At 35.0% G+C, this 140,940-nt stretch overlaps 14 protein-coding genes and 1 pseudogene across 27 annotated transcripts in view; 6 read left to right on the top strand and 9 right to left on the bottom strand.

The window, feature by feature from the left end:
• The window catches only part of LOC110603367 (probable inactive receptor kinase At5g16590), a 2,923-nt gene extending 1,127 nt beyond the window's left edge, over positions 1-1,796 (top strand). The window contains exons 1-2 of the mRNA XM_021741077.2: positions 1-558; positions 858-1,796. The exon at positions 1-558 is cut by the window's left edge and continues 1,127 nt beyond it. Of these exons, the coding sequence (XP_021596769.1) occupies positions 1-558; positions 858-1,483 (1,184 nt within the window). The 3' untranslated portion in view covers positions 1,484-1,796. The remainder of the gene's footprint in view (positions 559-857) is intronic.
• Positions 1,797-15,835: 14,039 nt separating this feature from the next.
• LOC110606483 (ADP-ribosylation factor-like protein 8c) lies at positions 15,836-19,248 on the bottom strand. Of its 2 annotated transcripts, XM_021745313.2 has the most exons (7): positions 18,978-19,248; positions 18,739-18,813; positions 17,540-17,621; positions 17,425-17,457; positions 17,213-17,334; positions 16,267-16,428; positions 15,836-16,169 (listed from the first exon to the last, which is right to left on the bottom strand). In XM_021745313.2, exons 2-7 carry the CDS (start codon positions 18,774-18,776, stop codon positions 16,052-16,054), a joined length of 555 nt encoding a protein of 184 aa, XP_021601005.1. In that variant the 5' UTR covers positions 18,777-18,813; positions 18,978-19,248; the 3' UTR covers positions 15,836-16,051. The 2 variants fall into 2 exon arrangements, with proteins under 2 accessions (XP_021601005.1, XP_021600996.1); XM_021745304.2 differs by having other exon boundaries at positions 18,739-18,980.
• Positions 19,249-25,703: 6,455 nt separating this feature from the next.
• LOC110608493 (transcription factor MYB20) lies at positions 25,704-27,645 on the top strand. Its single transcript, XM_021747735.2, has 3 exons — positions 25,704-25,986; positions 26,091-26,220; positions 26,733-27,645. The coding sequence occupies exons 1-3, from the start codon at positions 25,854-25,856 to the stop codon at positions 27,406-27,408; spliced, it is 939 nt and encodes a 312-aa protein (XP_021603427.1). The 5' UTR covers positions 25,704-25,853; the 3' UTR covers positions 27,409-27,645.
• Positions 27,646-38,991: 11,346 nt separating this feature from the next.
• LOC110610017 lies at positions 38,992-45,857 on the bottom strand. 8 transcript variants are annotated; one of them, XM_021749872.2, is made up of 13 exons: positions 45,674-45,857; positions 45,325-45,568; positions 45,169-45,217; positions 42,993-43,253; positions 42,720-42,859; positions 42,581-42,614; positions 41,585-41,997; positions 41,431-41,479; positions 41,236-41,361; positions 40,787-40,891; positions 40,562-40,653; positions 40,322-40,475; positions 38,992-39,428 (listed from the first exon to the last, which is right to left on the bottom strand). In XM_021749872.2, the coding sequence occupies exons 2-13, from the start codon at positions 45,483-45,485 to the stop codon at positions 39,162-39,164; spliced, it is 1,851 nt and encodes a 616-aa protein (XP_021605564.1). In that variant the 5' UTR covers positions 45,486-45,568; positions 45,674-45,857; the 3' UTR covers positions 38,992-39,161. The 8 variants fall into 8 exon arrangements, with proteins under 8 accessions (XP_021605564.1, XP_021605568.1, XP_021605563.1 ...); XM_021749876.2 differs by having other exon boundaries at positions 42,993-43,235; XM_021749871.2 differs by having other exon boundaries at positions 45,325-45,545.
• Positions 45,858-47,857: 2,000 nt separating this feature from the next.
• Positions 47,858-51,471, top strand: LOC110606194 (glucan endo-1,3-beta-glucosidase 2). The gene is made up of 4 exons (XM_021744955.2): positions 47,858-48,239; positions 49,601-50,854; positions 50,943-50,970; positions 51,061-51,471. Exons 1-4 carry the CDS (start codon positions 48,155-48,157, stop codon positions 51,212-51,214), a joined length of 1,521 nt encoding a protein of 506 aa, XP_021600647.1. The 5' UTR covers positions 47,858-48,154; the 3' UTR covers positions 51,215-51,471.
• A 1,241-nt stretch (positions 51,472-52,712) lies between these two features.
• On the bottom strand, positions 52,713-54,739 carry LOC110608462 (GDSL esterase/lipase At5g37690). The gene is made up of 6 exons (XM_021747685.2): positions 54,445-54,739; positions 54,215-54,342; positions 53,984-54,110; positions 53,800-53,912; positions 53,464-53,713; positions 52,713-53,243 (listed from the first exon to the last, which is right to left on the bottom strand). The coding sequence occupies exons 1-6, from the start codon at positions 54,686-54,688 to the stop codon at positions 52,996-52,998; spliced, it is 1,110 nt and encodes a 369-aa protein (XP_021603377.1). The 5' UTR covers positions 54,689-54,739; the 3' UTR covers positions 52,713-52,995.
• A 3,228-nt stretch (positions 54,740-57,967) lies between these two features.
• LOC110609889 lies at positions 57,968-62,676 on the top strand. The gene is made up of 5 exons (XM_021749721.2): positions 57,968-58,993; positions 59,876-59,934; positions 60,075-60,203; positions 60,986-61,121; positions 61,951-62,676. Exons 1-5 carry the CDS (start codon positions 58,307-58,309, stop codon positions 62,272-62,274), a joined length of 1,335 nt encoding a protein of 444 aa, XP_021605413.1. The 5' UTR covers positions 57,968-58,306; the 3' UTR covers positions 62,275-62,676.
• A 2,659-nt stretch (positions 62,677-65,335) lies between these two features.
• On the bottom strand, positions 65,336-69,027 carry LOC110609130 (THO complex subunit 4D). Of its 4 annotated transcripts, none has more exons than XM_043954043.1 (7): positions 68,758-69,027; positions 67,178-68,042; positions 66,846-67,070; positions 66,698-66,766; positions 66,402-66,589; positions 65,954-66,004; positions 65,336-65,825 (listed from the first exon to the last, which is right to left on the bottom strand). In XM_043954043.1, exons 3-7 carry the CDS (start codon positions 67,041-67,043, stop codon positions 65,642-65,644), a joined length of 690 nt encoding a protein of 229 aa, XP_043809978.1. In that variant the 5' UTR covers positions 67,044-67,070; positions 67,178-68,042; positions 68,758-69,027; the 3' UTR covers positions 65,336-65,641. The 4 variants fall into 4 exon arrangements, with proteins under 4 accessions (XP_043809978.1, XP_021604181.1, XP_021604179.1 ...); XM_021748489.2 differs by having other exon boundaries at positions 67,182-68,042; XM_021748487.2 differs by having other exon boundaries at positions 66,846-66,989; positions 67,803-68,042.
• Positions 69,028-81,097: 12,070 nt separating this feature from the next.
• On the top strand, positions 81,098-92,570 carry LOC110609273 (protein TIC 40, chloroplastic). Its single transcript, XM_021748736.2, has 14 exons — positions 81,098-81,490; positions 81,588-81,699; positions 81,839-81,896; positions 82,004-82,021; positions 83,920-84,262; positions 84,972-85,069; positions 85,171-85,243; positions 86,928-86,997; positions 87,246-87,286; positions 87,757-87,802; positions 90,848-90,942; positions 91,552-91,655; positions 91,727-91,774; positions 92,193-92,570. Exons 1-14 carry the CDS (start codon positions 81,241-81,243, stop codon positions 92,247-92,249), a joined length of 1,413 nt encoding a protein of 470 aa, XP_021604428.1. The 5' UTR covers positions 81,098-81,240; the 3' UTR covers positions 92,250-92,570.
• A 1,016-nt stretch (positions 92,571-93,586) lies between these two features.
• On the bottom strand, positions 93,587-95,516 carry LOC110609955 (annotated as a pseudogene).
• Positions 95,517-95,936: 420 nt separating this feature from the next.
• Positions 95,937-97,933, bottom strand: LOC110606447 (HMG-Y-related protein A). The gene is made up of 2 exons (XM_021745250.2): positions 97,709-97,933; positions 95,937-96,703 (listed from the first exon to the last, which is right to left on the bottom strand). Exons 1-2 carry the CDS (start codon positions 97,757-97,759, stop codon positions 96,182-96,184), a joined length of 573 nt encoding a protein of 190 aa, XP_021600942.1. The 5' UTR covers positions 97,760-97,933; the 3' UTR covers positions 95,937-96,181.
• Positions 97,934-105,502: 7,569 nt separating this feature from the next.
• Positions 105,503-110,161, bottom strand: LOC110608781. Its single transcript, XM_021748076.2, has 10 exons — positions 109,547-110,161; positions 109,248-109,385; positions 108,628-108,816; positions 107,418-107,555; positions 107,119-107,240; positions 106,907-107,039; positions 106,694-106,823; positions 106,525-106,604; positions 106,251-106,391; positions 105,503-106,129 (listed from the first exon to the last, which is right to left on the bottom strand). Exons 1-10 carry the CDS (start codon positions 110,024-110,026, stop codon positions 105,935-105,937), a joined length of 1,746 nt encoding a protein of 581 aa, XP_021603768.1. The 5' UTR covers positions 110,027-110,161; the 3' UTR covers positions 105,503-105,934.
• A 4,713-nt stretch (positions 110,162-114,874) lies between these two features.
• On the top strand, positions 114,875-121,426 carry LOC110608779 (gamma-tubulin complex component 5). 3 transcript variants are annotated; one of them, XM_021748072.2, is made up of 15 exons: positions 114,901-115,503; positions 115,587-115,684; positions 115,864-116,026; positions 116,108-116,218; positions 116,543-117,559; positions 117,639-117,791; positions 117,986-118,085; positions 118,188-118,282; positions 118,492-118,683; positions 118,761-118,817; positions 118,893-118,964; positions 119,154-119,252; positions 120,081-120,212; positions 120,327-120,500; positions 120,729-121,426. In XM_021748072.2, exons 1-15 carry the CDS (start codon positions 115,147-115,149, stop codon positions 120,897-120,899), a joined length of 2,991 nt encoding a protein of 996 aa, XP_021603764.1. In that variant the 5' UTR covers positions 114,901-115,146; the 3' UTR covers positions 120,900-121,426. The 3 variants fall into 3 exon arrangements, 2 of the variants coding, with proteins under 2 accessions (XP_021603764.1, XP_021603766.1); XR_002486941.2 differs by lacking the exon at positions 120,729-121,426 and having other exon boundaries at positions 114,875-115,503; positions 119,159-119,252; XM_021748074.2 differs by lacking the exon at positions 114,901-115,503 and having other exon boundaries at positions 115,875-116,026.
• A 945-nt stretch (positions 121,427-122,371) lies between these two features.
• On the bottom strand, positions 122,372-123,210 carry LOC122723115 (40S ribosomal protein S28-1-like). The gene is made up of 2 exons (XM_043954042.1): positions 122,883-123,210; positions 122,372-122,765 (listed from the first exon to the last, which is right to left on the bottom strand). The coding sequence occupies exon 2, from the start codon at positions 122,761-122,763 to the stop codon at positions 122,566-122,568; it is 198 nt and encodes a 65-aa protein (XP_043809977.1). The 5' UTR covers positions 122,764-122,765; positions 122,883-123,210; the 3' UTR covers positions 122,372-122,565.
• An 812-nt stretch (positions 123,211-124,022) lies between these two features.
• On the bottom strand, positions 124,023-140,390 carry LOC110608780 (valine--tRNA ligase, chloroplastic/mitochondrial 2). Its single transcript, XM_021748075.2, has 27 exons — positions 140,086-140,390; positions 139,560-139,644; positions 138,543-138,669; positions 138,010-138,093; positions 137,751-137,845; positions 136,282-136,373; positions 135,937-135,990; positions 135,581-135,633; positions 135,419-135,486; positions 134,056-134,131; positions 133,606-133,689; positions 132,597-132,745; positions 132,380-132,497; positions 132,152-132,268; positions 131,562-131,782; positions 131,101-131,190; positions 129,163-129,274; positions 128,902-129,012; positions 128,567-128,704; positions 128,408-128,458; positions 128,209-128,321; positions 126,793-126,940; positions 126,537-126,641; positions 126,322-126,423; positions 125,497-125,569; positions 125,160-125,326; positions 124,023-124,564 (listed from the first exon to the last, which is right to left on the bottom strand). The coding sequence occupies exons 1-27, from the start codon at positions 140,231-140,233 to the stop codon at positions 124,436-124,438; spliced, it is 2,910 nt and encodes a 969-aa protein (XP_021603767.1). The 5' UTR covers positions 140,234-140,390; the 3' UTR covers positions 124,023-124,435.
• Positions 140,391-140,940: the final 550 nt, after the last annotated feature.

Below are 140,940 nucleotides of genomic sequence, written 5' to 3'. Positions count from 1 at the left end.
CTGGGATTGTGATTGGTTGTGTTCTTGGATTTTTGTTAATTGTAATGATTTTGATAATCTTGTATCGAAGAATGAGAACCAAACAAGGAGTTGCTAAAGATACTCAGGAGCCAAAGCAGCGCGAAGTTCAAATTCCCCGCGAAAAGGCAGTGGCTGACAGGGGTAATGGAAGCCCGGAAAATTCCGGAACAGGGGACTCGGAGTCGGAGATAGCTAAAAATGAAGCTAAGAAGGGCGAGACTAAAAATTTGGTGTTCATTGGGAACACACCAAGGACGTTTGATTTGGAGGACTTGTTGAGAGCTTCTGCAGAAGTGCTTGGTAAAGGGACTTTTGGGACGACCTATAAGGCCAGCCTAGAAATGGGAGTGGCGGTGGCCGTGAAAAGATTGAAGGATGTGGCGGTAACAGAAAAGGAATTCCGAGAGAAGATTGAATCTATTGGGAAGATAAATCATGAGAATTTGGTTCCATTAAGGGCTTATTATTACAACAAGGAGGAAAAGCTTCTTGTTTATGATTACATGCCAATGGGAAGCTTATCTGCACTTTTACATGGTGAGCATTTCTTGCATTCGCAATATATCTATTTCTGCCTTTCGAATTTATCATCACAATTCTATTCTTTCTTTCATGGCCATCTTTATGGCTTGATTTTCTTTTTCATTTTTATACAATTGTGTTCTCTATTGGAGTAATCACTCACATATTGGTCTTCTAGAAGTATGAAATCAGCATTCCTTGCGCAAATGTTCTTGAAATGGCTTGATATTGGTGAACTTTTTAACATAATTGAGCTGTGTAAAAATAATAGCATTTACTGGTTCATTTCTTATATAAGTTTATTATAACTGCAGGAAACAGGGGGGCTGGTAGGACTCCATTGAATTGGGACACAAGGTCTGGAATTGCCCTTGGAGCTGCCAGAGGGATTGCATACCTACACTCTCAGGGCCCTGCAATCTCTCATGGAAACATTAAATCATCAAATATCTTGCTTACAAGATCCTTTGAAGCCCGTGTCTCCGACTTTGGCCTTGCCCATCTGGCAGGACCTACCTCTACTCCCAACCGCGTTGATGGCTATCGTGCTCCAGAGGTGACAGATGCACGCAAAATATCCCAAAAGGCAGATGTTTACAGCTTTGGGATACTGCTTTTGGAATTACTCACAGGAAAGGCTCCCACTCATTCCCCACTGAATGATGAGGGGGTAGACCTTCCGAGATGGGTTCAGTCTGTGGTTAGAGAAGAGTGGACTTCAGAGGTGTTTGATCTTGAGCTTCTCCGATATCAGAATATAGAGGAGGATATGGTCCAACTATTGCAGCTAGCAATCAATTGCACTGCTCAGTATCCTGATACCCGTCCTTCAATGGCAGAGGTCAGAAACCAAATTGAGGAGCTTTGCCGTTCTAACTCACAAGACCGTGAGGATGACAAGTCCTCCCACTCGGCTGATTCAGGTGCCCCGCCACCTTAATTCTTTAAAGGCTAAAGAAACACCATTTGATCTTTCCATTTTTAATTCACTTGTTAGTGTTTCAATTGTTTGTTTATTCTTGGGTTCATCTTTAAGAACCGAGTGTGCAATTTCATTTTTCCCCCTTTATTATTGTCCATTTTTCCATCACCCTCTTTCATAGCACAGATTTACCTTTTTGCACATGTAACTTTAACCTTTCACGTATGTGAGGGGAGGATTGCTACGTTATTATTTTTACTTGGCTGGTGTGAAATGTGAATAACTAGCAAGTTTTTATAGCTGGTTAGATGACGCTCTTAATTTTGTGTTCTGCTTTTTGCTCAGAAATGGTCTTCTGTTTTTACCTTTCAAAATTCAAATGGACAAAAGCATAAGTATTACGAAAATAATTGGAGTCATTATCTGTGGTTTTGGTTGAGATGGAACTTTAGTTGGTTGAAACTGAGTTGTATTAAGTTGCTTTAAAGACTTATTAATGTTAAGGGGAGGGGGGAAGTGCATTAGAAAATTTGCTTGCTCAACAAATCTAATTTGTTGAAACTCAATTGTTAGTTTGAAGAGCATTAAGTTTAGTCGATTTCGTTTTTGTGAAAATTAGATGCCAAGACATCAAAGCTATTCTTGTCTATAACAGAATTCATACGATAGTTTTTTTTTTTTTTTTCATTTAGAGTAGAAAAAGAAAGGTAAGAGAAATTATAGCGGGTTAATCCACAGATCACTTAAATTATATATTTGCTGTATTTGATAAATAAAATCTCAATTTTTGTCGCTAAATATTAATTTTATGATTGGATTTTGTTAAATTGTGAGGAGAGATGAGGATCAATGAAATATCGTGTCCTTGGTGGCACCCATGATTACTTCACTAACATTTATCATTTCTTAGATAACAATGTGTTGGCATTAAATTATTGCTGTTATTTTTAAGAAGAATGAAGAAGAGAGAAAGCCAACCAACCAATTCTAATTTTAAAAAACATCAGTTATAAGTGTGATTTCAAGGATAATCTCAGATCCCAGGTTGGCAGACAACATGGCTGCCACTTCCCCTTAAGAACCTCAACCTCAACCTCAACCGGACGAGGGGATCGGCTCCTTATTGATTCGGTTTTATCATGATTTCAATTTTCTGGTTTTAGTTTGACTCTAGATGAAATATTTTTTTTTTTTTAAAAAAAATCTGATTTGAAGCTAAATAAATTATTGAGTTGATTTCCCAGAAGGTTACGTATAAAGGGATTAAGATTGCCTCCATAGTTTCTGATAAATATTTTCCTCTTCCTGGTCCATGGTAGATCTGGTTTTCTTCTGGGTCCTTTCTTGTTGGGCTCCCTGATGGGTCTCTCCATGTTCTTCCTGGTGAAAGGACCTGTAAAATAAGAAAGAATGGTCAGGGGCCTACCGGGTGTGCCCCGGCAGAGGCCCTCCGACGCCCAAGTCAGATTTTATGGCTCAGAGTAGTATATTTAAGCAAGGGTTACAGAAAGAATAAAAATGGTGTCCAGGAAGGAGAATGAAGAAGAAGAGCCCCCCCCTGCGTGGCCTCTACTGTGATATATATATATCTGTCTCTCTGCCACAATGCTAGCTGTCTTCTGTCGCTTAGCTCCGTATGTACGGATGTGTCAGGCGCCTGCTCCATGCGTAACGGCCATTAATTCTCCTCTGATATGTATGATTCTCCTCTGATACGCATGCGGAAGGACCTACCAGCGGGGCATCTTGGTCATTTTCCCCTTTCCGGGCTGGGTTGAATGGTAGGGCTGAAGTTGAGCCTGGTGAGGGCCTGATTACTGGGCCGAGAGGTTTGGGCCGGTTTGATTGAGGAGTCTAGGCGGAGTCCGGCCCTGTGACTGAGCGGGCTGGACCTGGCTCTCGAGGGGAATATTGAAGCCTTCGAATCATGGGCTGTTTTCATGGGCCTGGCCTTTAGGCCGGGGTGAAGAAATCCAGCAGTCATCAATTGCCCCTTTATCTCCTCAGCAGTTATTCCATGACTGGTGAGGGGATAAATCTTTAATTTCTATTCATGTGTGGTCTGAGAACTGCTCTTGTTGAAAGTTTCATTTCTTTCCCTTTTTATTTTTTTGTCTCTTTACTTTGATGTTTGAATGTATGGCGTTATGGAAATGTGTGTTCGACGACAAATGATATTTCACCTCGGCATGTACCTCATCATTATTTTCTACTCACACTATCTTCTGGTTTTGTCAACTTTACTTATTTGTTGGATCAAGCCGGCTCTACTGGGTCTTTGCTGGTTGAACCGATCCGGGCTAAGAGCTCGGAGTCTGGTTAAGCTTCTAACTTGCGAATTTTTCTTATTCTCATGAGGGCATTCTTGTTTTTGGCTCGCGATCTCGTCATTGTCGCGAGCTCAGGAATATAATACCTTGTTCCTCTTGAGATATCCTTCCGGTAATCGGTGTGGTTTGAGCTGTAAGCTCCACTGGGATAGAGTACTCGTTCTTTTGTTGTTTTCCTGTTACGAGTTCATCCGAGCTGGGAGCTCGGTTCTTTGCTTTTCGCTTAGGCTTTTGTGCCTATAGCCTGTGACGATGTCTATATCGCGAGCTCCGAAGTTCGGAATTTCACTTTCTTCACTTTGATGCCCCGAGCTCTTTTGTGAAGTCGGACTTGATTTCTTGCTTTCTTGTCGACCATTATTCGGGCTGTGTTTCAGTCTGACTGTTCATTTGTTTGGTTTTAACTTTTCTTTTATAGGCTTATAGCCTTGCCGGTCCAAATGTGAGGCCCCTCCAGGCTTCCGGGAAGGTCGACCTTGGATTGCAGGGGTCGGACTGTCTGTTTTTTGGATTTGACCGTCTTGCCTTCTTGATTCTTTATTTGAGCGTTGGACTCTCGTGTATGTTTTTTGCCCCCGAGTATTTATGGGCTGTCTGCTTTCGAGCCTTTTGCGGGCTCTTTGTTGCCTGGACCTCTCTCTAGGTCAGCTGAGTTGGTTTAGTGTGAGCGGTCAATTCCCGAGTTCGGTGCCTCTTATGATTGCCCCTGATTCTCTGTTTGGCTTTGTATTTTGGTATGCAGTTTGCTTAGGAATCGCCTTGCCTTAATTCGGTCTGCCTATTGGGTTTACCAGTACCGCGTTCGTTTTCTTGAGATCGTCATGATGCTTTGGTATTTTTGGCTGTTGTGTGAGATCAAAGTCTCTCTACCTGATGACTCGAGGTCCTTTGGGAGGTCGGAGTTTATCTTTTCATTTATGGTCCCGTGCCCCAATCTTTTAGGTGAGATCGGAACTATGTTCTTATGAGTTGTTTTTGCTTGTGGTACCGGACGATCTTGGGGATTCCAACCATTTTTGCTTCGGGAGATCTTTGAGATCTTCGCCGGCCTTCTACCTCAGTGAGGTCTTCTGCCTCAGTGAGGTTTTCTGCCTCAGTGAGGTCTTCTGAGGTCTTCTACCTCAGTGAGGTCTTCTTTTGCTAGGGCCTCAGTGAGGTCTTCTTTTGTCAAGACCTTATTGAGGTCTTCCTTTGCTAGGACCTCAGTGAGGTCTTCTTTTGTCACGAGATCTTTGGGAATCCTGGTTTTGTAATTCCGGGACAACCTTGGGGATCCCGGTCTTCTACCTCCAGGAGGTCTCTATGTCTCAAGGAGGTCTTCTAGTGCCAGGAGATCTTGGGGATCCTGGTCTTGCATCCGGGAGATCTTGGGGATCCCGGTCTTCTACCCCCAGGAGGTCTCTATGTCTCAAGGAGGTCTTCTAGTGCCAGGAGATCTTGGGAGGAGATCTTGGGGATCCTGGTCTTGCATTCGGGAGATCTTGGGGATCCCGGTTTTCTACCTCCAGGAGGTCTCTATGTCTCAAGGAGGTCTTCTAGTGCCAGGAGATCTTGGGGATCCTGGTCTTGCATCCGGGAGATCTTGGGGATCCCGGTCTTCTACCCCCAGGAGGTCTCTATGTCTCAAGGAGGTCTTCTAGTGCCAGGAGATCTTGGGGATCCTGGTCTTGCATCCGGGAGATCTTGGGGATCCCGGTCTTCTACCCCCAGGAGGTCTCTATGTCTCAAGGAGGTCTTCTAGTGCCAGGAGATCTTGGGGATCCTGGTCTTGCATCCGGGAGATCTTGGGGATCCCGGTCTTCTACCTCCAGGAGGTCTCTATGTCTCAAGGAGGTCTTCTAATTCTGTTCTTTCTTTTTCAAAGAGAAGTAACATTCATAATGGAAATAACATCATTGTGTAAAGAATGGCGTTTATTTGTGCTTTTCAGAGTATAATATTTTTCTTTTCAAATATTTCAAGGGAAGTACCTTTTTAAGTGCTGGATGTTCCAAGCGTGGGGCTCGGGGTTTCCTTGCATATCTTCAATTCGGTATACCCCGGGCTTAACCACTTTTGTCACCTTGAATGGACCTTCCCAGGTTGGTGCTAGCTTACCTGCGGCTGCTCTTTTTCCTGTAGCTTCCAGGTTTCTTAAAGTCAGATCTCCCACTTTTAAGCTTCTTTCTCTGACCTTTTAAGTTTCGGGGCCCCGCCGGCTGTTTGTGCTCTAGGAGATCTTACGGGATCCTAGTTATTTTTGTTCCGGGGTGACCTCGGGGCCCCACCGGCTTTCTTTGCTCCCTTAGGAGGTCTTGCGCAAGGTTCAGGCTCATTGGCCTTACTGTCGCTTCGTCATCTCAGCTGGTTTTGTGCCTAACTGAGGTCTTGTTCATTTTTTTTGAATTTTTCTGCAAAATAAGAGCTTGCACAAAGCGTATATAACGAGAATGCTTGTTGTTAATTCAATAATATTTACCAATAATATGTCGCATGTGTCACTCAATTTCATATTTCATATGCATGCAAGTATGTAACTCGTGCAATTTTAGAGATGCAATGAACAATATTTTTGCATGTGTAAATTTCTCAGGATTTTTCAATTTATAAAATGCGTGATCTTTTCTTCAGAAATGTCTGCGTTAGCGTTAATAACAAAATTTCATGGTAATAAGCAATTATCAAGATATTTGAGAGTGGCACGATTCGCCTATAAATCATTGTTATCTCAGAAGTTATGAAAAGCGGAAGCAATAGCACCTGAACGGGGAGCTGACCTTCCTGCTGCAGCCACTGCAGCACCAGTTACTGTATCCCTCCAGCAATTAGATCCATTCCTTATTCTGCTGATAACAGAGAGAGTAACAGGGGGACCAGGTACGTAAGTGTTCTATTGTTCGTGCATTTGTACACCCAAGTTAGGTGGCCAGCAAAACAGGTGATTTCATCATTACACCTAATCCACTATTTTTACTGGCATGGCTAGCATCTGAAGTTTGAAAGTTCACTGACCCTCCAAAGGTATTAATTAGATTTTTCTTCCGCCAATCTGTGCTGCAAACCATCCAAACCTCTGTTTTTTGCTCTCACGTGAAAGCAAACAAACATAACTCAATAATCCGAGCAAAGGAAAATACAAAATTATTGGTAGTATTAATTAATTTATTTAACAAAAATAAATATAACTACAATCAATTTCTACGTGTCAGTCATCCATGAAGTAACTTTACTCAATTTCTATGGCTCAAAAGCTTTTCCCGATGAATATGAGAGCAGCTATAGGAGAGATAGTACCTCCACTCATCGCATGTAACGCGAAAATTTACCGCTACCACCGTCAAAATTCAACACTGCCTTGCAGGAGCTGACGTATCTTGTCGGACAACGCTGACGTGGACCCAGCCGTCGGGAAGCTGACTTAATATGGATGTTGATTTCTGACCTTCAAGAGTCCATGCTAAGCACCTCTCTGCTGTACAAGCTGCTAGATACAACTCTGGTTAATCGACAAACAAAACTACCAAAGAACATGGCAAATTATGCTGAAAATTCTTAAGGGCAGAATCCGGGAGAGGAGTTCTTTAAGATTTGTGTAGATTTGTCAAGCTCCAGAAAACTTCAGATGAACTTGAGGCATTGAGATGGTTGTTTTCCAACGAAAGAACAAATGTTCTGAATGCAAAACCAGAACCATCAAGCATGTCCCAAAATTCAAACCTTTTGATCAAGTAATCTGGTTCCTCGAAATCAAAACATTTGTTTGGGACATGCTTGGTTGGGGCTTAGCAATCATCTGTGTATGCACAAGTATCTGCATGAAATCACTCCTGCAGTCCTGCTACTATAATGTATAATCCTGTAAGCACCATCCTTCATCAGAACTTTTTAATGCTTTGCAGCACAGGAAAAAAGGTTCTAAAATCTGATCTCTGGACTGGTAGTTCATCTGTGATTCGCAAGGAACTTAGCTCATTTCTTGAATCTTCAACAAATGGTAGGGCAAACAACGCCTTTGAGGCTCTCAGCCGATCACTATCTTTCGTATATTCTCCCCTCTAATTCCAGTTCCAACAAGATAAAATTAGTTTTCCTTTTTCCTCTGTCCCCCATTTCCCCAATCAAATAGCATATAAAGAGTAAAAAAGAGGAAAAAGAAAACAAAAAGTTTTATCGTTTTCTCTGTCACTGTCTCAGCTATCCTACTGTCTCTTGCGTTGAACAATTTAAAGCCTCTAGTTCAGTGAGTGGCCACTTCAGTAACAAGTCCCTTCTTTCTCGCTTCATTTTCTTCCCGTCTCTTCTAGCTTCAGCTCTAAAAGAACCAGCCATGCAAACTATTCGAACCTCCTCTATTCCGTCATTTGTCCACATCCCAACCTCATTAAACACAACCCAGGAGAAGAACTCGCCGAATCACATCACCCTCATCCTCTAACTTGTCAAACCCGGCCCAAAGGACCTCTTTCCTTCTGACTGAGCAAATGCAGATTTGCTTGGTCTTCTTCTACGGAGGTTAGCCCTCTCAGCCGTAACCAGCTCGTCTATTTGTCGGTTGGGATCTACAGTTTCCAAGTTGGTTATCGTGCCGCACAACTCGCTCGATTCCAATGAGCCCAGATGGCAGCCGCACCCGATTTCACTCGTCTTCAAATTGGCTAGTATGTACAAATCGAATCTCTCCTCGATCGGCTTGGGTCTCTAATCATCTCGTCTTCTCCCTCGGCTTGGGTTTCTGATCATCTCCTGTCTTCTCCCTGTTGCACCAATACTTGAGGGGTACTGTTGTCCAACCAGGTCGGATAGTTATGAGTCACGCCCCAGCTGCTCGGCGACATCATTTTGTCCGACCGGAGATATGAACCCGACCTCAAACACGGCTCCGACCTTGATCACAGATCTAAGCTCGAGCACGGATCCGACCTCGGCGAGTAATTTGACGTTGTGGTCGGCGGATTTGCCGAGTTCCTTTCTGTCTTGCTATTCCGACCAACCAGAGAGGAGATGGGTGACTGCTCAGAGAGGAGATGGGTGGTGATGAGGGAGTAATGCTCCAGACATCGAATTCGAAGGACCCGCGCCATGGAGCGCTATTGATGCCGGTCACCTCAGGATCGATGGCGACTAAATAAGCAGCACCGACCTCGTTCGTTTCCGTGCCGACATACATGGTCGGATTGTTGTAAAGTCTCGCCGACCTCACTTGTTGGAGCTCGACCAAAGCAGCAACTTCTTCCTCAGGTTGGCGCGTCTTCGGCACCATCATGTCTGCCTGTCGTGTCGCGTCGACCTCCCTCGTTGGAGCTCGACCAGACCAGCGACTTACTCTTCAAGTCAATGTGTCTTTTGGCATCATCAGGTCTATCTATCTGATCTATTCCTGCGTCGCGCCGACCTCACTGGTTGGAGCTCGACCCGACCACGGCGCGTCTTTTGAGCTCCTTCCACTCTTACTGTTCCAAACATCAAGTGGAGGTCGGATGTTTGGAACAGTAAGAGTGGAAGGAGCTCAAAAGACGCGCCGTGGTCGGGTCGAGCTCCAACCAGTGAGGTCGGCGCGACGCAGGAATAGATCAGATAGATAGACCTGATGATGCCAAAAGACACATTGACTTGAAGAGTAAGTCGCTGGTCTGGTCGAGCTCCAACGAGGGAGGTCGACGCGACACGACAGGCAGACATGATGGTGCCGAAGACGCGCCAACCTGAGGAAGAAGTTGCTGCTTTGGTCGAGCTCCAACAAGTGAGGTCGGCGAGACTTTACAACAATCCGACCATGTATGTCGGCACGGAAACGAACGAGGTCGGTGCTGCTTATTTAGTCGCCATCGATCCTGAGGTGACCGGCATCAATAGCGCTCCATGGCGCGGGTCCTTCGAATTCGATGTCTGGAGCATTACTCCCTCATCACCACCCATCTCCTCTCTGAGCAGTCACCCATCTCCTCTCTGGTTGGTCGGAATAGCAAGACAGAAAGGAACTCGGCAAATCCGCCGACCACAACGTCAAATTACTCGCCGAGGTCGGATCCGTGCTCGAGCTTAGATCTGTGATCAAGGTCGGAGCCGTGTTTGAGGTCGGGTTCATATCTCCGGTCGGACAAAATGATGTCGCCGAGCAGCTGGGGCGTGACTCATAACTATCCGACCTGGTTGGACAACAGTACCCCTCAAGTATTGGTGCAACAGGGAGAAGACAGGAGATGATCAGAAACCCAAGCCGAGGGAGAAGACGAGATGATTAGAGACCCAAGCCGATCGAGGAGAGATTCGATTTGTACATACTAGCCAATTTGAAGACGAGTGAAATCGGGTGCGGCTGCCATCTGGGCTCATTGGAATCGAGCGAGTTGTGCGGCACGATAACCAACTTGGAAACTGTAGATCCCAACCGACAAATAGACGAGCTGGTTACGGCTGAGAGGGCTAACCTCCGTAGAAGAAGACCAAGCAAATCTGCATTTGCTCAGTCAGAAGGAAAGAGGTCCTTTGGGCCGGGTTTGACAAGTTAGAGGATGAGGGTGATGTGATTCGGCGAGTTCTTCTCCTGGGTTGTGTTTAATGAGGTTGGGATGTGGACAAATGACGGAATAGAGGAGGTTCGAATAGTTTGCATGGCTGGTTCTTTTAGAGCTGAAGCTAGAAGAGACGGGAAGAAAATGAAGCGAGAAAGAAGGGACTTGTTACTGAAGTGGCCACTCACTGAACTAGAGGCTTTAAATTGTTCAACGCAAGAGACAGTAGGATAGCTGAGACAGTGACAGAGAAAACGATAAAACTTTTTGTTTTCTTTTTCCTCTTTTTTACTCTTTATATGCTATTTGATTGGGGAAATGGGGGACAGAGGAAAAAGGAAAACTAATTTTATCTTGTTGGAACTGGAATTAGAGGGGAGAATATACGAAAGATAGTGATCGGCTGAGAGCCTCAAAGGCGTTGTTTGCCCTACCATTTGTTGAAGATTCAAGAAATGAGCTAAGTTCCTTGCGAATCACAGATGAACTACCAGTCCAGAGATCAGATTTTAGAACCTTTTTTCCTGTGCTGCAAAGCATTAAAAAGTTCTGATGAAGGATGGTGCTTACAGGATTATACATTATAGTAGCAGGACTGCAGGAGTGATTTCATGCAGATACTTGTGCATACACAGATGATTGCTAAGCCCCAACCAAGCATGTCCCAAACAAATGTTTTGATTTCGAGGAACCAGATTACTTGATCAAAAGGTTTGAATTTTGGGACATGCTTGATGGTTCTGGTTTTGCATTCAGAACATTTGTTCTTTCGTTGGAAAACAACCATCTCAATGCCTCAAGTTCATCTGAAGTTTTCTGGAGCTTGACAAATCTACACAAATCTTAAAGAACTCCTCTCCCGGATTCTGCCCTTAAGAATTTTCAGCATAATTTGCCATGTTCTTTGGTAGTTTTGTTTGTCGATTAACCAGAGTTGTATCTAGCAGCTTGTACAGCAGAGAGGTGCTTAGCATGGACTCTTGAAGGTCAGAAATCAACATCCATATTAAGTCAGCTTCCCGACGGCTGGGTCCACGTCAGCGTTGTCCGACAAGATACGTCAGCTCCTGCAAGGCAGTGTTGAATTTTGACGGTGGTAGCGGTAAATTTTCGCGTTACATGCGATGAGTGGAGGTACTATCTCTCCTATAGCTGCTCTCATATTCATCGGGAAAAGCTTTTGAGCCATAGAAATTGAGTAAAGTTACTTCATGGATGACTGACACGTAGAAATTGATTGTAGTTATATTTATTTTTGTTAAATAAATTAATTAATACTACCAATAATTTTGTATTTTCCTTTGCTCGGATTATTGAGTTATGTTTGTTTGCTTTCACGTGAGAGCAAAAAACAGAGGTTTGGATGGTTTGCAGCACAGATTGGCGGAAGAAAAATCTAATTAATACCTTTGGAGGGTCAGTGAACTTTCAAACTTCAGATGCTAGCCATGCCAGTAAAAATAGTGGATTAGGTGTAATGATGAAATCACCTGTTTTGCTGGCCACCTAACTTGGGTGTACAAATGCACGAACAATAGAACACTTACGTACCTGGTCCCCCTGTTACTCTCTCTGTTATCAGCAGAATAAGGAATGGATCTAATTGCTGGAGGGATACAGTAACTGGTGCTGCAGTGGCTGCAGCAGGAAGGTCAGCTCCCCGTTCAGGTGCTATTGCTTCCGCTTTTCATAACTTCTGAGATAACAATGATTTATAGGCGAATCGTGCCACTCTCAAATATCTTGATAATTGCTTATTACCATGAAATTTTGTTATTAACGCTAACGCAGACATTTCTGAAGAAAAGATCACGCATTTTATAAATTGAAAAATCCTGAGAAATTTACACATGCAAAAATATTGTTCATTGCATCTCTAAAATTGCACGAGTTACATACTTGCATGCATATGAAATATGAAATTGAGTGACACATGCGACATATTATTGGTAAATATTATTGAATTAACAACAAGCATTCTCGTTATATACGCTTTGTGCAAGCTCTTATTTTGCAGAAAAATTCAAAAAAAATGAACAAGACCTCAGTTAGGCACAAAACCAGCTGAGATGACGAAGCGACAGTAAGGCCAATGAGCCTGAACCTTGCGCAAGACCTCCTAAGGGAGCAAAGAAAGCCGGTGGGGCCCCGAGGTCACCCCGGAACAAAAATAACTAGGATCCCGTAAGATCTCCTAGAGCACAAACAGCCGGCGGGGCCCCGAAACTTAAAAGGTCAGAGAAAGAAGCTTAAAAGTGGGAGATCTGACTTTAAGAAACCTGGAAGCTACAGGAAAAAGAGCAGCCGCAGGTAAGCTAGCACCAACCTGGGAAGGTCCATTCAAGGTGACAAAAGTGGTTAAGCCCGGGGTATACCGAATTGAAGATATGCAAGGAAACCCCGAGCCCCACGCTTGGAACATCCAGCACTTAAAAAGGTACTTCCCTTGAAATATTTGAAAAGAAAAATATTATACTCTGAAAAGCACAAATAAACGCCATTCTTTACACAATGATGTTATTTCCATTATGAATGTTACTTCTCTTTGAAAAAGAAAGAACAGAATTAGAAGACCTCCTTGAGACATAGAGACCTCCTGGAGGTAGAAGACCGGGATCCCCAAGATCTCCCGGATGCAAGACCAGGATCCCCAAGATCTCCTGGCACTAGAAGACCTCCTTGAGACATAGAGACCTCCTGGGGGTAGAAGACCGGGATCCCCAAGATCTCCCGGATGCAAGACCAGGATCCCCAAGATCTCCTGGCACTAGAAGACCTCCTTGAGACATAGAGACCTCCTGGGGGTAGAAGACCGGGATCCCCAAGATCTCCCGGATGCAAGACCAGGATCCCCAAGATCTCCTGGCACTAGAAGACCTCCTTGAGACATAGAGACCTCCTGGAGGTAGAAAACCGGGATCCCCAAGATCTCCCGAATGCAAGACCAGGATCCCCAAGATCTCCTCCCAAGATCTCCTGGCACTAGAAGACCTCCTTGAGACATAGAGACCTCCTGGGGGTAGAAGACCGGGATCCCCAAGATCTCCCGGATGCAAGACCAGGATCCCCAAGATCTCCTGGCACTAGAAGACCTCCTTGAGACATAGAGACCTCCTGGAGGTAGAAGACCGGGATCCCCAAGGTCGTCCCGGAATTACAAAACCAGGATTCCCAAAGATCTCGTGACAAAAGAAGACCTCACCGAGGTCCTAGCAAAGGAAGACCTCAATAAGGTCTTGACAAAAGAAGACCTCACTGAGGCCCTAGCAAAAGAAGACCTCACTGAGGGAGAAGACCTCAGAAGACCTCACTGAGGCAGAAAACCTCACTGAGGCAGAAGACCTCACTGAGGTAGAAGGCCGGCGAAGATCTCAAAGATCTCCCGAAGCAAAAATGGTTGGAATCCCCAAGATCGTCCGGTACCACAAGCAAAAACAACTCATAAGAACATAGTTCCGATCTCACCTAAAAGATTGGGGCACGGGACCATAAATGAAAAGATAAACTCCGACCTCCCAAAGGACCTCGAGTCATCAGGTAGAGAGACTTTGATCTCACACAACAGCCAAAAATACCAAAGCATCATGACGATCTCAAGAAAACGAACGCGGTACTGGTAAACCCAATAGGCAGACCGAATTAAGGCAAGGCGATTCCTAAGCAAACTGCATACCAAAATACAAAGCCAAACAGAGAATCAGGGGCAATCATAAGAGGCACCGAACTCGGGAATTGACCGCTCACACTAAACCAACTCAGCTGACCTAGAGAGAGGTCCAGGCAACAAAGAGCCCGCAAAAGGCTCGAAAGCAGACAGCCCATAAATATTCGGGGGCAAAAAACATACACGAGAGTCCAACGCTCAAATAAAGAATCAAGAAGGCAAGACGGTCAAATCCAAAAAACAGATAGTCCGACCCCTGCAATCCAAGGTCGACCTTCCCGGAAGCCTGGAGGGGCCTCACATTTGGACCGGCAAGGCTATAAGCCTATAAAAGAAAAGTTAAAACCAAACAAATGAACAGTCAGACTGAAACACAGCCCGAATAATGGTCGACAAGAAAGCAAGAAATCAAGTCCGACTTCACAAAAGAGCTCGGGGCATCAAAGTGAAGAAAGTGAAATTCCGAACTTCGGAGCTCGCGATATAGACATCGTCACAGGCTATAGGCACAAAAGCCTAAGCGAAAAGCAAAGAACCGAGCTCCCAGCTCGGATGAACTCGTAACAGGAAAACAACAAAAGAACGAGTACTCTATCCCAGTGGAGCTTACAGCTCAAACCACACCGATTACCGGAAGGATATCTCAAGAGGAACAAGGTATTATATTCCTGAGCTCGCGACAATGACGAGATCGCGAGCCAAAAACAAGAATGCCCTCATGAGAATAAGAAAAATTCGCAAGTTAGAAGCTTAACCAGACTCCGAGCTCTTAGCCCGGATCGGTTCAACCAGCAAAGACCCAGTAGAGCCGGCTTGATCCAACAAATAAGTAAAGTTGACAAAACCATAAGATAGTGTGAGTAGAAAATAATGATGAGGTACATGCCGAGGTGAAATATCATTTGTCGTCGAACACACATTTCCATAACGCCATACATTCAAACATCAAAGTAAAGAGACAAAAAAATAAAAAGGGAAAGAAATGAAACTTTCAACAAGAGCAGTTCTCAGACCACACATGAATAGAAATTAAAGATTTATCCCCTCACCAGTCATGGAATAACTGCTGAGGAGATAAAGGGGCAATTGATGACTGCTGGATTTCTTCACCCCGGCCTAAAGGCCAGGCCCATGAAAACAGCCCATGATTCGAAGGCTTCAATATTCCCCTCGAGAGCCAGGTCCAGCCCGCTCAGTCACAGGGCCGGACTCCGCCTAGACTCCTCAATCAAACCGGCCCAAACCTCTCGGCCCAGTAATCAGGCCCTCACCAGGCTCAACTTCAGCCCTACCATTCAACCCAGCCCGGAAAGGGGAAAATGACCAAGATGCCCCGCTGGTAGGTCCTTCCGCATGCGTATCAGAGGAGAATCATACATATCAGAGGAGAATTAATGGCCGTTACGCATGGAGCAGGCGCCTGACACATCCGTACATACGGAGCTAAGCGACAGAAGACAGCTAGCATTGTGGCAGAGAGACAGATATATATATATCACAGTAGAGGCCACGCAGGGGGGGCTCTTCTTCTTCATTCTCCTTCCTGGACACCATTTTTATTCTTTCTGTAACCCTTGCTTAAATATACTACTCTGAGCCATAAAATCTGACTTGGGCGTCGGAGGGCCTCTGCCGGGGCACACCCGGTAGGCCCCTGACCATTCTTTCTTATTTTACAGGTCCTTTCACCAGGAAGAACATGGAGAGACCCATCAGGGAGCCCAACAAGAAAGGACCCAGAAGAAAACCAGATCTACCATGGACCAGGAAGAGGAAAATATTTATCACCAATCACCTTAAAACAATAAGACCACAATTCCAAGGTTAAACAAAACCTTAAGTCTTATTAGTTGTCTAATCATCACAAGTTAAGGTCCAATAAAAGTTGACCCAATGCTCAATATCATCATATAAAGGAAAATTGATAAAAATAAAACAATGCATCAACAACTTGTCTGAATAGTTCTACAGCTGTACAGAATGCTTCAAGCACAACCAGATAAAGGAAATAAATTCCACCATTTCTGAAGGTAAGCTTGAGTATCTTCACCTTCATCACTTTAGAGAACAAGACTGACTAGAATCAAGGTCAAAATATCCATCATTTTACTGTTTTTGAGTGCTTGATAAGCCAGTCAATTACAGCGTCTATGTTTATCGACTCCTTGCATGAAATCATATAGCAGCACACCTCTCTATCTGCAATTGATTCAAGACCTCTGAAACAAAAAATACAAACAAGAATTATTTAATGATCAAATATAAAATTCGTCACTATTAATTAAAGCAATCTTCTCTGAAAATTTTCAAACTCACAGCTGATCCACCAAAGCTTGCTTTGAAAGAGCTTCAGACTTGTCGATTTTGTTGCCGAGAACAAGCAAAGGGATTCCACTTAAGGAAGGTTTTACCAGGAGCTCATGTAATTCACTTCGAGATATTGGAATACTATCTCTATCAGCAGCATCAACTAAATATCTGTGCTTGCATCAATTGAAGAGGCAAATAGTTAGTTAAATATAGGACAATGCAACATCAACCATTGTCCGCTGTTGCTATCTTAAACTGGAAAGGAGTGAAAGGAATAGAAAAACTAAAAAAATCTTACAACAGTGTGTCATAGGGCTAGGGTTCCAATTTTGAGTTCCTCTATTTCAGTTTCGAAGGGATCAGGCATGTAATTAAGAATAAGACAGAAAATTTAGCAAACCCGTATGATGAATGTAAGTCAATGCATTTCTAATTACATGAAATTGAGACATGCAGACTAGCATTTGTTCTTTATTATTGTTTATTATTATTAATTTTTTCCAGAGCACCTGGGACCTAAATTAGTTTAAATGACCAAACCAACAGAAAGGAGAAGGATAGAGAAAACAGGAGCTCGTTTTGCTGTTATAAAGATGAAGTAGATCTTCAAATCTTAGAAACAATGGTGTACATTCTATTCTGGGCATCAAAAAACAAACCTGGACTATGTCTTGCTTTTATACATTACCTTCACTTTAGTTAACAGAGAATCAAAGAAATTTTGTTGCATATTTAAGCTCAAAAGAGGTAGTAACAGTAGTCCAAACATGGAAATTGAAATCAAGAGTCAAATAAAATGTTACATAAAATAATTGGAGTATATATGAGGTTAATTATCCAAGTCTGTTCTGTGATCTATTGTTCTTGCAAACAGGAAAAAAACTTCTACTAAATAAATGAATATAGCAAAGTCATATAGCAATAAATTCATAAAGAGACTGGGAGGTATTACAGAATCGCAGAGACCCCACGACAGTAACGCTCCCACATGCTTCGAAATCTCCGCTGTCCTCCAAGATCCCAGAGCTTTATTGTCACATTGCCTTTTGTAACTTTCCTCATGTTGAATCCAACCTGGTTCCATTTCATGAAAACTCCCTTTATGTATCTCATAAAAATCATAAAATGCTGTATTTAGTATTTGTTCATGTAAAAGATACCTACAGTTGGAATCATGTCCTCACTGTATCCTCCTGTCTGGAAAATATGAAAGAAAACAAGTCAAGAGAAAGCTGCTCATAAGTACCAGAAGAAAGATGCACTGTATGTGTATACTCACAGCAACTGCATTAACAAGAGATGTCTTTCCTGCATTCTGAAGGCCTACAAGGGATAGCTCCATTTCCTGTTTAAAGAATAAACTGATATATGGACACCAGTTAAAAAAGCAGAAAGGGGTATCTATATCACTCAGAGAAAATCACTTGAAGTAGATCCATGAGCACAAAATAAAAATAATAAAAATACATGTCAAAATAGTTAGCGGAACATAAAAGCTTCTGTTTCATTTTATTTTGATTTATGCATAAGCAATATAAGATTTCCTTAGGCGTAGAAAATATCCACTTTAAGATTGGCTATTAAACTTAAGCAAGGAAATAGTCTGCAGCAGAACAAATTGAAAGATTAATTAGCAAATAATATGTGTGGATATCAAATGTGGTCAGCCTGCTAATTGTATAGCATTTCTGGTCTGGATAAATTCAAAATTGTTCTAGGTGAGTGAACCAACAGTGACAAGTTCCTTACGTAATAGTGCAAGAAACCAAAAGTTATCTTCTCATTGGCAGAAGGAATTCGTCTGTTATACTGAAAATATTCTATGATTTAACAATGTGGACTAAATATCCAATCAACATGCACTGTTATATTTGACTCAAAATTTTATATCATAATTTTATCGAGTATTCTCTGTAGCACTCCTAACATTAGTAATTTCATCATGCTAATTAACTTACTTATCAGCTAAAAGTGCCTCTTTATGAAAACCCTTCTATATACACATTTCAGATAATAAATCTCTATGTTTCTGAATTTCATTAGCAACAAAATGAAGCTTTCTGCAATGGAAATCTCTTCCATGATGAATTTAAGTTGCTAGTGATATTGAGTATTGACAGAGCAAATAGCACAAAGTTCACCAACCTATTAAACCTACTAGAGACAACTAAAAAACTCATTCTAAAAGATTTGTTTTCGCTTCTAGAATTATATGATGAGTTTCATAGCCATAAATTGCATACATCAAATCACCATCAAAAGGAAACTGAGAAATATCGGTAAATTGCAATTGAACAACAAACAAACTCAGCTAAATCATTGAGTTTTCGTATTTTGTTTTATGTGCAGCTAACAATATATAATGATAAAGTTCACATACTTTTCCACAATTTTCTCAGCAACCACGCGAAACAGCAAAAAATTCTTCACCCACAAAAGTTAAAAGCAGAAAAGCACCGCAAAGAAAGAAAAAATTACCTCCGGAGCCAGTTGAGAAGGGAATCCCAGATACCCATTTGAAGAAAGCAGAAAATTTGATCTCGAAAGAGCGAACTATAGAAAATACAAACCAATAAGTTGAAATTGAAGGAACCCTAAATTGATATGTGCAAGGAAGGGAAGGAGATGGCAGAATGGAGGGAATGAAGAACTAAAAGCAAGAAGCAAACTTGGAGCAGCGGAAAGAATCTATCATAATTCATAAACTAGGATGTTACCACAGTTTTCTGGTATCCTGTGCAGCGGTAATAAACGCCGTCCGTTACTTGTAGTTTGAACAGACTTGGGTAATAACGTGCAAGGAATGATGGGAATCACCTTGGCTTCCATATTTTGGCATGTTTACCTGTCTCCACATAAACTATAACAAATGCCCACCTCCACATCTGGCAGTTTCCAACCATGAAATCCTTCACCTTCCTATCTTGTTTTTACTGAGACAGGAGTGCCACCTGCTATATTCATCTCCCATCAATTTCACGGCAAATTAAGCTTTAGCCCACCGATAAAATTAAGCTTGAGCATCATTATACAAAAATTACAATTTTAATGATAAATCCACCTTACTATGGGTTGCATTCTTTACTGAAATTGCCCTTTTTTCATACTAATTCAGTACATTAAATGAGCATATCTTTCAAATTCAACCAAATGAACTTGGTGCAAGTAAATATTTGTACTCATTAAAAGAACCGTAATTCAATGAAATGTTTTACAAAATTGTTGTCAACCATCGTCAATGGCCCATATTGAGCCTTGGAACTAAGGTTGGGTGGGCAAGCAACAGAACGCCTTAGCTTCCGGGAGGCCCAAGACCTGTTCCCCAAATGCAGGGCTGCCTTTCACTTTTCATCCAACACAGAGAATGTTTGAAAAGCCACACAGCCCAAGTTAAGGCCCACTCCATTGCCTTTTTATTGCAGTACTGGAGATTTCCACATTTCTGCTTGTTTATTAGAGTGTAACATAAAATTACCAACACAAGTTTTCCCGAGATTTATTTATATATTAGATGAGTAATGTATATTAAGGATAATTCCCATTTCAGCTAAAATCTTGATAAGAAACATCCAAAATAATTAATACAAACCATGTAAATTGGGTTAATTAGCTGTGAATTATGAACATTCCCAACATGAAATGACCCACTTAGGAACAAACATTAGTGGGACAACATAGAAACAAATCAGAAAGATGTTGTTTGCTCATTAGTCAATAGTTCAGTGCCTTTCTAACTTCAAATTTTCCTGTCTTAATTATTGGCAAATATCCACTATCTCTCTCTCTCATACCTTTAATATGAACTGAAAACCGCGTCCTCCTCCCTGTTTCTCGCCGCATGCCCACGTTTGAATGACCTCAAAATGTTTTTTTTTAATTATTTTACATTTAAATGGGAAACTTGGTTTTTGAAAAAAAAAAAGAAGACACCAAATAAAGTAAACATGTTAAAAACAACGATAAAACTATTATGGGGAGGCTTAATTAGAAAGTGAGATTTTTAGGTAAAATATACCTTCTATTTAGAAAATATTTTTATTTTATTTTAATTTTAAAAAATAAATTATATTAACTAATGCATATATAAAAATATTAAATAAATTTTTAAAATATAAAAAATAACTTATTATTTTTTTAAAAAAAATATTTTCATTAAAATAACTTAAATTTATCTTTAATTAGAAAAATATTTTCATCAATTGATATTCTTGAATGTTCCGAGTAGTAAAAAATATTTTATGAAACAAACGAGAATTTATTTTTAAAGGTTAATTAATCAAACACCAAAATAAATTTACGGATTAAAATAATTTTAATAAAATTGCGTAGAGAAAAATGAAGAAAGTGTGGTGAGGTAAGCTTAGATGCCTATCATGGATGCATCATTCATAAGACAGGGACGACCTAGCTCCTATGGCAGATTTGATTGTTTAATATATATTATAAATAGTAAAATTCACTTTTTTTTTAATATATAGTCCATAAACTTGAGATTTTACATTATTTTGTTAACACGCTAATTAAAATATGTTTTGAGAGGGACTTTTTAAAAAAAAAAAAAACATTGCATTAATTGACTAATTAATTTCAGCACTATATGTATAAAGTTTTATCTAAATTGCATCAGACATTTCAGTTTATATTTAGTTTTAAAATAAAAATAATAGCTAAAATTTTTTATTAAAATAAATAATAATTTTTTATTTTATTTTTTTAAATCATATCAATATAAAATTTAAATTAATTTAAATAAAAATAAAAATTAAATTAAATTAAATATCTTCTTAAATATTACTAAAAAATAAATTTAAAAAAATAAATATAAACTGAAATATTATTAATAATAATAGTTTAAAATTAATAATAATAGTTTAAAATTCGTTACATACACTTTCACTACTAAACATAGTAGAGCAGTTTAATTATTTTTTATAGTAAATAAAAAATATTATTAAAATTATAATTTTATTAAATATAAAAATAAAATTTTAATTAAAATATATTATTATATATATAATAAAAAATTAATTTTTTAAATAATTTTAAATAATTATTAAACCGTTATCTTAATAGGATTAATGCGATAATTTTACCATATTACAATAATATTATTATTTAAACTTTAAAATACAATAATATTTAGAATGTTACAAAAATGATATTATTTACACCATAAATTCTTCAGATAGGTTCATTGCTGGTTAATTGGCTACAGAGAAGGTATCGTTTCTCTAGGTTTGGCAAAGACTGTGGGCTTAGAGAGGTTCTTAACTGGTTAAAAGATTATGATATGACACGTGTGATTGTACGGATAAACTCGAGAAAAGTTACATGCGCCGTTCATTCCGATGAAGAACAAGTTTTAGAATTTGGTCAAATTATTATGGATAGTCAATTTTTATTTTCACAAAAATTACATTAGTCTATCATACAGTCTAGAAAATAAGTTACTTTTCTTTTTTCATATAGAAAATAAATATTTTTTTAAAATAAAAATTAAAGTAAAATTTAAAATTTTTTAAATTTATTATTAGATAAAATTTGAAAGTGATAGAAAATAAATTATTTAATCGTTTATATTTTAATTAAATAACTATTTTATATGTTAATTTATATATATATATATAGTGCTTTTTAATATTTTTTAATTTATATTTTGTACTAAAAGAATTATCGTTTAATATTTTAAATTTTATGTTGTGTTTAAGTGATATGACGGTGATGAATTAATCGGATTTAATTTATTATGTTTTTTGAGAAATTTAATGGAGGAAAATATTTAAAAACAAAATGGAGTATTAATTCTATATATTAGACTTTTTGGGCGTACGACAATGAGAGTCACAGTGGATAAATGGCTCTCTCATAATCGTGTGTGAAGAGTTGAAATCCACGAAAAATCCATAATGTTGGAAATAGACCCACTCATGTCACTCACCTTTGCATGCAATTGCGGGAATCAAACGCCTGCAATAGATGTCAAAATTAGCAATCGTTTGGTATTTAATTCTTCAAAAAAAATTAAATTTTATCAATAAAATTTAATTTATTTCTATTAATAAAAAAATTCATTTTCTTAAAATCAATTTAAATGTAATAAAACTTAATTGAATTTTTTATAGTAGATAAATTAATAATAAAATTTAAATTAATTTAATTTATTCATATTTTTATTATTTTTAAATAAAAATATTTATTTTTATAAATAACAATAATTTTTTTATCACATTCATTGAAAAATTATTATGAATATTTTTATAATATTTAAATTCTGAATTTTATATAATTTTTATTATTGAAAATATAAAAATTACGTTTTAATTAATAAAATAATATATTAATTTTTTAATATTAATATTAAATACATTAAATATTAATAATTACTATTAAATTAAAATAATTTTTATAAAAAGTAATTATTAATTAAAAAAAAAAAAAAATTAAAAGTAAAAAAATAAAAATAATTTTCAATGGCTAATTAAGTAATAGTGATGTAAATAACTTTAAGTAAAATTATTTTTTATATAATTTTAACAATTTTAATAAGATTTACTTTTAATTTAAAATTAATTTTTAGAAATTGAATTAATTTTGTTAAATATAAAAATTTAGGAAAAAATTTTTATTTTTTTAAAATTTTTTCAAAAATTTAATATTCTAAACAAGGATTAAGAATTTTTATCCATTAAATTTCGTCCCCCAAACAAATTAATTAAAAGCGCGTACGATGATTTTTTTTTTTTATTGACTTGAGTTTCTTTTGCACATAAGTAAACCCTAAAAAAACAAAACAAGAAAAAGAAAATTGCACGTGGGCTTTCTAGAAATCGTGTGGCTGCTATATTTATATATATATTAATTATTAAAAATGTTATGTGATCGAAAAGATTAGGGTTTGATAGCCTTTGTCAAGTGTAAATAATTGTTTATAATTAATGAGATTATATTTTTCCTTTGAATGTATTATCTTTGTTTTAATTTTATGACTTTTTAATCATCAATTTTGTTCTATCATATTATGGATTTCATCCTTTCCATTGATAAAAAAATTATTTATTTAGATAATTATCATATTTAGAAAATATATAAATTATTTTTTTTAAAACAATATTATTCCATCATATCTTATATTTGATTCGAATATAAATAAGTTTACCTGGAATTGAAGCCACAACAGCATCAAGCTAAAGATTTTCTGTAGACTCATATTCTTGCAAATTTCTATAAATGGTCAAAGTAATTATTAACCCATGAACCATTATTTATCCCAGTCAAATTTCTGATGAAGATTCAACTGAATGAATATCACATTTAATTAGCTTTTGAACATCTTGCAGCTATTATATTATAATAATATATAATAAAATAGATTATCAATTAAAATATTTTTATTTTTTATTTAGCAAAACAAAGCACTGACTTTGACATCAAAATAACAAAAAACGAAAAAAAGAAAAAAAACAGTGGGAGGGATATCATGTCTGGAATTGGCTAATTAACAATTGCATTGCGTTGCTTAAAATGAAACTAAAGGTGATAATGAGTAAATTTAATCAATTAAAATTAACCCTCATCGCAACTCTTCTCAAACAGTATATACTTATCTTCCAACATTTGAAAGGATCTCGTCAAAAAAAAGAATTGAAATCCTGATGAAATTTTTATTACTGTGACAAAGTTGTGGCACTTGTAAGAGGGTCTCTTTGTTGGAATTTTGAAATTGCAACCCTAATAAGACCAAAATCACCAATCCCATGATTGGCAACCAAACTCATTTCAACGGAATATGAAATACCACATATGCTGGAGTTGGGAGCAAAGTAGGGTCGGTATCAAGGTTGGCCAGAAGATGACTGGTAACAAAGAGAAGAAGGAGGAGGTTGAGGAGGTGGATGACCGAAACACATCATACAAATTGAAATTACTAACAAAAATTTACTATTTAATTTTTCAGTATTTTTATTATTATCAGTTAATCTTTATATTTTTTAAAATTTATTAAAATATTTTTATATTTTATTTTTATCAACGAAATAATTATTTCATTTATTTAAAAAAAATAGAAAAAATTTTTAAAATTCAATTTCACCCTTAAATAAAACTTTTTATTTAATTTTTAAATATTGTTATTATTAATAAATCAATCTCTCTATTTTTTAAAATTTATTAATTTTTTATAAAATTTATTTAAATATCTTTATCTTTTCTCTTCGTTAACAAAATAGTCTCTCCTCTTAAAAGAAAAAGATGAAAAAGATGAAGAAGAAGGAGAATGAAGATTATTTAATGTTTTATTATATTTTTAACATCAGAAATAGACGGAATGACTATTTTATAAGATGAGCAATTTAATTTTTTCACTATATTTTAACGACAAAAATAGATAAAAAAATTATTTTATTGATGGAAAAAAATAAAAATATTTTAATAAATTTTTAAAAATATAAAAACTGACTTTTTAAAAATAATAATATTCAAAAATTAGATAATAAAATTTTTGATTATCAATAATGTTTAATAATAATGGAGACATATATTATACTGGTAAATTTAGGCACACAGACATGTATATGTATATATACTTCTCTTTTTAAAGAAAAAAAAAAACATTAAGAAATATTTTTAAAAAAAGAATTATATTTTGTTTGTGATAGAACCACATGATTATAACAATTTTTTTAGTTACATTAATAAATTTATAAATAAATATACATTATTTGTTTTTTTTATTTCTACATTTTTAAATTGAAATCATTAATTGTTGAACAATAAATTGAAGAACAGATATGTCAAAGCAAGAATTTATGAAGAAGACCTTTTCTTTGTACTACTGAAGTACAGAACAAACAATTTCTTACACACGACATTATCCTGATGCAGGAAATGTTGGCTTAAGCTTTAGTTAACCCTTTAATTCTAACGTATAAGAAAAAAGAAAAAGAAAAAGAAAATTAAAAGAAATTAAAATTTTTATTTTACCTTTTTTACAGAGTAATTGTTTCGAACATGATAAGTTATAATTTTATACTTAAAGTTAATATTTTCCAGATTTAAATTTATATTTCAACTGTAAAAAGTAAAGAACAAAAAAAAGAAAAAATTGTATCTGAGTTTGGTTTTAAACATAGGTGATGAGGTGTGAGTGTGGGGTGGAGTAGCAGTCCTAGTAATCTCACGCTTCTAACTCAAGCAAAGAAAGGTGGATGAGCTGGCGCTTTCTGAAGAGGACCCTCGCACGTGTGTTACGCGTCGTCTCATTTAGGTACACGTGTACTTAGCCACAGGATTGACACTTTGATTTTTTTTTTCTCCTTTAATTTCCGAAACAAACAAATTAATTAATTAACCTTTTTTTTTACGAAAAAAATTAAAAAATATATATTTATTAAGAGGGAAGAGAAAGTCCATGAAGAGGGCTGGTTTATATATAAGTAGGTAGTAAGTGACCATATGGGCATATTCTCTACCTCTGCTCATCATATCTCTGTATCTTTCAACAATCAAGACTCTCTTCTCTTCTCTTCTGTTGAAGCTCTTCCCTTCCCATCAGCTTTGTTTCTTTGTTTGTGGGAAAATTCTGGTGTTGAAGGAAGATGGGTAGGCAACCTTGCTGTGACAAAGTTGGGTTGAAGAAAGGTCCATGGACAGCAGAGGAGGATAAGAAACTCATCAACTTCATCCTCACTAATGGCCAATGCTGCTGGAGAGCTGTTCCTAAGCTTGCAGGTTTCTTGATTTCTTTTAGCTGCCTTTGCTTTTCTTGAAAATGAATTGGAAAAGCTACCAGATTACTCTATCAGGATGGTTAATGGTTTGGTGTGCCATTGCAGGATTATTAAGGTGTGGAAAAAGTTGCAGGCTGAGATGGACTAATTATTTAAGGCCTGATTTAAAGAGAGGTCTTTTATCAGAATATGAAGAGAAAATGGTCATTGATCTCCATGCTCAGCTTGGCAACAGGTTTCTTTCTCTTTCCCTTCCTTCTTCCTCTGTTCCAAAGCTGAATTGATTATTCTGCACTTAACTTTTGTCATGACTTGGGTTGGTAAAATTCCTCTTTGCACCAACTTAAAGTTATAAAACGACATGAAAATTGTTATCCCCTTCTAAATTTATGAAAATAAAAAACTTTCAGAATTTGTTTAATGCATTAAAACAGAATTAGCCTTATTTATTTCATTATACACATGCTTATAATATAAGAAACTAGCAATTCAAATCATAATACGTTTTCCTCCTCAAAATTATTTTGATGTGTCTTAATCTCCAAGCTCTGGACATGCTTCTCTAAAATGGGACCCTTATAGCTAGTGGCCATAATACAAGTAATCCACTCTTCTTTTGAAGTGGTCCCGAGTGTGTGTCCCCTCATCATCAATTTAGTCATCTACCATTTTCTCCTTTTTTTTTTTTTTCCTTTATTATATAAATTTTGTTAATGATGGTGGAGAAATTTTCTTGCTTGTTGGCAGATGGTCCAAGATTGCATCTCATCTACCTGGAAGAACTGATAATGAAATCAAGAATCACTGGAATACCCACATCAAGAAAAAACTAAGGAAAATGGGCATTGATCCTCTCACCCACAAGCAACTTCCTACTACTGAAACATCACAGCCTCAAGAACCACAACAAGTGCAAGAACAGAAACAAGCACAATCCTGCTCCACTATTGCCATGCCTGAACCTGAACTGGAACACAAAAAGGAAACAGAAACCTCTATACAATCAAGCATTACCGAAGAATCTAGGGTAGAGGAAGATAAAAGCATAAGAAGCACATTTGAGACAATGGAGCTAATGAATAATGGGTTCTGCGTAGATGAAGTTCCCTTGATTGAACCTCACGAAATGTTGGTTCCCTGTGCAGCTTCTTCTTCATCAACAACTTCTTCTTCTTCACCTTCATCATCTTCCCATGGCTCCAACAATAACTTTCTTGAAGATCTTCAATTCTCAGATTTTGAGTGGCCTGATAATGACATCGACCTGTGGGGTGATGACTTGAGTAGTTGTTGGGATTTGTTAATGAATGACGCCGATTCTGATAGAAAGCAAGCAGCTGCTATTGATCACCATCCCCCTCCTATCAATCAGTGCCCAAGAATGGTTTTGGATCAAGAATCTTGGACGTACGGGATCCTGTAATTTCAATAAAAATTAAAAAACAAAAAATGAAACGACCACTTGTGGGGCTTACTTGTAGCTTGTTTGTTAGTTGCTACAGACAAAGATAATAAATCAAGAATATGGAGTAATCCCATGTTTGATTTGCCCTTCTTAATTATTTCCTCTTTTTTTCTTTACTCCTTTAGAGGAGGAAATTACAATAAAGGTGAAAATTAAAACTTTTCTATATCAATCAATTATTTATTGTTTTTGTTTTTTTATTGTATTGAGTGGAACTTATTACAATTTTAATTTTCTTAATAACAATTTGTAAAATTTTAGTGTTAAAAAAAAAGACTATTTAACTACGTATAAAAAGAAACTATTTAAATACAAATTACATTGAAAGTTATTAATAAGACTAGCTTTTAGTTGCAAATATGGAATCCATGGCTCTAATTTGTTGCATTTTTTCTAATTTTTTTGGCAAGTTGAAAAATCTAATTTTTGTTTAAATTATAATTACCAAAAGAGGTTTTCTGTTAAAAATTTATATATATTCGTACACATATTTTACTTAAACGGTTTCGTGCCTAGCTATTAAATTTTTTGAATTGATAGGCTTAATTAATTTATAAAGATTAGATTCTGAAAGTTTTAATTAATAATATTTGGTTAATACAAAACAATAAAAACGAGAAGTATCTTTGAAAGATTGAAAAGTGTCACAACTAATTAAGGAAAGTCTATTTATAATAGAAAAAACTCTAATATACAAAATTATAAAAATATCTAAAAACTAATTAAAATTAAAATTAATTTTTTTAAAGTAAAAATTGTATTAATAAAATTCCATCAAATAAAAATGGATTTCATTCCAAACAGAAAGGCGATTATACCTAATAGATTCTCTAACCAAAATATGAGCGGCTAGAGTGGCATTACAACGAACTCATCTAATAGAAATATCAGTTTTAGAGTTTAACAAAGATTTATAATCATTCAAAATCAAACCCTTACATAAGATAATTTGGCAAAGATCTCAAGTGTCTGTCTAAACCCCCTGTATAAGATAATTTGACAAAGATGCTTCTCCTTTTTTCTCATCTCTAGAGCATAAATCATTAAAGTCTCTCGAACAAAGTCACGGAAAAGAATTTCTATGAGATAATGTTTGAATAAGGTTCCAAGACTGACATTGTCGTTGCGATTCCGAAAACTCATAATAACTAGTAAACCTCCATTGAATATTACCTTCCGAAACAACCGAATCAAAAAAATTTGAAGAAAAACCAACTACAGAAACAGACACATAACTCTTCCACATTAACGAAAGGCCTCCTCCCAATCCTTATCTATTGACTTGTATCTCCTTCCAAATAAGTAAGAATCGATTGTACAACTAAGAGCCCCCATTCCCTATATTTTCAAAATCAACATTATTAAAAAATCAAAACAGATATCTTTTTATATCTAAATCCATAATAGATACATCTCTAAAGGATTCCATAAATTTGGCAAAAAAGTCTGTATATTCTGAAAATTGATTGAATTGTATATGAGAAATATCCCCACCATACAAAAATCATAAGTGACGATCGGAATATTTCTGGAGCTCTTAATAGAGACAACAACATCTTCTTTTTCATCGATAGTCAATTGACGCAAATCGTCTTTCATGGGGAAGGGGAAAGAAGAAGTTAGGTTTAAGAAAGAGGAAATGGCAAGAGCATCAAGCCACAAAGAGACCACAGAGGAAAACTTGTGTCGAAAGTCATCTCAATAAAATTAAAATTGATTCCTAAACGGTGAAATTTTCGTATTAAACTTTGTGACAAACTTTCAGTTCTCGTAATATTTTTTTAAGTTGTGCGTCTTGAAATTTTATTCGTCACATTTTTTAAAGTTATGCATCTTGAAATTTTCTTCTGAAAAGCTATCGTGGATATTCATTAGATGTCGGCAGCAAAAATTAAATTCGCTCCAAATCTGCTATAAAATCCAAAATTGTAAAATTCAAAAATAATTACTCTGTATCATGCAAACGTGAGAATCTAACTTTTAATAAAATGTGATAAATCATAACACAAAATATATATTCTCTTGAAATCATGATACATATTGACTTTATCAATACCATATCGAGTAAAGTAAACTCGAAATGTTATTTGTAAATATAATAGTATTAAAAAATTTAATTGGTAAATAAAGTAAGATAACTCGACAGCCCTAATTATTAAAAAGACTATAATATACAAATATCTTAAATGTGCATATTTTGATGTATATCAAAATAAAAGTATGGTTTTAGTCGGTTTAATATTAAATGAGTTGATTGTTCACTATTAATATATTAACTAAAATTTTTTTATTAAAAATATCATTTCCCTATATGAGGAAACATCTGTCAATTATATCTCGTACGAAAGGGGTGTAAAAATTTCTACTGCCTCATAAAACACAACTTCCATTTTTTTTTTTTTTTGTCATATTCAACTTATAACTCATCAAGTCCATACCAATTTATTAGATCATTTACTAAGCCTCTTTAATACCACTCATACCAATAATCACATATGGAACCAATATTTTTAAACTTCACGTGTTTTAATCTCAAATTCTTTGTGGATCGACTAATTATTAAAATGAAAGCCGAGATTTTTTTTTTCTTCAAGTTGTTTAGAGTAATTAAATTCATAAATTTACACTAAAAATAATAATTTTTCAATTAATAATGTAAAAGGAAATAAAAAGGAGAAAAACACTAAGCCTCAAACTTGATATATGTTTGATCTTTAATTTAGGCATTACGCAAATGTTTTGCTAATTCTGGAAGTTTCCGGTGGCCATTGAAAATAGAGGTGCTATTGATTTTTTTTTTTTTTAATAAGAAAATCAAATTTGGAATTTTTTTTCCTTTATTTAATAATGCAACTATATCAAAACATTAGTAATGCATATTGTTTAACACTATTTATTTATATTAGCTTGTACTGTAATATATAAAACAAAAACTGCATCCGTTTTATTTTTTTTAATTCAATAAAAAATTAAGTCATTCCAAGTGAAATTAAAAAAGAAAAATCAAAGTGATTAAGTTGACAAATAAAAATAAAAATGAATTGCTTACCTTCACTTGGCAAGGATACCAAAGAAAAGATTGCTTTGTCTTGTAAGCTAAAACCGTAGGCTACTAGTAACAATGACATGAGTCCAACCGTATATATTCTATTTTCCTTATATATATGAGCTTAAAATAAAATTATTTATTAGAGTAAACGCTATCTTAACTGGAAGTCAAATATTCTTTTTTTGTTTGTTCAACCTTGATGGTGTTGTATACCACTACTACTCTTTCAGATAAAAAATATTAATTAATAATTTTTTTATTTTTTTTTATATATAATGAGACCTACAAATAATTCTTAAATTCAAAAATTGAAATTATTTCACTAGACAAACCTCGGATATTGTAAAAATGGAACTTCCTTCAATTCAAAATAAAAGAAATTAGCTGGGATATGTGACAGACAGAATGAAATATCAAATTCAAAAGATGATCAATTTGCGGCGATCTCCGTACACCAAGTCAACGAGGGCCGTTTACCGCTTCGTGAAGGTCAACGCGTACAGGCCTACCTAAACCGTTGAAGAGCAACTTCTGCGTTTGCGTGCTGTGGACTTGGGTAGCTACACGACACCGTATTCATACAAAATTCCAGGAAACCCAATATAGATGTGTTTGAAATTTTCTATATATGTTAACCTTTAATTCCCATATTTGCATTTACCAATTTTGAACAGAATTACTGCATAAATGTTTTGAGTTAATAATTTTGAAAGTAATTTAACACTTTTAAGTATTATGATTATTTTTCAAAATTTGATATAATTGGAAAAACATTCAATAAAATTTTTATTTCCTAAATTATTTAAATAGTAAGCATTCGCTTCCAGTTCTAAAAAAAAAAAAAAAAAAAAACGCGTTTAGACCATTATCACTGAAAAGGGAACAAAATGAGTATTGTCCAAATTAGTTTTGGGATTACATGATGCTTTCATATATATATATAGAGAGAGAGAGAGAGAAGAAAAAAGGTATACATTTTGATAAGACAGGCATTGAAATTCAAAGAAGTGAAGTCTGAAGTAGATATTTATGGAATCAACGTTTGAATTCAGAGCTCCTCGTCTCTGCATCAAAGTGTGAACACGTGAATTTCATCTGCCCCTTTATTGGACCCTATTATTTGCAATAGAATCTTTTTACTTCATGCTCCCATTCACACTCTATTATGTTCGTTTTTTTCTTTATATATTTATAACATATTTACCATTAATTTAATAAATATTCGGATAATTGACTCATTTCGGTTGAATCTCAGACAACATCAACTCAATTTACGTTGAAGATCCAAATCTAACTAGTGATTGAGCATTTAAAATAAATGGAAAATATGGCCAATGTGAGAATGCAACCAAAATCTTAATTTATTAGGATATAAAATAAATTTATTTTATTACTTTATTCATACTAAATTAATAACGAATCATAATCACTATCCACGTCACTGTATCATGATTCACAACTCCAACTTCATTCTAAAATACAAATCAAACGATCTTGAACAAGTCTATTTTATCCACTCTCGGAAATACGCGTGGAGAGTAAACGCAAAACACAGGCTACAGAATCAAATCAAAGTTGGAATAATTGAATGCGCTCCAAATGTTCATTTTAATTTTTTATATACAAATAACTATTTAAAAAAATTAAGGTGGATTTTTCATTTCTATAAATTAAAAAATATATTTTCAAAATTTCTGACAAAAATATTTAAAAAAAAACAATAGAGGATGCATTTGGTAAAACAAAATCAGGATTTATTCATTTGTTCTTTATTAAGAAAAAACTTACTTTAAGATATTATTAAATTTAGTATATTTAATATTAATAATCTGAAATAATATAAAAATAAAATTACACTTTGACAAATAATCTCTTAGAAAATAATTTTAAACTGAATTACAATTCCAAATATATTTTAATTACATTAAATTTGCCATTTGAAATTGCATGAAAAATTTAACTATCAAATTATGTGTAGTAGAGAGGACTACACCAAAAAAAAAAATATACATACTTTTAATTGTATTTTAATTTTAATAGTGGAATTTTATTAAAATAAAATTATTCAACCTGTAATATTGATAATTTATATCAGTACATTTGACAAGGACGATGCAAATCACTTAAACCACATCAACAATTTTTCCAATAAATTTTCTTTGCCGAAATATGTACGAAAGGATAAAATTTGTTGGGTGGTCACATTGGTTGTTCTTGTCGACAAATTAGATGAGATGGACAATTAAACATTGATGTACTCTCATCGCTCCTTACCTTATTTTTCAACTAAACGCACTTCATTTGATGAAGCTTTTTTTTTTTTTAATCATAAAATGAGATAAAGCAATTACTGTAATTTTTTAAAAATATATTGATTTTAGTAATGTATATATTTAATTAAGAAAAACTGACGCATCTATAACAATATGAAATTTCTTTATTTTCCTCATCTTATTTCAATACCAATTTAAATTAAAGAATTTTTTGACCTATATGAAAGTGTTATAAAGTTATAGAGAGTAGTAAATTAATATAGATACAATTAAATAAAACTGATAACCGCTGGGTTTCACCACCTCGAAATAAAGCCTAGTCCATGATGGCGACCCTAATCCAAGAGTCATACGGCCTCTTCAACAAGTTGGCCTGGACCACCCAGTCTTGAGGTCGGACCTCCCGTGGGCCTCAGTTTTCTCACACCTGACTCGTCTCTGAAGCCCGATGTGATAAGGGGCAGCCGGCCCATACGTCAGGCAGACCTGTTACACGCGTGCTGAGGGGAATTAAATGGCCGTTTAGCATGGAACAGACGTCTGATATTTCAGTACGTACATATCCGCATGACAGAGACAAGTGGCCCAATAGTGGCAAAGCCATTAGACCTCACTAGCCGACAAAAAAAAAGAATAAAAGGAGAGGAGTACCCTCCTCTCAGATCAAGCTTACTGAACCATTGTAAACCCTATTTTCTCTCTGGATCTCAGATCATCAAAAACTATGGAAAAATGTAAAAAAGACACTTTATGACTAAAACCTCACTTGGCTAATTTATTTGTCATGAAATTTATTCAACGAGAAATTTGATTAAAGGAAAGAGAATAAAAATGCGATTTCAGAGTTGTGATAGCACAAACAAAAGTCCTAATATCTCGATAAGCTTGAGAAGGTGGTTGAGATAAGGCCAAAAGTAAAATAGCAGAGTTAATCTCATAAATTACATTGTAGAAGGATCCAGGTTCAGTCGCCAAACATTTCTGTGAAAGCTGCCTTTTGGCCGACTAACATGCCTTCGAAGGTTTGATCTTTGAATCTGTGAGACTTTGTCGCCGAAAGTCCCCTATCTAACTATTTTCAACCCGTTTTTCACATATTTTCTTATATGTTTTTAAGGGTTTCTTGGAATAGTTTTTAGAGTTGTAAAAATTATATTTGGTCTCTCATTTAAGTCCATCTGTGTAGGATCGGACTTGAGAGACCATAGAGGATAGCAGTGAAATAACTAATTTAGAATTAGATTTACATCAGTTAGAGGTGAGTAGAACTAAATTAAATTAAACTATTATTTTAAATAAATCAAACGTTTTAAGTATGCTCATGCATCATAAAATGCCATGTATATATCATTAGGTTATTTTGTATTAGAATTCACAAATATAATGCATTGCATAATTAATTATTATTGTGAATGGATATTAGATGACCTACTAGCCATCGACTATGCTATGATATGTTATAATAATTATAAAAAGGTTAGGATTGCCCATTTTACACTCCTGATATTAAGTTACGGAAAGACCAATGTTATCCATTTTACGCCCTTGGTATTATGTAAGAGAAAGATTAGAGTTGTTCATTCTACGCCCCTGACACTATGAATATGTTATGTTATGATTAAAAGAAAGTTTTAAGAAACACTCGTTGTAAGCCGGACACTATTAAAATTATGGAGGGTTACTGGTGATAAATCCATTTTGATGTGAATTGTTTGTGTTGTAATGCATTCATACAATCATATATTTTATTAAATTATTTTATGATTATGTTTATACTCACTAGACTCTTATAATTTATCTCTTTCCCCTAATTTTAGGTTTGCAGGACCAAAGTTAGTTTGAGAGGTCAGCAATATTGTATGATATAATTATAATGTAAAGTATAGTTATGAACATATAATATATATTATAGATTAGAATTGCGTTTTGTCCGAATTTTCTTTTATAATCTCTTGTTTATAATCTTCTTATTTAAAAGTTTTAAAGTTTAATTTATATTTGAACTAAACCAAGGCATGTAATTATGACATACCGAAACATTTGATGAGTGTTTTAATATGAGTTTTATGTTTTTAGTCATATTGCATATGAGATAAAAATATTTTCATATCTTTTATAATCATATTTGGAATTATATCATGTATAACAGGATATGAGTAGGTTTGCTGTAGGTTCCGGCAATCTTAATTCAATTTGAATTCTAGCACTCGCAATGATCTAATTTTTGAATCGTTACAATTTACAAATAAATCAAAGAGCGAGAGAAATTAGTAAAATAATATATTGTTAAAATTCTACAATATTTTTATATATTATTAAAATTTTAAGTGTAAAAGATGAATTGTTACTCATTTTTAATTATATTCAACTGTAAACAAAATATAACTATCTAATCTTGAAGCTTTGAAAAAAAAAAAAAAGTCTCTTTGAGATATTCACTTTTAATTGTATTATAGCATCCGAATTTTATTAAAATGTAAATTGAATCCGTAGCATTGATGATTTATATTAGTAATGGAGATCACTTGAACCACATCAACAATCCTTCCAATAAATTTTCTCAAATTTTTGGGTGGTCAATATTGATTGTTCTTGACTAATGTAGACGAGGTACACAATTAGACACCCATAACCCTCATTACTCCTTACTTTATTTTTCAACCAAGCATACTTGATTTTATAGATTTTTATTTTTTTATTTTATGATAATTTACTAATAATTTTTTTATTGAAAATATTTTATTATAATTATGATTAAACTTAAATATTTACACTTTTAGATTTAATTAGGTAAATTATTTTGTAATTGTAATAAATTTAGAAGAATGAATTTTATTATATTATGTAAATATTAAAGTTTTTATTTGGAACAAGCAGAGGGAGTTGCATTTAATATTGAAGTGTTGTCTTATTAGTACGATAACGAAGCTTTTAAGGCTCCACTAAACTTTGCACAATAAAATAAGTACATGTTGTAATGAAAGGGAATCAAGGAATTTAGGCCTAGGCATGTTCAAAACATATTTAAAAAAAAAAAAAGAAAAGAAAATTGTCTCCATGAAAGAATGGCTATAGTTTGGACAAATGGAAAGCAATGAAGAAACAGTGAATGGATTTGAGAGAGAAGCCCAATTCTGACACGTCAACCCATTACTTTTTATTTTTTAAAATAAATTAAATGGGTTAGCAAATGTATATGATTTTAAACACAGCGGGTGTAGTTCACCTTTCCAATCAAACTAAATTGATTTAATTAAATGTTTTTTGAATTCGCAATTAATGAATAATTTGAGAATTATTGAAGGAATTGTGTATTAAAGAGAGAGAGAAAGAATTGAGAGTTGTGGATTGAAAAACAAAAGACAGTGGTACTTGGGGGAAGGAAGGAAGGAAGGGGGAGTCTGTTACTGGGGCGGTTACCTGAATAGAGGGCGGTGTCCCCCATCTTTTTGAGTGGGATTGTGGGGTCCCCTTCCCTTCCCTAATATTTGTTTCATTCACCTCAGAATTAGAAGGAGAGGCCCATCATTGATCCCTATGAATCAATGCTCCAATCACTGCATTTTCACTCTCCCTTTTTCCTCTACAAATAAATATATAAATATTATCCATTCAACTATAAAAAATTCACCAATACCCACTTGACATGTCATTCTATGGCAATGCTTTTGTCATCTTACATCAAAAACCTTCATTCCCATGGCTGCTCTCTCCATGACTTAAGCTGATGCAACACACACTTTTCTTCCTTCCTTTCTTTTTTTTTTTCTTTAAATAAATAAATAAATTACCACAGCCTATATGTTTGTTTAAAATAATTTCTATCTTTTTTAAAAAAATATTAAATCCAATCATTTTAAATATATTTATCAAAACATAAGATGGCTAATCTGTCATCACGAGATATCTGCAATCATAAAATATATATATTTTACTATTTAGGTCTCCAAGCAAGATGTGCACAAGAACACTTGGCATATGGTTAGGTAGAGTTTTCAAGTATTTTTGGTGATGGGCCCAAAAAGTGGCTAAATAACTGGATTTCAACATCTCCCTTTCCTTCTGATTTCCTCTCATTACCTCATCTTCCCAATCCCAATCCCACCAAATTTCCAAAAGATGGAATATGGATATGCAACATAAATTATTATTTAATTCCATCTTTTTTAATAGGAACCTTATCTTCTGCAACCACAAACAACACAATACAATACTGCACAGACGCTTCTACATTCTTCTTGAATTGTGCAAAGCAAAATCATTAATGAAAGTGATACATCATTTTTTGGAGGACACACTACACAGACACACCATCATTATTATTATTATTATTATTTTCTTTTTTGTTTTGATAAATAGCTTTCAACCCACAAACCATGTATATTTGTATATGCATTTCCTTGTTAGTCTATGGGATTATCAATTGGATTTTGGCGGCAGGCTTACCTGTATCATTCTCTTTTTATTAGTCTTTTCAGTTTGTTGATGATTTATAATTATAAAGCCAGTAGTTGGGTTGTTCTCTTTTTTGGCTTTTGTTAGGATGAAGCACTTGGTTGTCTACCACTCTTTCAAAATTATTCATATGTAATCAATACTTCTATTTGGTTTCTCATAAATTCTTTAAGTGAGAGAAGGTGGTCATTTGCTTATTGTTTTTATTAATAATCTATTCACTAACACATCACCCCCTTCAAATATTATTCATAAATTATTATTTTTTAAATAAACTTAAATTATTTTGCACATATATATGACAAGTCACTCCAAATAGGTAGGATTAAAGTATAGGTTTCTTTTTGGGCGTGTTTAGAAAACTTGGTCGGCTCTTGTTTCTTTTCCTTTTTTAATTAGCATTTTCGGATAAAAATGAAATGATTCCATGATGAATTTGCTTATAATGTCACCGATTGATTAAGCATTAATGTGGAAATTTATACCATAGATGATGTCATGCAGAACGTCATAAAGAAATCATTTTATTAATTGAATTGAAATTAAGAATTGAAGAGAAGCTCTTCTTCTCATAGGAAAAGCAAACTAAGATTTGAGTAAGTTTGTGGTTGAATTGATGTGCACTTGGTTGGATGATTAGTGGGGGTGTTCTTTTTGCTTTGAAGCATATTGAGAAAGCAAGTGTAGTGAATATGATTCATTCGAGAAACTTCCAGGTTAAATCAATCAATTGTGCATAGGGATGAAAATTGAAAGCAAACCATTGGTGCAAAATGTTTGAATTCTATTACCTCGTAATCATTCACTTTGGAGCTTTTTTCTTTGTTTTCTGAAAAAACAAAGAGATATGATTCACCTTGGAGTTCATTACATCAGAAAGCAGTAACTTATAACCTAAACTATTAAGGTAAAGAAATTAAAGAAAAAGAAAGATTTTTTTACTATGTGTGATGTCATCAATTATGTAATTTATTTAAAATTACGTGTATGTTATTGGATTATCTATCTCTTAATTTAATAATATATATTAAATATATTTATATATTCAGCAATTTTTTTAAAAAATTTCATTTTATACTTAATGAATTTTTATTTTATATTAATTTTACACTATTAATAAATGAAAAAATAAATTACAACGTTTCAGTCTTACTCTGTTAAAAAGTTTTAAAAAATTAAGTAAACTAGGCCCGAAATAATTTACGTTTTGGTTTTTAAGAATGCAATTGAACATAATGAGCAGCTGTAAGTCTGTAAAATATTGCAGTTGATCGCCCTATCTCCACAAGAAAATGTTTGCATTTATAATCATATTAAAAAAGATAATAAAAAATGGGCTTGGGCTAAGCCAATTCACATTCACAAAGCTAAATAAATTTTAATAATAACAATTTTTGGACTAAAATGGGCATATGGTTCGGGTTGCCCATTTAATATTTAGCCTAGGGCTTTTATCTATTGGATTGAACCATTGTAATGCCAAGCCTTGTTCTTGGTTAGGCTTGAGCCTTCCGCGTGATTTTCTCTGCTTTTGAACCACTATCACACCCTGCAAGCAGTCGATGAATTTCCTTCTATAGAAAAAGAATTCCATGTAAATTTTCTTTTATTTAAATAAACTTAAATTTTAAAATATGATAAATTTGGATTCCTCAAGTAACAGAAAAGAAGAAAATTAAAAACAAAAAAAATTGCGTTTTACTCGAAATTCTCGAGCGAACCAAGTGCAAACTTGTTCCAACATCCCTCTTCCAGGGAAAAGAATAAAAGAATCCACATTGTCGGTATATAAACCACAAGAAAATCAGTACAGCAGATTTGTATCATTTGTTGAGATTAACTGCACAAAAGCCTATGGATTGCTTATAAATAACGAATTTTGAGGTCATGCATGTTGTGTCCACAACACATAAAGGGGAAAACAAAGACTTAAATTAGGGCTCCATTTTAATTTGGGGGCCCTCGTCAACCCCACATTGTATAACATTTTCCTGGACGTTGGATGAGACGAGAGTTCCCCCATTATAGCCATCCATCAGCAACTTCCCTATTTTTGATTTCCATTCCGAGCTTTCCTTCTCATTCTTCCGGTCATGAACAACTCTGTCCCGGTAATTAAGCATAGTTCCTATGCCACTATTTGGTGTCCAGCCATACTGCATTAACACCCGTGCCTCACCTTCTGTCAAATCTTCTCCAACCTTAATCAAAATATTCAGATGCATTAGATATGAGAACTAAAACTCCAAAAGTTTCACAAAATAGATAAACCAATGCTTAAAAATATACTTGGCAGGGTAGAGCGAGTAGAGCTACATATTAAGGATCCCTCATCTATTTCTATTCTCCATCATGTTAGAAAGAGAGAAAGAAAGGTGTAGGAACTTACAAGCTAAAAAGTGTACTTGGTTAAACTAGAAAACTTTGAGGATTCAAAACAGTCAGAAAAGCCGTAACTAATTTTTGCTTGATCCTCAATTACCCAAATTGTTTTACTGGTAGAGTTAACAAGGAAATCAAAGGTTTTACACTGAACCTAAAACGAGTGCTTACCAAATACATCTTTTCTGGAATCAACTTGTATAAATTGTTTTAACATATAGAACTGTCAGCAGTCCACATACCCACACAAAATGGGGGTTAGTAATAAAGAATTACGATAATAGTCTTTATTATACTCGATCAGACAAGTTCAAGGAAAAGCCCCCAGCTGATTTTGAAAATTAACACACTAGACTTCAACGTTTGTTAAAGTTCAAGTATAAATAACCCCAATCAAAATTGAGGTGCCTGACTTGGAATTAGTCTGCAAACCTCATAAAATCAAGTTGATCAACCACAATCAAAATTGTGAATGTCCTAAAAATTTTATAAACAAAAGTGAACCACCAGGTCCGATTTGATTTGGAAAGTTCCACAATTGTAATAAATTGGTTTGGTTTTGTCTCTTTTCAAACAAATTAGAATGAACTAAGTTATTCCAAGCAGGCACACACATTGCAAGCACAACAAAAGTGCAAATAACCAATACAGCTAACAATTTATCCAATCTAACACCACCAATCATGAAAGAGAAACAAATTGAGGGAATTACCAATAACGTTTTGTTCTCAATTAGGGTAATCCTGCCACAGTTTGTAAGTTTCATGGCAGTAACCAACCGCTTGATCTGCCAATCAGTGGATAAGGAGTCAACCAGCTCAAAGAAATATGTGGCGTAGCCATATTCAGGGCGTTCCAGCACTATTCTGCATTTAACTAAAACTAATTACCACTAAATGCTGGTACAATGAACAGAGATTAACTTTTTAAGAATATTTTGTTATGAAATGACCTTCTATGCTTTTCAAACACAAATATAAACGACTGGACATCTCGACACCAACCCCATTCAGCAGGCCAATTACGAAATTGTAGATATCGTGTCTGAAGAAGATGGGCCACTAATGAATAATTATTTTAAAAATATTTATTACACAGGAACAGCACAAGTAAAAGGACAACAGAAGTTACCACATTCACCATTTTAAAAACACTATTTTTAAAGTTAAAATTTTACCTGCTCCACGAGTGAGAATAGACAAGCCAAGCAATAACTGGGCTTTGTACCCTTTGTGCATCGGAAAGTAGCAAACTTTAAAAAAGAGTTGCGCTGAAAGAATATCTGTGATAATTAAGAAAAAAAGCAATGTGCTTGGATCAGTGACAAACATGATTTTGCAAAGCACAAAAAAGACATTCTGAAAAAAATTCTATCACCAGAGAGCTTTAATTAACTAGCACCAAATATTTAGTAAATGACCAGGACAGGATTTCTCCCTGTGATCAATTCCAATACAAGGTCGATTATCATATATATATATATATATATATATAACTGAATCACAGGTCAAAGAGAAGGGGGTGGGGGGTGGGGAAACAAAGAAATAAAATTTAAATCAAATTTCATTTTAATCACAAAAATCTATCAATTATTGGTTATCATAACCTCAGGAATCCATTGCCAACCTTTGACATCACATCTTCAAGCTCTGAAAAGCCATCTTCAATGAATGATTCATCAATGGCTTCATCATTATCTGCCTCTCCATAAAGCTTAATTTCATCAACTGATACCCCTTGTTCAACTAACACCTGCCAAATGAAAAGCTCAGAATGGAGCTAACCTGAATTTCATGGGAGAAGAATTAAGAAATCTATTACCTGTAGAAGCCCAGGAGCATCTTCCTCCAGAGCCGTTTCTATTGAATTCCTGCAATTTATTTTAACAAGAGATCCCAGAAATGGTGGGCACTAATGTAGAAATGCAATTTCTAAAAAATGAAAAAATAAAGAGAAAGCAAAGAAAAGATATTACGTGGCAGTCTTTTTCCTTTTCCGTGGACGGTTGATCCTTACTGTGTTTGAAGCTTCCATGGGAGCAGGATCATTATCAACAGAGGGGCCAATTTTCATCAGGCATTCATAATTCCCTGAACTATTTAATTCATAATCAGCTCTTGGTATCTGCAAATTCATCCGATTTCGCAGTTGCATGTGATCTACACTGTCTCTATTGAGTTCATCAGAGAGCTCCAGTTCACTCTTCGCATGTACTATGTTAAAAGAGAAATTACCCATAGCATTCCTGCCTTGGGTGTCTGATTCATTGTTATCTAATGGTTCAGCCTTGACTTTGACCAAATTCAATACAGTTGAACCAGACACAGTATTTATGCTTGCAGGTGCATTATCAAGTTTATCACATGAATTTAACTCCAAGGATATTTCCTGAAATGAGCAAATTCGTTTATCAGTATTCAGAAGTAAAGAACAAGAGACATTTGTGACCAAAAAAAAAAACTTCCCATTGATACTTGTAAAAGTTCTTGTTTTCCCTTCACAGCAAGAACGGACTATTTTAAGGCAAATCAATCCAAGTTGATAAAGAAGATGCTATGGCTTTGGCTAGAGAGAGAAAGAGAGTACAAATCCCTCCACATGTTCCCTTGCAATTGCAATTTGCATTATTAACAAGTATTTTGCAATCTAAACTGACCTAGGCATTGAGCATCCCCCCCCCCCCCCACAATAATAATAATAATAATCTAGAATAGGTTTTGCAGCAATAAACTTAATTCACGGACTACTCATAATGAGATTTACTCTCTAACAGATGCAGAAGCAAGAATCCAATAAGTGAAGATCAAGGAGCATCACTACCAAAAAGGGGATAATCTGGAAAAGTTCATTACATAGTGAAAAGCCACCCCATTTTCTCAAAATTTGCATTTAAAATATGAGTATACCAGCAGTCTTCAAGGATGTATGAAAATTTACACTATAACAATGCAACAAATGGATGAAAAATTACCTCCAGCTCTGGCTTTTCCATCCTCAACATTTTCCTGAAAAGTAACAACAGAGTAACAATAAAGGGAAAATGTTTAAGGAAAAGGCATAGAGTTTGAAGTACAAGGCTTCAGAAATTTGGCGCATAAAAAAAAATATACCTTGATAGCAGCATCCTGAGTCGCTCTTTTAGTACAATGTGATCCAGATCATCTACAGAGTCATTGGAATTATTAATCTTGAGCTTCAGTGCTTCAACAGTAGCACCAAAGGAGCTACTTACGCTGCCTCCTAATGAACTCTGCAAGTAATCAAATCCTCACCTTTTACTTTGTTAGATTTCTTCCCATTGAATTTTGGGGAATGTGTGCACAAATTGGCATCAAATTTTCTCCAGTTCAACAGCGTTAAATATTGGTTTCCAGACGTGTTACCTGATCTGACAAGTTGCTATTTACTTTGGTCCCATGGCTGTCACAATCTCCTTGCATGGCCAGTTGTTGGCGAGCAGTTACATTTTGTGAACATTTACCAGCTGCATCACAATCCGCCTGAATTTTATTGCATGCTACTACTGGATCAACTCCCAAAGAAACATTAGTTTCATGACTTTGTGACTGCACCAACTGCTGATCTATCTCTTTTTTGACAGAGGAAACAGGAGCAGTGGAACAGCCCTGCAAGGTACACATGTTCTGTAAAGGAAAATGGCAGCACACAAAAGAGCAATATTATCAAGGCAACAGGCGACACTAAGGCGATAAAGGACCCTATTGCCTTAGGCGAGAGGCGAGGCAACGCCTTTTTGAAGTGAGGCGCCATACTAATGTATAAACATATATATATATATATATATATATATATTTATGTGTGTATGTGTGTGTAGGCGTGTATGTATAATGTAAAGATATTGCATTAATTCCATTTTAATTAGCTAGTTGGCACAATTATTAGGATATATATTTCTAATGACTTAGTTGAATTACACACATACTTATATATATAATCTTTTTTTTAATATTGGAATATACTAGGATATTGGAAGTCAACTATGTACATATATATTATTTCTCTCCTAATTAGTTAAGATGTATACACACCTATAATTATGATAATTAATTAGAAATATATCCCTAATTAGTTAGCATAATTACACGGATATACATCTCTAATTAACTAGCTCAATTATAGGACATAAATCCCTAATTAATTAGTATAATTATAGAGATATATCCTCTAGTTAGTACTTAAAATTTAATTCTCCAAGCAGTTGCTACAAAAGGAAATATGAATTAGGATTTAATCCTTAAAAAGAAAAGGAAAAAAAATGAAGGCATGCACATTTTCAAGAGGCTGCGAGGAAGTAAGAAGCCTCACCTCATCCAGGTGAGGTGAGGCTGCCTCGCCCAACACCTTTTGGTGCCTTTAATAACACTGCAAAAGAGGTGCAAGCACTAGCTCAGCCATTTCAAACACGGATTCGTCAGTCACTGAGGTTGTGGTACGAGTACGAGGTCAGTGCAGTACGCGAATTAATGAAATATGGGATACGTAGGGAGGTAGGCTTAATAGGTATGCTAATTCACTAGTGATAAGTTTAGTTGGTTTGCCAATTTAATTTGGGGTATGTAATTTATGTTTATGCAATGCAATATAATATTTACATAATTATATATGTGATAAATAATTGATAATATTTATATTTTTTGAAAATATCTTAAAGTTTAACTAATAAAATAGTAATTTACACTCACAAGTTAACATTGCTACCTATTCCACTAATATTTAAATCTACTACCTCACTTAAAATATTTAAAATGTATTTTTCTTTTTGTTTTTCCTTTGTTATAGCCTGCCTTTCTTCTTCTTTTTACTTCTCTTCTTTTTCTCCTTGTGTCTGCATGCTATTGCAACATGCATATTTGTTTATCTTCTTTCTTCTTTCCTTCCATCTTTTCATATTTTTTTTTGGAACCTCTATCTTAGTGACTTAAATCGCATCTCTCAATGATTTGGAATGCAAAACGGCAAAAGTATCACGTTTCAGTACAAAATACGGAACGCTGTCCATAGGAGGATTGAGAGAATCCGTTAACTATGAGATTTGTTCTATTCTACACCTATATTTCCTAACATCCTAGTCATCTCAAACTCCTAATTTCAACCACAAGCATTAGCAGTCTTGTCATCTCTTGCCTAAGTTCTATAACATGAAATTCATCAAAACTCGGGAACATCTTAAAGTTAATCTACAACTTAATTGATAGCTAATTTGCACATTAAGCTTGAGCTCATTCTCATGCAGACAAATGGCATAATATCTCATCATAAACAAGACAACAAACTTGAATTTGGGATTGTTTGGAGTGGAGAAAACTTGGGATTGTTTGGAGGGGAGTTTGGCATTATGAACGATAATTTTTGGCAATACAAGGAGCATATTCATCATCTTCTTTTTTTTATTCATCATCTTCTTTCCAATAGGACTCCAATTGCTTAAGAATAAAAACACAGTGAAATGCCTTTTTTACATGAATACAAATAAGTGAAAAATCAACTCGAAATTTTATTAACAGTACAAATATTAGAATCAAAGCCACCAAGAACTACCTGCGAATCACGTTCCTCGTTTCCCTTCTTTGTAACGATCTTTTGAGGACTGTAAATTAGTAATTAAAAATCCCTATCAAAGCTCTTTAACACCAAACAACAAAAGTTTCAATATCGAAGACACATAAAGATAAGCTTCAAAAGAAATCACTTTACGTTGATTGACTATCAGGCGAGCATGAATTCAGCTTCCTTGCCATTAAAAGCTGACGCCGAAACGCCAATGGAATATAATCGAGTTCACAGACCCAATCAATGTCACTAGTTTCACAGTCGGCTTTACTCGAAAATCCATTAGAATCGCACAATTGAGCCATCTTTTTTCTTGCTCCAACTTTCTATTGACAAGCTAATCCATGACGAACCTTCTCTGCAAACTATCAACCAAAAGAAGACGAAACTGAAGGAAATGCAGTTATTTGGAGAAGATTCTAGGTAGGTTTGTAGAGCATAGGATTTGGAAAAATTGAGTGAGAGAGAGAGAGATGAAAGAGGGAAGGAAGACCTGTTATGAGATGGTAACAGGGAGTAAAGTCAGCGGCAACCGGCGAGAGTGAAGTGAGTCCGGCTGGTCACTCTAATTGGCGCGAGAAAGAAGGTGAAAAGTTCCGAGCAGGGTCGCCGGAGTAAACACAGCTTTGATCCGAAAAATGGACTTCCACTCGAACCCGCCTCCGGTCTATGTTATCAAAAAGGCCAAAAATTCAAATCAGCCCGTAACTTTTTACTAAATTTAAACAAGTCTAATTTATTTTTTTTTAAAATATTTAGTTTTACGTTCTAATTTTATAAATAATTATTTAATTTAACGATGAAATATAGTTTTGTATTTTTATATATTAAAATTAATTATCATCTTAATTAATAAAAATTAAAAATATAATTCTAAAATAGTAAAATAATTAATATTTAAGATTTAAAATATTTTATTATTAAAAATGATACTTTATTAAGTCATGATTTATTTGTATTTAAATACAAATTTCTCAGGATTTCATTTAATAAATAAAATAAAATTAAAACTTATTTGAATACTTATTGAGACTTTATTTTGTTATCAAATATTTATTAATTGACGAATAAGTAATTGTCCAGTTGTAAGACACACGATACTCTTAAAAAATATATACTGTTGAAAAGAAAAAGAAACCATGAAATGTACAGTGCCATGTATTAAATTTAAATATGAAATGTTAATAAAATAATATTATTTGCACTCTTGGTCCTTGCCACCTCGGCACTACTCTTTTTAGTTCTGCGCATAGTATGATCCAATGACGAGGTTCTCGTGGGTTCACAGCTTAAGCTTGATCTGGTTTGACTTTTAATTAGGACTCCAGGGCCCAGTTGTGGGAGATAACTTGCATCGGTCTCAGACCTGCGTAAATTAGTCTATAACTTTTTTTATCAATGAATATTTCTCCAATCTTGATAAAAATAAATAAAAATTATGAAAAGAACAAAATATGAAATAATATCATTTGCATTTGTAATTTTCACCCCAATAAAATATTTTTTTTTGAAGCACTGCATATTAAAGTGAATTCTGTGGCAAACTTTTATAATACACTAGTTATTATAATCACTTGCAAATACCAAACGGCTCCATTGATCTTCTTAAAATGCGCAATTAGATTCCTCAGATTTTTATTTTATTCATTTGGAGAGTACACCTTTAAAGCTATCTAATTGAGATTTTTATATTTATTTTACTGATAAAAATATAATATTTTTTATATGTTTACACATTTCAATGAATTATTTTAACAAGTATATAGTTGTTGTTCTTCTTAAAAAAATTATTATAAGAAAATTTATTTACATAAAAAATAAATTAATAAGATCTTATAAAAATATAATTATCATATGTTAAATCTATAAAGATTTAATATTGTTTTATAAATTAAACATTCGATTTGATTTTTATTAATTTAAATAACATTATTTTTTAATATATTTATTTTCATATATATATATATATATAATTAAAAATGTCATAATATTTTTAACTTAACATTTATAAAATGATTATTTTACAAAACATAAATATATTTTTTATGAAAATTAATAAGATAAAATATGGAAATTTTATAAATTTAAATTTACTTATATATAATAAAATTATAGAATTTTATTTTATTTTATTCTGAATAAATAATCGTAAAAACTAGCAATAAGATGATGCAGATGAAAAAGATAGGGGTTTTTTTTTTCCCTTCTTCTCTCTAATCAAATGCATAATCATTTTACCCAGCTCCAGAAAACTAACAAAATCAATCAGGAGATTCATAAAAACCCTTATGATCCTGTTCCAATCAAAACGGCTTATCTTTCAACTGACCGTTTTAGAGGCAAAGGTTATGATGATTATGAAGAACTGAAAGAAAAGAAGAGTGATATGATCAAATGATTTTGGACATTATTAACAGAGAAAGTAAATAATGAAGAGATGAAAAAAAGGAAATAATGATTTTGGGCATTTAAAAGAATTATTATTATTATTATTGTAAAAACCAAAGGACAATAAATTTGACCGTTGAGACCAGGTGGGTGTCCCCACTTCTAAATCTTGTTTGTATCTTTCTAAAGAAGTGGGTCCCATCCTATTTGCCTCGTCCTCTCACCAATTGCACACTCATTTTCCCTGCAGAAAAAGCCTACAAAAGAAACGGCTAGCACGCACCCGATGGCCATTCCCATGAAAAGAAAACAGCAAGGACAAGAAAAAGTGCCTTGGGTTTCTTAACATAAATACTCTGTGGCATCTGCTGATCATATCTTCACCGTCCATTCTCTGACAATCTTTCCACGTGATCAGTGAATCCATTCGCTTCCTCCTTCCCCTCTATATTTCTTACATCTTTGCCCCACCTTCTTTTCTTGGTTTTCTTTGTTACTACTTGACATTATTCTCACTCTCACTCTCCCTCACTCTCTCTCTACATTATTGGGTTTTATTTCATTCTCTTTTTCAGATTCTTGGGAGATGATGTTTTGGAAGATTGAATCTATGGCTGATGTGTTTATACTCCTGCTTTTAGCTGTTTTTGTTGTTGCAGCAGCTGATGAAGGTGAGGATTTCCCAGCTTTCCATTTCTTGTTTGCTTTGCTTCCCTTTTGTATACCCATCTATATTTTAGATTTGGATATAAATACATGAGATGAGAATGTGATTTCCATTTCTTCAATTTTGTTTCATATTGTCTGGATATGTTTGTTGGAGCTACTATAACTCTCTTGGCTCCATGGATGTGCCTGTGTTTCTACTTTCTTTTAGTTTTGGCAGGCATGAGCAGAAATGCTTGGTGGGTATGAGAAAAATTGCTTATTTGTTGTGATCTTCTATGAAGTTTGGTAGCTAGATATTAAATTAGGAAATAAAGAATTTACAGAAGGAGGGGAGGGGAGGTAGAGGATGTTTTAAATATTGCTTATTAAATGCTGAATGTTCTGTAATTAAAAGCAAGTGTGTTATGGAGGACAGCTGGTTCTAGATTTTATCTACTTCCTACTGTGATGGGAGCAGGACGAAATTTGCTGATAAGGGAAAACTCTTGCCCCTGACTAACTACATAATCTCCTAAATGCCAACCTTCTTCAACATGTATGAAATAAACAAGTAAATATGAAAAAAAAAAATCAGTATCCAATAGGCATCAGCTCCCTTTGCTCTCCAGCCCATAATACATTTACTTCTGCTCTCTTGTTCTTTCATTCTTTGGTTATGCCTTGGTAGTACAAACAGTCAAAGAAGAATTAGAGAATTTGGACACTTTTTTCTAGAACTTGGCACCAGGTTGAGGGATGGCGGGAGCACCCATGTCCATGTCTCTCTCTCTCTCCCTCTGCTGATACAGTAGTATTTTTTTTTTTCTTATATAATCTGCTTTTGTTATCTACAACATAGAATTAGTGCATGCATGTTGCATATATTTTTAAAATTACCTTTAAATATATGATTCTATATTAATTAAATGATTACATATAATAATTATTATCTCAATTTATTTTCCTTTTTCTTAGTGCGTACCCATCTCTAAGTGCTCAAGGGTTGTAGCATATAATTAAGCTTGTAGGTTGAAGGTTCTAAGCATATCCATTCGTTCTCATCTGTTGTGTTTTATATTGTACGTGGGATGATTGATATTCGAGTGGATTTAATCTTTCTGTTTCGAAACAATTGATTCATGTTATGCTTTAACGTGTTCCTTAACTTAGATTAGCCTTCAACAAAGTTAGCCTGGCCTAGTTTACAGGCCACGGATTATGATTCTATTTCTGATATAGAACTAAGGCCATTATCTTCATAACCAGCGCCTGTATTTGCTTTAGTTGCTTCGTTATGTTTTATTTGAATCCAATGCGTATGCATAATTGGAGATGTTTGCTTCAGCTAAAATCAGTATTATAATGGGCGTTCTCTTGCTTGCAGCACCATTTATTGGTGTTAATATTGGAACAGACCTCTCTGACATGCCCCACCCAACTCAAGTAGTAGCACTCCTCAAAGCCCAGCAGATCAGGCATGTCCGGCTCTACAATGCCGACCGTGGGATGTTAGTTGCACTTGCAAATACTGGCATTCAGGTTATGGTCTCCGTGCCTAATGAACAGCTCTTGGGCATTGGTCAATCAAATTCCACTGCAGCTAATTGGGTCTCCCACAATGTTGTTGCTCATTATCCAGCCACCAACATCACAGCCATCTCAGTGGGTTCTGAGGTTCTCACTGCCCTTCCAAATGCAGCACCAGTCCTTGTCAATGCCTTGAAGTTCATTCACTCTGCCCTTGTGGCATCTAATCTAGATCGCCAGATCAAAGTTTCAACACCCATCTCTTCCTCTATTATCCTTGACTCTTTCCCACCTTCTCAAGCTTTCTTTAACCGTTCATGGAACCCTGTTTTGGTTCCCATGCTCAATTTCTTGCAGTCGACAGGTTCATACCTTATGCTCAATGTATACCCTTACTATGATTACATGCAATCAAATGGCGTGATTCCATTAGATTATGCACTCCTCAAGCCTCTTGCTCCCAACAAAGAAGCTGTTGATGCTAATACACTTGTCCACTATTCCAATGTCTTTGATGCAATGGTTGATGCTGCATACTTTGCTATGGCTTTTTTAAACTTCACCAACGTTCCTGTCATAGTGACTGAATCTGGCTGGCCATCGAAAGGCGATTTTAACGAGCCAGATGCAACAATAGAAAATGCCAATACTTACAACAGCAATCTGATCAGGCATGTTTTGAACAAAACTGGAACTCCCAAACACCCTGGAATTGCAGTTAGTACATATATTTATGAGCTCTACAACGAGGATTTGAAACCTGGACCAGTCTCAGAGAAGAACTGGGGATTATTTAATGCAAATGGAGAGCCTGTTTACATATTGCATTTGACTGGGTCAGGATTGGTGTTGGCCAACGACACAACTAACCAAACTTACTGTTCTGCAAAGGAAGGTGCTGATCCAAAGATGCTACAGGCTGCTTTAGATTGGGCATGCGGGCCTGGAAAGGTCGACTGCTCAGCTCTTTTGCAGGGAGAATCTTGCTATGAACCAGATAATGTAATTGCACATGCAACTTATGCTTTTGATAGTTACTATCATCAAATGGGGAAGGCTCCTGGTACATGTGACTTCAATGGTGTGGCAGCTATCACCACCACAAATCCAAGTAAGTCATAGTTACTTGAGCATAGAATCTGCATCTCCTTTTGTTATTTCTTTCATCATATAGTAATCAATTTGTTCCAATGGTGTAGGTCATGGCACATGCATATTCCCAGGAAGGTAAACACCTATATTGCCGAATAACCTTACTTTCTTGTATAATATCTTCAAGCTTTGCATAATTGGATGGTTTTGAAATTTTGGTTGCAGCTCTGGCAAGATCAACGGTACCCTGGTGAACATTACTGCTCCATCAATGAATTCCACAAGCTCAGATTCTCCTGCTCAAAAACTTTATAACAGCAGATACTTGAGCATCTCAATGCTTCTGAGAGTTGTAATTTGGATCCTAGCTGTGTTGTAGAGTGGTTATATGGTGAAATGTTTTGATTTGCTACTCCACTCATTCAAAATTTTTGTAAAAGATTTCCATTAAATCACCTCTTCACTTTGTGGAGGTCTGAATGGGTAAGCAGCAGGGAGGTATTTGTAGGTTAGTGGTAAATTGATTTTTGTACAAAAGAAGCTGAAAATCTTAGACCAATTTATGGCTTCAACTGAATTCTATTATTATTTTCAATGAGAGTTGCGATTTTAAAGCATTATTATTCATTCCTCCAACTGAATATTTGTTTGGTAATTGAAGTGGATATGATGCTTTATTCATTGGATGACCTACATGATTTTTCACCAATAATTGTTTCCCATTCATCCAAATCTCCTTGAACTTGAATTCTCTATAATTAAGCTAATTATACAATAACACTCAAAAACAGTGCTTGCCTCCAAGAGCACTGTATAAATCCCATCGAGAAGGAAGAATATTTTTTTTTAAAAAAAAATATATAATAGCTGAATAATAATTAATAATTATTTTTCATGAATCATATTGCATAAATGTATGAACTTGACTTCTGATATAAAAAATAAAATTTTATTTGTTTAATTATTTTGGAAAATAATTATTTAGGAGTGGATTTTATTTGTTTAATGCATTACTCTATTTTCTTAAAAAAGAAATTTATCAGTAATTATCCTTTATTTTTTTAAAAAAAAACTAATCATAAAAAGATAATAAGTAAAATAAAATAAAAGCAAAATAACTTGCATTATATTTCACCTAAATTTAGTTTTTCATCCGTTCATAGCAGTTTACCGCCGTAATAATAGTAAACCAGTACCACTTAGCCCGATTAGAAACCGCTAAACGAGACGTGCGAGTGGGATTGCACACGGACAAATGGACCCGTTCCAGAAAAACCCTAATCCTGTGGCTATAAATCCACCACTGAACTACTCAAGCCTCCAAGTCATATCTTCTTATAGTATCAGTCTCTGTCTTCTCTTGTGTGATTCTATGATTTTATATTTTTAAGTTTGTTTCCCTGTTTGTGTCATCTATGGATCTGATGTTTTTAATCAACAAACAAGCATCTGCCTATGATTCTCTGTGTTTTGTGATTATATAGCTCAGAGAATACGAAGCGATGCGAAAGCAAAGGTGCTCATGGACAAGCAGATTTATGTTTTCTATGGATTCTTGCTTTTTCTCGTGAGTTCCACAAATTCTCTTTATTTGTTTGTTTGCTCGATGATGATTGAATTTGCTTTAACCACACCGAAAATAGGGTTTGGAGGATGTTTATTTGGATCAGCCTTTGTTTAAGGCAAGTAGCAGTGCTTTTTTGTGCTTGATGGACGCTTGATGAGTCTTTTTTCTAGGGGAATGGAGGTTCACTGGATCTCCGTCTTTTAGAGAGAAGAAGAAGGCTCTGTCAAGCACTAAGAAGTAGCTAGTTTGGTTTAATCAGAGGAGGATTTGGATTCCTCTTTCAAGCTCTCTCCTGTGGACAAACTTTGGCCTTTCAACTGAGAGCAATCAAGTTTTTTTTCCCCTTTTAATTGATCTATTGATCTGATATTCACCATTAAATCAATGGTAAACAAGAATTAATGTAGCGTATTTTATGCATATTTTTATGGGCTGTAAAAAAATTAAATGGACTAATTTTGGAATAATGGAAGAAAGTTGATATTATTTCATTTCAGTAATTTACCTTGACACAAATTCAAGGATTGAAGAGTCTCTTTTTTCTATTTTTACAATTAGCTCTCGTATATGTTCCACTCCAACGCCCGACCCTTTCAGTGAGAAGGAGAAGGCTTTGGTGCAGCAGAAGGAGAAGGCTTTGGTGCAGCAGAAGGAGAAGGGAGATTGGGAAATAGGAAGGAGAAGAATTTTTCAGCTAGTACTTGATTTGCTGCATCAGAAGGATGAAATGCGTCCCAGAAAACATATTCCTTGCGATTTTTGCATAATTTTGAGTTGGGCAAGCATAAACCTCCAATGCTCGTATCCACATTGCAGCATGATGTGTTTGACACTTTGAAACCTGAGAATGAAAAATCATTATCTAATTCTGAGAATTACTATTAAACATAATAAATAATATGAATTTGAAATTTTGAAATAATGGGTTGCGTTGACCATTTTTTTTTTTTGAAATAATTTGTGTTAAGCTGTGTAATCTAGGTGGTATGACCATAGACTCTGTTAATTCAGTTTTATTGGAAAAGGGAGCACGTGAATAAGCTAGTGAAAGCTGAAATTACCATAAGCTGTAGGATTATTGATCAAATCCAGAACATCTCCATATGTGTCTGCAAACAAGAAATTGGCATTGGGGAGTCGTTGGTTCAGAGTAGTTAAGAGCTTCTGTACTCTGGAGTTGAACTCCAATGTCCATTCATTCACTCGCTTCAAGCATATGCCTTTTTTGGATTTCCTTCTCTGAGAAGGAATGCATCCCAGAGGCCCAAGTCCATGGAAAACTATTTTTCTTGCACCTAGTTGATATAGCCTCTGCAAACCAATCAATTTCAGGACTCAGGACACTCTGAGGGAACAAAGTGTTTATAAGAAAATGGAACTGAAGGAGAATTTCTCACCAGAAGTTGTTGATCTAATGTGGAGATCAAGAGTTCCAGAAATTCATCGGGTGTGTACTGTTGTGCATCTACCAAAAATGGCTGCAGAAAATTGTTCACATAGTCATTGCTGCCTGCAAACACAACCAAAATTAAATGTTTGGGGACGGACTTGTGGCAGAAGCTAAATGTTATGCCAACCTACCAATGCCAATGAAATACAGGGCCTCATTGCAGTGCTTGTTAGCAGCGGCTTCTCCTATTTTCCTCTTGATTACTTCTTTAGTTTTCTTAAAGCAATTAATCTGATCATCAAAGGACAATCTCTGAATCTGTAGTATGTACAAATTACGGAAAAACAATCACATATTTGGAGTTGAAACCGCTAAATAATTCAGTTAAAAGACATAATGTTTTGCAATAAAAATGAAATTACAAAATAAAGTCCCGTATCATTAAGAATTCCTGCTCCACCAGACGCATAATTAACCCCTTTTAGCAATGCATCATCATTCTTTGACAAGGAAAGGTAAGGTGGTGGTGATTGAATCCCAAGTTTTTCAGCTTCAAAGTCCCAGAAAATGAAAGAAAATAAGTTAGCCAGCTTAAGAAAGAGAACATTCATGCTATGGTAAAGAAATAAAATCAGTGAGATGAAGAATATACATATTATATCCCCAATAGTCCTCCCATTTGTGAACCTTCCGGTGGCCTGCCCACCGGAAAAATCAATCCCATACCATGGATAATCAGACCTTGCAAGAGAGTATTGAAGGTAATTATTGTTTCCGACTTCTGTCAACGAGTCACCAAACACATATGTGACTACTGGCGCAGCAGAAACTAGAGAAGTTGTTGCTGATGCAAAAATTAATGCAGCTGCTAAAGCTATCAATTGAACTGTTGCCATCTTCCAATTGCCACTTGATTAATTAATGAATACAAATGTTTAAAGGGAATTGCAATGAGTGGGTGGATTTATAGCATGTTAATGGCGATTCTTGGTAATTTTAGTCATGCCTAGTTCCCCAAGTTTGCACATATTAGGTGATTAATTTCCAAACCATAGAAAATGCTAGTTCTGTATAGGAGGACTCCCATTTTAGAAAGTGTAGATTTTCAAGTTTTTAGTAGTTTATATTTACTCTCTAGCAGTTGGCCAAACTCAGCTCATTAAGTCAGTATTGTTAGTTTTATTAGGTATTGGCCTTTGTAAACCACTTGACTGAACACTTCAAGAAACACTGTCTCATAGGTATAATCTCTGTCTGTTCATTGAACGCAGGGATATGCTTTTCTTGTTTTTCTGGTTCTGCTGATCTTGCTATTCCAAGTCAAGATTTTGTGATGCAATCCAGGGATGAAGAAGAAGAAGAATGCAAATATCATTAAATACCTAAGCATCTAAAATATTATTGCAATTAAATGGACGACTCATTTTTATCTTATAATTATAAAAAGAACTCTCTGGTAATTTTCTTGCAAATTTACAATATATGTGTATCATGTTAGGCATGCCTTTACTCGCAGAAATTTTTTTGTTTTATTGAATTATAGAGGATGTAATACTTTCTTTACCAGTAAAAGAACATGTAATGGTTAATGTCTTGGAATCATCTTAAATATTTTATTTAATTTAGATATAAACAATCATATTTTTTGAGAAATCACATTAAAACAGTAAAAATAATATCTTTTTATTGAATTACTTTTTTTATTCTATAATTTTTGTTTATTTTATTTTTTTACAAATGTTAAGAAAGACAATTTCTTTTATTAATTTTGTATTCATCTTAAAGACATAAAACTTTATTAAATAATAAGAAATATTTTAAAAGATTTCTTGAAAATGAAATAAAATTAAAGAAGGTTATAATAATTATTTTATATGTTATTATAATAAAAAACTAAAATAAATAATAATTTTTTAAAAAATAGATAAAAGTTATAAAATAAGAGTATAAAAGATGGAATACTTTATCGTAAAAAAAATACATATAATGGTTAATGTCTTGGAATAGTTTTAAGTATTTTTTTAATTTAAATATATAATTATTATATTTTTTGAAAAATCACAACGCATATCCGTCCGTTTCATATTTTTATCTATTTTAATTTTTCACATATATTAAAAAATATAATTTTTTTATTAAATTTTTAGTTATATTTATTTTAAAAATATTAAATTTTATTAAATGTTAAAAAATATTTTAAATAGTTATAACCATTAATAATTGATTATTTTAAAAATAAAATAAAATAAATTATAATAATTAATTTAAAAAAAATAAATAAAAATTATAAAATGAAAAAATAATGATAATTAAAAATTAATAAAGCCTTCATGTAAATTAAAAATATAAAAATAATAAAAATAAAAAAATCGTGTTGAAAAAGCAACTACTATAAAGGAATAAATGAAAATAAAATAATTACAGTAGCTAATTAGCAACTGTAATTTTAAAACAAAATTTAAAGTTAAAAAGTAGATATAGAAAAAGTAAAAGAGGAGACTTTTACGAGTTAAATATGAAATTGCCGTAAGCAATTAGGATAGTTGAACCACCTTAATGCGTAATTTCATTGGCAGAATAGTTAAGATCCATCTGGAACATTTCGTAGAGAAGCATGAGTCCTTTTTATTTGGCCTAACATCTCAATTTTATCTGATTGGATCTTTTAATTTTAATTAATTGTTATATATTAATTAGAATGTCAAATTTATTTATTATATAAATAACACTAATAAAAATTTAAATTTAAAATCTCCCATCTACATAAATGACTTTCAATACTTATATTATTTCATTTAAAATTTAAAATTTAAAATTTATAGATTAAATATTTTTAATTTATTATAAACATTATATTTTATTCTAATATAATTAAATAAACATGAAATAATCAATAAATCGCACAAAATGAAATTATAAGACAGAAAGAAACTACACGAAATAATTCCAATGCAAATAAGAGAGAAAAATTCAATAAAAAGGGGTAAAATTCAAACAACAAATGACAAACAAAATGAGAAGCACAAATATTAGTAGCACTTTTGGGAATGATGAGGAAAGTCTTAGGGTGCGACGGCTGAGCTCACCGTCACACTCACACAAGTAGCATCATCGTATTCGTAGCCATTATAGGAAAGTTTCGCCCTTCCAGAGTTGGGTTTTCGACGCTTACGGTTGTGAAATGAAATCGATGGTTACGACTGATGTGACTTTCTGGCAGCCAGTGGTTTGCCAAGGATACAACTTATCCTCTGTACGAATAATAAAAGGCTCTACTAAGTAATTATTTTAAACACGGTTATTAGTGTTTTTATCGAGTAAAATACTATTCCTTCTGCTTTATAATTTTTATTATTTTAAAACTATTTTTTTTAAATTATAATAATATATAATTTTATTTAATTATCTTATTTAAAAAAAAATTAATTTTTTTATTATTTAATAAAATTTAATATATTTAATATGAATATATTTAAAAAATAATAAAAAAATTATATTATTTAATACGTGTAAAAAAATAAAATAGATAAAAATTATAAAAAAAATATTAACTTTTGTTAAATATTTGGTAACTATCATTAAAATTATTAATAAATATTAAAATAATTATTGTCTTGATAATTTTTATCTATATATATTTTTTTGGCATTAAAATGGTTTTCTAGCATTACACTCTTACCGAAAAAGGCTCTTTTTATAAGGATTTGAGACATCGATGTGGGAGTAAAATATAAAGGTGTTTTTTTTTTTCCACGTATCAGTTAAATGGCAAACTGATGACTTAGTGATCCAATGCAAGATTTTACTCGCTAGTGGGTGTGACAGTTAAAAAGATATTCAGAGAAGCAAATTCAGTTACGGATTATTTGGCAAAGAATGGAGCTGTAGATTCTACTGGTTTATGTTGGCTGAACTCAGCACCCATAGGTGTTCATTATCTTCTTTTAACTAATACTCTTGGTATTATAAGACCACGAGGATTGTAATTGGGTTAATTCCCTCATTTGATTGAAAAAATGTATTAAGGTGTTTTTTGCTTTTATATTAATGGGAAACATTAAAAATATGGATGCAAGAATTAATACGTAAACTTTATTAATCTTAGACTAAGTAATGGCATCTGTGTTATGTCCTAAGGCTGAAGACAAGCATCCAGAATCTCCAGATTGTATTTCCAAAACAAAAATATTTACAACTCCTTGCATCAATTGTCAACTTCATTTCTCTCTCTCTCTCTCTCTCTTTCTCCCCAACCAGCCACTAGGACCAGCTCACCTTCCGTGTGAACTGCCATTAAAGTTTCTTTCGCAAATCCTCTGTTATGAAGCTTCTTCCATAATCGATTACCCATTTTCTTCCTCCTCTTATTAAATCCAGAAGGATTCATATTCTTATCTCCTTCAGTGGACAAGCACCCGCCTTTTTTATGCTCCGAATTTCAAGGATAGCACCCTCCAGCTTCCAATTAGATCCCAACCGCGTTTTGCGCTCCTGTTTTTCCATTTTCAGTCTAAATGTCAGTCGCATGTGGAGTAGAATGCGTGGTCGTTTTAGGCTGCATGCGATGGGCCTGGAAGCGCTGCACCTATGTGGGCTCCGACGATAGTGCTTCCTGGACTTCGGCCACTAAGGACGAATTCGAACCAGTTCCTCGAATCTGCAGCATAATCCTCTCTGTCTACGAGACCGACACCGAACATCCCCAGTTCTCATCGCCTCTCGATGCCAAGTGTCTAATCAAGAGAGTTACCTACGAGCAGACCCTCGGTCGTGCGCCTCCTTATATCATCTATGTCGATCATGAACACAGAGAAATCGTGCTTGCAATTCGTGGGTTAAATTTGATCAAGGAAAGCGACTACAAATTGCTGTTGGACAATCGACTGGGGATGCAAAAGTTTGATGGGGGTTATGTGCATCATGGGTTATTGAAGTCTGCAGTATGGTTGTTGAATGAAGAGCGAGAGACATTGAAGGATCTCTGGGAGAAAAATGGGAAGGAATACACTATGGTGTTTGCTGGACATTCTCTGGGGTCTGGTGTGGCTGCCTTGTTGACGATTATTGCTGTGAATCATGGAGATCAATTAGGAGGAATTCCCAGGAACAAAATCAGGTGTTATGCTGTGGCTCCAGCTCGATGTATGTCACTTAACTTGGCGGTTAAGTACGCAGATGTGATTCACTCCATTGTGCTGCAGGTTACTACCTGATTTAGATACTTGTGTGCCTGTCTCTTATCTTTGGTTTTTCTCTTAGCTCATGATTCAATTGAAGCTGTTGATTGTGATCGTTTTGATGGTTTCTTGAATTTACTGATAATCTTGGCTTCATGGTATCAACAATCAATGAGGATAGGATTTTTTATTTTATTTTTTTGTGGGGGTTGGGGGTTACATGGGGAAAGAAAGCAAAGAACAGCACTAATCTGCAAATCCATTAATCTCTCTAAAGACGTCGGGATATCTGAGTTCCCCATCCAACCGTAATAAGTTCTAAATAACATTGGAGACCAATCTGAACATGAAGGGCTCCTCCAAAAAATGACTGAAGAACCATCACATTCCGCCATTATTATATTCAAGCACAGTTGATGGGCTAACTCTAAACCCTTACCTATATAGACCATAATTCTGCCCCTAAAACTGAAGAGACAATCGTCTGTAACTTGCCAAAGCATCTAGGATAATCGTCTAACAGAGTTTCATATCACAAGAGACCAATTCATAGTTGATCTTGGAGATTGATGTTCAAGCTTAGATATAGCTGAATGTCTATTTATTTTGGTCTCTTAGCCAAAGAAATGAAGTAGAATGAGGATTTTGAATCTGCGAATCTATGTTTCAAATTTATAATTATTTTATAGACTCTTTTATCCATCTAGGTTTTGTTGCAAGCCTATTTTCTTTTACTCATTTGTCTACTAACATTTCTCTTCTGAGCTACATTTGTGTCAAAGTCATTTAGATTCTGATTCTTTTTGATGTTATATATATTCTGATTCTTTTTGATGTTATATATATTCAACTCTGTTTTAGTATTACTGAGCTCTACTTTGACATAATCTTGTTATTCTTATCCAGGATGATTTCTTACCAAGAACAGCTACTCCACTGGAAGATATTTTTAAATCAGTATTCTGGTTTGTTTTTTTTTCTCCAATAACTTAATGCAGGCTAGTTATGTTTTTCATTCTACTATACAAAATCATCTCCCTTTCAGACTTAGTGGAGTGAATTATCATCATTATCTTTTAAATCGGGTGCTCTCGCTTTTGTACAGCTTGCCTTGCTTGCTATTTTTGGTTTGCTTGAGGGATACCTTCATACCAGAAGGAAGAAAACTTAGAGATCCAAGAAGACTGTATGCACCTGGACGAATGTATCATATTGTAGAGAGAAAGTTTTGCAGGTAACATGTTCAATTAGTAGACTATAGCAATCTGCCTTAAGCTTGATCAGACTACTATTTTGTAACATGTCCCTTCTTAATGTGCTTATTGAGCTGTTAATTAACTTAATCTTAAGTTGAGCTGAGTTGTACTTCTGCCCTTTTGCATGGTCATATTCTTGAGGTCCTAATTGTTCATAATTAGAATGTCAATATGTTTCTTATGTCAATCACGTCATAGCATGTATCATGGGGTTGATTAGTTACTTGTTAATGTATTTCATTGTTGACTTGATACTGGCATAGGTTGGTCCTTTTTACTCTTAGAATGCCCTTCTTGTTACGCTTTCAACCCCAACCATAATCTGGTGTCAATGGCATCCATCCTTTCTTGAACGAAAAATCTGATTTTCTGAGTTTGTGAAAGCTACTGATTCTTTCTTAATGTGTTTTTGTGATATAAGTGCAAATTAATAATTGACCTAGCAATTTTGTGAGCTGAATTTCATTTATTTATTTAAATGTGAAATCTTTTTGAAGCTTTTCCATGTGATTCTTTGCTATTATTCTCCCTGACGTTATCTACTAGCGGAGGACATTATTTGCATAATAGCTTATTTATGTGTCATGCTTTTCTCGAGGCTCTGGACCTATGATGATGGGTGTTGGAGCAGACCTCTTGCAAATGTAACTTTAAACTAGATGAAACCAAAGAAGACATTTTATACAGCCGACTTCAACTACAACGGGATAAGGCTTTGTTGAGTTCTGTCCTAAACTTTGTTCCTTGTTCTCTGTCACAGATGTGGGAGGTTTCCTCCAGAGGTCAGAACTGCCATTCCTGTAGATGGAAGATTCGAACACATCGTCTTATCATGTAATGCCACATCTGATCATGCAATTATTTGGATTAAAAGGGAGTCAGAGAAGGCCTTGCAGGTAACATTTTCTCTTTGAACTTTGAAGTAATTTTGGTGCTCTCTGACATTATTTCATATTAGAAAGCAGTAATTCTGGGATTATCTTTTCTAAAATAGACTTGCGTTTGCACTCACTAACTCGGTGCAACAGCCTTTTTGTCTTTAGCTATTCAATATATTATATATATATATATATATATACGTATGCAAATTTCTCTGTTGAATGAAAGGAATTTTACTATAGTATTCAGCTACCTGAGGACTTTCAGGCTAACCTCTAACCTTGAGAACCTGCCTCTCAATATGATGATACACCAGCAAGTCAATTTGTAGTTGGCTTTTGTGTATGTGTGTGAGAGAAATTTTACTTCTTTCTGCCCTTGTCATTTTACTAAATAAATTTGTTGGTCTATTTTATGATATGAAGTGCTGTTTTTAGCTTCCTTCATTGATATAGTCTCTCCTTTAGTGTGCTTTTGGTTTTCCTCCCTATGAAAGAAGGAAGCAGCTCCCACCCTTCAATCTGTGCTCGATAGTTGAACCTGGTCTTCCCATTTATATTAGATGAGTTATGCCACATGGGCATTTAGCCACCATCACCTATATATTTCATGAGTCTATTGTTTCAGCCAAGTATTTTTTGGAACCTTTAGTGCTAACAAACATGAAATTAACTCATGCAAGATAACCAAAGTTGCTTCTATATAGTAATTTTATTGTTTATGTAATTGTGTCTGCATATCACTGTCAGATCAGAAGGAGCTTTCCCTTTAAACTTCTGGGGCTTGACATTTTTCTGTTGTATATTTAAAGACAGTCGACATTTTTAATTCATTGACCATCTGCAGACAATGATGGAAAGCAGTTCTGAAACTGTGACCACTCCTCCGAAAGTACAGAAAGTGGAGAGGTTACAGACACTTGAAAAAGAACACCAATATGCAATAGAAAGAGCTGTTAGTTTGAATATACCACATGCTGAGAGCATCACAGAGACAGAACCTATAGAGGCAGAGTCTTCCCATGGGGAGCATGAAGGCGTACATGCTTCAGAAACTAAATCAAAGCCCAGCTTTGCAAGGACAAAGTGGGATGAACTGCTTAATAAAGTGTTAGAGAAGAATGGGTTGGATGAGCTGGCTGCAAAGAAAGATGCAAATGCCCCCAAATAACAACCATTGCTTATCGTCGGTACACATGCATTGAAAGATATGTAGTGTGTTATTTGTTCAGTTTTGTACCCACGTTTCTGAATGTCGCTGTTTGTATATCTTCTTGTATAAGATAACTTGCAAAAATTATAGGAAATTATAGAGATACAAAAAATGCAACGTCACTAATTTCCTTTTTATTGTGATTACTAAACAACAGTGCGCTCAATATAACAGAATTAAATGACGATCGGTAAGGAACGGGTACTTCAACAAAGACGCTCTGGGTCAGGGGAGGCATTTCATCAGTCCTGGAATGTGGGACAGCTCTATGGACAATTAGGGTTGAGTTGTAATGCTTTTGATTATTTTTGTTTGTTTTTATAGGCTTCGAATTTAAATACAGAGGTATGCTTGGGAACCATTATGTCTCTGTGGTAATGAGTATTTGGCCCAGTTGTTGTACCTGGGGAGTCTTGTCCACGCCTTGATGTGGTTGACTCCTAAATGATCGACGAGGAAGCTAGGAGCTCTGCTCCACCAGCCTCCTTTAGGCAGTTGGACTTCTATTTATATACCGCTCTGTTGGATGGAATTTGGATCAGCTGAGCAAATTATTAAATTCACCCGGTATATGTTATGTGCATCCTCGTTCCTCGTTTATAAAGAGAACATTACTATTCATAATTTAAAGAAAAATTTAATTTTTGTGAGTGAAATTACACAACCGCGTGGTACACCTTGCTGATTAATAGTGCACAACGTTTTATCCTCAGGAAAAAGCAACAATGAGGATTTGAAGTGACTAAAACTTCTAAATCGATTTTCCCTCTCCCTCTTTTTAAACTTTGGAATTTATTCTTTCCTGATCTTCGGCTTTTAGTACCTTGTGTTTGGGCTTCAAAAGTTTTTTTTTATCTTTTTTATTTTTTAGTTTAGAGCTTGTACCATGTATGAGCCTTAGCATGGTTCCTACTAATTAAACCATTTTATCTTTTGAGAAAAAAAAGTGAGTAGTCTTTTATCCATTTTGCTTCCACCAACTTCCTTTTTTCCTCCAAATCTACCAACCCCATTTAGCGCTAATAAAATGTAGAGTGTCATATAACTAACGAGTTATAAAATAAATAAAAAAATCCAAATCACCTATTAGAGTGAGGAAAAATTCTTTTTTTTTTTTTATTTTCTCTATTGAAAAAATTAATTATTTTGCTTTTCTGAGCGTGAAGAAATCTCTACCTAGTTTAGAGAGTGGGTTACACACTTCTTAACTCCATGAGTATTAATATTTTTCTTTTGAATTTCTTAAATTCAATTATATATGTTGATGGTTTCAATCATATTTGCATTGTGTGCATTTTTTTATGTGTTTTTTTTGATATTTTCTTATAAAATGAATGGCTTTTACTTCATTTAGCTTTTTTGAGAAGAACGAGTTAGTTGGGATGCTTTTTACTTTTCCTCTTCTATATCTACTCCATCACATATATTATTGCAAGCTCATGATTTCTTATTAGGGAGGGATTTGCTTTTTTTTTTTTGGTATATAGTGTTTCTAATGTTTAAATTCACTCTCATGATAATCTACTCTTAAAAATTATCTATGCCACCGCTATCCTGAATGACAATACTCTTATTCTTCTAATTGCTATTGGTTCTAATATAGCCATATAATTACTTGACTTCTCCACCTCAGGTGGTTTTTCATAGTGAACCTAATATAGCTATATAAATTACTCGACTTCTCCACCTCTAATAGTTTTCCATGGTGAGCATAACTTAATGATTGTGAGTATAAGAGATGAGGGAACTAGCAGTAGAGGAGATTTACAGCTGTTTAGATGCCCTTAGTTGTTCAGCTTTTAGTAGTGTTGTATATTTGCTCTACATCAATGAAATTAGATTCTTATTTTTGATAAAAAAAGAAAAAGTTAATGACAAAAAAAAAATCCTACTTTTTAATTTTATTATAATTATATTTATATTTTTTATCCATTGAAATATCACATTTTAAAATTATCTCAATTGTATTCGCCTTTATTTACAGTTACATTTTTATTTTTTATCAATTAAATTTTATTCTACTTATAAATAAAAATTTATAAAATTACTTTTTTTATTATTAAATATATTTAAAAATTATTATTATTATTATTATTTATTTAATTTTTATCAATAATTTTATAATAATAATAATTTATTTTAATTTTATTTTGATTAATAATTTTATAATAATAATAATTTATTTTAATTTTATTTTGACTAAAATTATTATTAATCAATTTTTCTTAAATTTGTAAAATCTATTAAGCATTACTTTTAAAACTATAGTTAAGAAAATAATATGATTAAATACATTAATTATAAAATATTAAAAAATAATTTAAAATGATATTTAATATGATTTAATTTAAAAATATTAAAAATAATAAACTAATATTTTAAAATATTCTTTTTTAAATAATTTTTTTTAATTCTCAAATATAATATTAATCTATAATTTTTTTAAAATTATATTAATATTTAAAATAAATTAATAAAATAAATAATTATTAAAAAAATTATATACATTTTATTTTATTATAATTCTATTTAAATTATTATTAATTTTACTCTAAAATTTTTTAAAATAATTTTATTTTCATTAATTTTTAACGATAGTTTTAAAAAATTAAATTTTAATTGAAAAAAATATAATATATAATTATAACAAAATAAAAATATATAATTTTTTTAACCATTAATTAAAAAGAAAAAAAAAAAAGGACTGCAGAATCACTAATGAATAATAATTTCCATCACTACAAATTTCTTGACATTCAAGGGCAGATCCAGCAATGGACCAAGTTCCTCACCTTAAAAGAAAGAATTTGGACACCCAATTGAGATATCGAAGATCTCGCAATATTATTAATGACCGGTACAAATTTTCCATCCACGTGCAAAGTTGTAAGTATTACTGTTGCAACTACACTGGAGAAAACTTCACCAAAGGAAAGGAACCATTATGAAAAAACTATTTTCCTTCGAGCATTCTACAACGAAGACCTGTGCTTACCGTATATATCTTATAGATCGCCTATGACGATAAAGGGACACAAATCACATAAACGCGATTAAGCTAGCCATCATTGCAGTACAGACCTACTAACCTCCCGTTTAGTATATATATAGATTGACCACATACACGAATGAAAATAAAGCAAACTGGAAGAGCTAATAAAACCCCCAAAATCACTCATCTTCATTTACAATAACAACAAAGTTGGCAGATATGGAATACTGAAATTAAAGCACTAAGCAAAACAAAGAGATGCCATCACCATCAGAAAAATACTACTATAGGACTGATACTGAGGTATTTCACTTTGCACATCTTAAGAGTTCACTATGTTTGCATGGCTTCAGCATGATAGTTCTCCAATTCCTTGTCGAGGTCATCTGCTGACTTCACAAAAGGTTGCTTCTTCCCACGACCACGACCCCGACCCCGACCTTGACCTTGACCTTGCCCACGGCCTCGACCATTTCTCAAACCCCCACGACGGTTCTGACTGCTCAAAGATCCAGCACTGCATAATCAGGATCATGAATATGCAACATATCATTCAAATATTTCACACCAGCAAGTGAGAAGCATTCAAAAAGGATAATGAACCATGACATCATTCATTGATCCTTAACATATCTAAAGCCTTACCCAGAACCACGGTTACTTGGAGCAGCAGCTCTCACACGACCTGGTCCAGGCCTGCATAATCATATTGCCATGTGTCAATGGAATTTCACAACAAATACTAAATGGCACAATGAAACATATTTAATCATAAGCTAGGATACACTTCTAAGACAGTTATCCACACATTATAAATGACTCGAGCATAACACACAGCAAGAATTAAACAACCAAATGCAATACAAGTGATACGGACTAAGATTATATCACACAAATTAATTTCCATGACTACAATTTTACAGAGCTGCATTCCATTTTATTTCATACCATCTAGAGAAGTGAATAAAAACATCTCACAGTTCGCCAGGAGAATTCACAACACTGAGCAACTGCAATAAATTTGCCTTTATCCTTTCAATAATTCGTGTCATTTAAATTATAGCTGAAAAAAGATGCAAAACAAATTACTTACGTCATAACAACTGTCCGCTTCCTCCTTCCATCCACTCCAGTCACATTGACTCTAGCCGAGAAAGGCATTTCTGCACTGGCACCCACAATTTCAATCTTCATGGGTTTGCCATCTAGAAGTACATTGTTATACTTCTTAAGAGCTGCAAAGGCATCACTTCTTCTTGTATAAACTACTTCAGCGGAACCCTGAAACCAATATTCAAACATAAAATTCCTTCTCAAAAGAGATTGCTTAACTAGGACATCTGGCATTTAAAGTTAATTAAAAAAAAAGTCACTGAACATAGAACTTACACTAGGGCGACCATTCTTGTCATAATGAACAGCATATCTTTTCAGATCCCCTATCTCTGAGAAGAGTTCCTGAATTTCAGGAGAATGTGTTTTAGAAATCCATTGCACATATCATCTAAGATGAAAACATTTAGCTCTTGAGTTGTACCCTTATATCTTCATTGGAGACTCCATAATCCAAGTTTGAAACATATAACTTGGTACCAATTTCTACTCCAGTTATTCCAGCAGCTCTAATGCTATCTTCAAGCAAATCATGCTGCCAAGGCAAACTCCTGATTCTGCGTGGAGGCTGATGAAAGCAAATAGAATACATCAGCTTATGACCATATAACAAGATCACCATTCTTCAATATCAATCTCAGTACAAATTCTGATAAGATTAAAGAAACTGCAGATTAGTAAAAATCTCAAGCAACCATGTAGCCAAACTTCAGGAAATTGATCTAACTGATGATAGACAGAAGTAAAGAATTCAACCCACTGCATATGTAAACTGGTGTTATGGTGTATGTGAGAACTCCAGTTCTGAAGTTAAGCGAAGGAAGCTCCTTTGCGAAAACACCATGAACTAGGAGAGAAACTGGGATCTGGCATCGAAGAAACTTTGCATAGCAAGAGGATCCACCACAAACTCCCCCATCTAAATAAGTAGTACATCAAATACTACAACTATATAAGATGGAAGAGTCTAAAAGTGAACTGAGGTTATGCTACTGGTGAGATCCATTCCAGAATACTCAACTAATGAAGCCCCTTTGGCATTAAGTGCTAATAATTAGCAATGACAACTTAAATGAGGACCCAGACAAGCTTCCACATTTACTTTATGAGATCAGATCTGTGGCAAATCCTCATTAGTCAATATATAGTCCAGATAACCCACAAATTCTAGAAAATCCTTCAATGTAATGATAAAATTGTAACAGCCACAAAGATTTGTTGGCTGAGGCCGAAATGAGCTTCTCCATGATCGACAATAAAATACACAACAGATCCACTGTATTTTGATTTTTTAAATCATAACTAGAGATCCCCTTGCAGTTGGATTTCTTAGGCATATCAGAAAATCATACGCATATACTATCCACAATTTTGAGCTTGCCTTGGCAATTGTGTATTGTGCCGGACGAGAATTCACTGAAAGAGGACCTTTACGAACTGCTCCAACCATTCTTCCACCATTGAAAGGCCCACCTGGGCCACGGCCTCGGCGGGGCCTACCACGCCCTCTACCTCTCTCTCGGTTCTTCTTTATAATGTCATCAAGAGACATATCCACAGAAGTAGCCATTAAATATGTAGCAAAAGCACAATCTTCTTAGGAGAAAATTAGTGAGAAGACCTGCAATTAGATATGAACAAGCCGCAATGCAAATTAGTAAAAAATATATATTGTTCTCACACACTCCATTGGTCCAAGAAAATTCAACTTGTGGGTGCACAACTATATGGATCTCATATTGAAGTGTCGTAACAGAAATAGATGCACCATCTACTGGCATATAAACAAGTCAAGATAACAGATTATAAAAAAACTATTCATTTTACTGGTTAAAATCTTTTCTACACTTCACATCCAAAAATAAGAAGCTTCAGTTATTCCCCAATATAAGAACGATCTCGCAAAAGCAGAGACTCACAAACTTTCTACTGAATCATTAAGCCCGCGAAAATATTACATAATTTACACAGTTATCTAAACAAGCTAATAAAGCAAATAATAACACACCCACACAATAAAGAAAACTCTGTCCCTTACCGCAGTTTTCTTCACATCCAAAGACGAAGGTGCATATACATCAATTTAATATTTCACTATCTCCAAAATAGGGCTTATACAATCAAATAACTAAAACATTTTTTTCTTTTAAAAAAAATGAAATTCATAGCCATAAACAACCCTAAAAACTGATTTGCTAATAAAAAATATAGAGAGAACTCTACTGACACTATAATCCGAAACCCTAAGCTTCTATCCGAAAATACCCACTATCAAACGCACCACAGATTAAAAAAAACGTAAATTCCTTTGTGAAACAAAAAAAGGAGGGACATACCCGCAGTGGAAGATAATCAAAAGATCGGTGGTACAAGGGGAGAGAAGCAACCGATCTAGAGTCGGACTTGAGAGGGAGGTGGATGAATTAGAGTTTTGAGAGAGATATTTATAAAGATTAGTGGCTTCTGGAGATTTGAGAAGCGCGAACGAGAGAATAGTTTCAAAGGAAGCAGGAGTGGAATTTGTGGGGCTTTTGGGATTCTGGCTTAGGGCTTATTTTCTGAGAAGGTGATTGAGGATTTCCTTCCTTCTGAGGTAAAACGCGTTAAAGAGATTGTGCTTTATAGCGCCCTCTTGCATTAGGGCTTCGTGTCTATCTTCGCAATAAGGGGGCCTTCGGTCGATGTTCTGCGCGCCCAATCACATCGTAACACGTAGATCCATATATTTGTCTTCATCGCAAAATTTACACTTTGATTCCTAAATTTTACTACTACTAACGAATTAGTCCCTCAATTTTACAAATTCAACTATCTAATTAAAATTGAGAAGGGATATGGGAGGGCACATTAAAATTGTAAAAAATATTTTTACATCATTTTGATAACTATATTTTTTATTTAAAAATCATTTAATTAAAATTCCTATTTATGGTTCATGCAAATTGCATGTACTACCAAGATATCAATTCATAAATTTTTAAAGGGATAATGAGGATAAAAATTTTAAATTATATATTTTTTTATAATTATTTTTAATTTATTTTTCTGATAAAAGTATGGTATTTTTATAATTATATCTTTTATTCATATTCTTAATAAAAGTTAATAAAAAATTTATTTTTAAAGTTTAAAAAAACTCTAATTAGTTTAATATTTAAACTTTAAAATAAATATAAGAATAAAAAAATGTTAAATTTCTAACACTCAGTCTAGGGTAGATAACAGAAACGCAGATAATAGAATAATTATATTTAAAATTTTTGTTTGTTAATTTATAAATTTTTTATATTAAATTAATTTTCTGTGTTAGTATTTAATGAGAGTATTTAATGAGTGTATAAATGAAGGATACAACTATTAAAAAATCATAGTATTTTTATTAAAAAAATTAAGAATATAATTGTAAAAAAATGTAAATTTATAATTTTTATGAACATTTTTTTCATTTCTAAAATAGGAAAAATATTTGTAAGTTTGGAAAATTCCTATATGGTCAAACTAATAATTATTTTTTACACATGCGTATAACATTATAATATTATATTTTAATACATATATATTATCATAATTATTATAATTGTAATGTTAAGAAAATGGAATATTAATATTTTATTTAATAATTATGAAATATTTTTTTGTCGGAAGATAAATCGATGGAAATACGTACAATTTAAATTTTTATATTGTTATGTTCAATAATTAAATAAGTTTAATTTATTTTTTTTGTCAATTAAATTTTATAATTTTCCTAAAGAGCAAATAAGTTATGACTCAATATAATGTTACTTTTAATAGTAAAATATTATTTTTACAATTTGAAATATAAAAAATTTAATATTTCAATTAATATAAAAACTAAAAAAATAAAAAATCGTAACTAATTTTTAAAATTACACAAATGAAATTCTAATAAAAATATTTTATTATTAAAAACTGATATTTTACTATTAAAAAAATCATATTATGTAAAAATTTATTTGATTTTTAGCAAATATATATAAATTTAATTAAAAAAACAATGGCTTAACTATACTTATTTTCATAAGTTGATACTACTGATATTGAAGGTATAAAACAACGTCACGGTCCAAAGCCCATATAACTAAATTAGGCCTTGTAATTACAAAGAAGAAAAACTCAATTAAACCCAACTAGAGGCCCAATACGAAATAGAAACTCCATAGTCCAATATAAGGATTCCAAATAAAACAAAAGTCCTACAAGCCTAAATCCGGTTGACTGGACTCGAAACTAACTTGCTCTAACAAATTGTGTCGCTCCCTATTATAGAGAAATGATATTGGTTTACACAAGCAAAAAGAGATATTCATCTACAGTAGCTCCAAAGATCATGCTAACAAAATGAGGATAAGGGAGAAAAGAAAACAAACACACAAAAAGCTTATAAAAACACACAAGAATGAAGCAAGTGCCCAGGCAAACATATGCAACCAATAAAATGGCCTGGGAGGGAGAAAATAAAAGCTTAACCAATACAAGAATATCACCGTCTGAATCAAAAAATAAATTGCATAACATATATGATGACCGCTAGGCTTCTCCACCCCATCATGAGGCCGGACTGACAGTAGCAGCCCACAATCCGAAGGCTCCTAAGCCCTCGAACAAGCCGGACCCAACCCGTTCATCCTCCAGACTGGATCTCTATTTAAGCCATTTGATCAGACCGGCCCAGCCCAGTTCAGCCTTAAAGCCAGACCTTCCTAGGTTCCGGTCCTTTTTCCTCAAACTCGGGTACAGGAAGGAATGATTGCGGGACCAGTCATTTCACAGCCCTGTCCACTCACGCGCCGAAGGGAATTAAATGCTAGCCTAACACAGGGATGGTCCTGAGATCATCTATACGTACGAACCTGCAACAAGAGGTAGGGGGTCCTATAGCGGGATGGCCATCTCGCGTGGGAAGAGGAAAGAGTATAAAAGGGAGGAAATACCCTCCTCTAGGGCTAAATTTTTCCTAAGTTCACAAACCCATTGTAAAACCCTATTTTTCTGGATCTCAGATCATCAATTGGCGCCGTCTGTGAGAAACGAAGGAGATATTTTCATCGCCGGAGTTCCACTCTAAACACATCCACTGAGATCCACGATGGCTAATCACAATGAAAATAACACCATTAACACTCCCAATGACCTGAGCTCTCCCCAAGAGGGGGAACAGTTCTCTTTCTCCAGTCCTACAACTCCAAACAACCAAACACTAATCCCCTTCAACCCCTCGCCAAGCTTGGCGGGAAACATACCCGAAGCCGCTCTATCCAACCAGGACCTTCAAACCATGGCCCTCCAACTACAAAATACCGCTCACTGGTTGGGGCAGATGATGCAACAAAGGGGCCTTAACACCCCGGTGAATGTGTCGCCAGTGATAGAAGAACCTAGAACCAATGAACCTCGCCAATCTACCCTCAATCCCCCTCAAACAACTAGTCGAGAAACAGGAGAGAGGAGCAGGAGAGCCGGTGAAGAAGTAGAGCCAGAAGCAAGGGTTCACGGAAGGAGGGCGAGGGAGTTGATTGAGAATGATGAAGTCAATAGTTATTCCGCCGGAACAACCGGAAGAATGGGGAGTGAGACATGAGAGGAGGAGTACCGCCAGGAGAAGAAAACCCAGGCAGGAAGCGAAGAGTGTAGACCAAAAGCTGCAAAAAATGAGAGAGCAGCTTTTGGCCGAGTTAGGGGCGAAGGACCCCAGCCAAACTCTTCTACCTACCTCTTCACCCTTCTCAAAGTGGGTGCAGCAGGAGACTGTACCAAAGAAATTTATGATGCCGCCCATGGCCACATATGATGGAGCAGGGAACCCCCGGGAGCACGTCTTAAACTACAAGACCTTAATGGAGCTACAGACTTTGTCAGATGTCTTGATGTGCAAGGTGTTCCCAACGACGCTCTCGGGCCAGCACGGGCATGGTTTAACAGCTTTGAGACCGGAAGCATTACAAGCTTTGGAGATCTGGCCACTCGCTTCATCAGCCGGTTCATAGCCGGGGTGCCAACAGAGAGAAAAACCAGTTACTTGGAGACGGTCAAGCAGAGGAAGGATGAATCGCTAAGGGAGTACGTGGCCCGTTTCAACACAGAGGCCCTACAGATCCCCGAGCTGGATGAGAGCCGGGCGATAGAGGCCATGTAGAAAGGGACGACCTCGCCCGAGTTCTTTGGCTCGTTGAGCAGGAAACCCCCGACCTCACTGGCAGAGCTCATGAAGAGGGCAGAGAAATACATAAGGCAGGATGATGCCTTAATGACAAGCAGGTTTGCCAAAGGGGCAGAAGACCAAGGAAAAGCTCCCGAAGAATAGAGGTCAGAGAGGCAGGAGAAGAAGCAAGGCAGAAGGCCTGAGCCTTACAGACAACCCTGGGAACGAAGAGACCAAAGATCCCACCCTCCGAGGGTCCCAGAACAGAAATCGCTCCCTCCGTAGATTCCGGAGAGTCTGACCCCGCTCAACGCCTCCCGAGTCGAGGTGCTCATGGCAGTACAGGACAAGGAGTTCCTTCAATGGCCTAGACCTATGAAAGCTGAAGCAAGCCAGTGAGATCCTGACAAATATTGTCAGTATCATCGTACACACAGCCATGACACCAACAACTGCTACCAGTTGATTGCCGAGATCGAGAGGCTGATAAAAAGGGGACACCTCAGAAACTTCATGAAAAAGCCGGAGGGACAGAGGCCCCAGCCTAACCCAGCAGCCCAAGCACTAAGAAAAGTAGGAGCCGGACCAGTGAATGACGGGTCCAGTGGGACCATCAACATGATTGTCGGGGGCACAGGAGGTCGGATGAGCCGAAGGGGTAAGAAGAGAAGTCGAGAGGGGGAGAGCAGCAATACCGAGGTCATGCAGGTCATCGAGCACTCTTCAGTAGTCATCACATTCTCTCCGGAGGATGCTCAGGGTGTCCAGATGCCCCATGATGACGCCCTCGTCATTGAAGCCGTCATTCACAACTACCGAGTTAAGAAGATCTTAGTGGATGACGGGAGCAAGGTGAACCTGTTGCCCTACCGGGTTTTCCAGCAAATGGAAATCCCCGAGGAGCAGTTAGTCCGAGATCAGGCACCAGTCAAAGGGATCGGAGGAGTACCAGTGCCCGTGGAGGGGAAGGTGAAACTGGCTCTCACTTTAGGTGAAGCGCTAAGAACTCGCACTCATTATGCGGTGTTCTTAGTGGTAAAACTCCCACTGAGCTACAACGCGATATTGGGAAGACCTGCACTGTTTGATTTCGAAGCCGTAACCAGTATCAGATATTTGGCGATGAAATTCCCGACAGAGGCAGGAGTGGGAGTAGTACAGGGAAGCCAGGAAGAAGCGAAAGCGGTATACTTGGCCACAGTGGCAGAACCGAGCTCGGCAGGGGAGAAGTTAGACTCAGAAGTGCTAGAGGTCAGGGACGAAAAGAAAGAGGCCAAGACGGAGCCGGTGGGGGAACTGGAGACTTTTCCCTTATCAGAAGCAGAGACAGACAAAGTCTTTAGTCTCAACGCCGGCCTCACTGAAGAACAGAAAACCGAGGTCATGGCCCTGATCTGAGGCCACGCGTCAAGCTTCGCCTGGAAGCCTGCTGACATGCCCGGGATTGACCCTGGAGTGATGACGCACAAACTGAATGTCTTCCCGGAAGCCCAACCGGTGAAGCAGAAGAAGAGGGTAGTAGGAAGGGAGAAGCAACAGGCCACCAGGGAGGAGGTCCGAAAGTTAGAAAAGGCTGGATTCATCAGGGAGGTTATATACCCACAGTGGCTAGCAAGTCCTGTATTAGTCAAAAAAGCCAATGGCAAATATAGGATGTGCATAGATTTTACTGACCTGAATTAGGCCTGTCCTAAAGATTGTTATCCCCTCCCTGATATTAATAAAATGGTCGATTCCAGGACCGGTTTTGATTACATGTCGTCTTTGGATGCTATATCTGGGTATCACCAAATTCCGATGGACAGGTCGGACGAAGAAAAGACCTCGTTCATAATAAAAGATGATACTTATTGTTATAAGGCCATGCCTTTCGGGCTGAAGAATGCCGGGGCAACATACCAGAGACTGATGAACAAAATCTTCAAAAATCAAATCGGCAGAAATGTAGAAGTGTATGTGGATGATATGGTGGTCAAAAGCCCAACCTTCCAACAGCACATGGCAGATCTGAGGGAGGTATTCAAGGTGCTCGAACAGTACAGAATGAGGCTGAACCCAGCAAAATGTGCTTTCTTCATCAGGGGAGGAAAGTTCCTGGGATACATGGTGAGTGGAAAAGGCATTGAGCCCAACCCAGAGAAAGTAGAAGCTATCCTGAATATGCCAGAGCCTACTTGTGTGAGGGATGTTCAGAGACTTACTGGGAGAGTGGTGGCGCTCAATCGGTTCATGTCAAGGTTGGCGGAGAGATGCTTGCCATTCTTTAAGAAGTTGAGGAAAGTGCCGAACTTCGAATGGACCAAGGACTGCCGAGAAGCCTTCAAAGAGCTCAAGAATTATCTTAGCTCGCCTCATGTGCTCAGCAGTCCGGTGGAAGGAGAAGAGTTCCTAATCTATTTGTCAGTCTCAGAACAAGCCGTCAGTGTTGTGCTGGTTAGGGTGGAAGAAGGGGAGCAAAAGCATGTCTTCTATGTCAGCAAGGTGCTTAAAGATGCCGAGACCAGATACCTGAACATCGAGAAGATTGCATATGCTCTATTGCTAGCCGTTCGGAAGTTCAGGGTCTATCTGGAAAGCCACCAGGGAGTGGTAATGACAGACCAGCCTCTAAAGAAGATCCTTCACAGACCAGAAACGTCAGGTCAGATGCTAGCTTGGTCCATTGAGATTAGCCCTTACTGTCTAGAGTACCGACCTCGGACCGCTATAAAATCTCAGGCCCTGGCTGATTTCATAGCAGAGTGCACCTTCAATGAAGAACAAAAGGGGCTGAGTAAGCCAGCTTCTGAAGCATCGAGAGAGGAAATAGAGGAGCAGCCCTCTCAAACATTCGACTGGAAACTATACGTAGATGGGGCGTCAGGCGCTAGGGGCAGTGGAGCCGGCATAATGTTGAAAGGTCCTGACGAGTTTAAGGTCTGCTACGCCTTGCGCTAGAATTCAAGGCCTCCAATAATATGGCAGAGTACAAAGCCCTAATAAATGGGATGCTGGTAGCGATGGAGGTAGGGGCAACCGACCTTGAAGTGAATAGTGACTCCCAACTGGTGATCAATCAGGTAATAGGGGCATATCAGGCCAGAGACCCTACCATGCAGAACTACCTAACAAAGGCAAAGGCTATAGAAGCCGAGCTCAGGAATAAAGGGATCATAGTCAGGTATCAGAGAATACCTCGGGAGGAGAATGAAGAGGCGGACTTGCTCAGTCGGTTGACCAAAGAAAAACTATAACAACTTCCCGATGAGGTATACATACAGCATGTCAGCACGCCTGCTTTTAATAAAACAACCACTATATTTCAGGTGGAGCAAAACCAGAACTGGATGAACCCGTACTTGGAGTACCTAGAAAAAGGAAAGCTCCCCGAGGACAAAGATGAGGCAAAAAAGATAGCAGCTCGTGCCGCTAACTATCAGGCAATAAGGGAAACTTTGTATAGAAGGGGGAAATCCAGCCCGTGGCTCCGATGTTTGAGCCCGGAGGAGGCAATAAAGGTGATGGAAGAGATACACAGGGGAATGTGTGGAGCTCATGAAGGAGCAGGAACGCTGGCTAATAAGATATTCAGACAAGGGTACTACTGGCCCACTGTCAAGAAGGAGGCAGAAGAGTTTGTCCGGAGGTGTGATGTATGCCAGAGGTTTGCCAACGCCATCAATGTCCCAGCCACTCCTCAGTCCAGCATATCCAGCCCGTGGCCATTCTCACAATGGGGAATAGACATCCTGGGACCATTTCCTAAAACCACGGGGCAGAAAAAATTTGTAGTGGTAGCTGTGGAGTACTTCTCAAAATGGCCAGAGGCGGAGGCAATCCCCACAATCACAGCCCGCAAGATGATAGATTTCGTATGGGGGAACATCATCTGCAGGTTTGGTGTACCTACGGTGCTCATCTCAGACAACGGCAGACAATTTGACTGCAGCGCCTTCAGAGTGTTTACGGCAAACATGGGCATATGGCACAAGTTCTCCTCAGTGGCCCATCCTCAGACCAACGGTCAAACAGAGGTCACCAATAGAGCTATCCTCCAAGAATTGAAAAAACGGCTAGATGGGGCAAAGGCGAACTGGGCAGAAGAGCTCAATAGCATCCTGTGGGCACTCTGAACTACCCCCAGAACGTGCACTAAAGAAACGCCCTTTGCACTTGATTTTGGCACAGAGGCCGTAGTCCCAGTCGAGCTGCAAATCCCCACTCATCGAGTCCAATTTGCTAACGAGAGTACTAACAATGCCAAGTTAAGGAGCAACCTGGATGCCCTCGAAGAGGTTAGGGAGGAAGCTCAAGTCCGAACTGCCGCTTATCAACAACGGGCAGCCCGTTATTACAACCAAAGGGTCAAAGAAAGAAGCCTAAAGGTGGGAGACCTGGCCCTAAGAAACCTGGAGGCTACGGGAAAAAGAGCGGCAGTAGGCAAGTTGGCACCGACCTGGGAGGGCCCTTTCAGAATAGCAAAAGTGGTCAAGCCAGGAGTATACCGAATTGAAGATATGCAGGAAAACCCTGAGCCCCATGCCTGGAATATCCAGCACTTGAAAAGGTACTTCCCCTGAGGTATCGTCAAATGTAAAAGACCTATTGTATCTTAAAGCATGATAATAAAATAGACGTTGATTATCGTCTCTATTCATTATTTGTCTCTACTTACATTGCTTTCATGAAAGAAACAAAAAAGAAAAATGAAACAGGCATAAATGTCCAAGACCTCAGTTAGGTAGGTGGCCGAGCTCCCAAAAGGCCCCCGGCACCACAAAACCGGCTGAGATGACGAAGTGACAGTAAGGCCAATGAGCCCGAATCTTACGCAAGACCTCAAAGAGGTACAAGGCCAGGATCCCGTAAGATCTCCTGGAGCAAAAACGGCCAGGATCTCGTAAGATCTCCTGGAGCAAAAATGGCCAGGACCCCGTAAGATCTCCTGGAGCAAAAACGGCCAAGATCCCGTAAGATCTCCTGGAGCAAAAACGGCCAGGATTCCGTAAGATCTCCTGGAGCAAAAACGGCCAGGATCCCGTAAGATCTCCTAGAGCAAAAACGGTCAGGATCCCGTAAGCTCTATTGGAGCAAAAACGGCAAAGATCTCCAAGATCTCCCGGAGCAAAAACGGCCGGCGAAGATCTCAAAGATCTCCAGGAGCAAAAATGGCAGGCGAAGATCTCAAATATCTCTCGGAGCAAAAAACGGCCGGTGAGATCCCCGAGATCTCCCGGAGCAAACAAAGACAACAGCATGCGGTGACAATATGCAAAAACCAACTCATGAAAGCACAAAGATGGGCCCAGAATCACCAAGGAAAAACCACATCCTGACCTCCCAAAGGAGCTCGGGACCTAAGAGGAAGAGACTCTGATCTCACAACCAAAAGAAGCAAAGTGTCGTGCCGACCTCAAAAAGATACTAAGGCAGAAATAAAAAGATTAAATCCGAACTTGGATTACAAACTATTAAGACGCCAACCTCCAAAGTTAACTGAGGGCATTAAGCCAGCTCAGCTAACCTAGAGGAAGATCTAAACAACAAGGAACCCAGCCAAGGCATACCCGAGAGCTGAATCATCAGACGAAAGACGACAAAGGGCCAAAAGCGCCGACCTGAAAACACGAGCTTAGAAAACCAAGCAAAAGAAAGCCAGCCCTGCTCATCCCCTTAAAAGGTACATGATCCATTTTACTCTGATTATACAAAGGTTGTACTCCTGAAATCGTATGCATTAAGTAATGAAATGAAAATTGAGGACGACTGGTCAACTGTCAAAAACCGAGCTCAAGCTGAGGACCTAATAGGGTCAGAACCTGTAAAGGAGCAACAGCTCGGAGTCTTATCCCTACGGAAAACCCAGCTGGGAAAAAGCCTGCAGACAAGAAGACCCCAGTGAAATTGAAGAAATTTACAAGCCAGGAGTCAAGTCTTGGGCTAAGTCTTCAACCCTAGTTAGCTTAATAGCAAGCGATAGCTCAGTAGAGTATTAAAAAACAGACAAAGGCAAAAACAATTCAAGCGCAAACACAAGATAGGAAATAACACAGGTATGAACATGAAGTAATAGACAATAATAAATTTTCATTAAAGGAAAAGTATATTACAGCTTATTCTCATCACCTACGCGGGATAAAAGGAAGACCGTCCCCAAAGGACTTACATGCCTAGGGGCGCTATCATCTACATAATCTGCATTTATACTATCTACATTGCTGATTGTAGGAGACCCAGCACTCTATGGCTCAGGCCTCCCAGTACCCTCAAAAGGAGATTCAAGCCGGATAAAAGAGAACCTTCAACGACAACAGATGGGATATGACACTTGACAAATTCAGTAGCGTTGTCGCCCTTTTGCTTACTTAAAGCAGCATAAGAAAGCCGATAAAGCATTCTGAAGGGCAATGGAACAAGAAAGCATCGACGGAAGCTTGACTGAGCGCAGCAGATCTCTGTTTCTCATAGCACAAGCGCTCTACATCAAAATCGACAGCAAGCTGATCATCTTCACCATTCCCAGCAAGGAAATCCTGACACGAATCTACCACGACCTGCTTTATATTACATGTGTGAGCCGCATCTTATATTCCATAATAAACTTCAGAAATCATGTTATTCCCTGAGTCTGAGTCAGGAGCAGGCATCGGAGACACACGGGAGCATCCTTTTTCTTCTCAAGAGGAAGGAGGACAAAAGCCGGTCTCCCAGAAGCCCGGGACTCCTTCGGAATGGGAATTGGGGCAAGCACTTCGGTAAGGGCAGGACGCTTGCCCCCGACCTCCTCTGCTACACTCTCGCCATATGCAGAACAGGACTCCCTCTCCTCTGTAACCTGAACACCCTTAACTGGGGCCCCCTGAACATCCCCCCCAGGCGCGATCTTCGTCTCGCGTGCAAGGACCTTCACCTTAGCCTGAGTGACCGAGCCCGACGAGCTGCAGCTTGGCGACCTTGAAGATTTAACATTTCGAGGGCCCGGCTTCGGAGCTCGGGAAGGAGGCCGAAAAGATGACTTGGACGATCTTACTTCGGCCATATGTTGGGAGGTCTCCCCCCTCGATCGCACCACCGAGGAGGCGCCCGAGACGATATTCATGTCTTACCAGGAGAGCACGAAATTCTTAGAGAGCTTAATCTGATCCGTTTTCATTTCAGAAACTGCAAAAAAATTTTTTTTTTTCAAAATCGGGGCAAGTCAGATAACTTCTCAGCAAAAATCACAAAAGCAAGATTAATACGGGACTCCAGGAGGGACAAAATAATGAGATCTTTGGTCCATCTTGACCCCCCTGAAGAAGACGATGAACAGACACGCCGTTGGTGTGAACCCCCAGCTCCGATAAACAGATTCGAAGGAAGGCAAAATCAAGCTCACATCATTCTGAAAGTCGATTAAACCAAAAGGATGATGATCGAGGAGAACGATACTCCACTTTTTGGCAAGGGGCACTAATGTAAAAGAGGAAACGTACCGTGAAAATAAAGACAGAGGAACGCAGATAGCAGCGTGCATGAATAACCAAGAAAAGCAGAAACTGGGAGAAGACGGAGAAAATTTGGAAACTGATATGACGATAAGGTGAAAGGGTATTCTGAGGCAAACTATATTTAAATGGAGCAGTCATTATGATTCTCGGTATTTACCCCCTCATCGGTCGAGCAATAACTGATGAGAAGGTAAAGGGGCATTTGATGACCGCTGGGCTTCTCCACCCCATCATGAGGCCGGGCCGACAGTAGCAGCCCACAACCCGGAGGTTCCTAAGCCCTCGAACAAGCCTGGCCCAACCCGTTCATCCTCCAGACTGGATCTCTATTTAAGCCATTTGATCAGACCGGCCCAGCCTAGTTCAGCCTTAAAGCCAGACCTTCCTGGGTTCCGGTCCTTTTTCCTCAAACCCGGGCACAAGAAGGAATGATTGCGGGACCAGTCATTTCGCAGTCCTGTCCACTCACGTGCCGAAGGAAATTAAATGCTAGCCTGACACAGGGATGGTCCTGAGGTCATTTATACGTACGAATCTGCAACAAGAGGTAGGGGGTCCTATAGCGGGATGGCCATCTCGCGTGGGAAGAGGAAAGAGTATAAAAGGGAGAAAATACCCTCCTCTAGGGCTAAGTTTTTCCTAAGTTCACAAACCCATTGTAAAACCCTATTTTTCTGGATCTCATATCATAAATATAAAACCAATAAGAAAGGGGTGTGCTCTTAGAAATACTTCTACCTTTAAGCATTGGTTCTTTGGGCCACTAGCACTATCTAACACCAAAACTCAACTTTAAGAATCTAGATTTGAAGGAGGGACTTTAAAGTCATATTTAGAAATGGTATTTTTTAAAGTAATATATGATTTTTTAAAATAAATTATTTATTTTGGAGAAATGTTATTTAAAAAAACTTATTTTGAAGATTTCAAAACTTGCAAAACTCTCAAATTTTTAACCCACCAATCAGCAGATTCTAAAACCTTACATCTTGTTATAGTCAATCGAATTTATTGGTTACTCTTATAAGCCCATGGGCCATGATGAGTTTAATTGATCACTTTCCCGTTTTCCGTCTATCGTCATCTCAGCCTAATTACTCTTTCTTCTTCGTTTGAACGGCATAGACCCGAGAAGACAACTTTCTCAGTACCATTTTCACTTGGCTGCTTGATTCTTTCTAAGACAAATGGAGAACCTGAATATGGCGCTACTCTCCTCCCCCTCGTCTTCTTCTTCGTCTTATTCTTCTCCGAAACTGGTATTGGGTTACTCTACTTATCTCAAAAACCCTACTGCTACTCGTCAATTCTCTAGAACCAGAGCGCTTCCCTTCACTCTTCGGAATTACAGGACTGTACCTCACAGCTCCAGAATTTCCATCTCTGCGATTGCCCACTCTCGCTCCTCGACCGGCCCTCGAAGAGTTTCCCACGATAGTAAATTTCAGTCACTCTGTGAAAGAACTCATTAAGCTGCTCCTTTTAAGTCTTGGTCCCATATATGATTTGAATATTTCATTTGTGATTTGAATAGGGAGATTGGGTGCTGACTATTTATTGAGTATTTCTTCGTCAGCCGGTCAGCAAACGTCTTCTGTTGGGGTTAACCCACAGCCACTACCATCGCCATCTCCATCTTCACAATTGTAATTATTTTACATTTTTTTAAAAAAAATTTGGGAGGGGAAAGGGCGCTGGATAGCAGTTTTGTGAATTTAATGGTTTTGCTTTTAAGCTTGGATGCTGTTATCCTCCATTGTTAAACTTTTCTATTTGTGTTTGTAGCGGCTCACCTCTGTTTTGGATTGGAGTTGGTGTCGGATTATCTGCACTTTTTTCATGGGTAAGAACTAGCAACATTTGCTGCGTCCACTGCTTTATGGAGTATTCATTTGTTCATATAATTTTTTTCCCTGCTGATTACCTCAATTTGTTTTGATCAAATTGCAGGTGGCCACGAATTTAAAGGTGAGTGTTACTCTTGTGCGAGGTACATGTATCTGCTCTTTTTTATTAGTTCGGTCCTTCATCATTACTGGGATAAATTTATGACTAATGAAGCAATTAATTGACAAAAGGAAAACTTATATTGACAATAGTGTGACTGTTGTGTGGCATATAAAATATTCATTGGAAACCTATTATTTTTGAATTATAATCTAAAAATTGATGTGGTTTACCCGGGAGACCTCTGGGTTATGTTGAATCTGTAGTCTTAATCTTAGCTTTTCTTGTGACCAAACCAAAGTCTTTTCAAACTAGCTGAGGTGTTGTGCCTGAATCTTTCGCCCCATTAATCTATGTTTATGTTCAAGGTTGTCATTAGCTGTTGTTGCATTATATAAATGATCTCTTTATGAGTTTACCACAATTCTGGCTGAGTCATTTTTTTTTTTGGTTGTTGTCTGAATATACCATTTCAGTTGACCAACTTGTTCTTTACCATATATATCTGGGCTCACTTCTTTCTAATCTGTTCTACTGTCTCTATGTTCATCTTAACATCCTTGTTTTGGCAATGCTTTTGATAGGAACATTTTTCTTTTATAGAACATAGTTGATCTAATCTGGGCTTCATATGAACTTTTTGTTCACTTAGATTAGGAAAAAACACTTTTATTTTTCTTAACCATACAGAATAACAGTTCTGGGTGGAGGAATCAGTGTTGTAGATTTGCTAGTATGTTCCCCTTTTCTTGTAAGTTTTTCCTGTACATTTTATTTCCAGAGATCATAAACAAATCCTGTTTCCCCGTGTAGTTCTTCATTTGATTTTACCTTATTTCTCTTTTCAATTTGTTAACAGAATTATTCCTTTTGTCTTCATAAGGCCCATTATGATACATTTTGTCAACTTTTTGGTTTTATCGGCATCATGCTTATCTTTATATGGCAAACTGCTATGAAGTTATCTCCTTCTTTGAACAATGGGTTGCTAGGTTTGATCCATTTCATTTGATGCTTATTGATTTCATTGCCTCAATTTTGCATATCATGTGAGCTTGAGTTTGGATCATTGTCAAATCTATTACAATTTCATTTGCGGGACTAATTTCATTTGGTGTCAATGCAAGTTAAAAAAATTGGTTGACTATTGTCAGTACTCAGAAGATAGTTCAGGGATTGAGATTCTCTGTTTTTCCTGTTGTTCATTTATCCTCATCAAGTTTTTCCCCCTTCTATTTTAATTTTGTGACTCACACTCTTTTTGCTTCCAACTTTATTATTTTGCAATCTTGAAATGCCTGTGCCATGCCTTCTTTTTCGGATGCAAATTTATTTGAACGTTGTGATGGTAGTTTTTTTTTTAATTTAGAATTTCCATTATTTTCATCTTTCATTTGGTTTTCCAATATTTGAAGTTATTAACTACTATACCAGATCCAATTATGTTTCATGATTAAATGAAGCCTCTAGCAAGTTAGGTTTTCCTTTGTGCCAGTGTAAAACCTATTCATTTCAGTTTCTTAGCGAAAGGTCTTTAATGTAACTAGATCGATTTTCCAACAATTAATAGATCTCTCGACATGATGTGTTCATTTCAAGTAGAAACTGTGTGCTTTTTGCTTCCTTGTACTTTGTTCCTTAATTACTTTGTTGATTTATCTGTGACTTAATTATTCTTGCCCTGTCAACTATGTGATATTTTGGTTATTTATATAGTTCTATATGAATATGAATATCAATAATGTCAGATGCACGACACATGCTCTGTTGTATTCATCTGATAACATTGGAAATGATAGAATTTTCCTTTATTCTATTGTAATCCTGGTTCAGAGAAGCCTTCATATGTCCATCTTTGCAGAAAATGTCATATACTGAATTATTTTTTAATGTCTTGAAATGTTGATATTTTCTTTCAGAAATATGCCATGCAACAAGCTCTCAAAACTATGATGAACCAGATGACTACACAAAATAACCAATTCACCAATCCTGCTGTTTCTCCTGGTTCACCCTTTCCATTTCCAATACCTCCTGCATCAGGACCTGCTAGCTCGCCTGCATATCAAACACCATCAACATCTGGGGCTGCTATCTCCCCTTCATCTCCAACATCATCAGGATCATTTGATTCTAACTCATCACCTCGTGTTACATCTCAATCTGCAATCACAGTAGATGTTCCTGCAACAAAAGTAGAAGCAACTCCAGTCAGTGATGCCAAAGACGAATCAGAGATAAAGAAGGAACCTAAGAAATATGGTAAGATGAAACTCTGCCTGCCAGTATAAGCATCTGATTGCCACTGCCATTTCAACCTTTAGTGATGCACGATTGAGTTTTATATTATGATGTCTGCAATTTGATGTGCTTATACGTAACTGACAAACATCTTATTATTATTTTTTCTTTTCTTTTTGAGGGGGTGGATTGTGGGAAGGGAAGAAAGCCTATGTCAATTTGGAAGTGTCTTTTTATTTTTGCTTTCTCCTTCCTGAACTAAAAAGTAAAACTAATTGCTATACTTCTCAAAAGCACTAGACCGATGAAAAAAAGTTTGTTGTCTGAATGTGCAAAATGTAATTGATAGGATAAAAACAATTATTGATGATTCTAGAGTATAGTTGTTGATTTTCAAAAAAGAACATATTTTTTGAGAGAGAGAGACTTGCCGAAGGAACTGAGAAGGTAGCCATTTGATTGCTGCACCATTCTCTAGGAGGCTTTGCCATCCTCTGATGAATTGAAGGGAAAAATTCTTGTGTATAAAACAGTATCGATGGTTCTTGTGCTGTAGAAAGGTTTTATAGTGTGCTATGTGCATGACATGAACTCAATCCCATGCCACCTTACATATGGGAAATTATGACATTCTCAATTTTCTTTATTCTTTGATAAAGACTTTTAGTAGACTGTTTAGAATTTAAGGAAATATTTGCATAAGGAAGTTTAATGCAAAATATATTTGCAGCTTTTGTTGATGTCTCTCCTGAAGAGACGTTTACAAAGAGTCCTTTTAAAGGTGATGAAGATATTTCAGGCGCAGGCTCATCTCAGTTTGCCAAAGAAGTACGTCTCTCTCTCTCACTTTTATTTTGTACTATTTTTAGCACTGCACTATAATTCTGAATTCATGATGCTTAAATTAATTATTTGAGCTTTGAGTGAAGGTTTCTCAAAATGGAGCTGCTTCTAACCAGGGTTCCACAACTTCCACTGCATCTGATGGCTCTAAATCTACTCGTAAGGAAACAATTGCAACTTTTGTGCCCTTCTCATTACATCTCGTGCTCTTTGGTTCTATATGTTAATGAAGAAATTTATTATTCAGTACTTGCTCAACTTTGAAATTGTTAATATGTGTGGTTAGCAGATTGAGTCTCTCTCTGTATCTATATATATATATATATATGACTGTTAAGGGAGGAGTGAGGGATTGGCCAATAGAGGGGTGTTTTAGTTTGGAGAACAGACAAGAGGAGGTAGAGGAAAGCACTACGGCAATGGAAAGCTCCAAGAATCATCATTGAGGGAGTTGGTGGATCTTGTTAAGATGTAAATAACTGGTGGTGTGTTGAATGTGTGGCAGTTCTGTTAATAGTTGGAAGCCAGAATATGATAGTAAGGCCTTGTTTGGTTTGAACATGTCTGCTGCTTTTTATTTATCAACTTATAGTAAGTATTAGAAAATACAGGTTTTTTTTTCATTGATAAAAGTACAGTTATATTCTTCATATATGATACAAACTTATTTTGGGAAATTTATCTAGATATTATTTTAGGTAATCTCATTCCTTATTCTGAGGTAGTTGCACTGATTAACTTCCCTCTTTTAAGTTAATGATTTAGCATTGAGCAAGATGACAAATCAAAAGGAAGTTCCTTTTGACTTTGTTTATCATAGTAGACCAAGCACAATGAGTTTGCTGCTTCCTAGGAGTTTTCAAGTTCCTAAGCCAATTTCCTGTGATATAAATGCTTCTTAAATGTCTACTCTTATGTATGAATTAATTAAACAGGCACCATATGATTTGCATGTTTGGGCAACTTGATATCTTCAGCATTGCCACTTTCTCCATAAAGCCTACATGTTGCAATAGATGGGAAAGAACACGAGAGAATACGAAAACCAACTACATAAACTCTGGTCAATTGACCTACATCTATAAGCTGAGAAAGCTTCCACTTGAAAACAGATAGATGTTACCAAGTTCTTTTGTAACAAATGTTAGTCCTTGTGCTGTGTCTTTTTAACTTTCTCTCTATATGACTATATATGTGATGTGCAATTCATAGGTGGTGCGCCCTCCTCTCTCGCTCTCTCTGCATTGACACTTACCCTTTGAGTTCTGCTTCCTAAATCAAACATCAGTATAATCCTGTGATGTCGTCTGTGGGGATTTAGACCTTAATAGTATCATTGTACGGAGATGGACAAAGGCTAGCTATCTTTCTTTCTTTCTTTCTTCTTTGACATGATACTAAAAATCATCCAGGAAGTGAGTGGCCATTTCAGGAATATTGTAGCAAATTCATTCATGAAATCCTATAGCTTGATGTGGGTGCATGCATTCGTAAGATCATTTTGTGTGCTTGTGCATTCATTTCTATGCATTTTGGATAGCTGTTCCATTCAGTTTAGTGAATCATCAGTCCAAATCTAGATTTTTTGGCTCTTGACATTATATTATTCTTATAAATGATATGGTGCAATTTTTTTCATATATGCTAGGAAGTGTAATAGTGTCGATTCCAGGTGGAAGTTTTACTTCAATTTTGATCCCCCTTCACCTTCTGCCTTTATGTTTTTGACATTCTAATGCTTGATTACCTTTTTATAGCATTTACTTCCAATTTGGAATTTGTTGATATTTTGAAAAAAAAATCCTATACAATTTCATATTTTGTTCATGGACTGGTAAAGCAGGTCCTCGCTTATCTGTGGAGGCTCTGGAGAAAATGATGGAAGATCCAACTGTGCAGAAGATGGTTTATCCGTAATACATCTCTTTTACCTTGAAAATTTTTGTTCCTTTATTGAGTGATGGTCCTTTCTGATGATGCTCTATTTTTGTATGTTAGCCTGTTTGGCTAGGCTCCTTGTTTTTGCGATTAACTATATTGTGATGCTTTTGAGCTTATTTCTTCTTCGTGTGGGTTATAAGGAAAAATTGTTTTAATTCTTCCTAATTTGCTCACCTGTGTTCTTGTTCGCTTTAGTTTAATTCTGTTGATATCCTTTCAGGTATTTACCAGAGGAGATGAGGAACCCTTCTACTTTCAAGTGTAAGTTGAACCTTCATTGATGTATATTCTCTTTAACACTGGACATGGTTGTGGTCTTAAAAAAATTTTTCAAATTTGTTGTTTAACAGTTTTTGGAGCCAGATCTGGGAATTTTAAGTGAGACTTCAACTTACAGTCACCCAATTTGAGTCATTGAGAATTCATGTCTTTTTTTTCTTTAATTTTAATTTGGGTAATTGGGTTTGTACGTAATCACAAATAGGCACTGTTGTACTAGTTATTTATGTCTTGCTTTTTCCCCTTTCTTTCTTGTTTTCTTTTTGAGCATCTACATTTTTTTTTCAAATTTGGATGCGGTATATGTTACTCTAACTTAACTGTGTAAATATTGCATATTTTCTTTCTCAGAGCTGGTACCTCGGGTTCAGTTCTTTCTGTACAAATGCACATTGGACCTAGCTAGCTTGTTTCACTGACATTTTTTTTTCTCTGATGGTATTATTTGATAGGGATGCTGCAAAATCCACAATACCGTCAACAACTAGAAGACATGCTGTAAGCTTTGCTTCCACTGCTATTGTGCTTGTGGTTGTGTTTGAGGATGCTTGATATTCTAACACAGAGTCTCTTTTTGTTTTTGGAGAAATAACAATATAGAAAGCTGTTACTTCTCAGATAGCATGTGTGATTTGGTATGCAATTTTCAGATATGCTAATACAAAATTCTGTATGCTTCTTTTCTTGATGCATTTTGAAGTATCCATGTTCCATTTTAGTTTGAAAGTTGTTTGCTGGATAATTGGATGTAAGCTGTATTCTCTCTTGTGTCATACCAAATTGAGAGTCCGAGAATAATTTTGTGAAAATTTTACAAGACACCTCTCTGTTTGTATATTATTAGTTATATTTAGCGCATGTTCACTTGTAGAATTAGATTAGTTTTCTGGAAAAGTTTTCTAAGAGATCCCAGTCTCATCCGAGAAAGTGGTGAGACTCAAGTCTCTTAGTATTAGTAGAGGAAAAAAGATGAAACTGAAAATAGAGTTTTGTGTTTATTTTTTTCTAGTTTTCCAAATAAAAAATATTGGGAAACTAGTTTTCATATTTTCAAAATTGTACTAAGATTAAAAAAAAACTTTACGTTGTTTTCCACTATTTTCCTTTATAAAAAAAGGTGTTGTTTACCAAATGAAAACCAATTATTTTACTATAGCTAAATTACATTATACTCTTTTCAATAACTAAATTGATAAATTATTTAGAAAAATAATTTTTTTATAATAATAAGAAAGTTTTTATTTTAGTAAAAAATAAATAGATAACACATTAAAAAATTTTAGAAGTGAAATAAATATTAAATATGTTTTATAATTATTATTTTTTAATTATGAAATGATTCCAATAATTTTTTTAACCTTTATCTTAGAAAATTATTTTCTGCATTTTCCAAGTTTTCAATAGAAAATGAAAACTATAGTTTTCATAGAAAATGGAAATAGAAAACATAAAATTACTTTTCTGTAAGTAAAGAGGTCCTCATAAGAGAGGCTTTATTTTTCTGCTGTTGGTGCTTTTATTTTTTATGCTAAGCTTAGTTGGTTCTTTTAAATATGATCTCCTTTTAATGACACTGGCTGCATATATTGGGTTTGCAATTTCGCTTCCCTACTACTATTATGGTACTTGTCTGAGCATGAGCTGAAGTTGTAATCTCTATTGTAATAGATAACAAATATTACCTTTCTACACTTCAAGATCACAATAGAATTTGATGTCATAACTTTCTTCCTTTCTTTTCTTGTTATTTTCCATTTATCTTCCATAAGAATTCCAGGATGACAACCGTTGTACTCACGGTCTTGGCTCCAAAAATACTGCCACATGTTTCCAACACCCTTACCTTTTGTAACACCTTTATCTTTCTTTTTTCCAAGAATATTTTCGAGAATTTCAATAGCAAAAAACCCAGTTTTGGGACTGAATTATGCAAACATTTCAGATTCAACTAATATTATCCTCATTTCAGACTCTAGTTGCCCATCTTCACCATCTTTATCATTCTTCTCCTCATTGATCTCACTTACATTAGACATGTCAACAAAAAGCTCCTGCTCCTCTTCAATGGCTTTGTCTTTCTTGTTAGAAGTTTCACATGAGACATCTTGCTTTTCACTAGGCTTTTCAAAAATTGAACTTCATTGATCAAGAATGCAATTTTTTTCCTTTGTCACTTGAATTGATTGCTCAAATCTTTCCATTTTCTCATCTAAACTTTCTATTTTCTGAATCACTTTTTCGAATTTTTGTTCCAACTGCTCCTTTTGTTCTTCTAATCTTCTATCTAGAATTTCTTGAACCTTATCAAAGCAAAATTTGTGCCAAATACTGCACTTCCATGATTCAAGAATTTTAAGAAAACAAAGAAAATTAAGAGAGTAATCTGATTTTCAAGAAGCAAAATGGGAACTGAAGGAGGAAATTTTCGGGGAAAATCAAGAAAGTAGGAAGAAGAAAATTCCAAGAAAGGGAGAACAAGAAAAGAATGTGAATAAAGGAAGGAGAGATGGAAGAAGGGAGGAAGAGGGTAGATCAGAAAAGTAAGAAGAAGTAGAAGAGGAGAGAAAAGAAGGAAGAAATCTCAAAAAAGGAGGAAAGAAGAGATGAAGAGAAAAGAACAGAAATAACCTGGTATTTGGGAAGACTACCACTGATCTGCCATAGATGCAACTCCAATGAAACAATTTCCAGAAGTTGCCCACTGATGTAACAGCTCTGATACCAATTATTATGTGACAGACTTGTAATTCCCGTTGAAACAGAGAAATAGGGAAGAAAAAAGAGAGAAGTAGATTGTGTTGAGAAAATAAATAGAAATGGGAGAAGTAATAGAGAGAATTAGAGGAGAGAGAAAAAGTAGAGAGAAATAGTTTATCTTTGATTGCTAATGATCTTAGATATCTTTATTTTTATAAGTTCCTATTTATACTACTTAAGGTGCCACAACTACTTTCTACGATTACAACTGACTGCGGAGACTAATCCAATACTTCTTTATTCCTTACTCATAACATCTTGCAAGGCCACAAGTCACCAAATAAAAACTAAACATGAGGTAAGGTGGAGTTGGGGAGAGAGTCCCACCATGTGTAGGCTATTTTGTAACATGCTTGTTGAATCTCACATCGGTTGTGGAAAAGGGTAATGTGCCCCTTATATGGGTCATAGGCACTCCTCCCTCTTGAGCTAGCTTTTGGGGGTGAGTTAGGCCTGGCCCAAATTTAACAATGCTCATGAAGTTGTGCTCTGATCTCTAGCTTCCGTTGCCTGTCTTTCCCCAGTGTATAGTATTTCTGTTTACAGCTTTGGGTGTGTCACCCATTTACAGTGCTTGTTGCCAGTGGTTTACAGCTGGTGTTGTTACTGTTAGGTGCTCCACCTTAAAATTCTCAGTACAGAATGGAGATATTAATTTAGAAACTCAATTTTCGGTTTTGTTCACTCGTTTTCTTTTTATTTAGGTCTAGCAGTTTCCTATTATGGCAATACGTTTTCTTATTCAGATAAATGGATTAAGGACTTTTCGCTTCGTGTTTGTTTCAGAAATAACATGAGTGGAAGTGGTGAATGGGACAATCGGATGATGGAATCCTTGAAAAATTTTGATCTCAGCAGTCCTGAGGTTAAGCAGCAGTTTGGTGAGTTTTGTGTTCCCCTATGTCATCTTTTGAACGTTAAATCCTGGAATTTGACAAATCAATTATGTTGTACAATTTTTTTCTAGAACTTTGTAACTCTCTCACCCTCCTTTCCATTTTTTTAGTTATTATTATTGTTTTATTTCCATCTCTCCATTTCTTCATGTGCTCATGTATATGTAATGTGTATAAAACTTGGTTAAAATTTTGCAGTTGAGTCTCCAGAATCGTTGGCTTATGTGCTAATTTGGCCTCATTGTATTTTATAGTGAATTGTTTAATCAATTTTAAGCATTCTGCATTTAACATCAGTAATTTGCTGTCAGCTTTTTCCAATGAATTCTATTACTGATTCTCTCTCCTCTGTCAGCTTTTTTCCTATGATTTGGTTCCTTTTTTCCCTTACATGTTGATTAGACTTACTAAGATGACAATATGATGTACATTAGCTGTAGAATTTTATTTCCCTCCTTTATAAAGTGAAGTTCTTACTATTAATTTCAAACAAAAGCTTGGATTTCAAATTCTGTATTCAAATGCAACCTATAATAATTTAGTTTGTATGTGTATTTCAATATTTTTTTAAATCTCGTCATTTACATTTTGCAGATCAAATTGGCCTTACACCTGAAGAAGTAATCTCAAAAATCATGGCCAATCCTGACGTTGCCCTGGCATTTCAAAATCCAAGAGTTCAACAAGCCATCATGGATGTATGTCCTACACTCATTACGGCTGAGTTTAACCTTAAAAATGAGCTTGTTAATGTTTGTTAGTTTTGCAGTGTTCGCAGAATCCACTTAGCATATCCAAATATCAGAATGACAAGGAGGTATGCCTAAGTCTTCTTTCTTAGGACATAATCTATTATCAAATTATTACTATTTACTCTTTTTCTACCAGCTCTCTCTCTCTCTCCCCCCCCCCCCCCTCCCCACCGAAAAAGAAAAAAAGGAGAGAGAGAGAGAGAGAGAGGGAGATTATGGTTGTCCCTGGGTTAAGTGTAATATTTTCCAGCAAGCACCTAATATTCAAGACTTTATTTGAAGTTATTTTACTTGCTGGTGATCAAAATTGTCTTGGAATTTTATATTACGAGTTTTGTCCTGCCATATCGGATGATGGCATTCCTGCCTTTCCTTTCTAGTTTTCTGTATCCAATAAACCATTTGGCCCGATATGTTAATTTCCAAATGTAATAGGTCATTAACCACCTGAAAATGTGTATTTGACCACTATTTTCATTCCAGGTTATGGATGTCTTCAACAAAATTTCAGAACTCTTCCCCGGGGTGTCAGGTTCTTAGTCTCGTGCAAAACTGTTGTTCCTTAGCACAAGTACCCTGGTGGATTTGCAGCTGGTGAGAGCAAAGGGCAGCAGCGCCTGCTGGATTTTCCATTTCTCACGTGAAAACTGTTCAAAATTTTGGATATTGCACCCCCCCTCCCCCCTCCCCTTTTGACTTTTTGGGCAAATAGGGCATAGTTGCAGTTTGAATTTGGAAAAGGCCTTTGTTATGATCTTGTAAAGTTACTAAAATATTAGCATTTTGTTTTATTCTAGAATCTTGCTCTCAATATGGCGCACCTTCATTTTCAGATCAATGGTTATTTTGTGTTTTCTTTAATCATCTAAAAGTCGACCTTTTATTTATTTTCTCTTATCAAAATCAATTAAGGACCTGTTTGGTTTAGCTATTGGATGAAGCTTATAGTTGTTAATTGTTTGGTTTAGTTATTAAATAAAACTGATAGTTGTTGTTAATTATAACTTATAATTGATTTTAATATATATTAATTTTAATTTATAATTGATTTTAACTGATATATATGTTGAGTGTTTGAGAAATTATGTGTCATAACAATAAAAGCTTTTGCCAAGGTTCAGACTCCGGCAAAGCTTTATTATCTAGCTAAGACTGCATGACTTTTGATCTTACTCTCTGCATCTTCAATTGTTTGTTCAGAAGCTAGAATTCTCAAGTCTTCCCCAAATGCAATTTCTGGTCTCAATATTGTTTCTCTTGCCAAGAGAATTGAACCCACTGCTGCTATTGCTCGTATAATTCTACTGATACTGGTTGGAGGATCTTTTGAGGAGACCACGGCTTCTCTTCGGCTTAAAAAGAGGGTGTTGGGAGGCAGAGGAATGTTGGTAGATTTTATGTTGAGAATAATGGTCTTAATGCCATCTTGTTCCATCAACACTTGACACAGTTCACTGCTTGTGCGCCAATAGAAGGCAAGAAAGGGAGCTCCTTTAAGCAAATTTGCTTCCTTCAAATCTAACAGTGTTAGCAGATGATGCTTAGAATAGCTTCATCAATTTTTCCACTTGTCGATTTGGATGATCGTAAGAAATAAAATAAGCCATTCCGGCGCATTATGGCGCTAGTAAAATTTTGAAACTCAGTTACCCTCTCATGGGTGTGTCTTGCAATTCTGTAATACATGAAAGTTTCTGATGTTCTGAAACCTTATACTGATTGAACTTTGACTCGATGAGACTGAAATTGTCTCCAAAATTTTGAACGTTAACTGTATTTTCTGATTCTGTAACTGTAAAAACATGGCTACTATCAAAACAGTTCCCACCAGTGTATGCCATTAAAATTAGCAAAGGAACTTAACCTACCCAATCACAGAACAGGACAATACGTGGAACCGTTGTTGCAGTCAAGATAATATCTACAAACTAAAACTAAAAGCTAGCCTCGACTCACTAATAACCACTATAGTCATCTAATTCTACACGAAATTACAGGCACGGTCATAATTAACCCAACAACACCAAATTCTACGAGACTAGGTCAGTCCAGCAACTGCTGCTATCTCTCCTCTAAGAAGTTGGCCTAATTTTGAACATTCAATCCAATCACAGAAGCAGGCCTCTCCTTTGGAGGCCTATCCCTTGGGTCCTCTGCCATTGCCACTATTGGGGTACAGTTGCAGTGGTAGTCCCATTCATTTGCTCCATGGACTGTGCTATTTTTCTTGGCCTCCCTCTTGGCTTTCCACTTCCAGTAGGTGCAGGCTTTGGGGGTGCATTTTGGTCCTTTGGTGGACGGCCCTGTGTCTAGCAGGGGACACAACAGTGCCTGGTGGCAGTGGAACTTTAGGCTTAGGAGGCCTGCCACGGCCACGCCTGGGAGGTGCATTGGTATCTGCTTTCATGTAGTTGTTTTTCCAGAAGAGTAGCTCTCCTGTACTCTTCATTCTGTTGAGGTGGTGGGAGAAAAGGGTTGTGTGGCCTGCCGGCAAGTCCCTATATTTTCATTCAATGTACTTTGACATAGACGTCTTGTTGGAGCCATTCTTCTCATCCAGTGCCGCGATTGCTGCCAAAATCATCTACATAAGACACCATAATTCAAAATAAGATTAGAAATAGTACCCATGTTGAATGATAATGCACCCTTTTCTTTGGGGGGATATAATTTAATGGGTTATAGAAGGCATTCAAGGTCGAACCTTCCATGCTGCTAAAAACAACACAGATATTGAGCATAGCTATAGTGAACATGCAAAATGAAAATGGGTTTCTTTCGTAATTTCACAAATCTATTGAAGACTCTATTTTGATTGAAGCGTATAACAAATTGTTAGAGAGGGACTGCAAGGAAAATGAGCTCAAAAAGAAAAGGTAGAAAAACATAAAATAAAATATCAACCTTTCTTTTTCTGTGAAACAGCGAAATAAAGGTTTCCGTTGAGTGTATACCTCAGGGTAGGAAGGGAGTGATAGAAGCTTATTAAGCTCTTCAGAAGCCACAAGATTTGCACAGAGAGCGACAGAATGAGATCTCTTTCAATCAATTCTTGCAAATCTCTAAGCAACGCATTAAGGGAACCATTTGCTGTTGATCTGTTTGATTTGGCTATCAACGTCTTCCTTATTAAAATGGAATTAAATTGCACGGCTAATCACTTTCTAGCCGTTGATGACGTGGCATAGCTCCTGTCGACATGGGTTTATATCTCAGATCGATGACGTGGCATGTGCTAAATAATACAAATAATTCCTCCAAATTTACAAGTTTATCCTTTTCCATTTTGCAATTGGATTCTAGGCTGATTTAGCTTTAGTAGTCTTTGTCGTTTTATTCATTTCCTACATTTAAATTTGAGTCACACTTCTTGATTTCCATTAATTTCCTTATTTTTAATTTGTTCAATTAATTTCAATTTCTTTATTAGAATGTTTTTAACTTTGATTTAATTATTATTATTATTATTATTAAAATCTTTACTTTTTGCTATTACATTTCTAAGTCAAAACAAATAAAAGTATTTTTTCTTTCAACTCCTCTTTCATAATATATCATAATAAATAAAATGGTTAAATTATAGTAGCATTTATAAATTTCAAAGGATCAACTTGTCAATAGAATTTTTTTTTTTTTTTTAAATTTAATCTCTATACAAGCACTCACATTGCAAAACTCCACAATCCTGGGACAAAAACTGAGAGATGTAGAAAGGGAATAAAACTTCAGCTGCAATGGCAGTTTCACCATGGATTTTAACCACGACTGAAAGCTAAATCTCCCAACACTGGCAGGTGGCAAAACCATCCCTATCCTCTTAGACCCAATCAAAATATTCCTCTCCTCTCTCTCTCCTCTCCCCAATAAAAACACGAGTGACCCACATTAAAGACACCATTCAACAGCCATCAATACATACAGACCAGAACAAAAAAAAACCATGAGATCAGATGACAGGAAACAGAAGACCATTGCTTTTATATCTCGTCCATCAAAATGACCCTGTACGGAAGCTTCTTGCCATTCCCATTTGCCAAATTACAATCACTCATCAATCATAAGGTAAAACTCTGAAAGATAAGACCATATATCCCACTTCTGTTGCTTTCAATAAAATGAAACTAATGGCGTACACTGTTTTATTGCAGTGAAAAGTGAAAGTGAACTTCCAGTTTTCCAGGTGCAGTAGGCTCCAGTATGGTTTTTCAGATCAAAGGTAAAGCTCAATAATAGAAACAGCAAACTGAATTATAGAACAAATCATCAGTACTACCAAATTATTCTCTAGAGTAAACCAACAAAGCCTTAACAACATCAACTACAATCATTCAATTCTACAGGAACTTGCACATATGCATAGACAAATTAGCAAACCTAAAGAGTAAAGGTAGAAACACGCCACCACCCAATTCTACAAACACATGAAAACAACAGAGTCCAACTACTACTATCACTGCTGGAAGACTGGTACCCTAAATTTGAACACTCACTTCAGTCACAGAACCAGGCTTCACTTTTGGGGGCCGACCTCTTGGCCTCCCAGTCCCTGATGCCATTACCACTGTTGTGGTTGCAGTAGTTCCACTCATTCCTCCTGTGGGACGTGCCATCTTGCGTGGCCTACCTCTTGGCTTTCCACTACCTGTAGCTGCAACTTTTGGTTTGACTGACTTTGGGGTTGGGGATGCATTTGGGTCCTTGGGAGGACGGCCCCTAGGTCTGGCAGGGGCCAGGAGAGAACCCAGTGGTAATGGAACCTTGGGTTTGGGGGGCCTCCCACGGCCACGCCTCGGAGGCGCATTTGGGTCTGCTTTCATGTAGTTGTTTTTCCAAAAGACCAACTCTCCGGTATCCTTCATTTTGTTGAGGTGGTGAGCGAGTAGCGTTGTGTGGGCAGCTGGTAATTCTCCATATTTTGATTCAATATGCTTTGAAATGGATGTCTTATTAGAGCCGTTTTTCTCATTCAATGCTTCAAGTGCAGCCAAAATCATCTATATACACGAGTAAAACTTCTACAGAATTAGAAAAATGTAGGACATATCCTTATCAGAAAAAAAAAAAAAAAATCAATCATTTACTATTTAATGGAAACACTTGCAATAAGAGCTTGAAAGTAAATACGTTGCATTAGGATTCTCAACACCCTTTTTCTTGGGCTTTTCATGAATCAAACCAGATAAATTTGTAATAGAGAAACCCTTTTCTGCAAGGCTAAGAAAATACTAATTCAAAGCATGATCAACTAAAGCTATAGAAATTAAAATGGAATTGAAGCGACCTGTAAAAACGAAAATGCAAAATGAGAATTACAGGAAAATGAGATTTCTTATTTTCCCAAAATTTTATATTTTTGGTATAATTAAAAAAAAAAAAAACCATATACAACAGATTTAACACTCAAATAGATGTCGAATCATATCCATAACACCAAAACACAAAAAATAAATTGCAAATTTTCGCCTTACGCAGTGAATTTTAGGGGGGAAAATCTTTGTAATGCATGCACGATGAGAAATACCAGAAGAAAATAGGTTTTTTTGGGATCACATATAATTTTTTTTAAAAAAATCCCCAATTATCCATTTGACCACTATAAATTGAACAGCAGTAACACAAAATAAGACAGCGAAAACAAAAACCAAAAAGAAAAAAAGTTTTATTTGTATCAGAATGTGAAATGGGTGATTGAACGGAAATAGGTTCAAAAGAATGCAGATTCTTTCCCTCTTAAGCTGAGAAACTTGCAGTTGAGCAGCAACAAACCATTGCAAAATCAAATTGGGTAATTCCCCAGAAACCCAATTAAATATCACAAAAAAAAAGGCACCATTTTTTTTAAAAAAAATGACAAAAGCATGAAAAACAATGATAAATGAAGAAGAATATATCAATTAGAATAAAACCCAATTAAGAAATTATGAAGGGAAGTTATATAAAAGACAAGTTGTTAATTTTGTTTATGGAGGGAGTTGAAAGAAACAGTGATGTGCATGTACCTCAGGGTAAGGAGGGAGTGATGGAGGCTTATCAACCTCTTCAGCAGCCATTAATTTTCCCAAGAGAGAGAAAGAGATAGAGAGAGGGAAAGTGAGAAACTTCTTCAAAGTCCAAACTGGGTGAGTCCCCACAGCCACAAGGGCAGCTCCCAACTACGCCAACTTCTTTTTCTTTCTTTCAAAACTCTGCAAAGGAACAGTTTATTTCATCTATTCTGCACAAAAGGATATGGGCAGAAATGGATTTTTATTATTTTTTAATATTTTACTTTTTGGAGAGAAAATGGACGGCTGGGAATGATTTAGTGGATGATGATCCAATGACTGAGGTTGTGTGATGACGGTGGCACTGAGATTAATGACGTGGCAGGTGTTAAATATTAAAATAAAATTGCCAAAATTACAAGATTATCCATTGTTTTTGGTGGGTTTTTGTTATCATCAGTTTTGGGCTGGCTCTTTCCTAAGAAAGCAAAAGGAGATGGTCCCCCTAACTCACTACTGCTGCCGTACTGCCCCCTCTTCCTCCTAGAATAATGCTCATTTACTGATTTTCAACTATTTTTATCACTGCTTTCTACTTTTTCCTTCTGCAACATTTTGTATGAGTGACGAGAAAGCTCCAAGACATCGATTATCTAATTTTATTACTTTTTTTTTATAATTAGCTCTCATTTAAAACTTGAATTTAAATAATTAAAATTTTTACAGTGTATAAGCTGTCAGCCCCTGATCTCCATCCTTGTATCTCATTTCTTTCTTTCCACGAATCTCTTCGACAAGTAAGATTCAACCAAAAAGTCTGGCAGAGACACAATTATAGCAGAGGAAGAACCATCACACCTTCATTTGAAGGACGGAAAAAGAAGAAGAAGAAGCAGACTCATTTCAGTCCTCCCCTTGAGCCGTCATTGGCGATTTCAGTCTTCGCCTTCATGGCAAAACGAGGTTGCACCTCTATTCGAAGAGAAAAACCATCAACAACATGCGCAAACGAAGTTCCAGAGAATGGATTATTTTATTTGTTGGGTTGATTTGGGGTAGTTTAAGAGAATGCGGCACTTGGCTTGAAGGCAAGGTCACCCGATTTTCTCTAAATATTATTATGTAAATGTTGATTAATCAAACTTATTTTCGCGAAGAACTAAGCCAACAGCTCGCATTCATTTAAAAGTCTCACCCCACCGTAAATTCAATAAACTGATTATTTATTTTATTTTAAATAGTAATGATCTGATAAGCAGAGAAAATGGGGTTTATAATTATTGGATAAGTTTAGGTGAAGAGAAGGTGCACTCTCCTCTTTATTTCTTTTCTTTTGTTTGCTAGTGATGCCTAGCGGCCTCTCTGTTGTAATGTCACTTGTCTCTGTCACTTGTCTCTGTCATGCAGGTCCGTACGTACGAAACTGTCAGATGCCCTCTTTATGTCAGGCAGTCATTTAATTCCCTTCGACGTGTGTGTAAACAGGGCTGCGAGGTGATTGGGCCAGGGCTGCGAGGTGATTGGGCCTGCTGTCCTTTCTCCTGTCACGTCTCGGGCCGAGCTTGGTGTGAACGGGCTAAGGCCCGCGGGAGGCCTGACCTCAAGATTGGGTGGTTCAGGCTGGCTTGTTAAAGAGGCCTTTGGGCCTTTGGATCAGGGTCACCATCATGGGCTACACCTTATACCGGGGTAGTGAGATCCAGCTGTCATCAAAAAGTAAAACAGTAAGTATGCATTTTATTACAATAATTCTCACATTTTTTATAAACCATCCATAAAACACAATTTAGAAACTCCAGAGACCTATGGTAGCTAATTGGGTCTGGTACTCGCCGGTAGCCAACTAATCACTCCCCCTAAAAACCTTAAAAATAACTAGATTTATGAGAGGTAAAAATATCAATGTGTCTCATATGACACCCCAAAAATAAATATATATAAAGTAATTATAATAGATTGTCCCGACCATTATCTTTCTACTAATTTATCCTAATATTGCTTCTTGGGAATTCCAATGTCGAAAAATTATAATTTTGATCCTTGAAAACTCCATGACCTTAACACTCCCCCACTTAAACGGTCGACGTCCTCGTTGTTTGTTGGGGTTTTTCAATCTTCGAGTCTAATGCTTCTAAACTTGCTCGCAATGTGATCTAATACCAGCCCTGCTTGATTAAATTGTTGGACAATTTTAATTCTTGATATGAAATCATTCAATTGTTGGTATCTCCCCCAATTGATCTTTATGAGCTGCTAGCTCTTAATGACGATGAAACTAAGAAAACTCTATTTTCAGTTGGTAAATGTTTCATTCTTGATTACTTAGTCTATTGCAAATATTGTGAGAAGTTGTTATTTTACTCCTCTGCACGAACTTATTGCCTAAACTCGTTGATCGCTAGTTCTTTTCTCCTTTACCTATCTCGCCATTACTTGTCTTTATTTGTCGACCTTACTCTTTGCCTCAAAAGCATAACCCTATCATACAGTAAATCTGTCAACCTACATAAATTCATGCCACATGGCATCGTGATTAACCTGTAATAGTCTTATAAAAAAGGTTAGTACTAACCATGTTAGATTGAAATACTAATTAATATAGTAAGTTATCTAGAATACAAGTTATACAACACTATATGAATCAACAGGTGTACTAACAACACTTGACTACTAAGACTTGAACTGCCTTTACCCATCTCCTTGACACAACACAACCTTATTGCATTTGTAGCGAAGCTCGGCGAATCCTCTTATGAAATTGGTGTCTCCACTTTCAAAAGAACTCACTCAGCACTCTCTTCCTCTTTTGTACGTCTTATGGTTCTCTCCTTCGTAATCTCTGGCATTCTGCACACTTTATCTCCTTTTTTCTTTACCTGATAATGCAGTTTACCTAAATGCCTACAAAAGATGCACATTACACATCAAATATCCATGATGACTGAAAAGTTGCATTTTCTTGTTGAACCCTATGAGCAACAAAAATATATTCAAAACAACTACTAAGATTAACTATACATGAAATAATTAATACCATCATTATGACTTAACACTAAGAAATTACTAGAAGATACTCCTTTTATTATACCGCTTTCATCGTAACTCACAACATCGACTTGTCTTTTCAACTTGCCTCAAGCAACCTATGCTTCTTGACCTATTTCGGTCCTCCTCCACGTTAATCCAATTCTGAAAACTTTTGTTTGGCCATGAGGTCTCTTTCCTGCTCAACCATAAAGGTAGGACTAAACTCGTCCTTTTAATAATGCATATTATTTTTTAATCCATTCTAAAGGAAGCTATACACTATATGTTCACAATATCTGTTAGCACAAACTTGTCAAGTCCCACATCACGAGGAATCTGACTCAATAATACACAAAATGTCTTAAAATAAATGAATAAATAAATAAATAAAGATAAAGAATGATGTCAGAAAACACAAGAAACATTATACACATTAGATGCGAGAGGGTTCCCTCTCATTAAATTCCCTTCTCTTGTACTGAATTATCATTGAGGATCTCAATCTCTCATCACTACCTTGAGCACCACACTCTTTTGACCGGTTCAATGATCCTCACTTTTTTTTCAGTTTTCCCTTATCTTCCTTCTTCCTTTTGTCGTAAAATGAGTGAATTATTTGCTTTCGCAATATTGTTACTCCCAACGGCATTTAATACAACTCTCACGCCAATGTTACCCTGCATTCCTCTTGGTTGCCCTGTCAAAATGTTTACTTACCTCAAAGAGAATGAACACGTGTTCAACAATCATGGTTGGTTGGCACTATAATACATTGTTTGATACTCCTGTAATTGTTGTTTTCTTTTTTATCCCCTCTAGACTTTCACATATTTCACTTTTTGACTCATTTTCATCATTTCGAAACTTAATCTTGATTTTTCATTTTTTTTCTCTAGGATACACTTATTCAGGTGTTCGTTCTCTATATTATTGTAAAGGATATATTTGAGAGATAAGGCAACTGTTACCTTTGATCTATCACTATCTCATCCATAATAATGTTTAATATGAGTCTCTAAAAAACTTTTCTTCTGCACTAACAACGCTGCACAACTTATAAAGAATTATAGAAGTAATTATTTGTTAACTAGTTATACATAAAGATCAAATAATTCATAAAAGAAATCATAACAGTTATAACAATTTTACTCATTTCTTCTAATTATCACATTTATTATTATTATTATTATTATTATTATTAATTTAATTTAATTGAATTGAATTTACGTTTGATTTTTTATTCTAAATAAAACGGCAGATTGCACACTCTTACTTTTAAATGGCCAATTAAATTAAATAATTGAAATTTTTTCTGTCAATTTATAATTTTAACTGAGAGTTAAAATTAATTTTAATCAAAATCGGAGATTATTACGAGTCATTCTATTTGGTATTTTAATTTATATTTTTGATTTATCAGATAAAATAATTTGAAATTTTTTGTGGATCCACATTTATATTTCAAATTTCTTTGTCTATTTTATAAAATAATTCCAAAATTTTTGTTAATTTATATTTATATATCAATCTTTCAATATTATTGGAATATAATTATTAAGACACCCATAAAAGTAGCGTTATATCCTTAACAAGACACCAAAAGGAGAGAAAAAAACCGCCATGGACCATTTTTTTTTCCTACACCAATACTTTAGCAAAGGATGTAGCCGTTGATATTTTGAGTGTTTTTATAATTATGTATTTGATATTTAAAAATTAGGATATAAACATAAATTTGTGAAAAGATTTGAATTATTTTATCTAATAGATAAAAAAAATTGAAATATAATTATAAATTTATAAAAAATTTAAATTATTTTATTTATTAAATAAAATGTAATATAATTGAAAAATAATAAAAGGGGTCACACGAGATAACATATGGCAACGAAGATGTTGGTCAATTCGTCTGGTGGATATAGAGAGGGTATCATATTTAATTGATCATAAAATTTTAGACTGAAACCATAAGGTAGTGCGGCAGTGATTCACCCTTCGCTAGTTATAGTTATTCTCTCTGTTTTAGTAGCCCTTATTGGTACACCTAATTATCTTGTTTGTCATTGTGCTCGTACTGGTCAATGTAATATGCAGTCTGATTATAGGCAACTCGTGTGTCGTTCATATGCACATCAAATAATGATTACACCCTCTTTTTTCTCTACTATCTATCTAAGTACATGGAGAGTATATAGTCTATTCAAATCCCTCACAAATTGAAAATTTTTCTTTGGTGACTTTTTCACAATACATTATCAGTATTTATAAATTTGGTTCATCGAGATATTTTACAAGACTCTTAGTGCTATATTTATTAATTTTCGTCTAAAACCTTAGAATATGTTTTCTTGGAGTGCCCACATACTTGTGTGGTCTGACATATTGATCCACATGGGTATAAATCTATTCCCATGGATTTTCCTGATTTTGCAATATAGTGGAGACATTAGTAAGATTTCAGTTCGGTTATTTACTTTGGTTACACTTATCTTATGACATATCTTGAAGGAAAGAAATAAGAGTGTTTTTGAGTTCATACAGCCCGATCCGGTCACTACATCATATTATATCTTCATTGATTTTGGCTTGTTACATCAGAGTGGTGTTTTTACTGATCTTCTCCCTCATCCATCTAGGCCTTGTTCACTTGTGACTTGGAGTTCTCCTTCTATAGGATGTATCAAATTGAATTGTGATGTGTCATGGAATAATTAGTTTTCAACGACTGCTATTGCTGTAATGGCTAAAGATAGTACTGTAGGATTGTGTATAATATTACTACACGAGTTTGATGTTCCTCGATTATAATGGAGAAAGCACGTGCTGTGCTATGCTAACAGCGATTCACTTGGCTTATGATGTGGATTTTCAGAATATAAAATGTGAAATGGATTCTGCTATTGTATATACTATTCTTTACAATTTATCATCCATAATATTGTGAGAAATTAAGATTTCGATTGCGGTTATTTTGAATATTTATTCTCGCATTTCATATACTTTATTTCAGTAGATTATCCGTAAGATAAATGATATTTTTAATATAATAACTAAATTTTATCTGAAATACTGTGAATTGGTAGCACTGTAAGTCGGTAGGTTTATACTTGTTACGAGTGAATCGGTAGCGATGTAAGTTAGTAGATTTGTAATTTATTGCAAGTTAGTAATTATCATTTATGAGTAAAAATATATATAATTTTTTTCCAAATGTGCTCTTAAAAAAAAGTCATTCGCTAAACAAGGGCTTTATTTGATGATTTTTTGTGAACAGTAAAAAATTAAAAAATTGATATTAATTTATACGTAAGTTATAAATAAAAACTTGCTAAAATTCATTCGTAATTTAAAAAAAAAAATCTAAAAGAAAAAAAGAAAAGCATAAAACATGAAAGTGAAAGATTGGACCAACTCTAGAAAATGTTTTAAAGCTAATGGGATTTGAGCCCCATTTATACACTAAAGTACAAAAAATAAAAAACATTAGTCCAAATCAAATGCAAACAACCTCAATAATCTACATCCATAATTAAGGAAGGTATTTGACTCATCAAATCAAACTGTATTGTAATTTTAATCTACTTTTAAAATATTAACTGAATTAAATTAAAATTAACAAAATTCAAACCTATGAAATATCGATTATTAGTTATAACTGATTTAGTCAAAATAAAATAAAACATATATACTTATATTATTAATTAATTAAAATTTATTAAGAATATAATATAATATTAATATTTTTTATTCATAAAAATATCAGAGTAAACTAATATGAAGATAGCGAGAAGTGTTTTGTTTTTGTTTTTATTTTTTTTTTTCTCATTTTTTTAAATTAAAAATTTTGTAATAATTTAATTTAATTGATTTATTTTTTCTATTTTTTTATTTAGAGCAAAAGAATTTAAAATTTTTTATTTTAAACACATAATTTTACAAGACGTAAATTTTTTTTTTTAATAATTTATAGCAAACGAAAGGTCAAAGAAAATAGCGGGCAGTTGAAACGAAGGTCAGTTGTATGATTGTATGGAAATCTGATAGGGTTGCCTTCTCGTTCTCAGGGCCCAATAAAACAGGAACAAGAAATTGCGGCCACAAGCGAAAGCTTCGCCTGGTAAAGGCCACTTAAAACTTAGTAAACGTAAGACCACGAAAAGCTCTGGCTTCGTTAATAATTATTTAATTATTAAAAGAAATATTTATATTTAATTTACATCAATATTTAATCTAATTTTTTTAATATTTATATTTACAAATTTGATTATAAATATGTAACTTAATAGTTGTTAATTAATGTCATTTTCATATGAGATGAAGCTTATATTAAACATTCACATTAGTAATCACTACAACGGGATTTTATAGAGTTCAGTTGTGGATTAGTCTTGCCATTGTCATCCAACAGATTCCTTCTCACATCAGAGAGATATTTATATCGGTGGTCTAGGCAGATATTGAAAGTTTCACACTAACAGTCGAAGAAAATTGCAGTTTAGTTATTTTATGTAAGGGTATGATGAATAAATTATAAAATAATAAATAAACAAAAAAGTGTTTTGAACACAACATAATCTATTAATTAATTTTGAGATTCACCAACTTTTTCATAAACCAATTTAATTAATTATTCCTCGATCATCATATATTAGCTAATTTGGGGATAATTGGGAAGCTAAACCCGCCCAAAAACTTTCCTAATTCTCTCTGTTTACTGTAACTGGGCGGCGTCGATGTGAACGCGTTCCCATCATTTTCAAATTAAAAAAAAAAAAGGAAAAATTGCTCAAATCAAATAGATTGAAAATTCTCTTAAGCCAAAACTAAACTATGAAAATTTACATGCTCAAAACTCTAACACGCGCAAACCACTATAAATTACTCAACTACAGAGGAGAAACATACTATTAACCCTAGGAGCCCTAAACTAAACACAACACACTGTAATACGTAACCCAATTAATTTGGGCTGCTACCGTTACTGTTACCGCCACTGCCTCCTATTATTTATTGCTGCTGCTGCTCCTCCATCTAGTTTTTTTGTGAATTATTATCCTACCCTACGCCACTTCACAATGGACTGCTCAAGGAACTCAACTAACCCAGACATTCTTGGATAAATGGCACTTGTGAGAGCCAGTAGCTGCTGATGAACCTATCCAGATTCCGGAATGGGCTTTACGGGGTTGGTAAGATGAATACAGCACAGTATTTTTACAAATCCCAAGACTGAACGGTACGGGACACGATAGCAGCACCGACAGCCAATGCAACAGACACAAATAACATGGTCCTCCTGCATCCATGTCCTTTTGATACCCGTCCCAGGATCACCTTGCAGTACTTGTCAGCTTCTCTTAATGATGCATGATAGCCAGCATCTTCTGCATCTGCCAATGCTTTCTCATTCTCCACAAACACAAACATTAAACAAGTTAGCTACAGACTACAGCGGTGAAAGTAATATCATCCAGCCACACATGATCCATTGCACAACGTGAAAGGGAATCGTTTCATAAAAATATGTTACCTTCTGCCTGAAAAACTCTAAAGTTTCCCTCAATGATAACGAGTTGTGAGTAGCATGTTTAACAGAGTACTCTTTCCCTTCATCAGACAGCTTTCTCAAAACAATTACACTTGCTTCAAGATGATCCAGATATAACATGTCCTATTTCCAAACAGTGTCACATTCAAACAACAAAAAGTCAATAACGTGTATATCAACAGTCAATTCTGAGCTCTAAAATACAGAGAGCAAAAGAGAGAGACAGGAGGTCATAAATAACACACCAAATGCTTACCCATTGCTTGTAAGCGTCAGAGTTTTGTGCCAAACACCAAATAAAAACATCACTGGCTTCTTTTGATAAGTCAGGGACACCTACAGACATCACCACTGACTAACTCTGCTACATAGTTATTAACAGAGAATTGACTTTCGACAAGCAATGTATTTAGGTTTACCAGTACCTTCTCCAGCAGCTTTGATTGCAGAGTTCAATATCTCATGTGTAACTTGATTCATTGATTTGCTTCCAGATGAACCAGCAAGAGCAATTTCTTTTAAGATTGGATAAACAGCTTCAAACCTCTCAGTTGCCTATAGTAGAACAAGCATAAAAATGGTCTCAGATCTCAAGTTTTCCTTATCCATTCACATATTCTGCATTAAAAAATACTGACCTTAACTCGTCCTGATGGAGCTGGGAATGTGACTCTCATCAGAAGTTCAAAAGCTGATGGGGGCACTAAGCGTTCACCTTTTTTAACAGCACCATTTAGTAAAATTGCCCGCGCCTTTGGGAAGGACAAAATTCTAATCACAAACCAAAAGGGAACATAAAGCAGAAGACATAGAGCAGAAAACATAAGCATTAATCTCAATGGTGTCTAACCTCTCAACCAACTGTAAGATCAAGTCCCTAGATTGTGGATTATTGCTTGATTTACTACTCAGTACAGGCAAAAGAACACGCGTCCACATGTACAACCCCACTACCAAATCTCCTTCGGATGCCTACAACAACAACAATTGAGCCTTAACCCCAGACAAATATGGTTGAATATGGATCCTTTTTTGTCATTCAGCTGTGTTTAAAACTAATTCCACATCAATATCTATGTTCATATATTTAAAGTTCATTGACCAAGGAGACAAATTTGTATATCTGGGAAAATTAAATTCTCCGGTTACCTGAGCAATCACCCACACTGTGACTGGAAGCTTGTCTTGTCCTTGATATTTTGGATTTTCTCTTATTATTGGCAATAAATTGATCAATACATCTGGCTTTCTTCGTAATGCTATTGCTAAAATAACAAACATAGCAACCTAGGTTCCCATAATATAGATAGAAAATGATTAGTTTGCTGAAAAGCAAAATCCATAATTAGCACTATATTTCTTATCATCTTCAACTTGAAAACTTAAAAACTCACTGCCAACGAAAACCTGTACTGGCAAACATGATATGCCAATCATAAACAAATTTAAATTGAAGCAAAGTTTCCTGAAATGTTTCCAACATGAAAGAGGTGTGTGAATCATATACAATACATATATACAAGTTCTTTATTTTAAAAAAATCACAACTAAAAGAAGAACTGATATTCAAATATAAAAATCATCTAGGGGAAGTGATAAATTAAAAAAAAAAATAAAGCAATGAATGTTTACTTACAGTTTCATATTGAATTTATGTAAAAACAGTAAAAATTTTCAGCCATATAAAGGGCAATCTAGATCAAACTTAAGATTAATACACTATTTATCACTGCAAATTATCAACTATCAATTATTACGAGTCAGAATGTTTCAATAAATTGAACCAAATATAAGTAAACTCAATGAAGATCTATGCAAAACAGACTATTCACGTGATTTAAAAAATGAAAAAGATCTAGAATGAGATTTCTGCCATCCAAAATATTCTAAAAATCCCTCAAGTTCTTGCCCCTCCATGTTATCCACCACATGACAATATCCTACATCTTCCTGTACTTCATGCTCCTATCTCTAGATTTTTCCACTTAAAATCTTATTTCTGGTGGTGTGAACAAAAGAGTGAACAGGAGTTCTCATCTACTTACGATACAGAAAACATATGGCCATAGAAAATTTTTCCTTCTTTCCGAGAAAGAAAACACCATACCTTGGCAGGAAATGACCATATAATTCATTAACATAAATAACAGATAATGACCTCAGATCAGCCAGGTGTGTGGTCATCGTAAATGTCAAATTCAACACCAGCATTCACTTGTTCATCTAAATGAATGTCAAACAGTGTTCACTTTTCTAGATTTACCTTCCCTAAACTTTCAAAATAGTAATTCTCCTATAATTTAGTGGAAACTGGCCATGCAGCAAACTCCAAATAGATTCAATTGCATTACATATTTACCTGGGATTTTGATGGTAATTGTTGCACCGGTTTTTTGGATCCCTTGACAGCTGCTTGATGACTAGCAAAGTCAGCAAAAATGCTATCCATTAACCACAGCACAAAAGACTCAAGTGCTTCATGAGATCGATGGCCAAGCCAGTCCACAGCTATCTTGTAAACATCTTCAGAAATATGAGAAAGGGGAATCTGACGGAAACAAAATTAAAAACAGAATTTGGTGAATATAGCAAACGAATAATAGAATAACATAAAGGACACATCTAAACGATTAATCGTAACCCTTCAGAGCAAGGGACAAGGAAGCAACCCACACAAGCAGATAAGTGATCTCTAACCACAAACGGCAATGCTTAACATTTTGCGATGGACATATAAAAATCATAACAGGCTCCGGCACCCTCTTTTGATTCGAGCCCGAAAGAGCAGACGCATAAGCAACAGAAGAAACCAACTTTTGCCTCAATTTATTTTTCTTCATTTTGGAAAAAAAAAATGCCAAATATTGAGATGCTAGAAAACCCAAGAGATATCCGCTTTTTTACAACAAAATATTCAAAACAGGAGAAAGCCAGCAAGCAGAAAAATAAGCAGCAGCGGAAATTAAGATAAAAACTTACATCAACTAACTTAGAAACTGAAGACTCCCTGAAGGTCTTCAACCACGGGAATTGCGCCGAGCTCACTGAAGCAAACGCCCTTCCAAAGTAATCTGCAAATCGCATTAGCTGTATATCCTGCTGCGTCTCATACGATGACTGTAAAGAAACCGCCAATAAAGCACAAAAATCACACGGGAAAATATAAATTGTATTTAGCAAGCATGTGAGAATTTATAATCCCATAAGAACAACAGACAAAACTCAAGATGGGGAACTCCTCAAAAACACAAATAACAGCACAAATTATTAACTCTTACGGTTATATCAACAAGAAACGCGCCTAGATCACCAGCATCGATTGTCGCAGACGCCTCCGCCACCGTCACCTTTGGCTTCTTCTGTTTCTTTGCCTTCTTCTTCTTCTCCCCGTTGGCAGCCCCAGCAGTAGCTTCTGTATCGCTGTCTCCATCGTCATCGGAATGTCGCTTCGATCCGTTCCCTGCGACGGAATACTCACCAACTGCGGCGGAGGCTCGCTGCTCCTTGAGGATTCTCTGGAGGCGGTCCTCTGAATATTGCTCGATGGAGCGGCACACATCTGGATTAGTGGCAGTGACACCATTGTAACTATAGCCGGAGGAATTCTCCGGCGCTGGGAGTTTCGAATACTTTCTGTTTCGCTTGTGGTAGGAAACTGTTTGCCATTCGCCGTCATTTTGCTTTGTATAATTATCATGGAAGTAAATTTGTTCTTCTTCTTTGAGACCTTGATCAGCATGAGCTGAATGCTCATCCATGACTCGTAGAAACGGCAGCTTTTCACACAAAAACCACAGAGAAAAACTGTGTGATGTGTACACGTCGACAAGCGAGCAAACGAGAGAGAGAAAAAAATACAGGAGAATAAGGCGGGTCGGGTTTTAAATCAGGGAATGAGGAGAGAATAGGAGAAGAAACTAAGAAAGGAACGCTTGATCAAACTCCACGTGGATTTATTTAGTTTGTATAATAACAGAAATGCCATTCCCCGCTTAGTGCAATAACAGCTTAGTTCCATTTTCCAAAACTAATGATATATACGTGGAAAGAAAAAAATCAATAAAGATATTAAATTAAGATATATGAATTAATCAGTTGGAAAATCGATTAAAATCATTTAGCTACAACCATTTTGATTGCGTCAGCAGTGACGTGGGCAAACGGAAGGTGGTCTTGCGAAGTCGATGTATTTAAGGCCAGATCCAAAGGACCACGAAACCACTTTAGTATGTTGTAAAATTATATTTTAAAAGGTGGATTTTATTTTTTGATAAAAATAAAATTATTCTATTCAGAAAATAAAATTTACTTTTACAATTTTATTTTATAATATTTTAATTTTATTATATATGTACATGAAATTGATATTTACTTTAAAATAATCGTTTTATAGAGTAATAGACAAACCCCCTTTCAAAAAAAAAAAGTAATAGACAAAGTTAATAAAAAATTAGCACTCCACAATAAATATTATCTTGAAGTTAATAACAATGAGTTGAATTGTTTAAGTTTAATAATAAAATATAAATACGTTCAATTGTTATTTATTAAAATAATATTTTTTATAAATATTAAAATAATATGTTATTATAGTGATTTTATGAAAATGTTGTGTTTATACATGTTTTTAAGTATAATATTCTATGTTAATTTAATATGCTTCATGAAATTATTATTTTACAAAAGAATATTACCTTACAAAAAAAAACTTGTAATATATTGCACAAATTTTATGAAATTTATTTTTATAAAGAAATGAGATTTCTTTATTTTATATTAAATAATCATATAGTTTCTTATTTTAAATTTTTTAGTGAAAAAAAATTATAATAAAAAATAGTTATTTTATTAATTTTATACCTCATAATCTCTTAATAGGATATAAATAATTAACATATTTATTATGAGCAGCCTATTATAATAGGAGAGATATTTCAATCTAAAGTAAAAAAGTTTTGCTCATGTAATAAAAAAACATATTTTAAATATATTATAGTAAATACATTAAATTATTTTTATAAAAATTAAAAGAGTATAATTAATATAGGTTTACCGTGTGAAATGAACAGTTTATTGTATAAAATTAATAAGGTATAATTGACTAAATTGAATTTATTGATTTTATTAAAAACAGTAGAAGATGAATGAATATAATATGACTGTCAATATGGTCACAACAACATGTTTCTTGCACTACACGTGTATTTTGTTGTATTGTTTTTTCAAGCAACAAAACCAGAATAGTGATAAATTGTGTATTGAGTGGTCAGGTGTGAGTGAGGATTGCATGGATTTAAAAAAAAAAGGACAAACAAATCAGTGGATTGTTTTTGGTTACATGTGAAGTTTTGCCTCCAAAATTGAGTTAGTTTGGTATTAGGATCTGCAATGGCCAAACCATCCAAGAAAATTATGGAATATATCTGACAATACATTATTTTCTTGTTTGCTATGCATTTTTTATACATAAAAAAATAAATTTTATTAATAGAATTTATTTTATTTATAAATTTTTTTTTGTTTGAAATCAATTTAATTATTAATATAATTTAATTGAACTTTTTTACATTAAATAAATTAGTAGTGAATTTAAATTGATTTAATTTATTCATTATTTTTATTATTTTTGAAATAAGTATAAATATTTGTTCTTATAAATAATAATCATTTTTATCATATTCTTTAAAAAAATTATTATTATTACTATTATTATTATTATAATATTTAAAATTTGAATTTCTTAATAATATAATAATATAATAAATTAATTAAATAATATAATAAATTTCTTAATATTAATAATAAATGTATTAAGTATTAAGAGTCAATATCAACTTAAAATATGTTTTGTAAAGAGTAATAATTAATTAAAAAAATAAACTTAAAATTTATAACAAAAAGGAAAAAAAAAAGAGTTTTTACGAGTTAATTAAATAATTTTGATGCAAACCGTTTTAAGTGAAATCATTTCTTATAAAATTATTAATAAAATTTACTTTTAATTCAAAATCAATTCTCATTAATTATAATTCCATTAATTCAAGAGAAATTAATTTTTTTTTCAAAATTTAACATTTTAAACAACGGTTGTATAATTTTAATGAGGTTGTTTTTTAAAAATGGATAATATATTCATCAATAGAATACATGCATTACACAAAAAAAAAAAAATATCAAAATTATAAAATTTAATATATTAAACTCATAGACAAATTAAATCATATTAATTGAGATTAACTCAATTGAAAAAATAATAAAAAAGCATAGAATTTTATTTTTTTCATAATTAAAATTTTCTAAGAAAAAAAATTCACTTACAATTGCAGTAAGTTTTTTGATGTTATACTCCTTTTATCTCTTAAAAAATAAAGTTATATTTTATTTCAATTATTTTGTTAACTAGCTTGCTATTTACCAATTACCTTATTTAACATGCTTTAAAAAATAAATTCATTGTTCAATAATATTTAGCTATATAAATTATTTTGTAAACTATATAAAAAAATAAAAGTATATTTATAAGATAAAAGAGTTACTTTTATGTTTAACTAATGTTTAGTAATGTCAATTTATATAAAAAAAAAATACTACCAGATTTACAAAATTTGACATTTTAAAATAGTTTATAAGAAATGGATTACTCGCTAATTTGCCCTTGGTCCCTCTTTTGTAAGTTGAGAGAGTGTCAAGGGTAGTTTGGGAATGAGAAAAAGGACAGAGTAGAGGTTTTTCTTTCCTTATTTAAAAAATTTTTTTTGTTGGTTTCTGTTTGATGTGGACCACCGAAGCACATGGTTTTAAGTGGGGTCAGTAATGAGCAATTACAGTCGCCATTATCTGCTTTGATTCTCTCACTAACATCAATCTGTTAGTACTTTTGTTTAGGGTTGGCCCCACAGAATTCCATCTCCCAACCACCCTACAAAATCAACCCTTCCAGTACCGTTATCATCCACATCCATCTGACGGTTATAAATAAAACCTAATCTATTTATTTATTATATAGTGAGTGTCAAGCGACTCATCAACGCCCATGGATTTAATAATTTTTTTTTCCTAATTTGTGGGGAAGAAGGGTAAATCTAGAAAAGGGCAGTGTGTACGCGAGACAATGTGACAGGGGAAGGGATAGCGAACAGAGACGGTTGCAGAATGAAGGAAGCAATTTGATTTAGCTGGTTGCGGTGCTCACGGACTTTAAAGCAAGGGGCAGGGAAACACAACACAAGGATTTTCTAGAACTTCACATACAACTGATGATTATTGCATTTGCACGTGAGTCAATATGTTATGTCATCCCAGAGTAACGTAACAAATCTCATCATAACTCTAAGTTAAACGCTCTTAGATAAGAGCATTCCTAAAGTGGGTGAATTCTTAGGAAGTCTTCGCGGTGCACTCCACTCACCCGCTACATCTCTTACCCATTAAAAAAAAGTTCTCCTTTATTTTTTTTTAAAAAAAAAAGCTCTCGTTCTTTGTTCTTTTTATGTTTTTTTTTTCTAAAAGTTGAAACCCTTTCGTCTGTCGTTCATTGGTCTTCTCCTTTAAATTTATAGGTTTCGTTCTCTTTTTGATTGAATGATGTAAATAATTTTTTGTGGTGATTATATATTTGAGTAATCTAAATTTTTTAATTTGAGTGATCTAAATTTTTTAATGATAGTGATCTTTTATATGCTTTTATTTATTTTTTTCTTTGTTTTTCTTATTTGCATGCAGATTTTCAAGACTTTAATTTTTTATATGCTGATATCTCTTAATTTTTTTGACATTTACTTTCTCTCATAATTATTTATATATTTTTTTTTCTATCTATAAATACGGTGTTACAACGAAAATAAAGTTAAATAAGATTAAAAAAATAAATAGAAGGAAAATGCATACTTATACAAATTTAGTCATTATATCATTTTACATTTAATTTAATTATTTTTTGTTTCATCAATAAATATACATTAAATTTAAATTTTATTAAATTTAAAATTATTTTAATTTATTATCGTGATTGATATGGTGCATTATTTTCAGTATAATGTGGCGATATTTTAAAATTCTATAATAATTGAGTTTCAGTGTTTCCGAATATTTGATTTTATTAAACTTTATTATAATGAAGTGAAATAATATACAATTATAATTTTTTTAAAAAATATAAATTTATAATAAATAATTTAAATTTTATTCGAGCGTACTCAATCCATTGCACACCTCTCCTTTCATACATCCACCATTGTTAGCATTATCGCCCCATCACCCACTTATACTCTCTCTGGTTTTTTATTATAAGTTGTTTAATATTTTTATACACAAATTAAAAAATAATAAATGTATTCTATTATAATAAAAAAATAATAATAATTTCTATATTACTCTTAAATTAAAATATCTATACAAATAATATAAACTTAATTAATATTTCACTTCTTGAATAATAAATTAAAAAAATCTTTGAATCATAAAATTTTAATTATTTAGAAAAAAAACTCCTATATTGAGTTATCCGCTAAACGTCAAGTTTTTGCTGTCTTAATGTTTTTATTACATGATGGGTTCTACTTAAAGGTCAAAAAAGAGAAAATCCGTGGGCTTGGGACTTGGGTTCTACTGACAGAAAAAGCCCAGAGACCACGAGAAAGGCAACGTCCGGCTGTGGAGGTTCCTTCTCTTTCCTCGATTTCAAAGGCACAGGCCGAGCTGGAACTGGAATGCATAAAATGAAGTTGAACCCAGTTCAAATCTAGTACAAAGACGATTTTTTTTTTCTCTGTGAAATTGCTCAGTAGATGTATTCTCTGTAATTTTGTAATCTCTCGTTTGATTGTTTGCGACCTGCCATTTTCTTCGTTATTTCGATTGCTTTTTCTTGCTGCTATTCATGTCTGCCCAAGCGCAAAGTTGTTTAATCCTCGGTGATGGTATACATTATGCGACACCAATTATATCCTCGACGAGGACAAGCGAAGTAGAGGTGATGCGAGGTATACTGCAAATGATGCAAGGCCTGTCCAGTTCCCTCTTTTTCTGGGACCAAATTAAGCAGTGTTTTCGTGTTGCCAGAAGTGGGATATATGTGACTCACCTTTCCTTTTCAAGCCTTCAGAACCTTCTCAATCATTTCCTGTATTCTGCTACTTGTTTACAACTTGTTCAACTTAATGTCAATAAATTGGAATCGGAGACCCACATGCCTACATTGAGAGCTTTTGCATCTGCTGTTACTCAGTGGCTTAAGGTCTGTCACTATTTGATGCTACTAATGAAATGTTTAATTTGGTTGATTTCTTTTGCTTTTGTTCTAATAATATGCTATTGTAGAGGTTGAGAGATATTGCTTTAAAGGAAGAAATTAAGATTTGCAACTCCGACATTGGAGTCACTCCCACCCTTTTGGGATTGTCAAGTTCCTTATCCAGGTCAGTGTTTAGCAGAGTTCTTCAATTTGAAGTTTCTTCAGTGTATCTGGTCACTCACATTAAACAACATTTTTGTTACGTTTTATTTGGTGTCATTGCATGTATGGTGGTTTCTTCTTCTTCTTTTATAATTTTTTTTTTTTAAATTGGAATCTGCTGATAAATTTTATTGATATTAGTCTTTGCTCAGGTGCTGAATGTTTATTGCAAATAGTGCATGGAGCTATTCCGCAAGCGTACTTTCAGCCAAATACATATATTCCAGCATCTGAAATGGCTGTTCATATTCTAGACTACCTCTATAAGAAATTGGATGAAGTGTGTCTTGTGCAAGGTGGTGAGGTTGTGACTACTTCCTTTTCATCAGTATTGTTTTGCAATTCTTGTGGCTTGCTCTTCTTTTATAACTCATGCTAATTTCAGGAGGAAGCTTATCTTATGGTGCTTCATATTCTTGTTGGAAGTTTATTACCATATATTGAGGGACTTGATTCATGGCTTTTCAAAGGATCACTTGATGATCCTTTTGAGGAGGTAATCTAAGTCATTACCTTTTTTATTTCCAAAGTCTAAAAATGGTTTTTCTTGAGAGTATCCATATACCGCGCTCTAGAATTCCCAGATTGTAAAATGAGATTTTGCACGCCTAACTCATTTGGCTTTCTTGCGTTTTCTGCCATTTCTTACTTCCAATATTTCTAGGAAATCCTTATTAATTCTGTCATCTTTCGGTCTGTGTATTTATCTTGATGAAATATTATCTATGCCTTTGGTTAAGTTGATTTCATTAAGATGATAAGAAAGCTAAATAATCTATAAAAATTGACACAGTGCTTTTCATCTTTTTTCTCTCTATAGATGTTCTTTTATGATAATAGAGGAATCTCAGTTGATGAGTCTGAGTTCTGGGAGAAAAGCTATCATTTTAGACAAGTACAAAGTCAGAAGTTTGATGTTGTGAACTCCTTACTAAATAACAAAAAGGAAATAGGTGAAAAAGATTCTGTTTCATTGTCTATGTCTGTGAAGGGCAAGGAGCAGAACAATAAGGAACTTCAAGTATGTCCTTTGTTTATTAAGAACATCGCAAAATCCATTGTCTCTGCTGGAAAATCATTGCAGCTTATCCGCCATGTTCCTATGTCTTACACTGTGGTATCTGGCAAAAGTGTTGACAATGAGATTGATGGCTTTGGAGGATCTGTGGATGATAAAGATCCACATATTCGGCAAGAGAGCATAGCAGGGTTAGCCCTGCCTGAGATTTTCAGTATTTCAGTAGCAGGCCTCATAGGCCATGGTGATCACATCTCAAGATACCTTTTACAAGATGATACATGCAAATCTGAGATTGTCCATTCTCTGCTTTCTGAGACGGTCAGGGAAATGGTTAGAAATGGGAATTGGGAAAGGTGGCTAACTTTTAAATGCTCAAAGAATATCTGTCGCGAGGTCTTGGCCAAGACAGTATCACATGAAAAAGTGCTTAATGTGGAATCTACAAATAAGGATGAGATTGGGATTTCTGATGTGGAAGAAGAGTGTATGACTGCAGGTGTGGTGGATGAGTTGCCCCTCCAAAGTTCATATTGTCCAGAAAATCCAGTTATCACTGTGTGTAAAAATTTACCTGATGAGCATAAAGATTTCTGGAAAATGTTGAACTTACCCAAAAATTTTCATCTACCCCCGTTAAATGATGAGGTCTTATGGGAGTCTGTATTTGGTTGTGAGAATGGGCTGCTTTCTGCAGTTAATGGAACTAATTATGCTTTTGGTTTCCAGTTTGGTAAATCTGAATATGTTCGTTCACAAGAGGACATAAAGCTGCTAAAACTCTTGTTTCCTTTTCCCACCCTTCTTCCTTCTTCCCAGGTATTACCTGATTGATTTATGTCTAGCTCTTAAAGGTTTATGATGACTGTTTTTGAATAGTCTTGCCATTTGGAAACAGGATGATATCTGTATGTCAGAGCTCTTGCCTTTCCAGAAGAATAGCACCCTTGCATCAAGAGTGCTCAGCTGGATTCAAAGCATTGAACCTAGAATAATGCCACTTCCACTGGTTATTATCCAAGAATGCCTAACTGTCTACATTAAGAAGCAGGTAAATGCTTAAATCTATTAATCGAAAATTTCACTCTTTTCTTCTTCATCCCTATATACCTAAATAGATTGAGAGCCAATTCATTCTCCAATTTGGACTAGGAATATAGTGCTTCATAGAGGAAACCTGCTCTCCTTTTCTTTTGGTAGTATGTTGTTTATATGTGCAGATTCTTCACTTCTTTTATATCACAGGTGGATTATATTGGCCACCTTATATTGTCAAAGTTGATGAAGGATTGGAGATTAATGGATGAGCTTGGTGTTTTACGTGCCATATACTTGTTAGGTTCAGGTATATTCTTGCATGCTGAATGTCTGATCTGATCTCTGGTCTCTGTCAGTCATTAATCTGAAATTTTCACTGGCATGCATGTTGATTGAATGCTGTCTTCAGGTGATATACTGCAGCACTTTTTGACTGTGATTTTTGGTAAGCTCGACAGAGGGGAAACGTGGGATGATGACTTTGAGTTAAACTTAATACTACAGGTGCAGTTAGTGAACTAAGTGAAGTATCATGCCTTGCACATGGCTAAATTCAATTTTCTTCTCAATTCTACTCCCTCCACCTATTAGAAAATAAATTAAAGTTATTTCAAACTGGAAGTTATTATTATATTCTTCTTGAGGATGGATTGATTGCTGCTCCACCTTTTTTGCCTAAAATACATGGTATGGTGTCTCCCTCTATACAACAGGAATCCATCAGGAATTCTGCTGATAGCATGCTACTAAGTGCTCCAGAATCATTGTTTGTGTCCATCACGAAGAATCATGGTTTTGACAGTGATGAGCTACCTATTACACCAACTCTTGCCTCAACAACTCATAAGAGTCGTTCACACAGCTTTGGATTAGATGGTCTTGACTCTCTGAAATTCACGTACAAGGTCTGTTATAGTGTCAAGGAGGCTTGAATTTGTTTTAAAAATCGATATCTTCACTGAATCACTTCCAAATGTGACAGGTCCCCTGGCCACTTGAACTTATTGCTAATGCAGAAGCCATTAACAAGTATAACCAGGTATTTTGGTTAGTGTTGGAGTTGTCATAGTGTTTTCTTTTTCCTTGACTGTTCTTCATCTGTACTCTGTTGTAGGTGATGAGGTTTTTGTTGAAGGTCAAGCGCGCCAAATATGCACTTGACAAAGTTCGGAGGTGGATGTGGAAGGTTCTTTTTTTATCTTCTTTCTGGAGATCCTAATCTCATTTAGCCTTTTAGTTAATTGATTAGAGCATATTTCTTGTGTTCTGATAGAAGGAAATATGCTGCATGTTACCGGAAGGGAAAAAAAATTGTTATTTAAGGGCGCCATTTTCTCTAATTTGCAACTTGATCATCTGTTATTATCCCTTCTAGGGCAGAGGTGCGGTGACAAACAGCCGCAAGCATCACTGGTTAGTGGAGCAGAAACTCCTCCATTTTGTCGATGCCTTCCACCAGTATGTAATGGATAGGGTAAGAATTTGGTGAAATCACTTTGATGGACAAAATGGTCAAAATTGTCAAGGGATGTGGACCATAATGACACATACAGATGTTAATGTCACATTCTTAACTGCCAAACATGGGAACATTATTGAATTTATTTAGTGATTTTCTCATATCTTTTGTTATATATGGAAATTTTCTACATGCGCATTTGCTAGTGCATTATAGAAGTAAAGGCGTTATATTTGAATCATGATGGCAGCTGGATGTCATACAAATTTGATAAAGGTATAAACTGCCTCTGAAGTTTCCTTATTAGGATTCATTATCCTGGGGCAACAACTGGCACTTTCCTTCATTTTGCAAAATTTTCTTCCTGCAGTTTGGTGGTTTCATGGCTTTGTGAACCAACTTTAGTTATGGTTGCATTTTCAAGGCATTCCTCTATTTTCATTTCTCTCACTGTCTCAGACACAGACACACAAAATTGCGTTGCTGTCTCAATGTATCTTGTCTTAGTGTTTACTTATGGCTATAATGACATACATATGTAGGTTTTTATCTTTTGCTTACTGCATTTAGTCTATATATTTTAGTTCACTATGTAAAGATGGCTATAGCTGAGGCTTCCTTTGAGCAACCCAAAACTCAAAGTTGGCCTTTTTTTAATGATTTAAATGAATTCTCTGTTTATTTCAGATCTCCAGAGTGCTTTTGTCTTTTTGTCTTTCAATTTGTACGTGATTGTAGCTTCATGTTAAATTGGAAAGATTTATACAACAATTCCAGTGATGGGTTCTTTGCGGCACATTTTGCCACTGCTAATCTCTGTCTCTGACTAGGATTTTTGTGCAGGTATATCACAGTGCATGGCATGAACTTTGTGAAGGTATGGCAACAGCTGGATCTCTGGATGAAGTCATTGAAGTACATGAGGCCTACTTATTATCAATTCAGCGGCAATGCTTTGTGGTTCCAGATAAGCTGGTGACTGATTGTCTCTCTTTCGAAATTGCAGTCTTTTCAAGTGATTAATTCTTCTTTTCTGCCTGTTGCCTTTTTTAAGAAAGAAGTGTTGTTTATTTTTGTTGATTTAATCAGTGGGCCTTGATTGCAAGTCGAATCAACATCATCCTTGGATTAGCTTTGGACTTCTACTCCATACAACAGACATTAAGTAGCGGTGGTGCAACTTCTGCAATGAAGGCCAGGTGTGAAATGGAAGTGGATAGAATCGAGAAACGCTTCGATGATTGCATTGGTTTTCTACTCAGAGTATTCTTCTTCTCTCTCTTTCACACACACACAAGCATACACATTTTTTATTCATCATTCTGTGCCTCTATATTGGGCTTTTTCTTTGCACGATTAATTTATAAGTTTGGCTGGGCGAGTATGATGTATTGAAGCTTATGAACCACTAGGTGTGTGCCTTCACGTGCAATACATAATATAGTTGGAAGATTGTTATGGGGAAATGATTGTTTTGTCTTGACCATGCAGATCTTGTCTTTCAAACTCAATGTGGGGCAATTCCCTCATTTGGCTGATCTTGTGACTAGAATTAATTACAACTATTTCTACATGTCTGATAATGGAAGCTTAATGACTGCCACTGGCTCTGAAACTGTTAGTTCAAGATTGGGGAAAGTCTTTGGAGCTAGAATGGACTAATAAAAATTAATTCAGGATAGTTTATGATGGCATGTCTCTGAAAATGGGATACGAGGATATGTTTTACTGAAGTAAAATTTGCAGCCATCTGGAAGCAAATTCTTTGGATCTGTTCCTTTTCATAACAGTGCTGCATAAAATAGTCAGCGTGTAGAATTTGCAAATTTTCTAGGTCAACGGGAAGAAGGGAAAAGCCAACACATGAGCTATATTTATTTCCTAGAATGTGCAAGTTGCTTAATTGCTGCAGATTCCTTAACATCAAACGCATTTGAGCTTTACTGAGATTCAGAAGATAACTTGATTGGTTGATGAAGATGGAGGAGTTGGATTTTTATTCTAGAGTCTTGCTTTATATGTATAATTTCCCTTTTTTTTTACCTCCTATGTTTTATAGATATATATGTAAACTTCTGCTTGTTGATTAATTTTAAACATAAAGCTGTAAGGCTGCTGTTCCAGTTGTCCAAGTTTGTTTTTCATGCTCTTGGCTTTGTAATGTGATTAGCCTCCTGTTTGTTTTTCTACTTCTTTAATCAAACCACACTTGCATATTCATCAATTTATAAATGACATTCATTAGTGAGTTGTGAGGTAGTTTACTCTTCCTTTTATAATCCTCTTCTCCAGTGGTAGTAGACCTCAATAAGAGAATTTTAGTTCATGATTCAAAAATTTGTTAAATTTAATAAGATATATGCTTTTATTTCTACTATTTCAAAATTAATCACTTAATCCTTACATTATGATTAGTGAATTAAAATACTAAAATGAAGTTAAATTTAAGGGAAATCCCCCCCTCATATTATGTGGAGGGTATATAAATAATTCACCACATATATATAATTTAATAGTTTGAAATTCATCCACATGCAAGATCGAGTTTTTCTATAATTTTTTACTTCAAATTGAATTAAATTACAGCGTAGTTTTTTTTTTTTTTTCGCAAATGCATTTTTAAATTTCTGAAGTTTTATTTATTTATTTATTTTCTATATTGTAGTTCTATTATTTTATTATATATTATATTATATTCTTGAAATTTTAGGTTGCTTAGATTTGATTTCTTCGTAACAGAAGCTGAGAGCAAAACCCTAAATTAGAAAAATTGATTGTATCTTCTTCTTCCAATGAGAAATCCGAGAAAATCAATTTTTGTGTATTGATTTGCAAAACCATGCTTTTCTAGTTTGTTTATTTTGTTTGCTTTTATCATTTTCGTTTTTGTTTGCTTTTATCATTTTTATAGCTATTAATCGATTAAAAATATCAATTAAATTTACTTTTACAATTTTTTTAATTCCAAAAAGATCTTTCAATTACTCAAATAATTAATAAACCAATAGATGTGAGCTGAATTATATACAAAATTCATCTGATTTTCATCTAAACTTCAAAGATCTACCCTTAAAATAAATAAATATTAAACATTAAAAAAATAATGAATGTTATATGCTGGAAATTCCAAAGAATGATCGAGAAAGTATGTGGAGAATGAGTAAATAAGAAAAATCACAAAACATAAATTCAAAAAATCTTTCGCATTGTACCAAATGAAAGAATTATTATTCAAAAAATCAGAACTTGCATTAGCAAAAATTAAATCAGACTATTTAAATAATAAAAAACATGAGAAGAACCATTAAAGGGAGGAAGTAATTTGTAATCAACGAAGCCTCCTAGCCTCTCTTTCAGACTCCAGCAGAGTAAGAACATCACCAACTCTGACAGGACCCTTCACGTTCCTTGTAATTTGACGTTTGGAGTGATCCATAAATTCAACTCTCACTTGAGTCACCTGTCCTCTTGATCCTGTCCTTCCAATCACCTTTATCACCGTTGCATTCTTTATTCCTGAATCCATTTCTAATGGCAAAATTAACAAAAAAAATAAAGCATCAAACTACCAGAATTTAAAATACCAATAATGGTTATTCTGAAAATTAACAAAAAAAATATTAAAATTTGGTGAAAGAGATGTACCTTTTGCTTTGTGGAAACAGGAATGGGTGAGAATATGGAAGGCTTATATACTGTGGTTATTCAGAGATTCAAAGCGAGAGATAGACTTCATTTAAAGATAAGATTTGATTCAAAAGGGGTTGTTTGTTTTCAATTTGGACTCTACCAAGATAACGATTCAAGAGGGGTTGTTTGTTTCCAATTTGGACTCTACCAAGATAAAGGGAATTTGTTAGTTATGGAGTGATTGAATTGTTATACAGTTATGGATTGATTCAGGAGGATATTTGTTTTCAAATCGAAATCTACCAAAACATATGAAATCTATTAATTGTAATTTTTTAACCGCTTTTGTTTCTTTCATTATTTAAAAAAATAAAATAAAATGATAAAATGATTTAGGAGTGATTAATATTTAGTTCAAATTAACAAAGTCAATCGAATTGAATTAATTTAAAAAATTCAGTTTAATTTTTTTTTTTAAAATTTTTAATTATTTTGATTTTAATAAAAAAAATTAAAAAAATTAAAATCAACCGATTAATAAGAATAATATATTATTTTTAATAATATAGAAATTAAATTATATTAAAATTAAAATATTTCAATTAAATTTTAAAATATTAAAACAATTATAAAAAATAAAGTTTATTGAAAATTTAAATTCATCAAATCGAATGGAATCAAACTATATCAGATCAATTCAATTTCTGATCAAAATCAATTCGATTTAATTTTTATAAATATTAAAATTTTAATTTTTAATTTATTTAATTCTATTAAATTTTAAACCGAATTGATAAATACTCACCCCTAATCAGAATAAAAAAACCAAATTTTAAACCAAATTGATAAATACTCACCCCAGAATAAAAAAACCAATCGACATTATAGCTTTTATTTACAATGTTCAACGACCCAGCCACTTAGAATTATACCAGGGATTGAAACATAAATTAAGCAGTCGCAGGCTGCAAAGAATACCAAGTTTGTCCAGAATTATGATTTGGCTTAAACAGGACAGTGGACTGGCTGTTTTGATGTAAAACAAAAACATTTCAAACTGCTATTAAAACTCTGGCGATATAAGACCATTTTGCAGGCCTTAGTGCAATTAACAGGATATGTCATGTATAATAATGCAAATTCCAACGAGGCTAGTAGTTTTAACTTTAGATCCCTGTAAGATTCGGATTAGAGCAAAACTTTACTTGAGACATCGTTAAATTATTCGGTTCATTCTCATTGGTGATGAACAATTTTCTTCAGCTGCCTCTTAACTAATGTTACTTAAACTAGTACACAAAAAGTTTCACTATAGAAATCAAAGGTAAGAAAAATGCTGCCGACTAAACAACTTGAGATGGCATGACAGGAACCAGACGTTAACTACCACAGCAACTCTTCCGATAATATAAGAATACTCCTGCATTTTCTCCAAATGGTCATTAGTAGCCTCCAAGATAACGATTAACCGCCCAGTATCAAATGGAATATGGATTCCACAAAATGCGAAACTGAAAGCAATTTGTTTAATATTTTTTAGAACAAAATGCAGCCCAGCACCGTTAATTCTATTGAGATGCCGAGACTGAAGATCTGAGGAAAGACAAACGGTTCTTTGTGAGGTTTATCTTCTCTTCTGCTTCTGCAGCTTTTTCTCGAACACCACAAACAACATCCTCAGGAGCTTTCTCTATAAACTGCAGAGGGAGACAAATCATAATCATACGTACAAGAGCCATAAGACGTACGGTAGGGTGGGTACCCAAAAATTTCATACTTCATATATCATGACATTCGGAATTTAAGATGCACAATATAATCCTGGACCACAGAAAAACTATATAAATAAGTCTGAGCAACCCCTTTCTTTTTTGAGAAAGAGATGCAGCTCCAAGATCTCCAGCACATAATGTAAATCTTATGAGGAACTTGAATTGACCAACTCTGTGCAACCTCAGTCAAATAACTCTTGTGCTAAATTGACTTAAACAGTGACATAAATGGTAGACAAATAACAGTCAAGGACCAGCAAAGATCTTCAATATGTTAAACCTCCTCACAAACATCCAGGTCAAATGTTGGTAAAAGTTTAAATTAACCCCCTACAGGTCCGCATATATGTATTCTGAAAATTTAAGACACATAATCATATTCCCATAGCCTTTTTTTTTTAATTTATTCAGCACATCAGAATATAATATTCCAAAAAACTTGCTAATACTGATCAAGATTTGGATTGTGATCATTAAAAGAAACATAAAATGCATGGATAGATAGGAGTATTAGATTTACTTTCGGAGAATTGAGGCGATCTACAAGCCCTTCATACTCTGTTTGCATCTTGGAAAGGCGCTTTGAGAGGCGGTCAAGTTCAGCCGATATATCAACCATATCAGCAAGGGGAAGATATGCCTCTAGTCCCTCACTGGCAACGAGATGTACCGACTGGTTGGCATCCCCTGAATGAAAAGTTTGACGGCCCACAAATAAGAGACATTTGACAAACAACAACGACCAAAACATTAAGAGACTCTGAACATCTCAAGGGCATGCCCCAGCAAAAACAAAAACCACAAACTATTAAAAATGAACGAACAAAGAGAAAGGCAAAAGAGATTTGGAAGCATACCTGGAGGAGAATCTGTAAAATGAACATTTTCTAGATCTAGCCGTGATAGAAGAGCTAAAACTTCCTTCTCTTTCTGCACGAACAAGGATCGGACTTACACACATAACTAGAATACACATTCACAAGTTCAATAAATTAAGATTCCTATCTAGTGAACAAAAGTGCTATTCAATCACCTCGCCTTGATATCTGTTGGAAGTAGTGTAAACAGGACGTGGCACAGGCATATAACCAACAGTGAAGAAAGGTCACTGAGGTAAAAGGGTTTAGACAAATATCATAATGTACTGTGAGATACATGTTTTCATGCCTGGAAGATTCTTTTAGGACTGCCAATAGGGTTGAGATATTCCAGAACTTGATCTTGTAGCCTGAAAGCTTTTGGCTGAGCTTTATATGAGCCAAGTGATAGGATTGAGTTTTGCCAAGAAAATATGGTCCAAGCTCAGTCCATAGAAGCTTTATTTAACCCATATTATAAAACATAATGTAATATACGTGGAATAGGTAGATACTAGGAGGAATGAAATTTTCTTATTAAAACCTTAGCTGGAATGTCGAGGGAAGTGAGCAAACAAAGGAAGGTTAACGAACTTAATTTGCATGCTTCCCCTGCTATGGTGCTCATCCAGCAATTTCAGAGAGAGTTGGCTGATGCTGCACTCATTGGAAGTGCTAGGAGCCTTACTTTAAAGACTGTTCAGTTTACACTCCACTAACGCTTCATGATGAATAATACAGTATTTCCTCGCTCAATATACATTATCAGTCAAGGAATACTTGTGTTCACCCATAATGGGAAACAAGGAAAATGAACAAACTTACAGATATATACTGGATGACATCTTCACTTGCAACTATGGATGCAGATATACGTTTAGCCGGCTCAACAGAGTATTCTGCTCGAGCATTCCGGATTGCTCTAGTCTGATTAACAAATGAAGAGGAACTGTGTTAGGAGAAGGGGGGAAACCCATGAAATCATTGTATTGATAGGATGTGTTTGGGCTGTGGAGTCATCAGAAAGGTTGTGAACTCACCAATGCTTGGAAATTTTCGAACTTTTTTATTGAGTTGGCATTCTGTGGAAGTGATATCTGGGGCCACGGGGATACTATAAGAGCTCCTTTCCTTTTGGGGAGTGCCTGTTTATTAAATAGTCGGTCTTAAGATCCATAGATCAGCATCAAATATTAAGACATCAAAGTTTGTCAAGTAGCATAATGGACTTTTGATGGAGCCCTTGACACCACAATCAATTTGATTTGCAATATGGAAATAGTAGGAAACAATTACCTGCCAGAGTTCTTCAGTAACAAATGGCATGAATGGATGCAGCAACTTCAATACATTTTCGAAAACATACAATAGAACTGCCTGTGCCAGTGGGGCAGCTGAATTACCTCCAGAGTGGTAAAGTCGAGCTTTACTGGCTTCTATATACCTGGTAAAAACTGAAACCATTAGACTGTAGCAACACCTAAAAGATTCTAAACCAATATGGCACACTCAAGAGCGCAAAGCTCAATTCAGAGAAAACACTATGTAGTGCTTGTTTGGTTGGGCAACCGGAGGACAGTAGTGGTTGTTTAGAAAGTAAAGGCACTTGGTAACATTTGGTTGAAAAAATTGCAATATTTCAACCCAAATGGTGGTGGTCACGGGGCCAGCATTCAGAAAATATCACTGATCACTGAGCTTCAAGATTTTTGGCGCAAGAAACTGTCAGTATAGTGTCTTTCATTGACAATGGCCTCACAGTTGCTGTTATTTACGATTATACCAGGTCATTTTACCGAAAGGAAGAGAACGGGCGTGAGAAGGGGAACCCCCGATTTCATATGTACTCAATTGAGCACATCTAACAAACAACTTTGAAAAAATGAATCACATTTGTCAATGAATGAAATAAACACATTCACAATCTTATTTTGGGTTAGAGAGATTTATTGATAACTCAACGAATAGTTGAGAGATAATCAATTTATTAATACAATATTTACTTGATAGAGCTGCTTATTAGCATTCACAATCAAACACAACTTCTACTGTTGAGTTAAAAAATGTCGTACAATAATCTCAACCACTGATGGCAAATAATTAACTGATAGCCATTAGCTGCAACAGTTGACATTAGCTGCCGATATAGGCTTCTACTTGCTTGGCATGCATAGACTTCACTTAATTACAACTCCTTGAACACTGACACAATGAAAAAATAAATAGAGAAAATGAAATATTTTACCTTATATTCAAGGATATTAAGGATATTAAAGTCCTGGGCTGAATCTTATGAAATGAATAATTAAATTAGGTTTGGCATTTCTTAGGAATTTTTTTATATTTTAAATTCTATTTGTGCTTGAGAGAGGGGGAAGGATGAGGAAGAGAGAAAATGGGCACAATTATTTTGGTTCACTTTCCTTACTTTTTCTGTACTTCCCAAAATGGAAAAGTTGGATTCTCTTACAACTCCCTCTTTTTTCTTCTCCATTTTCTCCTCTTCTACTGCAACATTAATGTGGTAACTGAACCACACTTATGCTAAGGAAAAATCCAAGGACAATGTGAAGAAGAAAATATTAAAAATTTGAAAATCCATCAGGTAATATCCTTGTAAGAGAGAGTATTGCATTTGTAATCATGAAATTAAAAATCTGCAAAAAGATTATATGGAATTTATATGCAATAAAAAAAAATTAAGTAGCATACCAATCAGCAAAATCACTCCAGAAGAAATCATAGATTTCTCTTCCAACATCTCCAAAGAAGAACTTATCATAGCTTGCAGTAACTGTGTCAATAAGTATATGAAGTTTTGAGACCTGAAATGCGAAGAGTAGTTGCTTGATTAACTACAGGGATATCACGCATTGGCAATACAGATAATGAATTACAATTATTTTCTTACCACCCAGCATTCAGGTAAAGGTAGCTTGAGCAAGGCCTCCTCCCTGTCAAACTGCAAAGGGAATTGCTTTAGTTCACAGAACAAAGCAATGCACACCTTAAGCACAGATATGATAGAAGAAAAACTCTAATACTATTTAAACAGTGAGAATAAACAAACCTTACAAGCCAGCATAGTTTCCCAAGCATATGTATCAGCTTGACTAGGCAAATTTTGCAACACAAACTTGCCAGCATTCCACAGTTTGTTAGTGAAAGCTTTGTTGGCAGTCAACCGCTCAGTAGACAAGTTAAGATCCTGGATAAAACAGCATGTACAATAGTCAATAAAATACCATCTTTTCAGAGCTAGAAACCATCTAAAATTCTACTTGCAAAACGCACTTAGCAGCTTCAGACACCCTCACTAAGATGTTGCCATGTGGTCTTTGAGCAGCAGTTTAGGGCTAGAAGAGAGGGAAAAAAAAAGAAAGATAAAAAAGAAAGAAAACAAACCTGCCCAGCTGTTCCTAAAGCAAGAGTAAATCGTAAAGCATCAGTACCATAATCCTTGATTGTATCAAGCGGATCTACTACATTCCCCAGTGTTTTAGACATTTTTCTTCCCTGAAGATATAACACAGGGTTCAGCATAACTGTAAGCCATAAATTTGCATACAAAAAATTATCCTCGTTGTGCATGGGCTGTTTCTACATATTTTTATAAGGATATTTAAGATTGTAGATGAATGTGGATAAATTTAAAATAGAACTGACTTGTGAGTCCCGGATAAGTCCATGAAGATAAACATATGAAAATGGCACAGTCCCAGTGAATTCGATTCCCATCATGACCATCCTCGCCACCCAGAAGAACAAAATGTCATGCCTGTGCAAACACAGAAGTATCAATGCCAACAATCATCAAATAACGAAGTAAATGAATGGAAGCCAAGGAAGACAAAGTATTACATTTATGCATTAGTGAAAACCTTCATAGTTTCATAGCATTGAAAATTCTGTCTTTTGCAGTAAAAGTAGTCATCTTGTTGGAGCTTGTTTGGCTAGTGCTTATAAGCATTTAAAATTTTAAGCAATTATATTTAGTTAAAATGCTCATAAGTAGCTGATAAACAGTTGACATGTTTGGTAATAAGTAGCTTATACAACTTTTACTATTAAAATTACTAAAAGAATATTAAATAAGATATGTAGTGAAGTTTTAAAATTAAATGATCAAACCACCTTATAAGTTTAATGTTTATAAGAACCAAAATGAAAAGTTGGTCACCCCCAACGTACTATTTTTAGCTTATAAGCTGAATTTATAAGCCCACAAAAAGTTATAAACAAATAGGTCAGCTTAATTTTAGCGCTTATAAGTTAGTTTGATCAGCTTACAAGCTAAGACAAACACCACCCTTTAGTGAGACCAAAGACCAGGTCAACTGTTTTACTATTTGATATGCAATCTTTATGTATATTATTTTAGGCCACAAAGAGTACACTGATTAGGACAAAAAGGATTGTGGACATAGTATATTCATAATGAATGATGTCCTCTGTGTTCCGTTCTTTTATCATGTATTCTTGACATGATCATGTTTACCATTAATTATCACATATAGAGATGGAATACCATCAACAAAAATGATAGGTGCATGTTTTGTTCTATGTTTAGACGCCACATAGATCAGGATCTATCGGGTATTGTTATTGGAGTTATATATAAAAGTGCTTTTAAAAATATATTAGTTATACAACATTAAAAAATGGTTTTAAATTAAATTTAAGCTTTAGTGGTAAGAACAATAAAATAATAAATAGACTTTTTCCTAACTGCTTTTCAACATTATCTAAAATGGTGCTTTTTCCTGAAAAGCAATTATGACCCTCTAAATAACAATGCCTAATAGGCATTAAGAATGTTGAGAAAGAGAAAATAGAACAATGAGAGCCACCTTAGCATATTTGATCCATGTTGCATGAACAACTCTTACTACATTGATTTTGTAGCCTTTCTACAGTTTTAAAAGAAAAAAAAAAACTACCCATCATATAAGTTGTTTGAATGTAAATGTAAATGTAAATTTAAAATTCATAAATAAGAAAGATAAAGCATTAGTCACTTAAAAATATTCGCTCAGCCAAATAACAGCTAGGTTTACTCAAACCATCCCTAGACCAGTTGGGATAAAAGGCATCAGTTGCCATCACAATATCTTAAATGTGACTCACTTCCACATTATCAATGTGTTTGGATAGGAAGAAGAAAAATAATGAGAGAACATTAAAAAAAAAAAGATTATTAGGAGAGAAAAATTTTTTGTTGTTGTGTCTGGACAAAGGGATGAAAATATTGAAAGGAAAGTTGTTTATCTTTAATGATTCTAAATTTTCAAAAGCCACCAATAAAATATACGGATGTATTTGTAATTTTAAAAATTTTCCGCACACTTTCCCCTATTTTTGAGAGAAAATGGGAGTGGAATACAACTATTAATGCCTCTCAAATTTTCTTTCCTCTTTATTTTCCTCTTAAACAAACATTAAACAATGGAAAATAAATTTATTTTCCTCTCCAGCTTTCCTTCCACATTTATTTGCCTTCAATCCAAACATAAGCTAAATAACAATAGTAATGGCATATCCATATGGCAAAAACAAATCAACAGGTGAGTGGCATGAGTCAAGAGCCAGCAGGAGAGCACATACCCAGTTTCAAGCACCGTTGCTGGATAAAATTTCTTAAAATCCTCTGATGATACATCTGGCCACCCAAGAGTACTAAAAGGCCACAAGGCACTGAAGAGAGAAGTTAAATAATATGAGGCTGAGAAATGGGAAAGCAACTTCATATCCAAGTAGTGATTTCTTTAAGCAAAGCAGCCATTGGAATCAACCATGGACTAAAAAATTATATTCTGTAAAAATGATAGGTGATCCTAACTTTTCACTTAACATATATTCATCGATACAAGATTAAGGAGAATATACACAGATGATGCCCATCATTGGCCTCTTTCTTTTAGCTACTTATCTTGAACCTGATCATGAATTATCTGCTGCTGTACCCATTGCATGACGGCACAACTTGTTGCCAACTCTTCCATTTTACACTAAAACTAAAGCATAACAGAAAGAGGCTAATGATTGGTAACAAGGGAAAGACAGACCTTGAAAACCATGTGTCAAGAACATCTGGGTCTTGATATATTATGACATCTTTCCCATACTTCTTATGAGCCTTCTCAAGGGCTTCATCAGCATTCCTTGCAACTATATAATCTTCTTCACATTTCTTTCCCTCAATGTACCAAACAGGTATGCGGTGTCCCCACCACAGTTGTCTGCTTATACACCAATCCTTAATGTTTGATAGCCAATGATTATATATCTGTCATCAAAAGAAAGATGTAAACAATGCATTTGATACCGATAATGACAAACTAGTATCTAATGTTCCAAAGAAAACAATTAAAGTGGGTTGGTTATGAAGTTGCTCAGATTATATTGTTTTGCGTTAAATAATTAATCTATTTCTGTCCAAATTCAAAATCAATCTAATATTGGCATGAAGAATAACCAAAATGAACCAATATCAAAAGTATGAAGCATCTCACAAATTTGAAGTTATAAAGATATATGGCTCAGAGAAATGTCAATTAGAAAGTGAAAGACGAAGATGACAAAGAAGAAAGTCAACTTGCACTACTTAGGAGCCAGATGCAGAAAGTAATAAAGCATTCTCTTTAATATTAGATACCTTCTCAAATCTCTCAGGCAGAATGGTTAATTCTCCTTTTTCAACTGCATGAAGTGCCTTCTCAGCCAAAGGCTCCATGGTTACAAACCACTGCTTACTTACTAATGGTTCTATTACCTAAAAGCAGGGAGAAAAACAATCACATTCCTGGTGGAAGTAAGAGGCATTTCATTCACAGAAGTGTTGAAACTCAATACTATGGCACAGCATTAGGCAACATTTACGCACTTCTCCACCACGTTGTGACCTGGGAACTCGCAAAGTGTGAGGCTCCTTTTTCACAGCCAAGCCTGTCTCCTCAAGTTCGGACCACAGTTGTTTCCGTGCCTCAAATCGATCCATTCCACTAAAATCCCAAGAGTTGATGCCATATGTTATGACAGCTTATAAATATTCTCTAATGTACTAATTCTTCAACAACTTCATAATATTATTTTATGCTTACCAGTACAGTCCAGCAACCTCATTAAGGGTCCCATCTTTATTCATCACATTAAGTATTGGGAGACCAAGCTTCCTAGCAAGAAAGTAATCATTATGATCATGTCCAGGGCTTATCTTCAAGACACCAGTCCCAAAGTCTTTATCAACATGCTGCCAAAATAGCCCTCTGGTTATTTTCCGAATTATTGAAATGAATTACAGGAAATGAAATGATAGCAGGCATATATAGACAAAGAAAATTATAAAATCTACCAAAGGTTTAAAGAGTTTCAAAGACTTGGGTGGAAGTGTATTTTGGACTCATACCCATTGAGTGATATACACTACAGAATAAATTCATTCCGCAGCTTGATGGTAAGTCAAACTTGATTAGGGTTATTTTGAAGGAATGCATTAAATTTCAAAGGCAAATGGTGCTACATAATGCATGAATAAAAGGGTACTATGTTCCTTGGAGTGGAGTAACTTAGTCACACTACATGACACATGCACAAAAAGCATATTAGAGACAACAGCTTCATGAAAGACAAAGAATGACTTTCTTTTAGAGAAGTTCTTCAGTTGGCGCACCTCTTTCTAACAAAATTGCTGCTTGTATTTGCATGTTCAATTATTTTAGAAGAAAATTTTATCCTCCTTGTAACGGTTCTTCTCTTTCTTGAGATGAAAATTTCGCCTTCATTTATTTATAAAAATTTTTAGAAAAGAAACACAATGTTTGTTGAACATTGAAGTAATCCTTCTTTTCAGATAGATAAATTTCAATTACTTTGGGATTAAGGCTTAGCGGAGGTAAAGTTTATGACAGCTACAAAATTTTCATCTTCAACCTTTGCCTCATGCATCATTCCTACCATCTAATTTAATTTTGTTATTCTAAAAATCAAACTGTCTACTTTTGGCATCATTGCAATGCTATGCGTGGAGTTCAAAAGAGGTTAGTACCAAACTGAAATTGAAAAAATTATGTTAATGCAAAAATCATTAAAAAAATAGATGGATGGTTTTACCCGATCGGAGATAATAGGAACATGACGGCCATATGTCATAGGTACAATTGCCATCCTTCCAATATACATAGAATAGCGTTCATCCTGCATATCACCCACAACATTGTGTTTTCAAAACTTAAATCCCAAAGAAGTTTCCGTTGATCTCATGCAACCATTATAAATAAAATATACCAGAAGATTACAGCAACTGGAAGGAAAGTTTGAAGTCATAGATTAAGTCCAAGGAAAAGGATTTCAATACTTTGCCATGTTGGATGGGATATACAAATGTGTTCCCTAAACCATTGTATGTACAGCTTTTCAAAATGAAAATCACAAGGAACGAATTTCGAACTTTGCACTGCCAATTCAAAGTGCTAAGATTTTCTAAATAAATCTGAAGCATTTCACAAATGATATATAACTGAAACTTATGTTAGCATTAAGATCCTACTATGCGCATGCTACCTTGGGATGAACTGCAATGGCTACATCACCAAATAATGTTTCAGGGCGTGTTGTTGCTACTGTCAAAAAGTCATTCCTACATAAGAATATCAAAGCTCATCATGCATGCTTGAGTAATTCATGGCAGCTCCATCTAACATAAGAGGCAAAGGTTAACTTCACAGTAAATAGTTAAAAATATCTTCTAAACATATTGAGAAGTTTAGCACTACTGTGATCAGTTATGAACATAGCTGATCCCAACTTTTATCATGCATCTAATGTATCTTCCTTTCTCCTTCTTATTTTATTTTTAATCAGTAATAACCTTGTTAAATTTAGGCCAGACACACCCAAAAGCTATCTTAAGGGGGAAGAGTACCCAATATAACCTCTATCCCAAATCGACATGGGATTCAACACACTTCCCACGCCGAGAAATACACTGGAGCCTGAAATACTTAAAAAGGAGGCCCATCCAACGTTGGAGGCTCTGATACCACGTTCAATTTGAATTAGGCCTAATCACCCAAAAGTTAGTAAAAAAAAGGAGGAATGCCTAAGACCTTGAGCAGGGATAAAATGGAGCCTGAAATACTTAATTGGAGGCTTTGATATCATGTTAAATTTGGGTCAAGTCTAACTCATCCCAAAAGCTAAAAAACTATCCAAGACCATGAGGCACATACCTCCTATCCCAAACCAACCGATGTGGAATTCAACAAACCAATCATTTACTCTAATATTATGTCGAATTCATAAACTTGAGAGGAAGTTGGTGGACAAAATTCTATCATTTATTTGGATAAGTAGAAAAAAAAAAGATTCAAGGTATTTTTGCTAGAGCGAAACAGAAAACACACATCCAGGTAGAAAATTGAGGAATTCAAAAATTAGACAAAAAATCCTTTTGGTCTGTGCTCAGTTCATCATTGGGTCCTCAGAGTTTCATCCATCTCAATTCTATGATCACCTTTCTGATTGGCACAAACAAGCCCTCAGCTATCTGAGAAAAAAGCTCAGGATATTTGTATTTGTTACTTCTACTTCTTTTAAGATATGATGACATCTGTAACAGCCTTTTAAATAATTGTTCATTCTTCAGAGTTAGAAGAATTGCATGCCAATAATTACTTTCTGCAAAGACTAAAAAGAATTATGTAACAAAAAGCCAGGAGGCGAAAAAAATGATGTTAAATAATTGGTTACTACAGCCACCAAATTGAAAACCTTAATTAACATTTTCCTCTTAAGTAAAGCCGTCTCCTGTTCCATCATCCAAAAGAAAACCAAAGTAATTGCACATAAACACCATGTTACTGTTGAAAACATCACAAATTAGAATTATATAAAAAAAAAAAGTTTGTCACTACACTATGACTACCTCGAACCTCCAGCAACACGGTACTTGATATGATATAGAAAACCAGGTTCTTCAGAATATTCTACTTCCTGTGCAGAAAGAATGAATATTTATCTTAATTTTCCACTATTTGTAATAAAAATAGATTCACTTGCCAGCTTCACAAATCCAAAAATAGCATACCAAGTCTGAAACTGCAGTCTGCAGATTAGGAGACCAATTAACCAAGTAAGACCCTGAAAGAGCATTTATTTTATTCAAAGATTAATCATCACAAAACTTCTTAATGCCCCACAAACTAAGGTACATATGGCATCATCAAACAGACTGGATACCCGGAAAGAGAAGACATGAAAGGTAATGCAACTGCTTAGAAACTAACAATAAAAGCCTCATCCTTTCCCAAACTAAAGCTAATAGAGAAGAAAACAGGAGAGAGAGAGAGAAGCCAAAGCATCATGACAGGAAAGTTGTTTCTAAGACTAGATCATGGTAATAATACTGACTAAAAAAAGTTCAAATGTAACTTAGGCCTCTACCTTGATAGATTAAACCTTTCTCATGAAGCCTGATAAAGGCCTCAATTACCGCTCCTGCAGAAGGTTGAAGACATGGCTCAGAATACATCACACAAACGGCAAACTTAGACCAAAATTTATTTAAGATGATTTTTAGAAGACAACAAAGATTATATAAGATATTCGGCAAGCACAAGGAAAAGTCAGAAAGATAGAGAGAGAGGGGGGGGGGGGGGAGGGAGAAAATAAAAACACAACAAAAACACCCTTAGCATTTCAAGGCTTCAAGCATAAAGATTATCCCAGTCACAAAGAGTTTCTAGACTGGTGGATGTTGTATTTCTACTAGTCAGAAAACTGTCTTACGACTTAGCTGCTCATCAAGGGTAAAGCGCTCTCTTGTCCAATCACAGGAAGCACCGAGTCTCTTAATCTGGTTCGTAATAGTTCCACCGTATCTGAAGACATGACAAACCAAGTAAGAGATGCACATGCACACCAACAAAGGGTAAAAAGGATGGATGATGAGACTTGTTAACAAAGTAAATCACTCATAAGCAAGAGCAATTGCACAATATTTGAACTCAATGTTCTATAATTCCGGAATTCTACCCTCTTTCCACCAGAGAGAGAGAGAGAGAGAGAGAGAGAGAGAGAGAGAGAGAGAGAGAAGTTAAAGAATAGGTCATAAAAACACGTATAAAAAAGATCAAGAAAAACGGGAAGTGGAATGAACATTGAACAATAAGTTACCAAGTTGACAAACAAGGTTTTCTGATTATAGGAACTCATACTTATATCAAATCAACAAGATTATATAAGAGAACCCTAAGCATGAGGAAAGAAGGGGAGACTTCCAGTAAAGTAAAATAAACAAGCAAAGGATGCAAGAACCAACTAAGCTGAGAAATGCTGAAGTAAAGAAGTAACATCATAGTACTCCAAACTACAAAAATCATGTTTTGGAGCATTTATTGCAACCATGTACTATCAAAAACTTCCCTATCCAAAGATACTGACACCAACTAATAAATGCAAAGTTGGTAAACAAGGTTTTCGTTATCATGGAAACTCCTACTCACACCAAATCAACAAGATTAATAAGAGAACCCTAAGAATGGGGAGGAAAAGAAAGGGAGATATTCAGTAAAGTAAAAAAAAAAAGCAAAGGATGGGAAAATATACATAAAGAAGCAAGAATCAACTAAACTGGGCAACACGAAGTAAAGAAGTAACATCATACTAGTCCCAACTATAGGAAATCATGTTTAGTGAAACACCGTACTGGCAAACCTCTCTACATAAATATACTGAAGTTTCATTATGTTTTGGCTTTTGTTGCTCCACAGAGACAAAAGGTATAAAGATGACTAACAAAAAATGATAAGAAAAAGCCAACCATGGCGTCAGCAAATGGCAAAAAGACATTTCAAATCTTTTACCTGTTTCCATGTCTTAATGCAGCTTGATTTCCAAAAGGCATGATACAAGTTAACTTTCAAGATTCTTCATTTGTATGTTTGTCTTTGTTCAGAACATCTTCATTTTAGCTTAGGATACTAGCAAACTGGCAGCCTGGTACTTTATGCATCATTATTCAATTAAGTTTATTCTAATGGTTTGTTTTCCCTGTAATTAAATGACAAGGCAAATATGTTTTTGGTTTCATTTCTTTAATTCTCAATGGCAACCATACAGAGAAAATGAACAGGTATACAAATTTAACAAATATAGAAAAATGGCAAACCTAATAAGAGCAGAAGGCAATGTGATGCACATTCGGGGTATAAAAAAGATCACATAAAGGAACTATGTAAGTACTGTTGGATACATACTTCTCTTTCCACTCCCAAACGCGTTTTATGAACTCTTCTCTGCCCAGTTCAGTCCTTTTTATTCCTTCAGATGCAAGCATTTTTTCTACAACCAACTGGGAAAAGATGGAAGCATCTTTTAAAAATATATATAATATACTTTGTGAGATGTAAATGAAAAATATGTGATGACACCCCACGAAGAATGGATATTCTGCAGGGATGTTAGGCCCAAGGAATATTGGACAATAATGTATAGCCTTAAAGTCTGCAGGCAAACCTGAGTAGCAATACCAGCATGGTCAGTCCCAGGAAGCCATAGAGTTGGCCTTCCCTTCATTCGATTGTATCTAACCATGATATCCTAACCAAAAAAAATCAAGGAGTTAAAAGGAAATATATCAATAACTTTAAAAAGTGAAACAGAAAAGTATAATGCTAAATGCCAATAAAATTACAAAAGCATTAATGATATATAACCACCAAGGTACCAACATCGTCTAACAATCATCCAAAATAGTTTGCTAGGTTGATAAGAAAAGAACCAAGATTTAGTTAAGATATTAGTACAAGAAGAAGGAAAGATCTACCAAGAAATGAAAACAAGTGCCTGGAGCAAACAGTGGTACCAGACCCACTGAAAATTTTATCAATAAATTAACATAAGATGCATCAACAAGGGTGTGAACATGACACATCTAGTGCAGTGTAATGCTGTGTATGCCTTTATCAGAAAGGGCCTATAGAGAATGCATAGGAAATGAAATGAAAATCAAGTAATGAATCTAGTATCTTAAATTTTATTAAAACAACCTCAAGAGTCACAAACATTGCATGCCCCATATGCAGTGAACCAGTAACATTAGGAGGTGGCATGGGTATCACAAAAGGATCACTTCCCCGCTCAAAATTTGGCTTGAAATACCCTTGGGACTCCCACCTAACATCCAAAAATCACATGAAAATATCATACTATGGAACATAGACTAAAATCAACATCATAACCAGTAAGCATGCGTATTACATAGGGAAACATAAACAAATACAAACATAGAGAAAACATCAATGCAGCAATTTGATATTAACCATTTAGACATGAATTATCCTTTTCAACTTAAAAGAAATTCAAAAGAAATAATAGATATGCATGCCACAAACTTTTGTTTTCTAAATGCTGCAGTGTTGTTCCTTTTTCGACTGTTAACACTCTTGTTCTGAAGTTCAACAACAAAGGTTCTTTTTCCTATTAAAGGAAAAAAAGAAAGGAGGAGCTTATGAGAATTGGACACCATCCATTTGACAAAATTTTTAAGACTTCTAAGGACCATGCCAAGAAATGAATTGGTGTTCTTGAGGATTAAGGTCTCATTATATTCACACATGTGCAGTTGTACACTATGCTAATCCTCTGATACTATGTAATATTAGAAAAATATAGTTGATTTCACAATAAACAAGTTCCTAAGCTTATATGACTCAACAATATATATCCACAAAAACAGGTTAAAGAATGTGACCTACATTAATATCAACACAAAATTATTTATAGCTCCATCTGAACAGATTTGAACATATTGCTTAATCAACAGCATTCTTGCAGAGTGCAGATAAAAAAGCAAGTAGCTATCTTCTATATCCTTTAGTTTTCTCAATCCCTTATTCTTAACCGACACACAATTTCACAGCATCTTTTCTCTTCTTACTGTTCTTTATTTGACAGCCAACTTCAAGGTAATGTAAGAACAAAAGTTGCATTCAAAAATATAAAAATAGGGCGAGAAAACAAACAGGAAAATTTTATTAAAGTAGATTGATCCTAAAACAGAGTACCATTTATATATCCGTTCCTCTGAAGAAAAGTCGAAGGATTTTGCAATCTCTGGGGATGTAAATGCACCATTCTCTGATGCAGCAACTGGAATTGCAACAGGAAACGCTAAATATGCTACCTTACACAATCTTAAATCATAGAACCAAATTATAGCTCCAGAAAACCAGTTCACTCTAAAAACTAAACAGGTTAGCTTCTTAATTCACAAAAATAAATAAACAAAAGACGACCAAAATAAAAGAAATTAAAATTGAAACCTCATAGAAGGAACTCATAAAACTGCATTTTTGCAACATAAACATAAAACAATTTAGAGAGAACGGGAAAAAAACACATTTTTCAGGCCTCAAATTTCCATCTCTGTTTCCTTAAAACTCAATAATGACGCAACGGGAAAGCAACTGAAAATAGGAAATTCGTATTAAGACACTGTTTGGTTGCTGAGAATTTGTATGTTTTAGATACCAAGCAACGTAGCACATTAGCCCACGAGAACTAACAGCAACTAACCAAACGAGTTATTACCAGCGAAAAATCTGGGTTTGATACGAGTGAAACGCCAGTGGGAGAAAGGAAAACAACGACGTCGTTGGGAGAAGAGAAGAGGATTGAATCTGTGAGCAGAACAAGAAGAAATAAAAAATGGCCCAGAGAGAGTCACTTGAAGTGCCATAACCAAAGGTGCTGCTGCGACTGATAATGTCTATGCAAACATAAGCTAATCTTGAATTTAGATAAACCCTAACACCGAGGGATGGGATGAAGTGAGGTTTTAGTGGCAGCAATAGAGCGGAACCAGGTACGATGACGATGATGAACTTGATGGCTTTTACGCCGTAATTAGGCATTTATTTTTGGCATATAAAAAATAATTAAAAATAAGTTTATAAATACTTATTAATCTAAATATTTCATTTTACAAATACTTGTTATCATTAATCTTAATAGTAGTTTGTGTAATTTAACTTTTATTTTACAAAAACAAATCTTAATTTTATAATTTGTTTAATTATAATTTAAAATTATATATGATGAGATCATTATAACAAAGTAGTAAAAATATAAATTTATCTTTTTTTCTTGCCAATAGGTATAAATTTTACTAATTCAATTATACTTACATTAGGTGTAAATCATAATTTACTTTTGATGAAAATATCATTTATATTTTATATATATAAATATATGGATTATATATATAAATGTAAACAATTTATATTTCATTTTAAAAATAATTTTTAAAAAATTAAAATACTCCATTAACGTGTCAAACCTCCTTGAAATCTTGTTATTAGATGTGAGATGGTGCTAATTGGCGCGAGTTAATTTAGTGAAAATATTTTATTATGGTAACATAGTTTTAATATATTTAAAAAAATT

Source organism: Manihot esculenta, chromosome 2 (assembly GCF_001659605.2).
Source record: "Manihot esculenta cultivar AM560-2 chromosome 2, M.esculenta_v8, whole genome shotgun sequence".
NCBI lineage: Eukaryota > Viridiplantae > Streptophyta > Magnoliopsida > Malpighiales > Euphorbiaceae > Manihot > Manihot esculenta.
This window is presented reverse-complemented; position numbering and strand designations above follow the sequence as displayed.

Excerpts from the sequence above, each read along its gene's own strand:
- LOC110608781 (XM_021748076.2), bottom strand. The coding sequence starts at position 110,026 with ATGGATGAGCATTCAGCTCATGCTGATCAAGGTCTCAAAGAAGAAGAA. Across the intron at positions 109,386-109,546 it reads CGTTTCTTGTTGATATAACC|TCATCGTATGAGACGCAGCA; the intron begins GTAAGAGTTAAT and ends GTTTCTTTACAG. Across the intron at positions 106,824-106,906 it reads CTCCATCAGGACGAGTTAAG|GCAACTGAGAGGTTTGAAGC; the intron begins GTCAGTATTTTT and ends GTTCTACTATAG.
- LOC110608462 (XM_021747685.2), bottom strand. The coding sequence starts at position 54,688 with ATGGCAACAGTTCAATTGATAGCTTTAGCAGCTGCATTAATTTTTGCA. Across the intron at positions 53,913-53,983 it reads CCTGTATTTCATTGGCATTG|GCAGCAATGACTATGTGAAC; the intron begins GTAGGTTGGCAT and ends TTGTGTTTGCAG. Across the intron at positions 53,714-53,799 it reads CATTAGATCAACAACTTCTG|AGGCTATATCAACTAGGTGC; the intron begins GTGAGAAATTCT and ends ATTGGTTTGCAG.
- LOC110606447 (XM_021745250.2), bottom strand. The coding sequence starts at position 97,759 with ATGGCTGCTGAAGAGGTTGATAAGCCTCCATCACTCCCTCCTTACCCT. Across the intron at positions 96,704-97,708 it reads CACTCCCTCCTTACCCTGAG|ATGATTTTGGCTGCACTTGA; the intron begins GTACATGCACAT and ends TCGTGTATATAG.
- LOC110608780 (XM_021748075.2), bottom strand. The coding sequence starts at position 140,233 with ATGGCACTTCAAGTGACTCTCTCTGGGCCATTTTTTATTTCTTCTTGT. Across the intron at positions 132,498-132,596 it reads GAGGTTGCTGGACTGTACTG|TGGAATGGATCGATTTGAGG; the intron begins GTAAGCATAAAA and ends TTGGGATTTTAG. Across the intron at positions 124,565-125,159 it reads ATCGCCTCAATTCTCCGAAA|TTTATAGAGAAAGCTCCTGA; the intron begins GTAAATCTAATA and ends CTCCCTCTGCAG.
- LOC110610017 (XM_021749872.2), bottom strand. The coding sequence starts at position 45,485 with ATGGCTCAATTGTGCGATTCTAATGGATTTTCGAGTAAAGCCGACTGT. Across the intron at positions 41,998-42,580 it reads TGGAAAAGCCAGAGCTGGAG|GAAATATCCTTGGAGTTAAA; the intron begins GTAATTTTTCAT and ends TGCTCATTTCAG. Across the intron at positions 40,892-41,235 it reads TTGAAGATGTGATGTCAAAG|ATATTCTTTCAGCGCAACTC; the intron begins GTTGGCAATGGA and ends TAATTATCACAG.
- LOC110609889 (XM_021749721.2), top strand. The coding sequence starts at position 58,307 with ATGTCAGTCGCATGTGGAGTAGAATGCGTGGTCGTTTTAGGCTGCATG. Across the intron at positions 59,935-60,074 it reads ATTTTTAAATCAGTATTCTG|CTTGCCTTGCTTGCTATTTT; the intron begins GTTTGTTTTTTT and ends GCTTTTGTACAG. Across the intron at positions 60,204-60,985 it reads GTAGAGAGAAAGTTTTGCAG|ATGTGGGAGGTTTCCTCCAG; the intron begins GTAACATGTTCA and ends TCTCTGTCACAG.
- LOC110608493 (XM_021747735.2), top strand. The coding sequence starts at position 25,854 with ATGGGTAGGCAACCTTGCTGTGACAAAGTTGGGTTGAAGAAAGGTCCA. Across the intron at positions 25,987-26,090 it reads AGCTGTTCCTAAGCTTGCAG|GATTATTAAGGTGTGGAAAA; the intron begins GTTTCTTGATTT and ends GTGCCATTGCAG. Across the intron at positions 26,221-26,732 it reads CATGCTCAGCTTGGCAACAG|ATGGTCCAAGATTGCATCTC; the intron begins GTTTCTTTCTCT and ends GCTTGTTGGCAG.
- LOC122723115 (XM_043954042.1), bottom strand. The coding sequence starts at position 122,763 with ATGGATTCAGGAATAAAGAATGCAACGGTGATAAAGGTGATTGGAAGG.
- LOC110609130 (XM_021748487.2), bottom strand. The coding sequence starts at position 67,991 with ATGGCTACTTCTGTGGATATGTCTCTTGATGACATTATAAAGAAGAAC. Across the intron at positions 66,990-67,802 it reads CACAATACACAATTGCCAAG|CCTCCACGCAGAATCAGGAG; the intron begins GCAAGCTCAAAA and ends TGCTTTCATCAG. Across the intron at positions 66,590-66,697 it reads ACAAGAATGGTCGCCCTAGT|GGTTCCGCTGAAGTAGTTTA; the intron begins GTAAGTTCTATG and ends TATTGGTTTCAG.
- LOC110608779 (XM_021748072.2), top strand. The coding sequence starts at position 115,147 with ATGTCTGCCCAAGCGCAAAGTTGTTTAATCCTCGGTGATGGTATACAT. Across the intron at positions 118,086-118,187 it reads CATATACTTGTTAGGTTCAG|GTGATATACTGCAGCACTTT; the intron begins GTATATTCTTGC and ends TGCTGTCTTCAG. Across the intron at positions 119,253-120,080 it reads ACCAGTATGTAATGGATAGG|GTATATCACAGTGCATGGCA; the intron begins GTAAGAATTTGG and ends ATTTTTGTGCAG.
- LOC110606483 (XM_021745313.2), bottom strand. The coding sequence starts at position 18,776 with ATGGGTATCTGGGATTCCCTTCTCAACTGGCTCCGGAG. Across the intron at positions 17,458-17,539 it reads CTCTTGTTAATGCAGTTGCT|ACAGGAGGATACAGTGAGGA; the intron begins GTGAGTATACAC and ends CATATTTTCCAG. Across the intron at positions 17,335-17,424 it reads GTGAGGACATGATTCCAACT|GTTGGATTCAACATGAGGAA; the intron begins GTAGGTATCTTT and ends AAATGGAACCAG.
- LOC110609273 (XM_021748736.2), top strand. The coding sequence starts at position 81,241 with ATGGAGAACCTGAATATGGCGCTACTCTCCTCCCCCTCGTCTTCTTCT. Across the intron at positions 81,700-81,838 it reads CCATCTCCATCTTCACAATT|CGGCTCACCTCTGTTTTGGA; the intron begins GTAATTATTTTA and ends TTGTGTTTGTAG. Across the intron at positions 86,998-87,245 it reads GTGCAGAAGATGGTTTATCC|GTATTTACCAGAGGAGATGA; the intron begins GTAATACATCTC and ends ATATCCTTTCAG.
- LOC110606194 (XM_021744955.2), top strand. The coding sequence starts at position 48,155 with ATGATGTTTTGGAAGATTGAATCTATGGCTGATGTGTTTATACTCCTG. Across the intron at positions 50,855-50,942 it reads TATCACCACCACAAATCCAA|GTCATGGCACATGCATATTC; the intron begins GTAAGTCATAGT and ends CCAATGGTGTAG. Across the intron at positions 50,971-51,060 it reads ACATGCATATTCCCAGGAAG|CTCTGGCAAGATCAACGGTA; the intron begins GTAAACACCTAT and ends TTTTGGTTGCAG.